Source organism: Lytechinus variegatus, chromosome 4, assembly GCF_018143015.1.
Source record: "Lytechinus variegatus isolate NC3 chromosome 4, Lvar_3.0, whole genome shotgun sequence".
NCBI lineage: Eukaryota > Metazoa > Echinodermata > Echinoidea > Temnopleuroida > Toxopneustidae > Lytechinus > Lytechinus variegatus.
Genome location: NC_054743.1, coordinates 40366092 through 40510270, shown reverse-complemented (window position 1 = coordinate 40510270; position 144179 = coordinate 40366092). Strand labels below are relative to the sequence as shown.

The 144179-nt window shown below is 37.1% G+C and overlaps 2 protein-coding genes across 4 annotated transcripts; one reads left to right on the top strand and one right to left on the bottom strand.

Annotated features, from left to right (window-relative positions):
* Positions 1-14435: 14435 nt before the first annotated feature.
* LOC121412990 (mucin-5AC-like) lies at positions 14436-37287 on the bottom strand. The gene is made up of 10 exons (XM_041605753.1): positions 35049-37287; positions 22583-22729; positions 21257-21442; positions 20490-20885; positions 19936-20118; positions 19324-19448; positions 18233-18501; positions 17554-17626; positions 16634-16871; positions 14436-16291 (listed from the first exon to the last, which is right to left on the bottom strand). The coding sequence occupies exons 1-10, from the start codon at positions 37278-37280 to the stop codon at positions 15833-15835; spliced, it is 4308 nt and encodes a 1435-aa protein (XP_041461687.1). The 5' UTR covers positions 37281-37287; the 3' UTR covers positions 14436-15832.
* Positions 37288-41899: 4612 nt separating this feature from the next.
* LOC121414046 (afadin-like) lies at positions 41900-118187 on the top strand. Of its 3 annotated transcripts, XM_041607091.1 has the most exons (28): positions 41900-42196; positions 60493-60688; positions 71026-71135; positions 81932-82048; positions 82695-82830; positions 83545-83702; positions 84541-84658; positions 85448-85594; positions 86540-86646; positions 87387-87590; positions 88772-88858; positions 89971-90057; positions 92706-92760; positions 93113-93318; positions 93902-94047; positions 95361-95458; positions 97071-97151; positions 102249-102517; positions 103290-103448; positions 103975-104158; positions 105261-105409; positions 105987-106097; positions 106508-106573; positions 106972-107045; positions 110946-111064; positions 111767-111964; positions 113548-113656; positions 114418-118187. In XM_041607091.1, exons 1-28 carry the CDS (start codon positions 42092-42094, stop codon positions 117587-117589), a joined length of 6768 nt encoding a protein of 2255 aa, XP_041463025.1. In that variant the 5' UTR covers positions 41900-42091; the 3' UTR covers positions 117590-118187. The 3 variants fall into 3 exon arrangements, with proteins under 3 accessions (XP_041463025.1, XP_041463027.1, XP_041463026.1); XM_041607093.1 differs by lacking the exon at positions 89971-90057; XM_041607092.1 differs by lacking the exon at positions 97071-97151.
* The last annotated feature ends 25992 nt before the right edge of the window (positions 118188-144179 follow it).

Here is a 144179-nt window from a genome sequence, read left to right as displayed (position 1 = left end):
ATTATATAAAAGAAAATCATTCTAGCAAGAGGGGATAAAGTTTTAACAAGTTCTTCGGTATTTTAAATTTTCAGTGTACCAAGCACCATTTGTAATACATTCAGCATTTCTTTTTATTAGTTACAATTCCAATAATCTCAGTGGCCTAAGATATATTTTCTGGGGTTATATTGACCCGTTAAGTAAGTAAAGAGAGAGAGAGAGGATTTATGTGATCAAGAAGTGATAAGATAGGGAAAAAACTGATTTGAAATGACTGAAAAAGAGACAGGCAAACAAAGAAGGGCCCCCTCCCACACCCGTACCAGAGTTACGGAGTTAGGCTGTCCCGTCGGTGGATTCAGGTCCATCAACATCTTGAGGTTTAATCTTTCCAGGGGGCAAACGTGTGTGTGTGTGTTTGAGTTTTGTCAGACGTGTATCAATCAGATATGATTATTTACGTCTTGGACCGACCTTTAACGTCACCATCCGAAAGACGTGACCAGGGCTCGAACCTCGACCCTCTGCATCAATTTGTAACTTCCCCACATAGCTTGGATTACAGGCGCACGCCACAACGACCAGTGTGTGTGTGTGTGTGTGTTTGAGTTTTGTCAGACGTGTATCAATCAGATATGATTATTTACGTCTGGGACCGACCTTTAACGTCACCATCCGAAAGACGTGACCAGGGCTCGAACCTCGACCCCCTGCATCAATTTGTAACTTCCCCACAGCTTGGATTACAGGCGCACGCCACAACGCCCAGTCTTTAAATATGGTGTAGTCTTTGCTCTAGACCCATGCAGTTATTTCAAAATAGGAAATTATTAGAAACGATAAAAACAGACAAACAATATTAACCAAGACGCCACAATATCATTGATGTAGAATAACGTTGTTGTTGTTATTTTGGGTTTTTAAGGCGCGTACCATTCAGATCTGAATATTTACTCTTTTTATTAATTTGACGTTTTTGTGGTATTCAATTCAATTCAATTTTATTTATTTCACTTCCATCAAACAAAAACAAGTTGAATACCAGCTTACGGTATGCCTTATCACAGGGTTTTATAGTTTGGGAGATGCTGGTGTCTAAGTTTTTAGATTAATCTTTTGCTTAATTTGTATTTTAAGAGAACTGGATGTGGGGTAAAGACAGCTCTCTAAACCCAAGCATTTAACTGGGTTTAACTTTAAAGATTGGTCTTAGCTTTGATTTTTTTTTCAATATTTGTTTATCTTATAAATAGCTGGGTCTAGACGAAGGTCTAAGCATAATAATAATGTTATTCAACAGGAATAAGAATATCACAAAGTCTTATGTTTTTAAGATTGTTTGAATTAATTTCTAAATGACTGGGTCTGGAATAGAGACAACGCTCTAAACATGTGCTTTTGTACTTGGTCTTAATTTGGAGGATTGTTGGTTCTTAGATTCGTTGTGGGGGTTGGGTTTTATTGTTTTTTATTCTTGAAATAATTGTGTCTGGAGGAAAGTCTACAATCGATCTCCATGTTATTCCACAGTAGTTAGATTATTGGGTATTTGTTTTAGACAATTTTATTTTTAAATAATAACCAAGTCTGGAAAATGGACGTTTTCTTTGCAAATGCATAATTACAATGTTTGTAGGGGTCTTAGTATTATTATACAAAAGAATCTGGGTGTGGGGTACAGACATATTTTTTACTCGGTGTAACTTTTGAAAACTGGTTTTAGATTTGATTTTCTTTTTTAATTCATTTCTTAGATAACCTGGTCTGGAGGAAAGAGTACGTTTTACAACTCATGTTATTCCAAGAGAATATGATAGGGTCTTATGTTAGATTTTTTTCGTAATTTTTGTAATAATTAGGTCTGGAATAAAGACAACATTCTAAACCTCTTTTCAAAAAACATGTTCTTAGGTTCAAGGATTGCTTGGTATTAGATTTGGAGTTATTTATATTTTTACTCTTAACCTTATTTTGAAAAACAAATGACTGGGTCTGGCTGAAAGACTACGCTATATGTCCATGTTATCCAGCATTGATAAGATTATGGGGTCTTTATACGGTTTTTGTTGTTGTTGTATTGTTATTTACAATTTTTGAATAACAGGGTTTGGAGAAAAGGCTAAGCTCGATTTTCTTTTTTTTCCACTGGAATATCATTATTGTATCTTAGTTTGGACTTATATTATAATTTTTGAAATAACTGGGTCTGGAAAAAAGACTTTGGACTTATATTATCATTTTTGAAACAATCGGGTCTGGAATAAGGACTTTAGGCTCATATGATTATTTCTTAAACAACTGGGTCTGGAATAAAGACTTTGTACTTATATTATAATTTTTGAAACAACCGGGTCTGGAATAAAGACTTTGTACTTATATTATAATTTTTGAAACAACTGGGTCTGGAATAAAGACTGGATTTATGTTCTAATTTTTGAAACAACCGGGTCTGGAAAAAGACTTTGGATTTATATTATAATTTTTGAAACAACGGGGTCTGGAGAAAAGACTTTGGACTTATATTATCATTTTTGAAACAATCGGGTCTGGAATAAAGACTTTGGACTTATATTATTGTTTTTTAAACAACCGGGTCTGGAATAAAGACTTTGGATTTATAATATAATTTTTGAAACAACAGGGTCTGGAAAAAGACTTTGGATTTATATTATAATCTTTTAAACAACCGGGTCTGGAGAAACGACTTTGGACTTATATTATCATTTTTGAAACAATCGGGTCTGGAATAAAGACTTTAGGCTCATATGATTATTTCTTAAACAACCCGGTCTGGAATAAAGACTTTGTACTTATATTATAATTTTTGAAACAACCGGGTCTGGAATAAAGACTTTGGGTTCATATTATTATTTTTGAAACAACCGGGTCTGGAATAAAGACTTTGGATTTATAGTATAATTTGTTAATTAACCGGGTCAGGAAAAGAGACTTTGCACTTTTGTGCTATATGAACGCGTTACTATACGATTTTAGTTCAGAACGGATTTGCCAAAAATCCCTTCAAATTTATTACATTTGTGGGTAAAGTCATTATTACATTTGTGGGCGATCAAAAATTATTACATTTGTGGGTAAAGTGCATTATTACATTTGTGGGTGAAATTATTACATTTGTGGGTAAAGTGTTATTACATTTGTGGGCGTTATTACATTTGTGGGTAAAGTGTTATTACATTTGTGGGCGTTATTACATTTGTGGGTGCAACACCCCCCCCCCCCACTATTGACGGAAGCTGGATCCACCCCTGATTCGTGAAAATTATATTTCATACATGAAATGAAATACAAACGACAAAGTGACTGGGTGACGTCATCAGTCCCCTCATTTGCATACTGATGAGGAGCATTTTTCTATTTTGAAAAATCAAGCGACACTTAAAAATATTAAGACACTTTTACGAGGCCGCTATCATTTTCAAGCTTAACCGCTCACGATGGCGGTCTCCTGCATTCATTTAAATTGTTAGTTTCTTTTGATTGAATATTGCTTCTTGTTGATATTTATTTTTCATTGCTTTATTATGACTATTGCTTTATTACTTTGTAAAGCTTAAATGTATCCCCTTGATGTTATGTTGCATATATTATCTAGAATGCAGAAATAATTCAAATCAAATCAAATATCGTAACTTTCTTATTTTACATCCGATTTTTATGAAACTTTCAGTGTCATGCTTGTTGAACTGTTCTAGTTTTATTCAAATCCCATGTTTTGGGGGGAATGGATTTGTCAATAAAGGGTATTGCCCCCACCGACAATACTGTTACAAATTTGAACTTCAATGTGAAAATTGATAAGTATTTTACTACTATTGATAGTGAGTTTGCTGTCAGCCTTTCCTCTGTTAAATCTATATATAATCAGGGGCGACGGAACAGAGGGGACAGGGGGCACTTGCTCCCAAAAAATCTTATAGGAAATTATGCCCATTTTCGAACTGAAAAAGTACTATTTTTAATGAAATGTGCCCTTTTAAAAATGAAATACATTTTTTTTATTAAACACACTTTAAGTGTGTTTCTGTTGGTACAGGGCCCCTTGGTCGAGCAGTTCTTGTAAATGAAAGTGCTACTCTGTTAAAATAAAACGACAAATAAATAAGAAAATAAATCAGAAAATAAACCCTTTTTGGCTTGCGCTTCGCCACATCAATCGTTTAGTATAATACCAAACCTGTTCATGGTTACAAGAAGTGTTTAGAATATCCAAAAAACAAAGGCCAGAATATTTAACTTTTTCGTCTGGATCTTCGCGGTGGTGAGATATGTATCCTATGAGTCACAGAAAGCAGTCGTTTACGGCTCCCTTTTTGGGTCAGTATTTTAAAAATTTCAGTTCGCGCTTTGCACTCACGTTAATCCTTTTCATTATTACAAAAACTGCTCAGAATGGTTTTATTTTCTTGTGTAAATGCACGAAATGTCAAAATATCTATCAGGCGAACAACAACTTTGTTGATGACTATAATGACTTGGTCTTTACCTTACCAGGATGTGAATTTCTGATTCGTTGTCATAATTTGTTATGCAAAAGAAAAAAATAAATCAAAATCAAATCATATGATATCAGATTTAAAAAACACTGCTCAGAATGTAATGTTTATATCTAAATACATGATGTCAAAATTTTGGAGTCAGACAATATTAACTTGGCAAAAGCTAGATTCGCCCCTGTATTGCTTATGTTCCCTTAAAGCAATGAACAATGTCAACTGGCACTTCCTATTCAACAAGTTCAACAAACACCACCCCCGGGATCAACCCATGGGGTTTATTTCCCTGATTGAATTGGAAACGATGTGCCTGGCTTCTCTAGTACTAAGGAGATATGCAGCGGGCTGAATCCAATTGCTTGAAGCACTGATAGCATCAAATAGATCCCTGAGGAAAAGACTATTGAAGCCGAAGTATACAAACCCGGGGATCCAACAGACGTAGAAGGCAGCTTGGAGAAGCAATACTGTCACAACCCCTTTGAATCGTCTTGCGGATCTACGTAGATTGGAAGGTGGAATTCGGCCGACCGTGTCAGCTTCGAGTCTCTCAGCCAGGTTGGTTTCTAGGCTAGTTCTTCTGATGGGGTGGTTCATATCAGCTTCCAAAGATTGACTCGGGGCTGCGGACATCACAGGCATCACTGCAATGGTCCTCGATTGCTTCAGTACAATCCTTATCAGGCATATGTTTGTCCATGTTGTAATTATGAAAGCGACACCAATCGGGATGCTGATGAAGCAGGCGTTGAAGGTATCCAACCAATGGGTTGTCAAGAATCTCTTGTCACCGGTGCATTCCGCAATGTATTTCTCGGCGAAGGGGAGGCCCGGAAACGGAAGGTATATCGTACACATCAAGGAGATCGTTAGAGCTCCTATAAAGAGCAATTTCTTGGTCTTGTCCAGCGAAACCATCGTGGCATACCGTAAAGGATAACTGATGAATAGATACTTGTTTATACACAACCAAGATATGGATGCCATGTTGCTGAAAAGCAGGATGTAGTAGAAAAAGGGAAGGATTGAATTTGTGACGGTACAGATGGTAATGTCTCCTTTTGCAGTCTTCCATAACAGAGACCAAGCGCCCCCGACGACAGATTGTATCATATCCAGAACAGAGTGTACTCGGTAAAGCAATACCGTATCATCGGTGATTGAAACTTGCTTTGATATCACCACAATCATGAGGAAATTCAAAGATACAGAGAGTACCATATTTATCGAGAAGAAGATGATAGTAAACGGGCTTCCATCATATAGTTCAGCCAAGGTTGTGTTGTTCATGGCGCCAAAATCCTGTTCCATTTTTTCGTCACTAAAGATAATGGAGAGTACAATTCGGGTACATGACAGTTCACCTCTCGGGGAAAATTTTTGACTCACACTTGGCATGCATTTACAGCTTAACAATAGTATGAAAGCTTTGCATTCCTTGGCGGAAGGCTCTTGAAAACAGTGCAATAGGGGTCTTGAGATGGCATATGGAATATTGATGTGTTTGAACAATGCACTTAAGAATGGCATTGGCAATATTTGCTATCCTGACCATCAGCAGTCAGTCAATTGTCAGTCGATTATCAATACCTCTATATTTTATGGTCTTTTGGGCCTTTATTTTCTTTTCTGGTTGAGTGGCGGAGAGTGAGGAGGGATGAATGAAAGAACTGTAAATTTCAAACAATTATTTGGAAAATTACAGATTGTCCTTACACGTTTACTGTACATGTACTTTGCTACCTGTTCCGCTCTACGGAATATAAATTGATTTATCCAGCAAACAGAATCTCATAAACGGAGGGAACACAGAGCAGACCTAAAATTGACACTTACACTTTGTTGATTCAGAAATACAAGAGGATGGTGAGCGGATACAATGTAGTGAAATTGAACACTTTCCATGGAAGTGCAGCACCGTTTTTGTCACGTTAAAGGCTTTCCTGTGCGTGTAACACTAAATTGTTCGTATGCAAAGCACACCTACTGGGTACTGAAAGTGTTTACATATCAAACAATAACCAAGTAATGGAGCTTGTGTTTTTTCTACTTTTCCTCTTATTTCGCAAAGAGAATTTTTTTTTACTTGGAGCGGCTTCTCTTTTTCTAGTGCATGTGTGCGTGTGTGGGCGATTTTTTGGGGAATTATAATTGTTCGGCGTTGTAATTGAATTTGATTTAATCGAATAACTTGATTTTCCATAAAGGAAATTCTTTTTATCACTGGTTTGCACACATGTAGATGCAATGTACAATATATATACAGAACAAAGCAAAAATGGTGATAACATGTCAACATAAGGAAGATATATTAACCCAGGTATACATGATTCACGCAAAATTTACAATACACATGTATTTGAGTTACGAGTCAAAGTTAAAGTCTGGTTTTATTTTTATCATAAAATAATTTTATTTAGTTATAGTTATTGGCAAAAATGGAATGGATCGAAAGCTGGCATGCATGTGCAATGTAATTAAGTTAAGAGTAATGGATGTGCATAGTGTGTATTATCAAAATTTATATATTGTGATTATTAAACAATCGATTAAAAAGAGAGTACGATACAATTACAGGCGAGGCACAGACCTTCGGACTTGAGCGTTAAAGTGATGAATAGCGCTGGGGGCAAAATTTGGGTCTGATGCATAAAAAGTAGTAATAGCTGGAAAGCAATTGCTTCAAGCACAAGCAATTGCTAGTCAAGCAAAATGTCACGCCTGAGAAATTGCTTTAAAGGACAAGTCCACCCCAAAAAAACTTGATTTGAATAAAAAGAGAAAAATTCAACAAGCAAAACACTGAAAATTTCATCAAAATCGGATGTAAAATAAGACAGTTATGATATTTTAAAGTTTCGCTTCATTTCACAAAACAGTTATATGCACATCTTGGTTGGTATGCAAATGAGGGAACTGATGACATCACTCACTCACTATTTCTTTTGTATTTTATTGTATGAAATATGAATTTTTTTATTTTCTCATCATTGCAATGTAAAATGAAGTTTCATCCCACCCTGAACATGTGGAATTCCATTATTTTAACATTTTGTGCTTCAGGCAAGGAGGTCCTAATCGTCAAATTCGTAAAAATTGAAATATTGTATAATTCAAACAATAAAAAACAAAAGAAATAGTGAGTAAGTGACATCTTCGACTGTCTCATTTGGATGTAACTAGCTCGTTCATAAAACTAGTTTGTTAAAAATAAGCGAAACTTTGAAATGTCATAACTTTCTTATTTTACATCTAATTTTGATGAAATTTTCAGCATTGTGCTTGTCTGATTTTTCGCTATTGATTCAAATCAACATTTTTCTGAGGTGGACTTGACCTTTAAACCATAATCTTGACTCCAGAAAGCAATTGCTAGTGTCACAACTTCCGGTGAACTAGGACTACGTTGCGGTCGCAGATACAGTCGAAAACGATTGTCTGCGACTACAACGTATTCCTAGTTCACCGGAAGTTGTGACACCGCTCGTTCAGTATCACGTTCGTACATTTTAAGTCGTCGTGCCTGTACCAGGACACAGCATATACCAGCATTATAGCGAGCGGGCCATGGGCCGATGCTCGGCCGGAGAATCACGCTACGAACCAGTGGGCGACTGTGGGTGCAACATTTGCACTCTTGCGCAAAAAGCCGAAAAACACACAGATGTCTGGAAATAGAACATTAATTACCTATCGGATATGTAGTGTCTGAAAACAGGACACAATAAAATGTAATGGAAAACTGGTAACAAGTAGTAATTTGCAGTTTACCAGCCCTGCGGCCGCCCTGCTCCGTCAACGAAACACGAATGTTGATGCGGCTTCATTAATTTTTTGCTAAGCTTGGATGACGCTGTTATGAACGAACTATCGCTCGTTCGAGCACTATGACACCGAACGTCAAAACCCTCAAATACGAGTCATAGATTTGGGCAGAGAACGAGAAGGCTCGTCACAGATTACTTCGCGCATGCACAGCGCTCTCAAAATTCCTTAATCTCGTACGTCCACATGGCTCGTCGCAGAAAACGAAAGGTCTCAAATGGCGACGTCACGCTGGTACGAACACGACTTGCAGAACAAAGTCTGGACTCGAATGCAGAGGTGTGGCAGTGCAAAATAGTGCTTCTATCATGCAACACATTTGGTATCAAACTATTCTTTTAACTAGCTTGTTTCTAATTGATAAATTCATATAGTATGTATTCAGTTTGCACTTACTGTGAACAGAGTCCTGTAGGCTACTGTACACTTTGGGGTTCTCTATCAGGGACATAAATATGATTTTAAAAACGCAAACGCCCTGATCAAGCAAACGCTCAAGCTGCTTTAACGGATCTTGAAAATCCAAAGAAAATTGCTTTACCGCACTTGAAAGCATTTGGGTCAGATGCATAAAAAGTAGCGATTGCATTTGCTAGGTTTTCGTTTGACTTTTGATTGTTTCTGTATGCATAAAATTGAGCAAGCAAAATGTTTTTGCTAGTAAGTTCAAGCAATCGCTAACTGATTGCTAGCATATCCTTGACAATTAACCTATTGCTAAAAGCGTATGAATAAAGCGAACATTTCGCTTCTGCTCTTAAGCACTCTTTGGCTTTTTATCAAGCTCCTTCAGAACAGCTTGAGCGTTTGCTTGATTCAGGGCGTTCGCCTTTTTTTATATATTATATTTATATATATACAGTGCGTATCAAAAAAAAGTTTACACTTTGAAAAAGCCCTGGGAATTTAAAAATATACAACATGTGGGCATTTTTTCACATATATTTTTGGGCTTGGCTCTCATCTATCCAATGAAAGTAAAAGTTATGACAGAATGTTACACTTGAGTGAGCACTGTCCATTTTTGTAATGCTCGCAGAAATCTGTTTGCGCAGAAATGCTCGTTTTCACGCTATGTCAAGCCTTAAGGGGAAAGGACGAAATCAGACTTACCCTGCAAAACATTTCTCATACATTTCCCTTGCACTTTTAGTCAATTGACATAAAACAAATACATTCAAGCATTTTGTAAGAATTTTGCCACCCAAATTGAAATTTGAACCCTTAGTAAGCACAAACTTTACCCTTTTATGTGCCAGCTGGATCTGAGGACATAACTGAATCTGAACAAAAGTTTATATCAGATATATCCAGCATTTTTCATCATTTTTATCATTTAAAGTGGGTTTACATTTCCTTTGTAATGTAATACGTGTTTCTCCACACTTTTCCCAAACTTGACAATGATTAACAAAATAAAAATCAAGCCTAAGCCAATCACAGCTCAGTGTGAGGCGAATATCGTCACGATGGCCTCGGTGTGTGGGGGAGTGGATAGGGCGCAATGCTCTCTTCGAAGTGTTTTGGACAAGGAAACAAGTTTAAAAGGTAGAAGATATCTTCAAATCAATTTTACTAGCTAAATTCCACGTGTTCTTTGGGACCAGGGTCTACTTTTATCCTCATGACTATTTCAAAGTTCTGCGCAAATGATTTTTCACTAACTTTTCAAAAGTAAAGTGGTGCTCACTCAAGCGGAAATAATTTTCGACATTTATATCGTCATTTGCTTAAATGGATCTGTACCAATGTTAAAATGTGGAAAAATCTTCAGGATATTACGAATGTATAATTTTACCGGATTTTTTCAAAGTGTAAACTTTTTTTTTGATACGCACTGTATATGCATCTGAGAGAGAATCACAAGGTGTACCGTAGCCAATATATTTTCTTCTTAATGAGTGCAAACCGAATGCCAAAAATATGGATTTTTATATTTAAAAAAAAAGTTAGTTTGACATCACGTGTGAGGAAAGATGGTAAAGAAAGAAGCAATAATTTGCATTGCCACACCTTTGCGATCGAGTCCTGCCCTCTGTAATTTTAGTTTGCACCAGCGTGACGCTGCTATTGTTCAAACCGCTAGCAATTGCTTTCTGAAGGCAAGAAAAGGGTTCAAGAGCTAGCAAAGGATTATGCATGTGAAATAAAGCAATTGCTGAAGCATGATCTTTTGCTTGGCTATTGCTTGCCAGCAGTTGCTACTTCTTATGCATCTGACCCAGTTCGCTTTATGCATACACTCTTTAGCAATATTGCTTAATCGTCAAGCAAATGCTACCAGGCAGTTAGCAATTGCTTGAGCTTACTAGCAGAAGCATTTGCTTGCTCAATTTTAAGCATACGGAATGAAGCAAAAGTCAAGCAAAAGCCTAGCAAAAGCAATCGTTACTGTTTAGGCATCTGGCCCATTGTCTTAACCGAGTTTTCAGTGTGCATGGTGTACATGGTGTACATAGACGAAATCCTGAACAGTTAAAAGTTAAAGAAAAAGTGGGTGTTGGGTCTTGCATAATCTGTTTTAGTTTAGAAGCAACTCTGTCTGGGTAAAGACCATAAAGGGATGGTAAGTCCAACCCTAATAAACGTTGTTTTATTTTTCTGGGTTGATTTAGCTTATTCTGGTCACTATTTGCTGCATTCAACACACAATATTTTCCATCAGAACATTCTGGATGATGGACCTGTAGAAAAGAACAATGATTCTGTCTGTCTTCCACGTTAAGCTTTTTCAAGGTCTTACATAGTAAAGCCTTCGATATGCCTTTTTCTGCAGTGTTACAATATCATTTTACCAGTTTAGTGACTTACATAATTATGGTTGTACCCAAATACTTGTATTCTTTGTCATGTTTTACTTCTTCACCATAAACTGTAACTGCTATATGGACAGTAGACTTTGGTCTGAAATCTACAATCAACTCTTTAGTTTTCGATGCATTTATTATAAGGAAATTATCATCGCGTCATTGAACGAGATTTTCAATTGTTCTAGTATAAACTTCAATATCATCGTCTGCAATGTAACCTGTGATTAAGGTATCATCGGTATATTTGATGATGCTAAACTGGTTTAAGAGGGATCGGCAGTCACTTGTGTATAAAGAGAAGAGTACTGGGGACAGCACACACTCCTGTGGTGCTCCTGTATTCATGATTTTCACGCTAGATTGCACATTGCCCATTATCACTTTCTGAGGTCGGTTACTGAGGAAGTTCTGGATCCACAGAGTGATCTGAGGCGGCGCATTGAGAGAAATTAGTTGAGTTAAGAGGCGAGTTACTATAAAGTGTTAAATGCACTAGAGAAATCAGCGAAGATGGATCTTACATACTGTACGTCTTAACTCTGTTCAGATGGGAGTAGATCTTACATCGGTATGCAAACTGCATGGGGTCAATATGAGAAGATGTGCATTTAAGAAGGTGCTTAAGCATCACCTTTTCAAATTCATCACGCTACAGGTAAGTTAGATGGGTTTAAAATCATTTAGTTCCAGGGCCTTCTTTTTCTTTGGGATGATTTTGATTTAAAAAAATCTTCCATATCTGGGGAATAGGTCCTGGTCCAAAGAACACTGAAATATCTTGGTTAAGATACGTGATAGTTGACTCTGAACACCGTCAGCCTTAATCGCACGTGCTGAGTCAAGTACTACCCTAAAGTGTTACATTGTTGTTACAACCATTTGAAGGTAATGAATCTCTCAAATTACTGGCAATGGCATCATTATTAATCAAATCCTTATCCAACCTACAGTAAAAGTCATTAAGATTATCTAGAAAAGTTTGAGCGACCTCAATGTCCACGGTTGTCGACTTTTGTTTATATACCTGTACCATGTCCCTTGTTCGCCATGCAGAAGCAAGATTCCTTTTTAGCTTTTCCTTGTATGACTATTTTCACCTATCATTTTGTTTGTTTTTGCTCAATTGAATATATGCAGATAAGTAAGGATGCTAGAGTATTAGTTATTGACTGCAATACCCCCCCCCCCTTATCCACCAAAAAAATAAACATATTCTGATAGTTGTCTAATGAATTATCACCTAAAGATTATGATTATATGGGTCATCGTATTATTATACTGTACAATAACTAACTGGATAATGCATACAAAATTAGTGCGAAATCATCGTTTTATCATGATTTTTTAGAGGCCTATATAGTATAGCCACACACTTTACCATATCCCCCCCCCCCCCCTCTCTCTCTCTTTAACACCGAAATCGAAATATTTTTATGTTCATAAAGCACACAGGCTAGTTGGTGAAACATGAATTCGCGGACACAGATTTTAATAATACAGGTGATAAAACAAACCGATAAGATGTTTCTTTATTTTTTCATAAGTCAGAGAACATAATCATGATTATCATGGTTTTGTTTTCTGAGTTTTATTTTTCATTGTGAATAAATGATAGCTTTTTCATTAGCCAGATCAAAACAAATCCTGGTTCTTTGGAGATTCATTGAAGACATCAGTTCAAATTTTACAAGTTTAAGAGCTAAGCTATACTTTTAAATATTCAAAGGAGGTTCCCAATATCAATTCAAACGGAACCAATTTAAACACGAGAAAGAAATATGATAAAATATTTATTTGGTTTGCGATCTCAAAAATGTGCCATGTTAAACTGAGCAAATTTCAGCATGACCCTGATATTGACTACTATTTAACAAACTAGTGAGATGCAGGTTATCAAAAAAGTTTCAAGTTGCATATAAATCATCCCATTCCCCACTTTCGTCAACATGTTACAACACAAATTGGATATGTTGAAGAGAGCTATTATACAGATATTGCCTACCTAGAGTTTGAATATAACATTTCCTCTCCCCGCCGGAGTTATATTTTTCCCAAGGGATTATATTTTGCCCGAAGCTCGCAGCGCTAAGGGAAAATATAATCCCGAGGGAGAAATATACCTTCGGAGGGGAGTTGAAATGTTATTTATTAAAACAATACACCAGGCAATATCTGTTATATTATATAGTATATGTGGATTCGCCATCAGTATTTGCATTCATCATCTGGCTCAAACCCGAAATTCTTGCTACAGTTCTGATCCATCTACGTCATAATAGATTTTTTTTTGAAAATACATCAAGCGCGTTCTTCGACGCATTAACATGAGCGTGTACATCAAATAAACTACCTTGTTACGCAACTTGTATGCAGCGAGTGACCGTGAATATAACGCCGCAATTGAAAATACTATACAGATATTGCCTACCTAGAGTTTGAATATAACATTTCCTCTTCCTGACGGAGTTATTATTTTTCCCAAGGGAAAATATTATCCGAGGGAAAAATATAGCTTCGGAGGAGAGTTGAAATGCTATTATTAAAACGATAGACCAGGCAATATCTGTTAAATTATATAGTATATGTGGATTCGCCATCAGAGATTGCATTCATTATCTGGCTCCAACCCGAAATTCTTGCTACAGCTCTGATCCATCTACGTCATAATAGTTTTTTTCTTTTTAAATACATTAAGCGCATTCTTCATGCAATCAACGCGTTAACACTAGCGCGTAAATCAACTACCTTGTTGCGCAACTTGTATGCAGCGAGTGACGTCACCTCAGCGGATATAACGCCGCAATTGAAAATACTACGCGGTATATTCCCCGAAGTAACGTCAAAACCTAGAATTTACCAAAAGCGATCCTCGCAGCATGGTCACGTGATGGCGTATTGACCTATCACTGATTCGAATCTACATAACATATGTAATATAACGCATTATTACCTGAATGAGGCATTTTGGAGACATGATATAAACGCGTATTTTGACCGTCTGATTAACTCAACATAAACTACGTCACAATGGCTCGGTTAGGGATCAGCTGAATGACGAGTGACCATAATATTCGTACACCCCTCCTCCCCGAAAAGAGTAATTGTTCCTACGTACTATACTGCACCTACGTACAATAATTAGCGGTCCATAATATCCGTATTCCGAGCTCATCAATCCCCAGCGAATTTGCGGGTGCGTATAGTGTTTAGGTTTATATAGCTCTATGAGAGATACGGATCCGCGCACTAACAATATACGGTACGTCATAATAAAGACACCGCTGAATCCGAGCGCTTGTAAGTACGTCTAATGGTAAAGTGCAGAATTGACACTAGAGGCTTGACCAAGGTAAGTCCAACAATTTAGTTATATAATCTATCAACATGTTAATTTAATGTACCAGAAAGATGTAACAGGTAATAATAATAATATTGACTGGCGTTACTTTCGGGAGATACCAAAAATATTTCCCTCACTAGACCCATATTGCCCTCGTCTCCGACTCGGGGCAATATGAGACTAGTTTGGGAAATATATTTGGTATCTCCCTCAAGGCCAGTCAATATTATATAAGTAAATTCCCTGAGGTGAGGTCAAACCTAGAATATAACAAATGCGATCCTCGCAGCTATGATCACGTGATGGCGTATTGACCTATCACTGATTCGAATCTACATAAGCTATGTAATATATCAAAGTATGTATCAAGGGCGTAGGCTGGGGTACACGTGCATGCACCCTCCCGCTGAGGCAAAAGAGTTCCGACATAGGCAAGATAAACGGAATTTGTACCCCTTCTGCTTTCAACGGCTGATTTTCCAAACTTTAGTTCCACCTCCACAAGATGTGCACCCCATACCACACTATTTCCATCTATCCAGGATGTGCACCTTCCCATGCTCAAACTAGCCTACGCCCTTCAGACCAGTGATGTAGGCGAGAATTATTACACAAAGTATATCTTCCCCCTTTCTTAAATATTCTCAAGGAGTGGCATATGGCAAGGGGCAGCCAATACGCTGGAAACTGGAATATATCGCTGATTGTGATTCTCATTAATTGGATGAGATGGGCGTCTAACAGTGCACTTCTATTGGACTTAATGAGTACAATTATCAGTGTATTTCCTATTAAGTTTGAATGTTTATTTTTTTTTCCACTTCAAAATCACCGGCGCGCTGCAGGAAGTGTCTCGCACTGCCGCAGTTTCAGAATAGGGGCTTTATGGGCGTGATAGGCCTAATACGTTAATATTCCGTTCATGACCAATCTATTTCATTCCAACATTCCAAACAATTTCTATAACCAAATGCAATTTGCCATAGAAATCATCAGAAAGCCCAGCTTTCACATTTCGTATTTGAATAAATACTGACATCGGTAAATGCAGAATAAGCACACTATAGAAAACAAATTATGAAATTGTGGGAACTATAATACAAGCGATATCTAACAAGACATTAAAGACGCAAATGGTACTCAAAGTTAACAAGATAACAATTTGTCCAAAAAATAATGAAAAATACTGTTCATAAAACTGTCAATCGTGTAATACATGGCAAAAAAAGTGTTGATAAAATCACATAATGGAGGAAAACGGCAGTTCAGAGACAGTTTATGTGTTTTTTAAATAATCTCTGTGTGCGGGGTTCATCATGACGTTACATTCTTGCCGCGGGATATTCATAGTTTCACAGTTTTCAAAGATTGTCGACTTCGTCGTGTTCGTAAGCAGTCTCGACCCCATTCTCGATCCCCTCTTCAAAAACGTCATCCGTGACATCGGAGCGAGAAGCATGTTTTCGGTAGAACTGCTCGTTGGAGGTCACCATCGATTCCGATGCCAGCTCATATGTCGATGATGCCTCTGATGTCTTTCCCCGCTTCCCTCCCTTTGTGAGGTCATAAAACCCTCCTTTACCCTTTACATGATACCATTTCTTCCGTTCGTTATCATCCGGTGTGGAGGGTGTACGAGACCGGGATCCATTGCTGCTTCCTCGAGTTGTAGACTCCTCGACGGGAGGCAGACAGCGACAGAACAGCTTCCTCCATAGGGAACGCGCGGCAGGATTGCGGAGACAGTAGAAGATAAACAGGAAGCAGCCCTGGAGTGAGTTTAAGATGATGAAGATTATCTGGACGGCTAAAGATGCACCCTGTTTCAAGACGCCGGAGGAGATTGTGATGGAGGTGACGGAAAAGGGAGAAAAGGTTAAGAATAGAACGAGTCAAAATGACCAAAAGCAAAAAAAAAAATTGTAAATATTTGCGTGATCGGAATATAGATGAAAGAATAATACAATTGTCATGGATTTCTGAAAATATTTGGCTTTAAAAATGAAGTTAAACATATATCTAAATAAGGAGATACTACTGTGGGGGTCATAAACATATTGGACATTCTCATTTTCACTGTTGCCCCCCCCCCCCCCACCCCAAATATGGAGCAACAACCCTCAGAGATTGTATAGATTTGAGGATGGGATATAGGCACGTACCTCTATTGCTGTGAGGAATCCAACTGCCCATGTCAAACCCATCAGTACGATAAGAGCCGTTGCGTTCTGAAGACGACGGAGGCGCTCTTTATACATAGGTTTGGTGACCTGTCTTCCAGGGACCTTACGTGATAGACGCCGGATAACCATGATGAAGATGATGGTATCGTAGATGATGACTACTCCGATGGGAACAAGTACTCCGCTTATCATTGGAATCTCGGTCAAGAAACCACATCTGTGTTGGGGGAATAAGAATTAAGAAGATCAATTAAAAGAATAAACTAAAGGAAGAAGGTGAGTGCGTCATCATTGAGGTAAAAAGAAATTATATATTTATTTTCATACCATCAAAAGGAGATGGATTTCTTTCGAATCCTGGTAATTTGGTTTCTATATTGATATTAGGATCAGTCTAGAGTTGTCGGAGAATAGTTTCAAAAATACTTTTTGTAGAATCAGCAGCAGTGACAGCAGCAACTGTAGTAGCAGTAGTAGTAGTAGTAGTAGTGATAGTAGTGGTGGTAGAAGTAGTAGTAGTAGTAGTAATAGTAGTGGTAGTAGTAGTAGTAGTAGTAGTAGTAGTAGTAGTAGTAATAGTGGTGGTGGTAGTAGTAGTAGTAGTAGTAGTAGTAGTAGTAGTAGTAGTAGTAGTAGAAAATGAGAAGTAGAAGTAGCGGCGGTGGTGGCGGTTGCAGCAACAGTTAGCTTAGAAAAAGTAATAGAATCGCCTCAATAATTATTTTGCATAAAGAATTCCGGATGCTGATATAATGCTATGATTATTTTGTTTTACACATACATGACATATCATAGCATTAACCTAATAACACAGTTTTATGAGAATACTTATTTTTTTAACAACTTTGAATTACGGTCTAAAAGTCAGGATAACAAATATATTACAGGGGAGAACTTACAACCCATCTTCATATCTCATATAGCCTTGTTGAGCGATTCCTCCAGTTAGGCTAACGATCAGAGCCGGTGCGCCTGTGAATTAAAAGAAAACCGTTCGATAAATAGCCACATGGTACTTATCAGGTATGAATGGGTTTTTAAAGTATAAGATATTGGCCCGAATTCACAAAGGGTATAAAGTTAGTCCGCCTTTGTGAATTCGGGCCATAATGACCATATCGGCGAAGTGGTATATTGAGTAATTGTGTAATTAATCGATTTGATAATGAATTGATAAAGTGAGTGAATGAAAATTACTAATAGATAATAGAAATTCTACATGGATGGATAACTTAATAAATGAAGAATGTTGTTAGTTGATAATCGAATGATAAAATAATGAAAAAAATAAGATATTGCATCGAAACATAAAAAAAATTAAAGCCCTTAACAGACCTCTTAATTTGAAATCCTGATTTTAGCAATCTTCAGTACTTGTTTGATAGAATGAAATTCATTTTTGTTCAATACTTTTTTAAGAAATTAGATATTGCCATTTTAGGGGTGTGTTATTACTAGTAACTGAATTTTACTTTGGTTTTAAAGGTTCTGATTTTGATGGAAGACCATTGCCTTCCATCGATTTGTGTATAGCAGCAGTAGTCTAATAATTACAAATAATTATCATTTGCGATTCACCTATCGTAAAAACAGCGGCCTTCTTCATGAAATTTTGAATAGCCCCTCGGTCAAAGATTTTGATGACCATGATGTACATGTTAAAGCTTTCCACGGCCATCCACGCAATGGAAGAGAGGAGGGAGAAGTGAAGAAATCCCACGATGGTACCACATGTTGCCATGGTAACGTTCTTAAGTGATGCAAGGATGATGAAGAAGATGTAGAGGAAGAGAAGTGATGTACAGAGGCACATAAGGATTCGACTCGGCTGAGGAGTACGCAGTTTCCTAAACAGAAATAGTATAAATCGTTAACTCATCAGATAGATCGTCTTGTGCGTTCATCGACACGGATAAATATAACTAGACCTCCTATTTTGGTAGATCATAGAGCCGGGAAGGGGCCTTCCAGTAACCCCCCCCCCCGGTAGTTAGGGTTAACATCGAACGAAGTAAACCCTCGTATTGTCGATACATAGATAAACTAACCTTGCACATCAACTTTAAATTTACTTGCGAAATGTTAGAATGTTAACCATTCTAAAGACTCAACATCGAATGCCAGCGATCCCACAAAGACTTAAGATATAGTTAATAATTTCATTTAACATCGTTTTAAATATTTCATACTCAATTATTTTGTTTCTGCTATGGCATTAGTGAAATTAATGTTATCCGAATATCATTTTATTTCAGACATTTATATATTTTTTTAAATATTCCGATTTGGACGATCATGGCCGTACGCATATTTTTTCCTTGGCTGTGGGACACGACACGAAAACTTTTTCGAAAAAAAACATCGAAAGCGAGAGAATGAGCGAAGCAACCGAGCTTGTCATTGGTGCACTTTGGCATTTCGCGAAGTGAAATTGAAAGATTTTTTTGCATACTTTTGGTGAATGTTGTGAAAATTTATGGGGTGCAACTTCCCCCCCCCCCCTTCCCCTCGCTGCGTACGGCCATGTGGACGATTATTTGACAAAACTCTAAAATTGTGGCCATAGCAAAAAGATTTACGCTATTGAAATTTTGACAAGTCATTTTCAAATGAAGAACCCACTTGTATATGAACCTGAACCCTTTTTTGATGAAATCAAATGAACCTACTTTACGTAAAGATAAGTTGACAGGGTAACCAAGAGAAGGAAGATGGAGAGACTGCACCCAACATAGCTCATGACGTCAAGGATGAATGTCCAATACTCATCCAGCGTCGATCCTCCGTAGATGTCCTATGATGAAAGGAGATTAAAGACAAAGGCCGGTATTTTGATGTCCGGTTAAAACTGGGCTAAAATTATGGTAAGCCGAAAATGCTATTTACACTGCATGTTTCCTATGTTCACTCTCCTCTGTCTTCATGATTTAAGGTGAAAAAAACTATTGCAGTTAATGACCCCAATAATAAGATAATGCAAGAAAGGAAAACATCATGTACTGCGACTAGAGATTTGTATGATTTTCAGGTTTTCCTAAATATTCACAGTTTTGGTTACCTTAATTTGTACAAATGTGAATGTCCTATGACAACAAGGCTCGTGGGAAAAAACTTTCAGTAATTGTCTGACATTGTTTAACTGTACTTATGTTTGAACAAAGGTCTAAGTATATCTAACTCAAATTACGTTGGTTGTAAATGTGAAAAGTGAAATATCGAAGTCCATTCATTTTTCGTGAACTCAGCGGAGGTAAAAGTTAGAAAAAATCAAGCAGGCATACCATGAGGACGGCAAAGTTCGTAAGATGATTGCACTGACATCGAAACTCGTCATCGGTACCGTTGTCCGTTCCTACCAGTTGACATCCTTCTGATGACCAGTTTCCGTAGCCGTCATCAGCTTCGAAGTCCCAGAAGACACACGCGGGGTTGGTGATATTGACAACGATTTCATCGTCGCTGAGCTGAGCGAAAGGAACGTGACGTAATAATTAAGATGGACACAGAATAACGAAAGCAACCATACATATTATCATACAACCCGATTTTTACAACATATAACATCATGCTAGCAAAAATTTATGATCACTTGGACACCACTGAAAGTTCCAAAAGTCTTCAAAATGTAGCTTCTTCCATAAAAAAGAATGGTGTCTTCCCAACAATGAGGTGCCTCATATTCATTTTTTTCTATCTGACTGCATCAGAGAGGCACTGCAATTAGGCCACATGTTACTCTATATCTGTACAACTATCGAACAAAGTGAGGAGAACCTATTCCCACCCCCTCCCGATCCTAACCTCGGTACAGGTATTAGCTTTGATCCCGTCTTACCGTGTCGTTGATGCCAATGATCGGCTGGTATGACGTCACGACTGGTTCTGACAGGTTAGAGATGGTCATCCCATCAATGGACGCAGAGATGATACGAGTATTCGATGTCCGGTCATATGCCTTGCCCTTATTAGAAGCAAGCAACGACCGAGAGGGAAACAGCGAAGTTGTCCGATAGAGTACGAATGACACCCGAGTGTTGTTCTTGTTCCGGATCGCATCTCCGATAGATGGAGGGAGGAAGAGTTGAGCCTGTACCTGTTCTGACCCAGTCTTCGCAGTGGAGTTACCTTTAGAGACAGTCATATGTTCGGGCAGAAGTACCCCTTCCGGGTCATTAGTAGCGTAGGTAAAGGTCAGGCCTTCCGTAAGTTCTTCCGGTGGATATTCACTAACCTGTTAAAATATTACAGTAATTGTTCTTTGTTCGAAGTCATTAAAAGAGACTAGTGTATCAAAATTTGAAAGGATGGTTAATAAACGATTTTCACATTATTCTTTTGTTTACATAGTAGTATATAGGAAAATAACCAAAGAATTAAGGACAATATAACTATTGAATTTATCCTCACAGAGGTGATAAAGTTTTATTCTGAAGGTACCATGATTACCTTCTGGAATTTAGTTATTCTAGCTGCATCAAGTTTTCAGTCTTCTTAATATAAATTAACTTTATACCACATATCGCTTTCACACTTGGCGAGTAAAAAAAAACAGATGAAATTATTTCGTTTGGAAACTATAACTAAGTTAATTTAGAGACATACCTGTACTCCAAGATTTGGCTGGACGTCTTTATATGTTCCATTTGATGCTGACACATTAACAAATTGAAGCTGTGCTTCAAGGGACTGCACGGCCATGTTTGTAGCTCCTTCATTGGCTGCTTCTTCTAGCTGAGCCTCATCGACATCCATAAGATTGTTGACTGTTTCTACAACAGCAGTAGTTACCTTGATTGCAAAAAATTGTCATTTTGAGTTAGTCAAATTAGAAGGGTAGTTTGGTCAATGATAATTATTTTGTACCAACTAAACGTATTAACATACAACGTATTGATATATGACGTATGTATATACGGTAAAGCCTATGTAAGACGTGTGGATATACGATGCAAGTGACAGAGGGATATACGATAAGTTCTTCAGCATGTTTAGCCTATACGACGTATGGAAATAGGATAAGTGCGTAGCCTATACGACGTATGGATATACGGGATATACGATAAGCGAGTATAGACATATACGATGTATGAATATGCAAGGGTGTACGCCTATATGACTTATGAATGCACTATAAGTAAGTAAACCTATATGACGTATGGGTATACGATAAGTGAGTAAGCCTATACGACGTATAAATATATAATGCAAGTGAGTAGGCCTGGAAGACGTATGGCTATACGAAGTGAATATATGACTATTCAGATCCAATGCAGCCCGTTGAAATAAATATGTTCTACATCGAAACTGATATGATAATAAGCATTTAGATACTCGACAAGTCCTCTCCATGCATTTTATATGTCGTATATCGATACGGAACAGTCTCGGACGAATGCGGGACATGTTTGATCGAATAATCTCTATTCATCGTTCATTTTAAGGTAGGAGCTTATTCATAAATCATAGCAGATCGGACTTTTCAGAAGAAAAGTTCGATGTTTAACAAATCAACGTTTTTCTTTACAAACTGTCTGAAAATACTGTCAGTAATACAAAGAAAAATAAATTGTTCTACCTCATGGATATATTCAGATTGCTTTTCCTTTTGATTGATGGAATATTATTTTTTTCCAAATTATATGATAAAAATAGTATGTCAAAATGAATGAAATTGAATAAATAATGAATGAATATATGTAGACAAATAATGGAAGGAAGGATCAATTTTTCTTACATATTTTCCAAATTTTATTGATTTTCAAGATTTTTTGTAACATTACAAAAACAACAATCATACAGGAATTACATAATTGGAATAGGAATCACTGAAATAATTACCCCAAAAAACAATCAATAACTAATTCAATTCATGAATAAATGAAATTGATTCTGAGCAACAAAACCGACTTGATCTATTCAAGAATATACCTCGGGTTCTGATGAGTTCAGTGCTGTGATGTTTCCTAGGATTTCAGCTGTGGTCTCCACTCCATCTGACGTCATTTCCTCTGCATCTTCAGTGAGTTCAGCCAGCTCCTGCGAGACTTCCTCGACATTCTCCTCCGTTACAGGAGTCTGTAATGATAAGGATTTGATATATTTATGAAATACAATTGGAATGCGCTTGTAATATATTGGTATTGGCATTTATTCTCCATATCACAGTGTTAAAATAATACAAGGTAAATGTATGCATGTACGTAATAGAAGCAAAAGTACATATCTCCGATTAACCGTGTCAGCTTTGTTAATAAAACAACACTGTTCTGGGGTCCAGAATATTATAACAGTTGTTGTACGTGACAAAAATATTATTATACATCCAAGTATGATCACTGACCTAATCAATAATGAAAAACAACATCAACGCAGGAGATTCCCCCAAAACTCACCCCGCCCATTATCACTGTTTTGGAACTTTGATCTAATATCATGAATATAATAACGTAAGAGATATGACTGATATATTTTAATTCCATTCAATTTAATGCACCTATATATATATATATTTTTTTAATTATACCGAAGTCACAATTATAGTACATAATGATATATAGAAGGACATGGGATATCTAAATAGGATATTTATTTATCATTTTGGTTTTCCAACTCAATAACATACACGACTGATGAGTCGCTGATGAGCCTTAGGGTGATTCAGTCTGTACGACTAGCTTAGTTAAGCAATCCAACCAATAAGTTATTTATACTCAGCTCCTATACAGTCGAGCACTATATTAGATATTGCAGTATATCACTACTTATTTACTTACCTAACCTATATTAATATATATATTGACGGTAATTTCTTATTTCTATTGAAAAACCCCCAAAATTTGTTTAACTAACCTCGTTAAAGGGGAATGAAACCTTTGGAACAAGTAGGTATGTGTGGAAAATGAAAAATCAAAGATTAAGAACAAAGAAAGTTTCAGAAAAATCAGACAAATAATAAGAAAGTTATGAGCATTTGAATATTGCAATCACTAATGCCATGGAGATCCTCCGATTGGCAATGCGACAAGGATGTGTGATGTCACATGTGAACAACTTTCTCTTTGATAGACTATAAAATACCCCCAAAATGTTTTGCTTTTTCCTATGGTTATACAAATTCTTTACCAATGATGTATTCTTTAAAATTCTGTATTACATGCCCTCCTATAGAAAGAACACATTATCTACTGATAGATGTGATTCAAGAGGCAATTTAAGATAAATATATACTAAAGTAATGGAGAGAGTTGTTCACAAGTGACATCACACATCTCTATCGCATTGCCAATGTGAGGATCTCCGTAGCATTAATGATCGCAATATTCAAATACTCATAACTTTCTCATTATTTATCCGATTTTTCTCAAACTTACGTTGACCTGTTTCTTTGACTTTTCTGTTTTCACACAAGCTATATTGTTCCAAAGGTTTCATTCTCCTTTAAGTTCATAACCCCAAACCATTCCCATTTGATATTCGCTTGCTTTAAGCAACCTAGTTTAAACATATTATAGCAAATGTACTGGGGAATTCCCGAACAGGGTTAACTATGTACAGTGTTGTTAATCATTGACTTTTTAAGGATATTTGCTATCGGTTTCCAGATTTTACATACAATAAAACTATGCACATTCTAAACAATTCAGTCTGTTCTTATGACCAAATGACCATGATAACAAATCAAATCAACTTCAAGAAGAACTGCGGCTATAAAAGTACTAATAGGAAACGATGATTTATGGTGAAATAAATCGAAAAAGAAAGTAAAGAAGATTTTTTTTCAAAACTAATATCACTATCACAATATGAATCTCAAATTGGTTATTGGGCGATTTGGATTTGGATTGTTGCACTCGCGTAGAGCTGTGGGCCTTGGGGTTTGCTGCTCACCACCCCCCCCCCCCCCTCCAGGCGCGCAAAAAAGCGAGAGAGAGAGAAAGAGAAAGAAAATGAAGAAAGCATATTTAAAAAAAAGGGTTTTCTCGGTATTGTATGAAACTTCGACTGTCACACAAGTAGATTTCCAATTTCAAATCTCCTCGCCCGCTTAGCTCTCCCACTTATATTCAGTCAAAATTCTACTATCATTTTTCACTTCATCGTTTTTATTTCAAACCTCGGAGTGGTATGTTTGGGAAACATCAACAGCCCAAATTGGTAAAATTTTGATTGATCTTGTCTCTGACCTGTTTGTATTAGCTATGTTTTTTGAAATGCCAAATAAAATAGTAATAATACATCCTCCCAAACATTGCACTCACCTTCATTACCAGATTATAATATACATGAATGTGAATGGGCCCTAAAATAATGTGGAGTATAATTATTATGAATAACTATACAGAAAGATGTGTATTACATGAACGTAATATTTTTACATCAGAACATATTCCGTTAGGGTATCCTTTCAAAATAAGATACATTTGCGTTGTTCTTACATTATTCACAATTAAACAACTTCTTAAGCATGGAATGGGCTGAAAATCTGTAAATGTTAATGTCAGAAATCTAGTCTCCCTGCTCATTGGATTCGAGAGATGAGTGTTGAAACTAATCACTTTGAAGCAAATAAAATACAGAGAGGGAGAGAGAGAGAGAGAGACCGCGCGCTAGCAGTCCAAAAAATAAATTTGCATAAACAATCGGAGAATGTAAAAAGGATTCAACGGCCCAGAGATTTTGAAAACTTACATTTTTTTTTACTTCAAATTTACTTGACGAAATGCACAAACGCCTCAATGACAAGCTCGGTCGCTCTGCTCTCTCACTTTCAAAAAGTTTCCGCGTGCTGTCCCCCCCCCTGCGAAAAATTTCTGCTTACGGCCATGTACTGGAATTATTAAATTCGAATATAATTCGTATTATTGAACATTTACAAATAAATTTTTACGAGCTTTAGGCGAAACTTTGAAATGGTACATGTTTCCTCTCATACATCCATGAAAAAATTCAGTGTCTTATATACAGGGCTTGTTTGCTTTTCCTCTATTTATTCAAACAAGTTGTAGTTTGGGCGGACTTGACCTTTGGTCATAAGATATTTGTGGTATGTTCCAACATAAGTCAGTATAGCTTGAATACAGAGCTTAGCAGCAATAGATGAATAATAAATATGACATGAATAGCAATGTGCTTGTGTATGCTGTAAATTGTGTCCCTTTGCGCTCTAATGAAAGTTATGACAACATAATTGTAACACCAACTCATAAAAAATAACTAAAAATACTTCTTGAATAAATATGTTTAAAGAGGAAATAAAACTTGGATGGAGAAGAGTTATTTCCTTATGATGCCTTGGGTGATATCCTAGAGTGAAAGAGCAAGCATGCGCAAAAGATGAAATTGAATAAAATTAAGAGTACATGAACAATAAATTAAAGGAATGAATGGAATGAAAAAAATGATACATGGATAGACAATTTGATTAAACGAATTATCATTTAACTGTTTCAATTTTTTAATGTAATTCTATCATGGATCTTTGACGTTTTGTATCAAGATGATCGGTCTCAAACAAGTTGGCACTTGTGTTCGAATTAAAGGCAACGCGATACATACATTATTTTGATGTAAACTGTGCCTGCCTTGTCACACGTATTCATCAGGATTTTTTAAAACGAATACAAACCTTTCCAAGCTCATTTAGATTGTCGTCGACGTTCCCCATTCTGGTTGTCATTGGAATGATCGATGTCGTTGCATCGAGTGTGGTGATCGTCGACATGGGCATACCCGTCATTCTGGTCTGAGTATATCGGTAGGTTGTGGGACTTTTGGGGGTTTCTCTTGTGGTCAATGACGTCGACAATGGTTCAGTCTTAATCGAATTAACTGATGTGGTTTTAGACGTAGTGGTTGTGGAATCCGTTGTTAGATCGCCTGTGGTAGTCGTCGACATCGGGGCAACAGTATTTTCTGTCCCAGTGTCACTATCGGGGTAGGTTGAATATTTGTATTGGCTGTCTGTCGTAGTCGATGGCGTTGTTAGAAGTGTACTCGTGATCGAGTTCAACAATGTGGTTTGAGACGTAGTTGTTGTGGAATCCGTCGTCGGATCGCCTGTGGTAATCGTTGAAATCGGCGTAGCAGTATTGTCTGTACCAGTAGGATTGTTGAGGTAGGTTGTATAATTGCTTTGGCTGTCGGTCGTGGTCAATGACGTCGTTAAGAGATTACTCGTGATTGAATTTAACGATGTGATGTCAGTGGCAGAGGTTCTCAGATCTGTCGTTAAAATACTTGTGGTTGTACTTGACATTGGAATAGCCGTTGTTTCGATCGTAGTAGAATTACTGAATTGGTCTTGCATGTCTGTCGTGGTCCACGATGTCGATAATGGTGGTAAAGAGGTTGTTGATGTTGGTGGTGTCAACGACGGTGTTGATGGTGGAGGCGATGGTGATGATGGGGGTGGCGGCGGTGGTGGTGGAGGTGGTGGTGGCGGCGGCGGTGTTGGTGTTGTTGGTGGTGGTACTGGTTGTGTTGGTGGTGGCGGCGGCGGCGATGGTGGTGGCGGGGGTGGTGGAGGATGGACAGTAGTCGATGGCGTCGTTAGAAGTGTACTCGTGATTGAATTCAACAATGTGGTTTGAAACGTAGTGGTTGTGGAAACCGTCGTTAGATCGCCGGTAATCGTCAACAACGGCGTAGCAGTATTTTCTGTCCCAGTAGAATTATCAGGGTAGGTTGTATAATTGCCTTGGCTGTCAGTCGTGGTCAATAGCGTCGTTAGAAGTGTACCCGTGATCGAATTTAACAATGTGGTTTGAGACGTAATGGTTGTGGAATCCGTCGTCAGATCGCCTGTGGTAATCGTTGACATCGGCGTAGCAGTATTTTCTGTCCCAGTAGAATTATCAGGGTAGGTTGTATAATTGCCTTGGCTGTCAGTCGTGGTCAATAGCGTCGTTAATGGATTACTCGTGATCGAATGTAACGATGTGATGTCAGTCGCAGAAGTCCTTATATCTGTCGTTAGATTACTTGTGGTAGTAGTCGACATTGGAATAGCCGTTGTTTCGATCGTAGTAGAATTACCGGATTGGTCTTGCATGTCTGTCGTGGTCCACGATGTCGATAATGGTGGTAAAGAGGTTGTCAACGTTGGTGGCAAAGACGATGTTGATGGTGGAGGTGATGGTGATGATGGCGGCGGTGGTGGTGGTGGTGGTGGTGGCGGCGGCGGCGGTGGTGTAATTGGTGGTAGTACTGGTTGTGTTGGTGGTGGTGGTGTCGGCGGCGACGGTGGTGGTGGGGGTGGTGGAGGATGTACAGGAGAAGACACTGTTGGAGAAATCGTGCTCAAATATGACGAATGTGCCGTTTGATAGGTTGGTGATACATTGGTCTCGACGGTTGTCATTACATCTTGGGGAGCAGAATAAAGTGCAGTCGCTGAAGTGCCCGTATCTGCAGAGATTTGTTCAGTAGTCGACGTTGTTAATTTTTCGAAGGTAAATGAGCTACCAAGTACCGTGGCATCTACGTCTAGTGTTACGAAAGAATCTGTTGAATCAACAGTTGATACTCCCGCAGTAACAGTACTTTGGGAATCCACCATTATCATGTAGTAAGAAAGTATCATGATCACCAATGTGGGAGCCATTATGGAAAATGCACTCAGAACTATCCTCGACTGCCTGAAATTCCTAATGGTGGCTTATACGTCTGACTTGTTGAAAACAGAGCACATTGCAAATAATGGTTGTACAATAATAATAAATGGGAGGGTTCCGTAGTTTTGAATGCAAATATAACTAACACTTAATGAGATTTTTATGAGATCCTATAAATATATAAAAAAAAAGATTTTTATGAGATCGAAGTCAAATTAATTTTTCTTGTGCTTCGTTCTATTCTTATTGTTGTTTGCCAGACAGTAAAAGAGCGGAAATGGTACTATGATCTTTGAAGAATAATAGAATCAAGCCGTTTACAGTCAAGTTATCATGCCATGATCGCATTATACACCTTCTCCTGTATTCAAACTTTCTATATGCATTAATACTTACAATTATATATAAATATATATAAATGGATATTTTTTATGCCTAGAAAAGGATACATAGAAGAAAATAAACGTTTTTAATGTTAATTTCTTTCTATCGCATCTTTATCAATAAAAGTGTAAAAAATAAGAAATGACCATCTGAATGTGCTTTTTAATATGATCAGCCCCCCGCCCCCTCCCTATTTCAATTAAAAAACCGTTTCACGGCCCCTGGTTTTTATTTCCACGGGTTATGTTTGCAGGATAATCATGATAACCCGGCCAATCAAGTTTCATCTAACATTTTTTTCTATCATATCCCCATGATGTCCCAAAGGCATACTTAAACACATTGTTTTAAACCTATTCAGGCATATTTCCTTGAAATATAATATACATGTATATCATGTATATGCCATCGAATTTCAAATAAGAGAATACATCATATTTTAAAAGTAAAATCTGCTTGTGTAGACAGTTTATCTCAATATTTTAGATAATTCGCAGTCATACCAAAATCGCAAGATTATAAATATTTAAAGCTTATTTACTTCTCTAATCATTGTTAATAATTGCCTTGTTCGATTGTGTTGATTTTGATTTGTTTACTTCCTTCTACACATACTTATTGCAGGTATAATCTCAGGGTCTATTTTGTCATCATCCCTCCGCAAAGTTTTCATGGTCTCATTCTGAAGTTTCTTACCGATTTGGAAAAAAAAACGATTGTAGCTCTGATGGTGTTTCATAAAGCTATTCGTACTTTAAGAACGACTGGTGAATCTTTCGTACGTGCTAAACCATCATTTACATCAACAATGAACATTTTGGTGTATACCGTTTACCACAAGAAAGGATCACCCGTTGTCCTTAAAGTCCAACTTCACTCACAACGCCCCCAGGAGAAAGAAATGCTTACTATCAATAATAAATTTAATGTAAACACAGTGGCAAGACCATTCTATCTTTTGTTGTAAATCAAACAGACAACATGAAAGTTAAAAGAAAAAATATGAATTTGAATTCAATAATGAGATGAGTGTTATGTTATAATAACGACTTGGCACATACGCCGCGATTTCTTGAGATTCATGGGGGCCGTCTCATAAAGCTGTTCGTAATAAGTTAAGAGCTACTTAATGAACGACTGGTGGACCTTTCTTACGAGCTGAATAATCATCAATGAACAATTTAATGGTGAATATCATTTACCACAAGAAAGGATCACCAGTCGTTCTTAAAGTCACACTTAACTTACGAACAGCTTTATGAAACGGTCCCTGGTTATTCTTAAAGGGGAGCGACTACCCCTCTCGTTGGCGTTGCGGCGTGCACCTACATGTATAATCCAAGCTATGTGTGAAAGTTACAAATTTTCATGGTCACGTCTTTCGGATGGTGTGTTAAAGGTCAGTCGGTCCTGAGTGATTAACTTCTTTAAAAAATCAATTGCATACTTGCACACAACACACAAACAAACATGCACTCTCCTCTCTGTTAGATTTCGACATGGGGGGGGGGCACTTGTTCTCCTTTCTCCATCCCCGACTGCCATCCATGGTTGGGGTTTCCGTATGTACGCTCGATCATAATATGGAATGAAATAAAATTAATGTCAGGGTGGTGTGTCACATAATTGTTTGAAAGTAAGGATCGATTGAAGACTCTTAGATTCGAAATCATCTTGATTTCCATTTAAGTTGAGGTCTGAATCCGGCCTTTTCATATTAAAAGTCGTGTCGTTAATACCATGGTCACATTTGCTCTACGGCGGCCGTACGGCGAGTCGAAAACAGCCGTTTCAACATTTTTTTGTACCAACTACATATAGTTGGTTTGAATTGAAATTAATAAAACGGCTGTTATCGACTCGCCGTACGGCCGCCGTAGATCAAATGTGACCAAGGTATCACAAGCACCTGAATGCAAGGTTTATTGTTTGTCAAAATTCGATTGGAACAAAGAAATGGATTCCCCGGCTTACTTGCAACACTGCAAAAACTCCAGTGTTGAATTAACACCAGCTCGGAATTATGTCCACACCAGAGAACAGTTAAACAGCACCTGTTTCGTGTTGGACTAACACCAGATAGGTGTTTATACAACACCAATAAATATATATTTAAACAGCATCGGTTTGATTCCAAACTGGTGTTGTTTCAACACTTCTCTGGTGTGGACATATATAGATTCCGGGCTGGTGTTAAATCAACACCAGAGTTTTTGCAGTGTAGGGTCTCAGTTATCACAGGAGCAGGCTTCTAGTATTGCGTAACATTGGCATACAGAATTTTGTCATAAGTACTAGTCGCTTTTTAGAAAACTCAACTAAAACTACCAAGCAAATATAAGCTAGAGAGTACAGTGTTTTAATAAGCAGGTGAACTGGTAATTGGAACTATGCATTTCTACTGTGTTTAAAACTAGTCTAATGCGAGTCTCTCAACATTTACTTAACAAACTCATTAGACAACGTATTTCCATAAACATAAGGCGCGATTTGATCATATCGGCCAAGAGTTAAGATAAGACTGGGGCAACGCCTAAAGATGTTTATATATAAGCAAATAATAAGCAGAGGCACAAAGATCTGTTTGCATTCGAAGAAGTATATAATGGGATGATAATGACTGCAATAACATTTTATGATATGATGTGATATTATAACATGATTTTCTACTTGCAGCCATTAGGCGAAATTTCCTTCGGCAAGAAATTTATCCGCATCGCGTTGCAGTCGACCCAGGTGAGGTGAATGGGTACGCGGTAGGGTTTATTCTTTGAACGCTTTAGCGCCTATTATTATGGCGGCTCAGCTACAGCAGGGATAATAATATAATACTAATATAATATAATATAATATAATATAATACCAAGGATCAAAGCGGAGTTCAGTGAATGAACATAGTATCTGTGCTATATAAATGGACATATTATCATTATATTATTATCATTAGGTAGCTGATTTTACATTTTATCATTTTCCTACAGGTGTTTTTTTCTGGATGGTGTGACAACGTCTAAGGCATATGATTATATTGTCGTACCGCTGCATGTCTGCCTCTTACATACATCACTAATGATATCGCGTTTACATTTACTTTTATCATGGGCAGTGGGCATATTTTCATGACCTACAGAAATGAATAAATAAATAAATAAATAAACAAATGAATGAATAAATCAATAAACAATGATAATATCTATCATGACCAACGACGTCACACGATCTTGTAACAAGAGTAAGTCATAAATGTTGTCGACAGTATTATTGATATTAATTGGGGGTAGATATTTAGGTGTCACGATAGATGGAGTATCTCAAAAGCGTCGGTGTAATATACAAAATGAAAAAAAACATAATTCCACACACTACTCTTGTCACACTACATAATGAGCTACAATATAGTTTGAGCATCTTGTGCAAAAATGAAAATTGATAAGATATACTAACTACAAAAAAAAACATTCGATTATGTCCAGATTCGCGATATTCATGACACAAAATCGATTATATTCCTTATACTAAACACTCTTTTCAGTATTTGACATAACTTCACTTCAAAGTTTACTCCTTACATAATTATGTTCAAATACGTAATTAACATGTTCCCAACTTCGTTCCACAATATTTAAACTAAGAACACACCTTTTCATTTAAACCCTACACGTAACTCTTTAAATTTTCATTTAATCAACCCAAATTACTTATTGCGCAGATAAAGCCCAATGCATACTATGCGACCCGATGCGATGCGACGCAATTTTTTTTTAAGAATCGCATTTTGCAAATGAAAATGAAAGTTCCAAGAAGTAAGATTATTTCATTTTAAGTTTGGTATAATGTAAGGAATAATGAAATCATAATTTTGCTTTGCGGCAAGCCCTGTTGTCGGGGTAAAGTTTAAATCCGCTTCAAGTCGCAACCGATGATGACGTCATCACAATCTCAATTTCGAATTCAAGTAGTCTTACCACTCTTCTGAACTCTGATCGCTAAGATTTTATTGGTGCCCATGTTAAATGTTATTGCAATTTCTTTGAAATTCGGATCATAACGAACCGCATAGTGTGCGCTGGGCTTTTACCATGGTCGTGATTTATGGAGACAATAAAGAGATGCTCGTCTCGTTAAATCGATGTTATCATCAGAATATTAAAATCAAATTTTCTGTGTCAGTCATTTAGTTTATCATGAAGTCATCCTTTCGTTGATTTAATCACCACCATTAGCCCCACCACCATCACCACCAGTGGCGTAACTACGGGGGGGCACGTGCCCCCCCCCCCCCCAATCGGCTGGCCAAAAAAAAAAAAACGGGGAAAAGGAGAAAAAGAGGGAAAAAGGAAGAGAAACGTAGTGAGGGAAAGAAGAAATTGTTGTTTATCATAGTGTTATATTATGTTATATAACATAAGAAGCATTTTTCACAACTTTATGAAACATTATTTGCTTAATTGTGTCTTCATTGTTCCTGGTGCTCGCATAGACTTTTTAACGAGACATAAAACTGCTGTACTAAAGCCTTCCGTTTTCAAATCAATATACAACAAAATAATATATTTCCTCGCAGTTAGAGTTATTATTGTTTTAAGTAGTGATATATTCTTCTTTTTCATGACTACTGAAAGTTATTGCCCTATTTTAAGGTCTTAATATGAAACATTTCCTTCCGTGCTAACAATCGCATTAGTGGATTGGTGAGATTTCTGCTCTTCATGAACTCCTAAAATCAGTCCTTAAATGTCAATTTTTTTGATCTGAATATCAAAAAAATTTTAGCTTGCGCTTCGCGCTCGCATCATTTGGTTAGTGAAATACGTGGGGTCTTAGTGAATTCCTACAAACTAGCCTTGGAATGCCCCTCATCATGTCTGAATTTCCTAGATTTTCAGCTCGCGCTTCGCGCTCGCAGTATTTCATTAGTGAGATGCGTATGATAATCATGATTACAATGACTTCAAAAAGTGCTCCATGTGTTTAGATATAATTCTAACAAAATCAGTAAGCGCGCACTCGCATTAGATGACTATGGTGAGATATGTATACTCTGACTTAATGGATTCGTAACTATAGTCCTTAAAATATCCATGTTTTGGGGTAAATTATATATACAAAAATTTCAGCTCGCGCTTTGCGCTCGCATTATTTGGTTAGTTAAATACGTAGGGTCTTACAGAATTCCTACAAACAACCCTTAGAATGCCCCTCTTCAGGTCTATATTTCCTAAATGTTCAGCTCGCGCTTTTGCGCTTGCAGTATTTGATTAGTAAGATACGTATGATAATCATGATTACACGACTACAAAAGGTGCTTCATGACTGTGTTTAGATGTAATTCTAACAAAAGCAGCAAAGGATGGCACTAGCATTAGATGACTATGGTGAGATAATACCCTTAATGGATTCTAAAATATAATCCTTAAAATTTCCTTGTTTAGGGTCAGTATATACAAAAATTTTAGCTCGCGCTTCGCGCTCGCATTGTTTGTTTAAGGAGACAGTTAAGTATCATGATTACAAAACAATTTGCTTATAATGTCAATTTTTAGCCCTCAATATCAAAAATGTGCAGCTCGCACTTCGCGCTCGCATTATTTAATCAATGAGATACATATTCGTTTGATGGCACTGCATGTCCTTAAAATATCTCTATTAGGTCAGTATACCTGACAACTGAGTGCGCTTCGCGCGCTCCCTAAGTGACCCGAAATTTTTGCTGGTGCCCCCCCCCAATGCCGTGTTCCACGGTACGCCACTGATCACCACTACCATCACCACCACCATCGTCATCACCTCCAAGACCTTCATCTTCACCATTGTCAGAATCATCCTAATCATCCCCATTCATGTCGATCATTGAGGTTCATCAATCATGTCAATTGCTACGCTTTGTCCGACTACGGAATTGCAAGGACATGCCCTGACGTTTCATGTTATTCATTTAATAAACAAGAAATCGTTTCAGTGAGAATATAATACACAGTGAGATGAATTTCAATGAAAACATGGAAAAGTTCTTCATGGAATTTTGACGATCATCTTTTCCCACAGATATCATTTATGGATCCATATTTACAATACATGTGCACATACTTAGAGCAGAGTTAGAATGATTATTATGAAAAAAAATATCCATATTTGTATGCCTGCGTTGTAACAACACTGAGTTTCGTGACTAAAATTATATGTGACATTATATATTTCTTTCTGTTGAAAACTAATGAACACGAATCGAAATATGTAAGCCATTATTTCAAGCAATCTGAAGGAGAGAGGTGGCAGAGAGAAGAGGGTGAATGGAATAGTAGGTCTACTCGAAAACGCCAAAGTCCTCGTAAAAGTCATTGGAAAGGAGATAATTCGATTCAGTAATAAAAGATTCAAAATATATTAAAACTACTTACCTCCTCGAGTTCTTTTAGTTCATCATCAACCGTCCTCTTAGTCGTCATTCGAATCTCCGTGGTGGTTTCGACCATGGGTGTTGTTGAACGCATCGTTGACCTCGACGTTGCTTCCTTTCTTGGCGTGGATGCAGAGGCAGTTGTAACCCTTGTCGAAAACCTTGCAGTCGTTGCTGAATCAGTGGTAGTCGTGGTAGTGGTGGTCGGCTGGAAGGTCGTTCTTTTTGGCGGGATTGATGTCGGATAAGCAGTTATCGTTGTTGGGGCGATTGGGGCAGTTGTCTGAGACGTAGTTGTAACTTTTATTGACGTGGATGCAGGTGTGGTAGACAATACTTCTGTGGTAAATGATTCTGTTGTCGTTAAATCGGTAGTTGCCGTAGTCGGAACCGTGGTTGTAGCTGTTGTTGTTCTTTCTACAGACGTAGATGCAGAGACAGTGGTCACACCTGCTGAGAATGATTCGGTCGTTCTTCCTTCAGAAGTAGTCATCCTGGTCATTAGGGCCGAGGTTGATTCTACCGGCGTGGTGACCCCGGTAGATATTGGATTGGTCGGTGCTAGTGAAGCAGTAGTGCCGGTGGAGTGGACGGTGGAAAGCGAGGTTGTTTTATCTGGTGTCGTTTCAGATACGGTAGTGAGATCTGTCGTGATGATTGCTTCAGAAGTAGTCATCAGGGCCGAGGTTGATCCTTCTACCGGCGTGGTGACCCCTGTAGATATTGGATTGGTCGATGCTGGTGAATCAGTAGTGCCGGTGGAGTGGACGGTGGAAAGCGAGGTTGTTTTATCTGGTATCGTTTCAGATACGGTAGTGAGATCTGTCGTGATGATTGCTTCAGAAGTAGTCGTCAGGGCCGAGGTTGATCCTTCTACCGGCGTGGTGACTCCTGTAGATATTGGATTGGTCGATGCTGGTGAATCAGTAGTGCCGGTGGAGTGGACGGTGGAAAGCGAGGTTGTTTTATCTGGTGTCGTTTCAGATACGGTAGTGAGATCTGTCGTGATGATTGCTTCAGAAGTAGTCATCAGGGCCGAGGTTGATCCTTCTACCGGCGTGGTGACCCCTGTAGATATTGGATTGGTCGATGCTGGTGAATCAGTAGTGCCGGTGGAGTGGACGGTGGAAAGCGAGGTTGTTTTATCTCGTGTCGTTTCAGATACAGTAGTGAGATCTGTCGTGATGGTTGCTTCAGAAGTAGTCATCAGGGCCGAGGTTGATCCTTCTAGTGGCGTAGTGACTCCTGTAGATATTGAATTGGTAGATGCTGGAGAAGCAGTGGCGCCGGTGGAGTTGGCGGTCGAAAGCGAGGTTGTGTTATCTGGTGTCGCTTCAGATACGGAAGTGAGTTCTGTCGCGGTTGCTTCGGTTGTCTCAAAAGTTTGGTTAACAGTCACGTTGGAGATTCTCGTAGTGGTCAGGTTAGAAGATTCATCAACTGTCGTCATAAATGTGTCCGAAGGCATAAAATCTGTCTCTGAAGTTACCTCAGTAACATAATCCGTTCCAGTGGGCAAGCTTGTTGTGGGGACCTCTGTTGTATCATCCGTTATAATATCAGTGGAATACATTGTCACAATTTCACTGACAATCTCTGTTGTGTCGATGGTACTTAATTCAGTTGCGACTTCGGTAACCGTTTGAAGTTCAGTGATAAATTCTGTGTATGTCTCGGTGATGTTCATAGTGCTCTCCTCTGTTGTGTCGTTGGTACTCAATTCAGTGGCGACTTCGGTAACCGTTTGAATTTCAGTGATAAATTCTGTGTATGTCTCGGTGATGTTCATAGTGCTCTCCTCTGTTGTGTCGTTGGTACTCAATTCAGTGGCGACTTCGGTAACCGTTTGAATTTCAGTGATGAATTCTGTATATGTCTCGGTGGTGTTTATGCTGCTCTCCTCAGTTGCGACCTCAGTGATATTAATGGTATAATATTCCGTCACAAACTCCGTTATCATTTCAGTCACATTAGTTGCATCCGTTTGATCGGCTATTGTTTTTAATGATCCCGAAGTCGCTGCGGTTGCCTCGGTTGAGTTGCCATATAGTGTTGTGACCGCAGGCTCGGAGTTGGGTTTTAAATTTGTTATATCACTTGTTGCAGCTCCTTGTGTTGATACTGTTCCTGGGCTAGTAACTGCGTTTGTTAAATCATTTGAAAGAATTGATAATGTTATTAATATCAACGCCATTTCAGGAGACGACGCCATTTTCGACACACACATGGACATGTTTTCTTAGAATGAACAGTTGCATGGAATTTACCCGGAATATAATCTGTCTCTTGTACATTATTAGGAGGGCACCGTATTTGAACGATGGCCGCGAATGCAAATACTGTCTTAAGACTTCCTTCATGCGAACTTCCCCATTTGAAAAAAAAAATCGGTTCTACCTCATTCATCCGACCCGATTACCACACCCTGGTATGAATGTAAATAATATTGTCTGATAATTCTGTTTAAAGTTGAATTTCCCATCTTAACGATCATAGTTATCATTCTGTCCCTCTTTCTGCCTCTCTCATTCTCTAGTTGTCTACCCCCCCCCCCCCCCCCCGCTCTCTCCCTCCTTCCCTCGCCCCCCCCCCCCTCTCTCTCTCTCTCTTTCTGTTTATCACTCTGAATATTTTTTTCTCATCCGTATTTATTTCACTGTAAAAATCTATTGGGTAATTGTTTTTACCACCACGAGTGTAATTATGTGTCCGACCAATTTGGGGCAGAATTATACGCAATGCGGGAAGCGTATATGTCCAGTATGAAAGGTTAAAAAATAAACAGCAATTACTTTAGAATGGGCAAAATTTTCATCACGCTGTATGAATAAAGATGCCCAAATGAAATGCCAAATGTTGGTTGGACACATAATTACCCTCATGGAGCACTATTACCCAATATTTTGTGTTCCCTCTTTCTCCAAAAAACGAACCTGCCATGCTGAAAGTACAAAGAAAGGAAGAAAGAAATGAGAAAGGGGTGGTGATGAGAATTCGGGATGAACATTTGCGCTTTCTTCCATCATGTCCATTGGAGAAGAGGATGAGAGTGACATACGAGGAAAATAAACGGAGTCAATTTGGCATTTTCAGACATTCGTAGCATTTTTTAGCCAGACATTTCGAGGGCTATGGGGCACATGATTGCGTATGTGGAAACATTTCTAAAAAGTTTCGAGCGAGCGGCAATTTTGCCCTATTTAAATTAAAACTTTAATTTTGTACAAGATTTTGATATAACATTCGACAAATAATATCATATTTCATCGTTTCGCTTTCCTTTCTTGATCATTCTTTCCTTTTTAAGGGGGATATTCGTTGTAGATGTTGTTGAGCTTTTTTGGAGGGGGGATTGTAGAAGGGGATAGAGCCCCCAAGTCACGCCCATCTGCTATAAGAGTGGCTCCGCCCCCCCCCCCCCCTCCACCGGAGAGGCGTCGAAATTACCGGTGCATGGGTTCAATGACATTTGGTCCGACGACAAAATAAAGCCTGAAGCAATTGTCGCGGGAGCAAATGTCGTGTCACCAGTGCATGGCTGTCATGCTCAAATCACGTATTTCCCCCTTCGCTCATTAGTCACGTGGTGAACTAATCCTCAATGATTAATTCAAATTGCAAACAGTCCTGGGTGCCATTTCATAAAGCTGTTCGTTAGTTAAGAGCGACTTTAAGAACAACTGGTGAACCTTTCTTACGCACTAAACCATCGCCAATGGTGAATACCATTTACCAAAAGAAAGGATCACCTGTCGTTCTTAAAGTTGCTCTTATCTTACGAACAGCTTTATGAAACACCCACCTGATATGATTTTTTTATGACTGTTGGAATGTTGTTTTTTTATTTGCTCTCTTTTATCATCTGCATAATTCTACGTTGGTTATCTGTTTGTAAACATAGGCCTATCATTTTGTTGAGCCTACAATAATACCGGTAATTGACGAGAAACCGAACGAAGAAAATTATAATCAACCATAACCTTTGAGAGAAGAGACAATGACAGATATTAGGGACGTTGGATTTCAGTATACTCTTGACCAATGCTTCTACATAGTAAAATTGCTGTTTAAAGTTTGTTTTACAACCATGTTTACTATATCAACAAGTGTTAAAAATCTTAAACAACTGATTGTATTTTTTAAATATTTAATTCTCAATAAAATAAATATGGTTAATCAAAGTGCTTTAAAAAAAACTGCTGTAAGGCAAACTGCTTTGTAAATTTTCAAACATCCTTTTTACTATTATACCGTAGGTCAAAAAGCCATACCTACCCTATCTTTAAACATGCAGGTTTACCTGAGCGCACACGCAGCACCTATGGAGGGAGGGGAAGGGTGCATGCCCCCCCCCCCTCCTCTGGTAGAAGCAGTTGTTCCTCTCAGATTTTGTTTAAACTGGAGACATTTAAAAAAGAGCAATATGCTATCATACACTATTCCAGCAGTAAAATGTCCTACAATTCAAATTTTCACTCTCTCAACTTCGAATTGTTCTCACTCGTTCACTCTACATGTAAACCTATATAAGCTATGCAAACTTAATTCAAACAGGGCTTTTCAGTCCTTGACATATCACACGTACAGTATAAATAGTAAGGCAGGCGGTAATAGTAAACTAATTAGTGTAGGAAGATGCAAAATGCAAAGTGAAGTGGGAATTGGGCGACTCCCTCTAATATTTTGGAAATGGCTCCCCCCTAACACACACACACAAACACACACCCGCGCGCGCAGACACCCAAACAAAAAAAAATAGCAAATAATTATCGTGATTATTAGGTGAAGCAAAATGTTTTTTATTAGTTTAAATGTCATAAAAAAGCTGTATTTTCTCGCTTGCTATATCTCTATTCCCTCGCAGACTACGAAATTACACTTTTTTACCCGTAAGCACGGTAGCTATAGGGGTGTCACAAATCCCCTTTCTTCCCTAACCGATGTTCATGTTAAAAAAAATTCTCTAGCTTGATAATATAAAATATTATCGATAAGCTCGTTCGCAAGTAAGCTACCATCTGAAATTCATTTTTAGGATGGGGTGGAAAACTAATTTCACTGCAATCCGCATTGCAATAAATCGGGCAATAAATACTCTGCAGTGCTGGAGGTGCTGTGGCCTAGTGATCTGAGTATAGACACATGAAATCCGGGTTCAACGGCCTATATCCGGGCATCATTTGCCCCTGACAAAGGTATTGAATAAAGTGTGCTATTTATTCTTGCAATTAAATGGCTAGAAATGATATGGAGACATTAATGTTGTATGCATAGATACCCGATTATCAATTTTATACAGAGTTTTTATCTTCATTTTTAAAATTTCATTTCCAGGAATACAATAATAATAGTAAGTATGAATACAGGTATTATATGATGAGAACGCCAAGTTTCCCCCAAAAAAATTTGGCCCAAAAAACTTCATCATATAGGACCTATATAAATTCAATGGTCGAAACTTTTTTGGGGTGACACCCTTTCCCATTGCCTGTTTTATGCCTACAAATGCGGGATGCTCCCCGGGAACACATCCAGATCATCGCCCGTGTGGGATTATCGAGCGAATTTATCATTTACTTGACATTAGTTTTTGAAGAAAAAAATAGGCACTTTAAAACTGGTCGTGAGAGGGCGCGATAACAAAATGATCAATCGAATGTATTAATGAGAAATTGTTTGGGACAATACCACTGATCTCAGTGGACAATACTGAGATAAGTAAATACATCTGGGCCCCATTGCAGAAAGGTTACTATTTATGATAACTTTGCCCCCGGGGGTAGTAAAATATATTACTGAACACATGCGTGACCCCCCCTAAAAAAACGCGTTTAAAAATGGTGCTACCAAAGTTTTATAACAAATAACTTTTTTTGAGAGTTTTTCTGGCTTTTACTGCTATCTATTCAGAAAACACAGTTCATGATTTAAATATCCATCTTTTCCTTTTTTCGTATCATACCTTATATAAGCGTTAACAATGAATTACGCATGGTCGAGAAGTAGTTGCATGAAAACTTGTTATATTTATTTATTCATTAACCTTATTCCCTTTGGATTATATGAATTTTAAGTTGACTTGTGTTGTTAAGAAATACATGCACTTTTTAAAATCAGATTATCAATTAATGAATCTATCTACTTAATACTGATTAACGAAGTATCTATCTATTTACTCACAAGGTTGTCATTCACCTGTATTGGTCTTCCATTTTCCACGGCTGTGCATTTCAGTAAGGAATCCTTATACGATAACATTGAAATTAAAGGTAATACTATACAAAAGAGTGCAATTTCTGAACACCAAAATACAATGAATGAAGTATATTGAAAAAAAAAGATGAGTGACGACTAACTTATATTTTATTCCGTTTGTTGAAAAAGGGGCGTGGTCCTTTTCAAACAAGTATTTTTCTAAAATATTACTCTATATTCGGTCATCACCGGAAACGCGTGTAGGCATATATCTATAATAGTTACATGTCGCACTGAGTCAGCAGGAATGTAGCACGAATCTTCCGAAAATGTCTTGACGATGCGTCATCAATGATGAGGGAATTCCTAAACAATAATTAACAAAAACAATAATATCTTTTTGGCAGTTTGCGCCAAGATTTATTTTTGAAGAGCGCCATCAGCCTACGAAGGCACCACATTCCATTCAAATAATTGATCTGCACATGCGCATTACAATTTTGACGCTGACGCTAGCGATAGCTGCCCAGTCCTGAAAAAAAAAACAACTAACGACGAATCTACGGACTCAATTTTGTACGTGTCGTATAGTACTTTACGCTATATACCCAGCTAGCTAGCTAGCTAAGCTAGTTGTGGCCATTGCAGTATGTACATCGACTTGTACGCGAGATCGAGATAGGATAACTTTAAAAACCGTTGCGTACAAAATCAACGAGGCCAAAGTACGATGAATTAAAAGGCCAAGAATGAATTCCGTTTTATATTGGATTTATTAACCAGGACAACCGACTACAAGGATATAAACGAGGATTTTACACCACTGGGAGCTCCAACAACACAGGCAAAATGGACCCCCGAAGCAGGGAAGAGGATAGAATGAGGTTAAAGCAGGCGATTCAGGATTGGAATGCTACTCGAATGGACCTGTTCGAAATTTCAGATCCTGATATGGTACGTTGGAAGCGCAGCGCTGCGGCGCGGCGATGGGTTGGGCACCGGTGCGCCCCAGTTAGTGGATCGTACCGAACCCTGTCTTTTCAACATGAATTCAAATCATATCAAACACATTATTTTCATAAAATACACCAAACTTTCACCTTAAATACACAAACACAGGTAGGGCCTACGTATAAAATATAGATATGTAAACAATTTTATAAAATCATATTTATTTTTTACGATAATATCAGGATTATCAGCTGTCTTGACTTGAGCTTCAGAGTCAGACTTCAGTTAAAAAAAGGTCCTAGGCCTAGGCTACGCCTAGGGCCTAGGCTTATCGTACTGAACGTGTGTTTTCTGTGGGAAAAGTTGAGAAAATAACAATCACTGATGAGCTATAACCATATTTTATCATTTTCAGAATAAGACTTTGACAGTGTGTTTTTGACCATTTTCATTATTTTTCTATTCAAAATTGGTAAAAGGGATTACTCTTCAAGGTTCAAGTTCCCTTTGCCTTGGAGTTTGCGGGTGGGACATCTGAAGGATGTAATTTTGTCCTCTTCAAAAGTGAAAAAGAAAAAAATACACATTTTCGCGGGCCGCCGTGGTTTGGACGATCGCCCTCCCGCCGTGGGGGTGACGCTGTGTGGATATCATACAGAGCTAGCACTGAAGAATGTACTTTTTTTCCTGTAAGTGTTCAAAGTCGATGACAAAGGAAAAAAAATATCCACGTCTCACCCGCGGTTGGGCTGATCGGCCCAACCGCTGTTGGGACGATGCATAGTTAGATTTCTCCCAAATTTGTATCGTAAAATACAAGCTACATGTAGCATTTCCGTCTTCCAAGCAGTTATGTCATTTAAGGAGTTGAATCAGGCATGGCCATGGAAGGGGAAGGGGTCCAGCAAGTATTGGAGTGGTTATCAGATATCAGACCTAAAAAGGCTACAAAAGAAAAGAATGTGTCCCGCCGCGATCATCCCGGAAGACCATCCGTGTTGGACGATTTTCCGACAGCCGTCGAAAAGGCCAGGTGGTAATTCTTGTGGGTTTAAGACCCATCGTCGACGGAACTCTGAAATCGGTGCGGTATGCGGGACATCTCTACCTGATATTGCAAATGCCATGACATACATGTAAAGCTTGTCGCAATTTAAAAAAAGAGAGTATAAAAAAAAGAAGATATGTATATTTTGTTATTCTTTCAAAACACAAATACCGGTTAGTGCAAAACTCATTGTGGATAGAAAGTAAATTTTGGTTTAGGTACATGTACATGTACATGTAGTCACATTACAGTTGGTCCAACACCTTAACCCCTCCCCCGGTCCCCCCCCCCCCCCCACAGCATGTGATCTCTCTTTTTTTCTTTTTCATCCATGCCACTGATTTTTTTATGAACAAATAAAAACAATAGAAAAGCTAAAAAGTGAACACAAGTCCCATGCCATGGTTCAGACTTAAGAGATTAGACAAAAATACTTCACTACTGGTTTGTATGTACTTGCATGTTCAATTTTGCATTGCACATGATTGTATCAAATATATGTATGCTCCTTGAAAACTTATTTTTCATTTTAATACTAGGATATTTCCGAAAGTGACTTTTTAAAATTGCAAGATGAAAGCTGTTCCTTCAGGTTCAGAACCTAACCACAGCTATAAAACTACCACTACTTTGTTTCCTATTCTGATAAAATACAAATTATCCAGCCTTATCCTCACTTGACAAAATCAGAATTATAGTACAGCTACATGTACATAACTTCATCTGGCTGATTTCCAAAAGCACTGGGGGAGATAGTCAGAGAGAAAAGAGAGACGGGCTTTATTTTTATTTGGATATCTTGCTTTATACAAATGAAAAAATATTCTAGTCCTAAAGAACATGTTGTACTGTACAGTACATTTGATTGAAGCCATCCATCTGTCCGTGTGATGTACTTTCAGTATAAACATCAGTTTTAACCCTTAACAAATGAATAACTGTAACAGAGCTTCTGATCAGTAATGAAGAATCCCATCTATTACATCAGGAAGCAATTCAATTTGAACTACTTCCTGAGAGGAAATCTGGGAAAGTGGAAATTGACACTCAATCCATGAGGTGGATAGTGAGTTGCATGTACTTGACAACTTCATTGAAGTGTAATGCAGTTTGCGGAGATCAATGATTGATTAATTTGTTATTAATTACAAAAATAATTTTGTTGTCTCACATTCATGTACTAATCCAGGCCAGGGGAGCGTTTCATCAACATATTCATCCGGAAAATAGATTCTGATTGGCTTTAGTGCAGTTACTAATGGTGGTAACTGTCGGATATAACAGAACTTGTCAGATTGTCAGATTGTCCTGGACTGGCACACTGTACACAGCTTCTGTACTTGACACTTCGGCACTGGATCTGTTCATTGATAAATATTTACATGTATTTGGCACTACTGACTAAAATAATGCCAAAACAGAAATACTGTACATACTTACATGTAGAGCCGTTTAAGGTGTACATGTACATGTTATGTACATGTACATAGGCCTACAAGTGTAGGAGAGGGGCATTGAGGCCAATTAAAATGGCTAAGTTCATGGCCTTGCAGTAATTCAAGCCCTTACCCAGTATTTTGAAGATGTTCAATTCAGCAGTATTGACAGTTGAAGGCAAATTTGCAAGTCTGCACGCAGATTCAGTTCACTGCACATGGATAAGGTGCTTCACATGGGTTAAGAAATGGGTGTGTACATGCATGTATGTACAAGTACACCATACATGTACATGTACACTATTTTAGAGTAACAACATATTTCTGAGGATTAGTGTTCAGTCAGACAATTCTATCCTTTTCTAATGAGATTAGAAAACTAAAGCTGTAATCACAGGGGCAAAGTTTGATTGCAGTGAGTGAATGAAAACTTGTGCATACAGTACATGCAAGTCCATCGATGCACTTGCTACTACATGTAGTACTAGGGCAATTGGCTTGTACATGTAGACCTAAAATGTAGAAGTTTTATTTAATACATGTATATATGTATGAATTGTGCACGTGTACTGTAGGCACTTGCAACATCATGAGCCTGATCCTGGCTTCATACATGCATGCCTGTGTACAATGTACAGTGTACATGTATATAATGTATGTACACATACATGTTCATGTACATGTACATGTAATAGGAGTTTTGTGCAATATAAATCCCTCCAATACATGTACCTGTAGGCCTAATTTAGCAATTACATGTAAGTTCAGTTTATATTAGAGGACAAGTCCACCTCAGAAAAATGTTGATTTGAACCAATAGAGAAAAATCAGACAAGCACAATGCTGAAAATTTCATCAAAATCGGATGTACATGTATAAGATTGTCCAGATGTACACTGTATAAGTATATGAAAATTCACATTGGTCAGGGGAAATAATGTACATGTAGATGTAGTTGGAAGGTCACCATACAATGACAGTCGCATACATTTCAGGCCAATTTGTACATCTCATCCAGTGTGCTGCTTTATCAACAAAATTAATCTGCCATACTTAACATTCCCGTGTCTACAATGTAAATCCAACTTAGGAATGCGAGAGGGGGAGGAGGAAACAGTTTTTAAACCTGAAGAAAATTTGAGGAAACTCATGCTCGGGCCCATGAGGAAATAAGTTTGGGCATTGGATTTGATGCATTTGGTAATCATTCAAAACTGAGCTAATATGTACACATGTATGTATTTCCTGCTCACCCATTTTGCCTTCAAATGATTTTCTAAAAAAAATTCAGTTTAGTGGGGTACTGAGATGAGAAGGGTCACAGTGTTATTTTCTTGTACGTAAAGTATACATACATGACATGTATAGAGTACAGTAGCTGCACTGGCAATTTGCATAATATTTCAGCCATATTTTCTTCAAGTGAATACATGTACATGTACATTACATCATGGGAATGCTCTCTTTCCACCGTCGTCGGAAGAAGCTTCTTCGTTACCCTTTTCCAGTCGGTAGCATGGCTCTTTCATTGCCCGACTTGTCTGACTCGTCAAGCGAGGCAAGTAAACGATGTGGCATCTGTGCAGTGCCTCAATTTTTATGTTCATTTCATGCGCTTTTCGCTGTCAAGGATGATTACATTTAATGTTATTACTAGCCTATATGTACATGTAGGCTACATGTACATGTACATTTATTTGCTGTGGTGAGCAACCTTACATGTACATGTATAAATTGTATTTAATAATTACATGTACATGTAATTTGAATGACTTTCAGGAAGATTTTTATCTTTTAGGTTTTTTTATCTTTATTACAAGATAGGCCTTGATTACAAGTATATGTGGGGCCTACACTGTACATGAGGCCTAAATTGTAGGTGATCATGCCTGATAATTCACATTTTGAATAACATACGTTCATTTTACATGTACATGTACATTGAAAATCATTGTTTCTGTGTACATGTTATGTGTACATGTACAACTAACTGTAGGTCCATCAATAGTATCGGATGTGGATGTGTAGGTTCTACAGTACATCCAGCTCTTATTGATCTGCTTGATTCATTTATTCAATAGAGCTGTCAGTTTCTGACAGACATCTGGTTTTGAAGCCTAACCAGCTCTGGTCACATCATCATACATGAAAAGTAATTACTTGTACAGAGCACAGACAGTGGATAGGAATGCAAGCTGCATTATGCCAGATGACAGATTCATTTGATTAGTGGCTTTATCACTGTCAAAAGCATCAAGCCTTGTTAAATAATTGCCCGCTATATTGCTCTTATTTTGCTAATTGGCCCTTGCCTTTGTTTGCAGTTTATGTACAGAAATGTGTAAAATCCATCAGGTCATCGGTAAGAATATGTAGGCTGACGTACGTGTACATCTCTTGGAACATTACAATGAACATGTACTTTGGAGTGCTTATTGCTGCCTCCATTGATTTGTACATGAGTGTAGTGTCCTTTATGTGAACTACATGTAGGCCATATGTATCAAGTTCAAGAAAATATGGTGAGCTGTGCATTGAAAACCATTATAGGCCTACCAGTACATGTACATGTACATACTACTATCATTCTCTTCATGTATTTTCAAGTATAATGTACTGAGTACCTGCAAAAGTTTTCTTTTTATGGCATTATGAAACATGATGAGGCAACTGATTGATGTACATGTATTGTACATACATGTACATGTGCTCTGATAAAAGCACACTTCCAGCTCTACAGGTGTGATGTGGTTTACATGTATGTAATGTACATGTATGTAATACATGTATGTGATCACATCATCACACTCAATCATAGGGGATTTCTGCTGGTATTTGGTGCATGTACAGTATACTGTACACAATAGGCCTACAATGAAGTGCACACTCTTTTCTAGTGCTGTTATCGTTATGAAAATTGATATATCGCTAAATATAAGTACTGATATAGTGATATCAATAACTATTGACAAAAGATAACATAATCAATACACATTTTTATGCATTGATTTGTCACAATACAGTAAAGGCCTAAAAATTGTGTACATGTACATTGTAGCCTAAAATGTGATGAGCATACAGTGCAACTGTTGACATTAATTCGGCAACTGGTGTGACCTGAAAATAGTTTTGGTGGTATTTTAAACTGAAGCTGAGTGTACATAATTTCCTTAATTACTTTTAATACCCCAACTGTTTTCAGCAAATACTTCATCCTCCCTCTATTACCAGCAATACTGATCTACTCTTAGAGGTGTGTCTCCATGTACGACACATGACTCACACAAACCCAGTGCATTCATCAGGATGAATCAAAGATATCAAACGCCTACATGTACCTTTTCCTCTGCTTAGTATTTCTCTGACCAAATATGTTGTACATGTACATGTACTGTACTTGAACAACCAAATGAAAGGAAGAATAAGAAAAAAATCATGTGAATATTGAGTCACTTAATGCAGGCATCTAATACATGTACAGTTGTACATGTACTCTGGCAATGTCCATTTTAAGGTTGGTGAATATAGCCTACATGTACATGTAAAACATAATATTAAGCCTCATTATAATTTCTCTGCAAATTGCCATATTTTTCCCTTGCTGCCCATGGACCCAATACTAGTTTTAATACAAAAATGCTTCTCCTGTAAAAGTACATGCATACATGTAGCCTTTTAAAAGTGTAAAAAAACAAATTGTGTCAGCAGGGGTGAGCAGGCCTTGGAGTGTAGACATTGTTCCCTGTACATGCATGTGCACATGTGTACATGTACACTGTACCGGGTAGACCTACAAATACAATGTACATTGACAGCCCTGCACATGAAGTATTACCTGTGGACATGTACAATGTAGGCATCTTCATGTACATGTAGGCCGATATACATGTACATGTACATGTTTTGGATTTGCAGATTTGTTTTGATACAGTTCGCCTACATGTACATTCAAATGTCTGCAAAATATCTACAAAATATCTACAGATTCTCCTCTTCTCGCTCAATGACATGAGTCTGACATTTGTTGTGGTAGAGCGTGGGCCCTACTGTATGAAGGGTCCATGGGTAGAGTGTTGCATTGTGTTTTTAGTTTTTACCTTTCAATACATGAGGTCACGCATGGAGATAGAATGGACATGCATGAATGAAAAACTATGCAGAATAGACATGGTACACATGGTACATTATGTAGTTAGTAAAATAATGTACATGTACATGCAAGGCTTGGCCTGAAATGATGTGTCTTGGCTTGGTATGGACAAGGGGCTTCAACTCCTTGTTTTTTTCCTAGTATACTATAGTTCTTACATGTACATCATCAGCCATTTACATGTAACAGGCCTTGGTGTAGGCCTACATGTACAGTATTCTGTCATGTTGGAATGAAGGATTGACTCATACAGTACTGTATTGGCTACCTCTATCTGTTTCATCTTGAGCAAAATGAAATTAATGAGTGAAATGGTCACTTGAATAAAAACACAAACAAACACTATCTTCATGTACTGTACATGGACATGATCAATTATAATGATTGTACTATTGCCTACATGATAACAGGCCTACATGTACATGTGCATATTTGTATGTAGGCCTACAGTATGTGTGTAGTATGCAGACCACATACCCTCCCCCCCCTTTCATGTTTCTTTTGAGACTTGGTCAATAATGCACAGTGTACATTTGAGTGGGGATTATTTGATCAACAGGTCAATAGAGAGCTGTTTTAAAGTTGAATTAAGAAGATGATTCAAAATATTGAGATATTTACATTAATAGCAACCTTACAACCCACCAAACACTAAGAGGTGATTCGACCCCCCATTTTCTTTTTTCAAAATAGTGAATTTGAACGATTTATCCCTACTCATTTTCCCCGAGTTCGCTCCTGCAATGCCTACCGAGACGGGTGTTCTTTGACAGTGCTGTTTTGTGTACTATGCACATACGCCTTCATATTTACTTTTGTGTCAAAACTTCATTTTATCGCTATTGATTTTATGTGAACGATGTTGAAAGGAAGTAATAATTATCATAAGACATATTGTCAATAATATGTCCCTACATTGTTAAAACTGTTCTTCTTTGTAGCAATTTTAGACGATTTTAATGCCTTGTTTTCGTTCCGGACTGTGTCCGTGGCGAAACAATTGAATAAACTGCAGTTGAAGTTGTATCTGCGAGCCGGAGAACTTGCAAAAAGGAAATGATTGAAATTATATTTATGGCCATACTATTATTCCAAATATGTAAATTCCCTCATAATGATACCATAGACCCTAAATGAATAATTTCAAGGCGAATAGTATGAAATTTGACCAAGATCTATTCACCAGTCGATAACGTAGCAGACGTGTTATCATGATATATTTATCCGCGTGTGACGCGGCTCTTGCAAAAAACACAGTTGGTTGCGGAATTGCTTTGTGCCGACCGGCCACCCGCTCCGGCGCAGCTAGCTGTCGAGCTGCCGGACCGCATACCTTTCATGCTGTCTTCAACTCACTTGCGAATTGCATTTGTATGTGTGACGGTGACATCTAGCGTAATTAGATATACATGTAGAAAACAACTCGGAAGGCCGAGAAGAATAGTAAGTTGATTCAAGATTGTTCTGTGGAATGAGCCATGAGTGGAAATGATCCACAGGATATAAAAATGGAGTCAAAGACAAAAGGAAAGAAGAAAAAGACGTCAGGGGATTGCTGCATGGTCATGAACTGCGGTTCGACCATACAGATATATGTATGGGGATGGTCTGGGGGTCGACATACCAGACCACTACCCCACTACAGTGCAGTACACTCAATTAATGCCTGGGTGTTGTGTGTATTGTACAGTATCGCCCAAAATAAAGTTGACACCCTTAACGCATGTAACGCCGCACCGGCCCGTTATGCGTTTATTTTTTCATTAACGTTCACGCGCGTTATTGCCAGCGCGGAAGGATATCAAACAAAAACCAAAAAAAAAGTACCTCGTATACTTACGTCGCATTATTATTGCGATAACGAACGCGATAATAGCGCAATAATCATGAAGATTATCATAAGATATATCGGCGCGCCGATGTTTTACTAAAACCTCGTGTAAATATCTTGAAATTTACCACCCTCTTGGAGATCGAAATCCAGGAAATCCAAGGGTGTCGATTTGGGTTGATTAACGGTGCGCTAGTTGACAAGTCAACAAACTGAAGAAGTCTCGGAGGTGACTTGGTTTGACCAGACCTCGGAGATGCCAGAACACTCGTCGTCTCGTGCCATCATGAGAATGCTCGATCCGTTCTGATTTGGAGTTCAGTTGTTTTCCCCCATGATTCATTAATATGATCGTTTTAACTAGTGTCACTTTTTAAGAATTCTCATTTGTCTTATCGTGTTTCACTTTCTTTAAATGCGTGTAGTTTGTTTTCAACCTAAAAGACATTTTGTCCAAGAGCAAAACTAAGAAATAAAAATAAAATGATAAAAAAGGTTTTCAACCCAAAATTATGACATTTCGTCTAAGAAAAATTTTGACAAGCTGAAGCAGAAATAAATAAAATGAAATGTTCACTTTCAAAAGAGGCCACATTTTTGTTTTCACGGCATTTTTACATTACAAATTTCAATTGTGATTCTCGAAAGTGGGGGGGGGGGGCAAGGGTTGTCTGCCCCCTCCCCGGGATCCGCCAGTGCTAGTGGATACAAGATAATACGCGGGTGTTGTACCTGTGTTTTGTGATGTTATGTGATGTTGTAAGAGAGATTGGCAAAGCGAGGGGGAGACACGCATAAAAAGATAATACACAGAAATACGACTTGAGAAACCACAAGAGAATGACACAATTAAATAGCGAGAAGCATAGGGCCTAAAGATAGTCCTTTAATTTGTCCCCAGATCAGGATGAAAAAAAATCAGCTCCCGCTTTGCGCTCGTATAACTTATTGGAAAAGATTTCAATGTTGCAGATCAGATCTATCATTTTCAGCTCGAGCTGAACTGTGTCATGTTCATGAGTCACACTGTAAGCAGACCAGTATATATATTAACTTCAGCTAACGCTTTGCGCTATATTTATTTTTTTTGCTGAGATACAAACCGTGATACACAATCATCTTCGGCACAAACATTGCTCATTACAATGTTTAATTTCCAGGGCAAACGACATGTTATTTCCCCCAATATTTTAGCTCACTCTTATTTGGGTGATATAATTTGTTAGTTAATTTCTTTGAGCTCTCTGACAGTTACTAAGCTTTATTCTTACACACAAAAAAGGTAAGGTTAGGGGAAGATGGGGCAAAGGACCCCAGGCTTTCGGGCAAAGGAATTTTGAAATTTGCAAAAGTTAATAATTTTGAAGCAGACGTTCGACATGGCGGCATAGTATCAACCATGAACTTGTAACATGTAAGAATAAAGCAATTAAAGTAACTATCACGGCTACATCTTGAATTGTTCAAAGGAACCACAAAAAAAAATCAGCTTTTACCTGCAGTTCAGGGAAACGGATGAAAATACCCCCCCCCCCCTTATTGGCGGAAGCTGCATCCGCGGCCCCTGTTTCTGTCAAGTCTTCGAGATCCATTTGATGGTGTAGTACTACGTAGCCGGGATTTATTTGGGGGGGGGGGGCGATGATTGCACGCGAAGTGTTTAACACTTGCAGAGCGCGCAAATTCTAAATAATTTTTCTTCCCGCTCGAAGCGTGGATGTTAAATTGCATTATAAAAAAAATAACAAATGCCTACTTTAGTATAATCAGATTTGATAGAAAAAAGATTCAGCAGCATTAAAAACAGAGTAGAAGACAAGTATGCTATGCAGTAAGGGAGAAGTAATCCTACCCGCGGATGACATAGATGCTCTGAAATTTCGAAGAGCAAAATTTCCAGGTCATATCATGGTAACACCAACAGGATTTGTTTATAATTGTGCTCTGGCATTATTAGCTCATTGCGTGATATTTAAACACAAAAGGAGGGGGAACATCACAGTGACTTCTCTTTTCATATCCTTTTCGCCGTTGTCAGAATAATGTTTTCTATTTCTATAGAGAGTAACAAAAGGTAAATCAAGTATCTTAACTCCTTAGCATCTCAAAACAATTTTGAAACATGTCCTGATCATTCGTTAATTGAATCTGAGATGTTTGTGACTTCTATTTCATTTCCTTTTGCCGTTGTCGGAATGTTTCTTTTATATTTCTTAGAGAGTTCATAACAAAAAGTATATAAAATATATGTTAACTCCTTTGCATCTCAAAGCAATTTTGAAACATATCCTGGTCATTCGTTCATTAATCTGAGATGTTCGTGATTAAAATCGTGAATTCTCTTATATTTTGTTTCCTATTTGCCGTTCTCGGAATAGTGCTTCATTTTATCTTTCTTTGAGAGTTCATATCGAAAGGTATTATTTTAACTCTTTAGCATCTCAAAACAATTTTGAAACATGTCCTGATCGTTCGTTCATTAATCTGAGATGTTTATGACTTCTATTTTATATCCTTGCCGTTGTCGGAATGTTTCATATATATATTTCTTAGTGGATGTTGCAAGAAAATATTTGCGATTCAATTGCAAATATTCTGTTACAATTTCACAACTGATTTTTACAACGTTAGCTGAGAAACCAGATTAATACCTTGGTCACATTTACTCTACGACGGCGAGTTGAAAACAGCCGTTTTAACATTTTTTTTTGGTACTAGCTATACATACATGACACAGGTGGCTTGAATAAAAATGAATAAAACGGCTGTTTTCGACTCGCCGTACGGCCGCCGTAGATCAAATGTGACCGTGGTATTAACTTCGTGTTTCAAGGCACAGATTAACAATCAATTACTAATTTGCAATTAATTACAAAACATAATAGTGATTGATTTAGGGACCAAGAATAGACTTGCAATTGATCGCAAGTTTCTTGCAACACACCAATAAAGAGCTCATAAAGAAAGGTATAGAAAATATATTTCAACTCCTTGCACCTCAAACACCTTTGAAACATGTCCTGATCATTCGTTCCTTAATCTAAGATGTTTGTGACTTCTCTTTTATTTTACTTTCTTTTCGCCGAGAGGTGTTGAGGAGTTGAAATATATTTTATACACCTTTCGTTATAAACTCTCTAGAAAATATAGAAGCATTCATATTCCGTCAACTGCGAAAAGGAAATACAATAAAAAGTCACAAACATCTCAGATTAATGAACGAATGATCAGGACATGTTTCAAAATTGTTTTGAGGTGCTAATTAAGGAGTTGAAGTAAATTTTATATACCTTGATCCTTAAAAACTAAGAAATATAGTCACTGCATACTTGTAACTCATATTTGAGTGATTTCGGGTGATTTCATGCAAGGGTCTAGAGTGGGCCATAATATGCCTGCACGTCTATCATGTACTGTGTTATAGAAGTGTTGGTGTATGGTTGAAGTTTAATAATGACCCTATATAGCTACTTCGACCCGTTGAACCTGACTGGGATCAATATTCGTCAATTACGCCGTCTAGCACGTTTTGAGAACAATGGACGAAGGTGTGAAAATCACAAAGCATCCAACAATAGGAAGAATCCTTTTCAAGATCTCTTGTGTAGCGGTTTGAATGTGAATTAACACTGGACGCCTGAATGGTCTAAAGAAATTACGCCTATTTTATCTTCAAGACAAAAAAGATAAATCAATGAAATAAATAATGTGTGTGTTTTACTTTTTACAAACGTGTATCAATTAATCGAACATCTTATTTGCTGTATTGATGAAGAGTACCAGGTCGATAACATGATTTATTACACCATGTGAGTTCTCAAATAATGGTACAAGATTTTAGAAAAAAAGTTTTGGGTGTCGTCTCGTTTATATCAAATCTCAGCAAATATTGAAAAGTTTCTGAAATGTCATTACTTTGAAACTATGCACTTCATTAAACGTGCACATCAGGATGGTCTCCCATCCTGATGGGAATACATTTTGCCTTGTCATGGGGAAACTCCCCATGTAAGGAGACAAAGGAGCTGCACTCCTTCCCTATCATTTCAGCGGAAAGGAAGTGATTACTCAGAGAATTCGGAGATGGAGGGGAGAAAGAGTATTAAGGTAAGGATCTGTCTATTCAAAAAACAAATGGAAGAAACATAAATAGAACGGGGGGGGGGCGGCGGAAGGAGATGTTTGCCAAATAACAAATTATGAAAACATTCAGGTCACTGTATCAAAAGCAAGTTCAAGTTCAACTATTCAAAATTAAAAAAATATATATCACATTATAGTAAAAATATAGGCCTACATGCGATGCAAGTGACTACAGTAATAGTATGATTTTTTTTAATGAAAAATATGCATATCCTCTTCCTCCTCTCCTTTTTTCTCTCACGTCATTTTCCTGATCACTTCAATCTATCGTAATTATGATTTATCATTAATCTTTAATTTATTTTTAACACTATCATGTTAAGGATTGGTATGTGATAATTCATTAATAAAACATAACTTGAAAAAAATATATAGCATAGATAAATTGGTTAAAGCCCCCCCCCCCCCGTGGTGCAAATCTAGCTGGTCCAACAGTTGGGTAATAACAACGTATATTGGTATATTCCATATTTATTATTATTCTAAGGTTGCGTATATAGAACATGGTTTAATCCTGACAAAATGGCTTTTATCATATTTCATTTTACTTTATTTTCACCATTCGTTGTGCCCAATTTTGGCTCCATTTACTCTCTTCCTTTCTATTTGTTTCAACGTTTCCTCTGCCTCTACATCGGGGGGGGGGGGGTACTTAGATTTGGACAGGGGTGTGCGGCTGAAGGTTCAAAACCAATAACCATTATGGGTCATTTTGGCTAAAAGGTACCCATTATTAGGGATTTATTAAAATTTGACCCCCCCAAAAAAAAATGGAGAATATGGACCCACGTTTAATTCCAGTATCTAAAAATTAGGGCCATGTTTAGGGATTTTTCAGCATAAAATGTAAAATCAAACCCCATGTTTAGGGATTTCTTTTTTAAAAAAAGCGACCCATTCCAGCAGCACATATGCCTTATTTCGTGAGTACCCCCCCCCCCCCCGGTGGTCTGAATGTATTCAAAATTTTCTGAACGCTAAAATATGACTTTATTGCTCATAATTAATTACCTCGTAATTTTTTCTATTTATGCCTCGACTGCACTGATTTTTGCTTTTTGCAATTTGCAGATACCATATTAAGACTCGTGAAACGAAAATTAAACGGCACGCACAAAATTTACAATTTGAAGCCAACACCGAGCTCTATCTAATGAAATTAGATCTAACTGTTGTCTTGTCGACGGAGAAAGGTCATTTGTTCGCGATTTGGTATATTTCTCCTTATCCTGGGGCTGGCTTCAAATTGTAAATTTTGTGCGTGCCGTGGAATTGTTTTATCACAACTTCCAAGTCCGGACGGCTGCACACGCGTTGATCCTGTTGACTGTATCCACCGTCTTTTGACTTGTGAGCTCCATGGGCACGGTACAACTACAAAGTACAAGAACAAGTCCTGCATTTGCCTGGTCTTGGCAGAGCCTCTCTTTTTCGAGGCTCAGGTTGTGGAGTAGGGATTTTCGTTTATTTGGTTCTCTGGTTATTTTACTGGCATTTGATCTATTCATTACTTTCTAATACTGCCTGGCCAGGGTTAAACTTTGGGGGAAATTGCAGAATTTTCTGTGAAGGGGGGGGGGGGGGGGTCGAGTACAAAATTGAAAATCAAATTCTTCGCAAATGTGGATGCATACGTTATAATATATAGCCTTTAGGTCAATCGATATCAGCATGATTATAGGTAAATAAGAGTAGGTCTTATCATCGTGTCGGCATATCATGTTAAAGGTGTGCTAGCTCGGAAGGACAAGTGGAAAAAGTATATAGATCAACCAGTTGCCTAATTGTGAATGTGAAAACAGATCCTCTTTTTAACTTTCAATCCTAAAATTCAATTTTTCTTTAAAATTTTGACAAATGTAGCTGTACCAAAAAACCTAATACAAGTTTTAAAATCATATTTCTTGGGGGAAATCCATGCAGTGCGTTTCCTTCCCCTTAAAAATTCCAAACTTAGGCAATGAACTCTTAAGAAGTCACCATGTAATCAATTTTTGCCCACGTAATGGCAACCATACGACAAATAGACCAAAGGAGAAAAATTTGTCCATTGACATCGTTTGCTATTATTATGTTACCTGGTTATTGTTCATTCGTTCACTGTTTGAGGTTCATGGGTGGAATCTCGAACCAATTGAAGAGTTGCAGCTCTGTAATTACTGATAGCTTGAAGTAGAAGTTCGCCTTGGTGAGAAACACGCGGTGAAACTGTTCAGTATAGGACCTACCTTTAATTTTTAAATGGAATCTCAACAAAACACAACTGCATACATGCCCCCTCCCCACTGCAATGTCATCACCATCGCAATAATCATCATTGACATATAATCATCAAACTTTTAGGATTTAATCATTCTCGGCACCTTCATTATCATCACCGTCAACATCATAAAACATTAATTAATCATCACCGAGGGGCCGAAGCAGGGGATATATCCTATTTTCATAGGGTGCATCAATAATTGTCCACCGCAAAATATCCTCAGATCCGCCGCCCATGATCACTGTTTGCTATTCTCGGGATTATTTCACATTGGCGGCGGGAGCAAAAACATTTAGGGGAGGTCCTAAATTTTTTGACACACAAAAAAGGTCATCAACCTAAATTTTAGGGGGAACAAAAACCATCTCAAGGGAGGGGGGGGGGGGTCCACGTGAATTTAGAGTGGACGCAGGAAACAAAATTGACAAGCAAAAACAGGTTATCAACAATAAAATTTAGGGGGCACGCCCCCCGTCCTCTGCTTCCGCCGCCTATGTTATTTCATAATTCTAATGATCAATTAATAAGATCATTGTTACCATCCCATTATCTCAACATAATTATCATCATCACCATTCTTGTCATTGCCACATCATTAGGATCACAATCACCGTCATTACCTTTCTTATCGATAATGATCATCACGATCATAAAAACCAGCACTGTCATCACATGTTACTCAGAAAGCTGATTTAAAGACTTCCCAATTCGACGAATTATTCTCTTAATTGTTTCAAATGTAAAGCTTAAGTTATACCTCTTTAATAGAGAGGTACAATCAGTTGCATCGTACTGATAACTGCAAATAATAATAATTGTAATTATAGGGCTAGGGTCTCATTCGAAAAAAAAAAACCCGCTATAGTGGTAAAATTAATAACATCGATGAGTATGATAATAATCATAATAGTAGTAATAATGATGATGCAAAAAGCTATGTGACTCTAAATACGGCCCTTGAGATTTGGTTCAGCCAGCAAAGAGTCAGCATCAGGCAGATGGAGGGGATTTTCAAAGACGTATACTCGGACCCTAGCTAGAGCTGGAGAAGGAAGAAAGAATAAAAGGGATAATTATTGGTTGGGTCTGAGCATGTAATAGGTCCATGGTCTGAGGGACGATTGTGAGTAATCTTTTCATCATTACAATGTTAACAAGTGCTTTGCTTGGGACAGCTGCACTGGCAAACAAACTCGTAGTCAGCGTCTATCAACCCATTTCATTTCGCACGCGCGTACGGCGGAGAACTAAGGCTAGTAACCGAGATCGTTTGCTAGTAGTCTGGACGGGCATGTAATGCGCGGACGAGTAGATTCTAGGACTAGATTCGTATTCTAAAGCAGAGCGATTCCGCTGATCTCTACATGTGAGTTGTTTTCCAAGCCAATCAGTTATCGAAAATGTAATTGAAAGAAACAATCTATGCCCACAATCTTTGCAAATGGTATAGAAAAGGGCTCGCTGATTTGGAGTCCTAATCCTATCGCGATAAATTATCGCAGCTCGAGAAAGTAGTTCGCGGCCGTGGCCGTGCGCCGAATCACCGGCCAGAACACGGCGATATCTGCCACAGACTAGCCTAACGTTCACGCACGTTAATATTGCGATAGTCAGACCCACATCGATTTGCGCGTTTCACGTGCGTTATCTGTCAAGTTTATTTTGGGCGATACTGTATATAAAGCATATATATAGGCATGCAGCGTGCGCAGAGCTGAGCTGGCCGCCGGAATTACTTTCCAGCTTCTCACTTGATGGAACATCGTGATAAAATAAATGAGAAATAGTGAAAATATCATTCAATAACTCACTGTTTTCAATCTTTCATCATGATTTAAGAGTTCATGATAGTTATTCATACTATTCTTTATACAGGTAAAGTAAAGATTTGTACATATGATTCATATTTGTTTGATTTGAGTTGCTTTGAAAAAAAATTGTAAAATCATCTTTCTCTCTCTGCATAGCATTTCTGTATTACACCCAGGCACCTCTTACACTAAATTCCCTGCGGTGACGTCACACTTAGAGTGATTTTTCTGTACACTCGTCTCTCGGGCTCTGACAGGTGGCTAGTTTCATAGACTTTCAAAGCAAAATATCGAGAAGGCAGAAGATTTTTGTGACATGCTATTTGTTTGAACAACTGATATATACTTTATATTATGTGTGGAACCCATATTTATGGAAACTCACCCCCTTCTTAATTCAACTTTAAAGCTGAACTGTTTTGGTAATCTCCCTTTGTTCAGTGATAATCCCACTCTCAATCTCCATTCATTCCATAATCTGTACTCTGAATGGGGAGGGGCCATTGAAATCTTTTGATCCTCCCCAACACATTGAGTTGTTGGACCCTGGGCTGATGCCATTTGTTTTGCGTCAAAAAACTGTACATGTACATGTATTACACAGCTTTCCTGGCAAATGTGAGCAAAAGCATGCCAACTTTATTGAGGTCTATCAGATGTAGATGAATGAATATAACTTATTATATTCATTGTGCTGCAATTAAATATATGAATTCTGATGAAAAATGGGAACATTTTGTCAACAATGAATGAAACCTCCCCCCCCCCCTTAATATTGTTTTTATTACAGATGCAATGGCAGTGAAACTTGTAAACGTATATATGTTTGTGTTTTTAGTGACTGGTAATTTTGTGCAGACCAATATTTTACACTGTCTAGATCAGAGAGAACACCTGGGGGCCGTTTCATAAAGCTGTTCGTAAGTTAAGAGCGACTTTAAGAACGACTGGTAAACCTTTCTTACCTGCTAAACCATCGCCAATTCAATATACCATTTACCACAAGAAAGGATCACCAGTCGTTCTTAAAGTCGCTCTTAACTTATGAACAGCTTTATGAAACACGGTACTGGACACAATTTGAAAATTCAGAAGAATCATGTTCGTTCAAAGCTGTGACAAGGTCTATTCTCTCAGAGAGTTGTCGCACAATGGAATAATCTACCAGATGAAGTTGTGAACAGTCAAACTGTCAACATGTTCAAATCACTTTTGGAAGAGGTGTGGAAAAGGTCCCTGAACACGTACAATCCAGATGAAAATTGTCTTTGTCCATGCTCTACCCATGCCACTCAACGCCAAATAAGTTTTAGGTACCAACATTTGGATAGAGAGGGGCAAATATGAAGTTGTGTATAGTACTTTTTTGCCTACTTTTAAGGTACATGTAAATTCCAAGGTACATGTAAGTACATGTACCTGTTCACATTTCAAGTTGAAAACTTTTCAACAGACACCAAACTTTTGATCTGTGGGCAGGACTGCATTTTGATCTACATGTACTTGTAGTTGTACAGTAGTTGAGAGGCAAATTATAGTTGTTACTAATCTCATATTTTCATTACTCATGCAGTACGTATTTTCAATACATTTCAATGTTTTCTTTCTCGACTTCAGAATCTGGAATTTCATGGAGTGATGCGGTTCTTTTTCCAAGACGCAACTGATGGATCATCAAACTCCAAGTGCATCAGAGTGTCTAGCACGGCCAGCACTCGAGATGTTGTCAACACCCTCATTGAGAAGTTTCACCCTGACATGCGTATGCTGTCTATTCCAGATTATGCACTGTTTGAACTGCAGAGGGACCAGGGTTAGTATCGAGAAGTTTAGTTTTTTCTCTATGTTTTTAATTCTACAGATATGAAAATTAAAATGAAATTATTCTGTTTGTAAACTTACATGTACACAGTATTATAAAGAAAGTATTAATATGTCTGTTTTTTAGGGTCACCTAGTCAACTGTATGATGGACACGATAGATGAAAAAACTTAATTCTATTCACCAACAGTATAAAATGCAACTTCATGTACATGTTTATGTACATGTCGGAGTTCATGAACGTTATGATGTACTACATTTTCTGTGGTATTTTACATTTAAAAAATAATGGCATGATCAATCCAGGACTTCTGAATTACTGATGCCCTCATATACTCTTTCAGGAACTCCATTGAAGCAAACCACCAAAAATATGATTTTAATAGATTTTTAGAAGCCATCAAGCTATTGTTTGTTTTGGAACTGAAGTTCAAGATCAGGACAACAGAGTTCATGCCTCAGAAAGTCATATTTTGAAGGGCAGAAAGTCAGATTTGAAAGGGCAAAATATGCCAGCAATGTCTGTCAATTAAAAAAAAAAACAAAAGAAACATGTCTATTAGGTAGGCTACATGTACATGTAGCTCATGAGTACAACAGTATCCAAAGTGAAAACAGAGCAATACATGCAAAATCTACAAGGCATTTCCATTTTGAAAAAAAAAAAATAATTCTTCACTTCATATTAATTCAGTATTTTAAAGAAGAAATAATCAAAAATTGGTAAACAAAATCCTGGTATAGGGCTATATTTATACTATGAAAAGTGTACATATATCCTTATTTCTGAATATTTACATGGAATATTTGAAATGGACAAGGGATGAAAAATACACACAAACACTGTACATGTAGTCCTCTATGTAATTCAGCTACAGTTGTTCAACAAATTTTATTTGCATTGTACAATGTACATCATGATTTATTCTTACACTTCTACCATTAAAAACAAAATGAAGTTTATAGCCCATGGCTTGGAAAGAACACGATCCTCCCCACTGCAGCCTAATTGGCCGTTCAGAAGCGAACCAGTACTGTGATAGTTGGTTCAGAACCAGCCAATTACGCATGACTTTATGCTCCATGGCTAAGTATATCATGCTGTGAAACCAGAGGAGGGTGGTCTGATTTATGCCTCAGAGTTGAAGGTTAGAGTGGCATATCCAGCCATCTTTTCCTGGCATCTTTCTAGAAATAGGGTAAAAACTTTAGATCAAAAGGCCATTTTCGTGATTCTGGTATTGAATTCAGGCTGTCAAGCCATCCTGAGTGTTAGTCGGGGAGGCACCCAGAAAATAAAGTGATTCTGTTGTTGGAAATTTGAAAATAGTGAATTCGTTAGATTTCAAGTCCTTTTCATTATTTGGAAGAATTACAGAAAGGTCAACTGGTTTAAAGATGGCTCTCTTCACAAACTCTTAACTTTCAAAATGTTGATGATGCATTCAGTTGGCAACCCCCATTCCCCCGAACATAAAAGGGAAAAAACTTCCAATTTCTTCCTATTGGATTTAACATGAATTTTGGAACTAGGTGTAGTAGCAAGGCAGAGGTTGGGATGGGGCTACTCCATTATTTTGTTCTCTAAGTTCTGAGCACTGTAATCTCAGAGTTTAAAGAGAAATGCCAGTAGTTGCAGTAAACAATGATTTCATGAGAAAGTCTGTAAAACCAGGCTTAATTGTCAGTATATCATCGAGGATCTAGATCTGGTACCGTTACATAAACTGAACTTTGTGAAATCTTGAAATCTACGCTGAAAAAACGTTCACACTGAAGATCACCAACACAGATACATGTAGGCACACGTGGGACAGGGTATTATTATTGCTGGAATAAAGACCCGACGGAAGTGACAAAATCCGCGCTTATTTTGCCTATTTCTCAGCAATTACACAATATCTCCCAGAATCCTTTGGCACATATTTTTTATTTATACAAACAGACACTTGGGTGGTCATTATATTAGATTCTGTAAAAAGTCACTTTGAGATCGTTACCAAAACTGGAACTTATCTTTAAAAGGAGATTTCAAGGAGCTTTTATATTGTCAAATATAAAATGGGAATTACTCACCCACCTATAAAAGCCTTCCATTCTTCTGAGTAGTCCATTTCAATATGGTTTTGAGGTTTTTGAATATTTAGCGTTTGTGAAAGAACACCTCATTAACCTCTTTTATTCACTGTTGCAGCAGTGGGCAATGTGATATGCACATAGCCTACTGTATGAATTTTGCAAAGTTCTGGCTGTTGTTTTGCTTTTATTTTGTTCTTGTTTGTATTTTAATAATTTTGCTTAATTGTTTTGTTTTCGTTTTGTTCTGGTTTTTGTCTCACCTGCGAAGCTGAGTGAGACTATAGGCGCCGCTTTTCCGACGGCAGCGGCTGCGTCGACATCAAAGCTTAACCTGAGGTTAAGTTTTTGAAATGACATCATAACTTAGAAAGTATATGGACCTAGTTAATAAAACTTGGCCATAAAGTTAATCAAGTATTACTGAACATCCTATCAGAGTTTCATGTCACATGACCAAGGTCAAAGGTCATTTAGGGTCAATGAACTTTATAGACCATGTTGGGGGAATCAACATCGAAATCTTAACCCGAGGTTAAGTTTTTGAAATGTCATCATAACTTAGAAAATATATGGACCTAGTTCATTAAACTTGGACATAAGGTCAAATATGTATCACCAAACATCCTGCATGAGTTTCATGTCACATGACCAAGGTCAAAGGTCATTTAGGTTCAATGAACTTTGGCCGATTTGTGGGTATCTGTTGAATTAAAATCAAAACTTTAAAGTTTTTGGATCTGATTCATGAAACTTAGACATAATAGTAATCAAGTATCACTGAACATCCTGTGCCAGTTTCAGGTCACATGATCAAGTTCAAAGGTCATTTAGGCCTTTAGGGTCAATGAACTTTGGCCGAATTTGGGGGTATTTGTTGAATTACCATCATAACTTTGAAAGTATGTTGGTCTAGTTCATAAATCTTGGACATAAGAGTAATCAAGTATCACTGAACATCCTGTGCACATTTTAGGTCACATGACCAAAGTCAAAGGTCAATGAACTTTGGCTAAATGGGTTATCTGTTGAATTACCATCATAACTTTGCAAGTTTATTGATCTGACTTTTGAAACTTGGACATAAGTGTAATCAAGTGTCACTGAATATCCTGTGCAAGTTTCAAGTCACATGATCAAGGTCAAAGGTCATGTGAGTTCAATGAATTTTGGCCACATTTGGGGTATTTGTTGAATTACCTTCCTATCTCTGTAAGTGTATTGGTCTAGTTCATAAAACGTGGAAATGAGAGTAACCAAGTACATGTATCACTGAACATCTTGTGCGAGTTAGTTTTCAAAGTCAGCAATGCTGCTATGTTGAATCGCGTGATGCAGGTGAGACGGCCACAGGCATTCCACTTGTTTTTTTCTCTGTGTATACACACACTACACAGACACTAATTTTACAATCACTGGTTTCCCATTGAATGGAGGTCAAGGGTCACCTTGGAAATACATGTATACATGTAGGATGTACATGTACATGTATGTAAGCCCCCCCCCCCCCCCACACTCACCCCAGGCATATTTTGAATAAAATTACCTTGCAAACATTAGCCTGGTGTGGATGGCATTGCTTGCAAGTATTCTTATCACAACATAGAGGCAACCCTTACCTACTTTACATGGAGGCCTACATGTCATCAATTATAAAAGCCTACACGTAACTGCTATTTATGTAGTATGTGTAGGCCTTCATGTTCATCAGCCTACCTTTAAAATGAGGGTCTATGATGCAAACATACATGTACTGTGCATACTGTACATGTAATCTACATGGTTTACAATTTCTACCAAAACACATTCTTAATGTAGAACAGAATGCCTTGTCAGGCCAAGGCTCAGCCTCTGTACCCCATCATGTATTTTTGTTTGGTCACGTGATTTTGACATGTGATACGACAAAGGAATGAGGTCTCGATGAGAGATGGAGCAGTGCTAGCAGTTTTAATACACAGTGTACAGCCGCCATTCGTGATTGGAATCGAATGGAGGAAAGTGCTACATGTACATGTAGATCTCTCAGCCAGAATAGTAAAAAAAGAAAAAAAACTCCACTTCACCTCCTCTTTCTTGCAACTCCCCTCCCCAACTACATACATGTACATGTACATGTCCAATTGACCGACACACAACTGTGAATCATCTGTTTTAAAACAGGTAGGTTTTTTAACTGATTCACAGACTTGGCATTATGAATGTAAGATGATACATGTAGCTTATTCCAAAGGGAAGGGGCAATTGAAGAAAAAGCGCGGTCACCATATTTTGTAGAGGTTCGACTCGAGGTCCAGGAGTTAACTGCATTGTAGACGATGAACGAAGAGGTCTTGAGGAGGTACATGTACATACTAGAACGTAAGGAAATGAGATCTGTAAGATGGGGCTTGGCCATTGAGTACTTGTGAGTGAAATGACAAAATTGAACATTGCATACTGCAATGTTTGCTCATGGTCCACCTCCTCCACCCATTGACCCCTTCATGACCTAAAGGTCAAACCCAGGTCACACCAACTGTTCTGTCAGGGATGTGTCCCTGTTCTGACTGGCAGGCATAGTGGCATACATGTACATGTTTTCATCGGGAGTGTTGTTGAGAAAGAATGTGGTTCTATTCTTGAAGACTGGTCTCCAAGCAACCATAACCTTCAGTTTGGCCTTCCCTTTCCCAAAGAGCAACAAACAACCATTGTATTGCATCCCAAACATTTCATTGTTACAATGCCCTCTTTTTTTGGCTGTCAGTGTCAGCGAAGGAAACTGTTTCTACATGAACATGTACATGTATACTCCATGTAGAAGTCTACACAAGTACTATACATGTACATGTACTATAGGCCTACACTGTTGAAGGAAAGCATCTGACTCACTGTAGAAAGTTGATTGTTTATGATGGCATCTACTTTTTATTCTATCATCATCAGCAGCCTTGCCACCTTCCATATATTCATGTTTGCCTTCATGTACAGTCAATGTCCCTGATTTCTATTACGCCTATGGCTACGTGTAGGCCTATGTCCTTGGCTGTGTACATGATGAATGAACAATGAAAGAATGATGCTTTATTTTTTTATTCATTGTATGAATTGCAATTTTGTTCAGAAAAAATACCCTGAAAGAAGTACATGTACATCGTAGGCCGACACAGTCCTAAATATAAAACATACCCTACTTACATGTACATGTGCATGTAATAGACCTTTAATTCTTGCAGATGACATGACAAGTGAAATAATTTTTAAATATGTTCATTTTGGCCCTGAAAAAAAATAAAGATGTCTGTACATTGTACAAGTTGGCTACATGTATGTAAAATGAAGCAGAAACAGACAGTTTATCCATGGTCAACCATTGTGTATTACTGGGTCCTGGGAGATTATGACCCACATTTCAGGATTTTCATACCATCTCCGAGGTCAACAATGCTCAGGTTGCACAGAGCTTGGTCCATGCACAGGTATTTGTAAATAGATCAGAGAATCAGAACAAGAACTTTCCCACGGTGGGAATTGTACCTCAAGATAGGTTGTAAATCACTTGTCCGTGATCTGCATGTACATGTGTATGTACATCAATACAAAAGGGCAATTCCATATTGTACATGTACATGTACGTCCAGCCCCCTAAATGTGGGACCTTCATGACATTTTCTGTCTCTGATTTCTTATTCTTTTGACAGTATGTACTGGTGGGTGTTTCATAAAGCCGTTCGTAAGTTAAGAGCGACTTTAAGAGCGACTGGTGATCCCTTCTTGTTGGAAATGGTATGTTCATTGGTGATGGTTTAGCGTGTAAGAAAGGGTCACCAGTCCTTCTTAAAGTCGCTCTTAACTTACGAACAGCTTTATGAAACGGCCCCCTGGTCTCAAAGGACCACGACTTGATCAGTTTATAAACTGAAGTAAAACTTGAGAAAAATGGGGGTCAGAAGTACAAAAAAGGTTGATCATTTTATGGAATTGCCCAAAATCAGAAATATACCAGTATTCAGAAATACATGTAAGTACCTGGACATGCATGTATGAACATCAGGCTTTTATATGGCCATGCAACTTGAATTCAGCCTAACAAAAAAAATCCTATATCTGGCACATTTAAAACTTGTTATTAATTTGTATATACTACACATGTACATGTACAATATGAAACAGAAAAAAAAACAGCAATAAACATTGTGAAGTTGAGTCCTGAACTACAATGTAGCCTCTTGTACAATGTACATTGTAGGCTTTCATGTACAGTACTACCAGGGAGGTACATGTACATGTAGGCCCTATAACCTATAATCAAAATTCAAATCTGTGGTATCAGGAGAAATGATTGGTTGGGTGTAGTATTTCATTTTGATGATGGATGCATGATGATAAAAGATACACCTCTGTGACCATCCAAAGGTGAAGTATGTGACACGGGTGGTATGTTTCTGATCAGTTTCAGATTCAGTTGGGACAGAAAAAGTACTCTCTTTAATATGTGTTTGGCCATGTACTTGGTCAATTCCATTGTGACTTATGGGACATTTGATACTTTTTTCCACATAACTGAAGTACATATCTGAAATAGTAGCTGCACAAACATGGATTTACTTTGTTAATCTGTAAGAAGAATACTGAAACTTACTACATACAAAAATGTATGCTTGCAGCTTGGTTGCATAGGGTGCTATATCTTCAGAAATGTCATTGTGACTTATGGGACATCGATGGACCACACAAATTGAGCTCTTTTGTTCAAAGTGCCATATCTATCTCAGTTTTATGACAATGTTTTTAAATTTGGACTTGGAGATTCACCAGTGATAGTGCTCACAAACAGTACTTGAATTGGACTTGATTCATTTCATTTGTTTCAGTAGTTGTGTGCAATCGTGTGTGACTTATGGGACAAGTGAATGTGACTGATGGGACCCTATCTCATTTCATGGAATTTACATTTCCTCTCAATAATCTTTGAAGTCAAACTTAATTTCAGCATGAAGAAATATTCCCTAATAACATGACACCTTTAATAATTCATGCCATGGTGTCAGAAATAAATTCAACAAAGGGCAGAAACATCTTTTCATGCACTTCATGAATATAAAGGGAACATTACCCCCCCCCAAAAAAAAAAATACTTCCTAACTTGTCAGCAAGCTTTAAGAACTGTAATCAAATAAGTACAAAATAATCAATAAACAATTACAATCATAAATATTTAGCAAACAGATGAAAAATGAACAATTAGAATAAGAATGTACACACTTTCCATTGTGACTGATGGGACAAAATGATAGGACATATTTGTTACAGATGGACAAATAAATGTTGCTTTTCTCTATCTGTCTCATACAGAATGGTAAGAAAATGACCTTTTCAGTGTATTGTATGTAAGCAAATTAAGACATTAATGCTGCCATGAAGTATATCAATATTCTTGTTAATATACATGTATTCTCTGTCATGTCGAAAGCTGATATTTTTCATTAGTTGTTGATGTTTATAATAAAACAAATAGATATCAGTGCACATGCAAATTTTTGACAAAAAAACATGAAAATTTTGGCATAAATTCTTTTAAAAAAAATTATTCTACTATCTAAACTACATGTACATGTATACTTGTATAGTAAAAAGTGTATTCATTTACATGGAAGATTTTACCATTGTCTCTGCAAAAAAATATTAAAATAATTGATTTTCATGAAAAATCCAAGATAGCCGCCATGATGGCCGCCAAAAATGGCCAATTTTGAAACCTATGGGACACAATTTGGCAAAGGGTACATGTACATCAAGATTCATTAAATATACACTTGAGGCCATACAAAAAAGTTAGTTAAATAATATATCATGGGGTGCACCCTATCACAAATTCTTTTTTTGCCAGCTGCTTGGGTTATTATGTCATCTCTTTCATAGAAATTCAGAATGCCTGTATAAAGGACATCACCATTTATAGAGTACCGAAGCGATGATGTCAGCTGCCATGGTGTCATGGCGGCCTGGTTCTAAACAAAATAACCAGGGCCGTTTCATAAAGCTGTTTGTAAGTTAGGAACAACTTTAAGAACGACTGGTGATCCTTTCTTGTATGCTAAAACATTGCCAATTTATGATGACATTTACCACAAGGATCACCGGTCGTTCTTAAAGTCACTCTTAAGTTACGATTAGCTTTATGAACCAGTGCCCTTTTACAACTTTCAGAATTATGGTAACAACCAGGGACAAAACACATCACCATTTTTGCAAATACAAATAGGTATTGACGATCATGCAGCTGTGACTCAGTTTACATGTAGAACCAGCCGATTCGATGTCATGACATCGTGACGTCACACTTCGGTACTCTGCAAATTGCGCATGTTACTTTCTATTGGCAGGCGGCAGGAATGATTCTAAGAAAACTTGATTGCAAGCTTCTGAACAACTTTTTGGCATTTACAGGGGCTGGTAGGGAGCGCTGTATGTACCCTTTTAATATCTCTGCTCATGGTAGCCTTATGCATCTGAGGACTGTTGCTCTTATTTTGACAGGATCCATAGGATCGCTCAACTACAAAATTTGTGACTGATGGGACATTGCAATAAGTTTAGTTTCCATGGAACTATATACCAAGTTCACATCATATGTCAAACAGTAGATGCATACCCCAAGGAGACAAGAAAACCAAGAGAGTGATCTGGACCTTAAAAAATGAATAAAAGCTGGGGTGAAACAAACCCAATTCACCTGTACTCAAGCTTTGCATTTTAGCGATCATATTCAGTTTTCTCCTTTCTGGGGGATGGGCACACAATCCAAACTTTTTTTTTGTTCCATGCACTGCCTATGATATTCTGACTGTTTTTTCTGACAGTCAGCATACTGTTCTCCAGCTTTTAAGCATTCTCATCTCACTCTTTAATGTCATGGACAGCTTTAAGGTGGCATGGTTTACGAACTGTATGTGTGACTTATGGGACATGTGACTTATGGGACTTAAATGTATGTCCCCCCAGTATAGCTATTTCAAGTCCAATACAGATGCAGCTTGATTTGTTGAAGCAAGCATGTACTGTGGTAGATAAAAAAGTCCAATACTTGTCTGCAGGAGTCTACATGTATGGCAGCACATGAGGGAAACTTAATGCTTAAAACTGTGACTTATGGGACATCAAACATACATACATTGAAATGTATTTTGTGCCTCACCGTTTCACTGCAGCATGTAAAACAATACAGCTAATGGTAAATTACTGCTTGGAAGTCACATGGACAGTGGAATTTTTCGTCAGCACCCTTTGCATGCCAGGAGCCAGGGATGGGTCAAAGTTGTACAATTTCTATGAAATCTTAGTACCAAAGTGCAACAGAGTGCACATTGTGTATTTTATGAATAAATGAGGGTATAGTAAATATAATTGTGTTTTTGTAAACCTTAAACTGTATACTTTTAAACAGAATAAACAAAATTGCTCAGAAAAGAAATTTTTGAAAATGGAAAAATGCAACATTTGGCTGGAATTGTCCACATGTAAATACCTGCGTGTCATTGGGCATCCACAAGTACATGTACATCATGTTTTTAAAAGTTTTATTTTCTTGCCCACATGTATGCAGCGCATGTACTGTACAAGTACATGTAGGTTGTGAGTGGTAGGGCCAATAGGGACAGTGCTTTCTGTTTACAAAAAAATAAGATGGTTTTAATTACGTTCATGAAAACCTGTAGGGCTACATGTACATGTAATACCATTTCAAACTAATCATAAAATAAATTATGTTTTGTCACAGAAAATGACAATAACGTTTTGTCATATAAACATGCACTGTTCAGTAAAAACAAAGGCAAATTCAATGAATTTCTACATGAAAAATATAAAGAACCAAGTCATCATCCGTGGAGTCTGTATTCTGTCAGAAATTGTTTTGTGAGTGTTTATTTTATTTTGAGAATAGGTACCCGGTACACATGTAGGTGTTGCATGATAGCATACATGTACATGTCCACATTTGTTCTTTTCCCATTAATACATGTACAATGTAGGTGCATCCAATGGGGAAACCAGGAAAATCTACCCTGGAAGCATAGTATGGAAGTGATTTTGGTACATTTTATTGGAGATTTTTGTGGCTAATGTACATGTACATGTATGGCTCTTAACACTCCCTCTCAACAGCATGTGCTCTTTGCAGGATTGTGAAAAGCTCTTGCCATTGTAGCCTCATGATAATTCATTTGCTCTCTTTCTGTTTTTTTCTTCTCTTTTTAAAATCTTTTCAGATGATCGTCAGCTGCAGGATGAGGAAAGGCCATTATATGTGCAGCTCAACTGGACCAAAGATCTGAAGGAGGGACGATTTCTACTCAGACAGGTCAATGACCCGACAAAGGTATCACTCTTCGCACATTGTTGTCGAGAAAGACTAGACAAAAAAAAATTCTGCACTTTATGTTAAGGCGTTACATGTAACTTGATGTTTAAAGTAATGACCAGTATTGTACTTTTTTTATTGTCAAACAATGCTCTAAGAGATCGGCCTTTTAATATCTTGCTTCGAATAGTACTTTCTAAAGGGCAATTACATGCGGACAAAAGTTGATTTGAATAAAAAGAGAAAACCCAAATAATCGCAGCGCTGAAAATTGTCACTGCCTTCACATGCACTGGCCGACATTTGCAGTATAAATAAATTCCTCTCAATTGGATTTTCAGTTTATGCAAGGCTCCACACTAACTTTTTTTCTTGGTGGCCCAAACAATCTACCAAAATCATCAATTTCATATTTTTGGTGGCCCTAAAACAATAGAAACATTACAATTTATCAAAACTTTGGTAGCCGAACGGGGCCACCAAGTGTTGGCTTTTACAAAATTTTGGTGGCCCGACTCTCATCTTTGGTTGCCCCGGGCCACCGGGCCACTGCTAATGTCGAGCCCTGGTTTATGAAATGTAGTATCCGGGTGGCATACTTTATTGCAGTTCACACCCACTCCAGAGTTAACATAGCATACCAGTGCATGACACTCATACTACTTGTATGACTGTACTCTATTCCTACATGTACATGTACATCCCATAATACATCTGTGTGTAGTCTCACAATGAATCAGTTGTATTATGAACCAAAATAGATAGGACAGTCCCTTTTTTTACAACTTCCTCTGTTTGCATTCGCCAACCTCCAAACAGAGCAAACAAACACAACATATGAAGAAGAAACATAATAAAGCCCAATTTGTTAGTAATTATGCAAACACAAATGCTTGGTCCCACACAACTTGATTTTTACACTAAGGTATGTGGGGTTTAATACCAAGGCTTGTTTATTATTTGGTCATGGGGGGGGGGGGGGTTTGTCATAAAGATAGAGGCCTTTTATTGTCCATACATGGATATAGGCCTATCAAATTTGTTTTGTTATTGTATTTGAGCCCAAGCATTACAATAAAATAAACTAATATGCATGTAGATGAAAACGGAGCAGCAAGTTGCAAAGTTCTATGACTTAAACTTGAAATGTCACAAGTAAAACTTAATTTGGGCAAATGTACAGTACTACATGTACATCACTTTCAGTTGACGATGTACAGCTGGCCATGGACCTACATGTACTGTACCTACTACTGTATTGTAGTTGTAACGGCAAAGGCCTATTTATAGAGTGATGAATGGATGATTGTTAAAACAGTATAAAAAGGAAAGGCAAAAGTGGCTAAAATTTCACATTTTAAATCTTTGAATACATGAAATGGACGCCTATTTTCCATATTGCCTTGAGACTGTTTTGATCTAGTTCGAAACAACCGAAAATATGAAGAATATTCAGCTCTTTCTTGACTCTCGATTTTGATAATGTTACACTCGGTAAATGTTTTTTCTTATTGTTGTCCCACATGTAGACTTTCATGGTGTTGACCAAGTGTTAATGTTGCAACACCATGAAAGTCTACATGTGGGACCATGATATAAAAAATATATTGACCGAGTGTAACATCATAATACGATGATGGAAAGACAAGAGAGAGGTGAATATTCTTCATTTTCTTGATAGTTTCCAACTAAATCAAAACAATTTCAAGGAAATATGGAAAATAAATGGCATGGATTTAAAGATGCAAAAAACATACATTTTCATATATTGCAACCAAACTTTTCAACTCCCTACCACTTCATATTCAAACATCCCCTTCCCTCCAAATCTTCAAAAGACTCCTTAGGCAACACCAGACCCTTATAAGTAACCATAATGACCATTGACTTATGATGTTCTTTTTTTTCGTTACTTGTACTTGCCCATCTACTTTGTCTTTGTGTTTATATATTATTTTCGTTGTTTTATACTCATTTCATTTATGATTTTTTCTTTTTGTTTTATTTATTTTCATTCACTGTGTTTATTTCTGTATTTGTTATGTAAAGCAGGCCTTTTGGCTTGAATGAGACTACCCTGTCTTTTAAAGAAAACGTGAATAAATAAATAAATGAATAATGCAAAAATGTGAAATTTTAGCCATGCCAGTTGGTGATGGCTTTTTTTTTACATCATAAAACAATCTTTTCCAGAATCAAGAAAGAGCTGAATACTCTTCAATTTCTTAATAGTTTCCAACTAAATCAAACAATTCCCAGGAAATGTGGCAAACAGATGCAAAATATGAAATTTTAGCAACTTTTGGGGGAAAGTTTTTTTTTTTTTTTTAACCTTTAATGCCCATTTAGATCTACTGGTACTATAGCAAAAAAAATTTCTTCAAAATAAACGTAATGACTCAGGCCTACTTTGCTGAAAATATACTTATAATTACAGTATAAATGTGAGTTCTTTACTGTACATGATTCTCAATTGTTTTTACATGTATTTTATATGACCTTCATAAATAATAGTACCGTCGTAAAAAAGTAATGAAAGAAAATAATAAAACAAATTGGGCAAGCAGTTTTTTCTATCGGGCAAGCAAATATTTTCATCACTTATTATTTTTTAATAAGGAGCAAAGATAATGTAAATTGAGATAAATAATTTTATATCAGTGGTTGAATATTGGTAAAAGGCTGATAATAAAGTTACAATTTGTAATAAATAACATTAATTAGTATTAATTAGTTAAAGGACAAGTCCACCCCAACAAAAACTTGATTTGAATAAAAAGAAAAAAATTCAACAAGCATAACACTGAAAATTTCATCAAAATCGGATGTAAAATAAGAAAGTTATGACATTTCAAAGTTTCGCTTCATTTCACAAAAACAGTTGTATGAACGAGCCAGCTACATCCAAATGAGAGAGTCGATGCTGATGGCTGGATGTCATTCACTCACTATTTCTTTTGTTTTTTATTGTTTGAAATATGAAATATTTTGATTTTCTCGTCATTGTCATGTGAAATGAAGTTTCATTCCTCCCTGAACACGTGGAATTCCATTATTTTAACATTTTGTGCTTTAGGCAAGGAGGTCCTAATCGTCAAATTTGTAAAAATTGAAATATTGTATAATTCAAACAATACAAAAGAAAAGAAATAGTGAGTGAGTGACATCATCAACTCTCTCATCTGGATGTAACTGGCTCGTTCATATAAATATTTTGTTAAAAATAAGCGAAACTTTGAAATCTCATAAGACATAACTTTCTTATTTTACATCCGATTTTGATGAAATCTTCAGCATTGTGCTTGTCTGATTTTTCTCTGTTGATTCAAATCAACATTTTTCTGAGGTGGACTTGACCTTTAAGTTATTAATTAAATCTTTCATAATAATAAGGTCATAAAATTTTTTATGTTTTGTTTAATCATATACTATAATAGAAATATATATAAATCATAATAATCCATGTAAAACTTACTTCATGGTTTACATCCAGTCAATTATAAATTTTGATGAAATTTCAATTTCCCCATTCGTTTAACAAATGGAATTATTTGCAAGACATCTTTCATAATATTGATAAGGTCGTAAAGTGTTTGCTATGTTTTGTTTCAGTGTGTGCCATTAAAGAAATATATATCAATCATGATAATCCATGTAAAACTTAACTACTTTTGTTTGCATCAAGTTAATTATAAATTTTGATGAAATTTCACTTTCCCCATTCGTTTTAAACATAGACCAATGTCCCGTACGTCAGAGCGCTGTTGTTTATATTTTGAGCTATTACATAATAACACCAATGGGTTCTATCATTTCATTCATGGCTAATGAAACTTGGTAAGATACAAGATGAAAACATGATAATGAGAGATTTCCAGCTTATTCCAATGCACAGAGTTTTAATGACAAACTTTAAAAAAAAATCAACTTTCGTCTGGTCCCGTACGTCACAGTGCATATTAATTAAAATATTACATCGTTAATGGGATTGTAGATCACTAATTTTTTTCATGAATAAAGAGGGCATGCCTGGCCTTCCAAAATCCATAAAGGATTCTCTGTTGTGCATTTATTTCTTTTGTAACACAACTTTAAAGTCTCTAAATGTCCCGTACGTCACAAGTCAAATAGCTTGGACCTGCCCTCTTGCAGGAAATTGCACTTTTGCTTCTATACATGTACATCCTTTTGCTAATGCTGGGAATAATGTTTATTTGACTTTTACACAAATTTCTTTTACTGCTACCGCAGGGAAAAAGCAATTTGTTCTTCAGCTGGTCGAATATTCATTAACAGATGGCGCTCACATTTTAAAAACCTTTGGGCATGTTCAAATTGAAATCACGGCTGTCAAACAACATCAGATGAAAATTGATAGGCGGAGTTAGACGTTATCTTTAATAATAGGTCTTACATGTGGATGGCAGTTTGTGAGAGGGGATGGTGATGGGCGGGTACCGGTCTGCACCTGTCAAACAGACACTTGTCTCTAGTCTTTAAAATGAAGGGAAAGGGGGATCATTCCATTATTCCCTAAGGAGAAATAGTTGAGGATCAACTATACTCATAGGAACCATTAATTAGTTTCTGACATGTTTTAGGCCGTGTTTATGCTTCCACTTTTCAGGCCAGAATCAGCGTTTCCAAACGTGATTAGTCCAAAACACGGTTGCGTCCATGCTTACTTTCATTTAAACGCTGTTTCAAAACGCCGATCGTAAACTCACAAAAAGGTGCGTTTGTAAACGTCGTTTGACCAGAATCAGGCTTTCTGTGGAAGCATAAACAGAACCACGATCGTAAACGTGTTTAAATGACGTCATTTGGTACATGCTTCCGGTGAGATGAAAATCCGCGGGCAAATACAGTCGTATTGCTCCATGTTATCTCTACGTAATAACAACAATCGGAAAAAAAACTTTCGAAAAAAGGTGCGCCCAATTTGACCTCGCTTTACGATGCGAAGCCAGCTGGAGATCATGATTTGCTCTGAAAAGTGAAGCATAAACAGCACTCCCAGAACCACGTTTACGATCGGCGTTTGAAATCGCTGATTCTGTCCTCGCAATGGAAGCATAAACACGCCCTTATATACATGTAGATCAGCCCTATCATCTTTATCATACTACATGTAATTCAATCTCCCTTGAATACATGTAGTCTGGATTGAATTAGGATCAGAATAACGGGATGAAAGATACATTCATGAATTCAGAAAAAGTGAACATCATGAATCATTTTCTTTTGATTTTCTTTATGAATGCAACAGTGTGACATATTTTAGAGAGAAAAGATGGGCCGTTACTATGGGACGCAGAAAAAAGACAATTTTTAAAACATTTATTTCAAGTTGAGAATTCTCTGAAAGTATTTCATTTGGCAACTTGTAACTTAGTGTGATAGAAGTCACAATACTCTAGTGTATCTAAGGCAAGTTTCATGTCATAAGCCAAATCCCTCTAATTACAGTCTCTAATTAAACAAATTAATGACATGTTACGTATGGGTCAGTTACGTATGGGACATTTTGTCCCCATAGAGAATGTACATAATTTTCCCCATAATTCAAAAAATTGAAATAATTTAAAATATGGAAATAAAAGAGTTTCTGTCTTTTAAAATGTTCTATTGAGACATATTTGATATTACTGAAAAGGAAATTAGCCATTTCAACATTTTTTTTCTTGTTTTTCATGGTTTCATGAATTTCTTATGTATTTCTATTGTTTTTTATTTTTTTCATATTTTTTCCATTTTCACATTTTTTCACATCAGTTGTTTTCATTAATCAGTATTCATAACAAATCAGTCTTTAAAAACTAAAGAAAAGGTAAATAATAATAGAGCACTCTTGAAATTTGTTTTTCTCCATTCACTTTGTACACAAATCTCCCCATTGACATTGTGTGTAAATATCCCATACGTAACATGTTGTCCCATACGTTACAATTTTTTAATTAACTTTTAATAAAAAGTAAACTCTATTTTTGAAACTTTTTGGGGTATAATATTTTCGTACATTATAAATTAGAACTTCCCAGAGATGCAACAATACAAGTATTGTATTATGAGAAATAACTAAAAAAAAACACCCTCAAAATGTTACGTATGGGACATTCTCTCCTTGGACAAGACCTAATTTGCATAATTTATTAGATAACACCACTTTTTTCCCCCAAAAGTAATAAGATGTTAGGGGGTCCATGTCCCACCTATGACTAAATCTCACAAGTTTTGTTTTTATTTTTTATGAGTTTTTATAATTGTCCCATACATAATGCCCATTTTCCCAAATTAGCATGAATATGCATATTATCAAATTTTTCTTAATGAAATTGTAAAATTTAACATTTGGGCTTTCTTATCCCACTAGAGATAACTTCTTATAAAATTAAAGATGAAATTTTGCCTTCTAGGGTGACCTTTTCTTAGACTTGCCCAAAAGGGCTTTTCTCCTAGAAAGTATTAAGCTGCATATTTCATGTTTCATGAATGAAAAAAAAAGGAGATGGATTTTGGATCAAGTCCATCTAAAAGCAGCACTTTTATGTAGCTTATTCTGGTCCTCTGCATCTTTTTTTTTTTAGTGTACATATGTATCATATTTGACACTCTGATATCATGAATGATGCCCCATCCCCTCCCTCCATATATACATGTACATATGCATGTAGAGCCCATTGCATTCCTTTTGGCTGCATCCTCAACACTCACAATCATTGTTTTGTCTTTGTAGGGTATCTTTTCATTATCACGTAATGATAAACACCAGTTACATGTACCATAACAAGCAATGCTATATTACATTACCCGTACGTGTTTAGGCCTACAAATGTACACCCCTGTTGACCCTTTCACTTCTAACATGACCATTTCTATTCTATGGGAGGGGGGGAAGAAGAATTTAATCGGGCAATTGGAAAAGAAGGTATAAATTTGCAGCATGACTCATTGGGGCAATTCCACGATAACACTGTGACATTTTGGAACACCTATTTACTCATTAAATGTGGAATACCAACAAACTATTTATCTTTTGAAAAAAATTGGATTATGTAACTATGACTCTAATCACAAGTAACCTACAACAACAACAAAAATCTTTAACTTCATGCTAATTAATGAATTATGCATAATTAATTACAACTGTAACACCGTGACTCAAAATGGACATGCATTTTCTCGTACTTGATTCATTTAATAAACTCTGTGAAGTTACTGAACATTTTAAAAAGAGATTATGTTGTTGAGATACAGTAGAGACTTGACAGTAATAACCAAGTAGTTTATAGAAAAATAATCAATAAACATGACAATGATGATACATATTATAAACAAATGCACTGTAACACCGTGACTGTAACACCGTGACTTCTGAACTGCATGTACAAAACGTATGTAGAATTTTCACATCATTCTTCCTTAACCTATAGTAATCTAAAAGGTATCATTGAGCAATCTTTTATCAATAAAATTTATGTCATACATCAGAGTACATGTAATTAATGAGGATGAAAAATCTAGTTAAAAATTTCACTAACAAAAACAACAAAAAATAAAACTATATACACTGTAACACTGTGACGGTTCTTGTAGGCCCCCATGTTTCATTCATAAGATACGGGAAAAGTTTTACTCAAAAAAGTTATGAACTCTCTCTAATGCAGAAAAACTTTAATGTAAATATGCAGATTAATTGAAATACAATTTTACAAGAAGACAAAGAAAAAAAGCTTAATAGAAACACTCAGCAAACTGATATATACTTTTAATTGCAACTTTATGGTAATTATGCATGTACATGTACGTATACAAAGATAAGTTGAGCCCATAACAATTACAGGAAGAAAAATTAACACACAGCATCTACAGACTTGCATGTAGATATTCGCTCAATTTCCAAGATGTTATAGAAATTTGTAAGATTTCTTGAAGTCCTTTTTAGTTTGCTTCCTGGATTGGCATTGCAAAGTGGTACCGCTCTCTGTTATCCATAACAGGTGCTGGCAACTTTCTCACTATTTGTTTTTCTTCAACCCAACCATACTTGTCAGTGACATCCTTTGCAACAAAAAGAGTACCCCTTTCATCACTCTTATGATAGTGTATGACATGAAATTCACCGTCTTGGATATCAATCAATTGTGCCACATATTTGAGCGATTTCTGCCGAGCACCTTCATACTGCACCAAGATTTAGTCTCCGATCTTGATTGCATCCTCAGATGGTGGTGCATCAGTCATTCTTGTCGTTGATGTATCCAAACCCCGGGGGGGGGGGCCACTTCCATTTACGAGTGGATACCATGCGCGAACATGGGGTTCGAAAAGCACCCTAAACACGTAATTTCCATATTCTGAAAATGCACCCTTAACAATTATTGGCGTATGAAACCCTACCCCTAACAAGTATAGGAAACAAATCGATACTCTTGGCAAATATTCCTGAAATGAACCCCTAAACAAGTACAGGAATGTTTTATTGTTACGGGTCCTTCGGTCATCGGCTTTACCTTATTTGGTTTAGTACGACCCCACCTTTTACACCTCGCGCAAATAGGACTCTTAACACGAAGTGTTGGGGCAAAAAGGACATCCTTTATAAAATCATGTTAATTTTGTTTTATCATCCCCACAATTTCGACCCTTAACACGTAATTTTCCTAGCAAAATAGATACCCTTTTTTCATAATTTTCGTGTTTTTGACACCCTTATCACGTTACGTACGTAAATGCCCTATCGTGAAGGACATCCTTTTTACGTGTTTTTTTGGTCGCGCATGGTATCCACTCATCAATGTAAGTGCCCCCCCCCCCCCCCCCCCCCCCCCCGAATCCAAACCTGCAATAAAAGCATGGGTCTCATCTTCTTGTGGTTTTCTCCATGGTCTCTTTGTATACCTTTCCTGGAAACAGCCAAGCCTCCATCCCAACTGACAGAAATCAGCTGGTCACTTCAACAAACATCATTTGGCAGGAACCTACTATGCTTACTGTGCAATAGCAATGTAGGTCACGGTGTTATAATCACGGTGTTACAGTTATTGTAACACCGTGACATGATTTAAGTAACTTTTAATTAATTAACAAACTGACTAATTAACTTGTAAGTACTTGTATATGATAGTTATATGTGAGAATGATTTGGGCACTAAAAGATTTTTATATTGTTTGTGTAGTTTTCATAAAATTTAAAAAACATCAGTTTTTACTGTAACACCGTGACATTATTTATCATGAGAGTTTAAATGTTCGCTGAAGCATAACGCAAAGAAAATTTTGAACTTTGGTGAACCTGTTATGAAATTCAGCCCTAAAACTCAGAAAAACACATTTAGATTTTTATGAATCTTTCAATGGAACACTTGCTACACATATTTAATTTTAATGCATTTTTTACACATTTAAACAAAAATTAATTATGCTAATTTAATTTGCATATTTGGCATCTTAAGGACCAAATTTTTCATTATTATGGACAGAATTGAAAAATTCAGTCTTTTAGCTTTAATATGATACCAAACTTGTTCAGGTTTGACCATTTCTGAAATTTGATGGTCATGTCCACTTTATCATGGAATTGCCCATTGCCAGAAATAGTGGTCACTCCCGCACACCTGTAGTGAGCCTTAATTTACTGTAGGGCGTTGAAACGTAGCTCAATTCTCAGAAAAATTACAAACAGTATACCAAGGTTTGGGCCAATATACAGCTTTGATGATGTCCTACATGTACATACATGTATAGTGTTTATGATCGAAACATTTCAAAGAAACATTTCAATAGGCATAGACCGTTACATCTACCATAGACCTACATGTGTCCTAAAAATGCAGTCTTTCTTTCCGTCTATTCCTCTTTCGATCTGTACTATTGTACATTTCTGTGCAAACATGTCATTTGTATACAGTCAGCATTCAAATGCACAAATTGTTCACTCAGGCGGCAAATCAGTGTCGACTCTTTCAAAAAGCTGTTGGCGAACTTTGCTCAGATCATTTCTACATAGCCCGTAGCAGTGTGAAGAAAATTGATTTTCTCTGATCAAAGTACAAAGGGCTGTAGTACAATGTATTTAAAGTAGTGCATTTATTTCATACAGCTGATCCTCTGCTTCTAAACATCAGTACACAAGGGCAATTGTTGACAATGTTATGTAGGTCTGTAATTGGAAAGTGCATAAGGGTCACCATTGAATGACAAGTGGTACACACTACCTTTTGTATTTATACACAAAGTAGATTGGATTCGTCAGAGGGCTTTATAATAGTACTGAAGGTTGGGGGTGGGGAGTCTGGTATGTACTTTATTGTAAACTAGAGCCGATTTTGTGCCATTACAAATTTATACGTTGGCAGATTATCATCAGGAGTTCTCATGTTGAACTTTAAACCAGAGTGATATGCCATGGAAAAAAATGTGCACTAGATAAATCCCCACCCCTTCCATACTTGCATGCATGCATCATGCAAACATTTCAAAGACTGTATTATTCAGGTAAAAATGTTTAATTATACATGTAATTATGCCAAACTTCAAGTTGTACAGTGTATATTGTTTAGTTAAAAGCGCAATCACCTTAACATGTATATCACGCCTACATGGAGCTATGTTTTGAATTGATTTTTTTCTTCTACTATTGAATTTTGATTTTGTATAGTATGTGTAACTTGTGAATATGAACATACATGTACATTCATGACACAGGGACCTGTAATATATCAGTTTTTCTCATGCATGTATTATAAAAACAATAGTATTTCACTTGTTTTGTTTTTATTTCATAACTTCAAGTATCTCATCTCTCATTTCAGCTTGAATTCTACGCTAAAGATGGTAAAGTTCAGAACTTTGATAAGAACACACCCAAGCGTCTATCAAAGAGAGAGAAGAAGGAACTGAAGAAAGAGAGGAAAGCAGCCCAACTCAGGGTAAGTCTAGCTTTAAAAATTGGGGGCCATTTTTATAATAACCATTTATCAAAATTTTTCCTTGTTTTGTGCTTGTCTATTGGAACATGGTATAAATAAATTGTACATTGCATGTACATGAATATACATGTAGAATTTAAAAAGTTTAAAGAACTGTACGTGTATCCCTTATTAGGTTTTAAAGATATATTCCCAGATATTTAAAGTTCAATTCCACCCCCATCAAAAAGTTAAGATGAATAAATTGAGATTAATCAGAACCCCCCCCCCAAAAAAAAAAATGAATAATAAAATCAATATAAAAAACCTGAAAGTTTCAAGTTGGATATGAAAATAATACAAATTGCAGATATACATTTTCGCTTTATTACATTCTATTGCGTTCTGTGATACATGTTATTTCATCATTGATGGTATTAAAATGAATAAAGGGAACTGATGATGCCACACATCCAGATATACATATGCATTATTTTGAATTATCGAATCTGTTTTAACTTTTTCCCACCAAAGATGTGAAAGTGGGTTTGATTCAAATTCAACATGAAAAATAAAGTGTGAAAAACTATTGTGATGTCATCTTGGTACACTATGATCTGTGTTCCTCTGTGTACATTCAGAGATTTTGTTTCTTTTTTTTCTCTAGGGTGAGGTGAAAGCTTACGATAAAGTCAGTTCTTCAAACTTCACCAGGACTATCTCAAACCCAGAGAATGTGCTCAAGAGAAAACGTCAACAGAAGCAAGATCAGCTGGAGAAGTTCAAACACAGACCAGAATCAGGTGAGGAAATCTATGACAAACACTTGATCAATGATTGTAGTAATGTACTACGGGTAAATAGGAATGACACCATCTATGTAGATATTGTGTTAGTGCAAAAACGCCCTTATCATAACACTTATGCGCAGCTATTGGTGCGGAACCACCCTTACACAATGCCCTTATGCAAGCTACTAAAGGCGTTTCTGCACTGACATAAAAATGTATTGTTTTCGGAGGAGCACAAGAATAATACAAAGGGAGACAGAGGAGAGGGCCCATTGATGTGAGTTGATCATAAGACTAATTTTTGTGATTAATTGCTTTGACCATTGCATGTAAAGTGCTACAGTGAAAATCAATCATAGAATCAATTGTATAGTACATGTAGCTTTTTATAATAATAATATAGGCTTATTTACCCAGGGTAGCCACTTCAGTTTCGAAAACTGTTCTAAAAGCGGGCCCTGCTATTATTATTACCCCGACTTTAGCTGAGCTGCCTAGGCGCTCAAGCATTCAAGGAATTTCTTCCTGCCGGGTATTCATTCACCTCGCCTGGGTTGAGTGCAGCACCATGTGGATGAGTTTCTTGCTGAAGGAAATTACGCCATGGCTGGGACTCGAACCCTAGACCCACTTCATACGGAGAAACATAGAAATTCTAAGAAATGTGTTTTAGCTATTGACTTTATAATCACATTATTTTTCTTGTAATGCATATGTTTATCCCAGGTGGAGCCTTTAAGGTTTATGCCCATACCACATTTCCAGAAGTACCATACAAGACTCTGCTTATTTCCATAAACACCAATGCTTCAGAGATTGTCAGGGAGAGTCTGGATAAGTTTGGAGCAATGAAAGCCAACCCCGCAGACTACTGCCTAGCAAAGGTACACAAAGATATCAGAGGAGATGGGAAAGGGAATTGGAGGGGAGAGGAGGGGGCAGAAGAGGAGCACAGTGGTGATGGTGGTATTAATGGTGTGGAGGATGATGATGATGATGATGATGATGATGATCAGGAGGATGATGATGATGGTGGTGGTAATGATGATGGTGATGGAGGTGGTGGTGATGATGATGATGATGATGATGAGGATGATGATGATGATGATGAGGATGATGATGATGATGGTGTTGGTGATGATGGTGATGATGATGATGAGGAGGAGGATGATGATAATGACGATGATGGTGGTGATGGTGGTGGTGATGATGGTGATGATGATGGTGGTGATGGTGGTGGTGGTGGTGATGATGATGATGATGAGGATGAGGAGGATGATGAGAATATGAGGATAAACATATGTTTTCAACAATTGTAAGTGAATGAAGGGATTTTAGCTCTTTTGGAATGCTTGGTTGGTTTTGATGGATATTCGAAAGAAGTTTAATATATCTTGCCTTATAAAGAAGTCCACAAATAGATATACTTTCCTTGCAAAGCAACATCTAGAAATATGGAGAATAACGTAATTATTCTATAATGTATATTTTACTATACTAGAAATAATATTTTCATCACTTCCTTGATCTTAATGCATAAAATTCATGCAACTCTTCATTTTTTTTTGTATTATTTCATTTTAAAATTTCCGATCCCTTGCATTCTTACATCCAAAAGCTATTCACTTTATCATAGATAAATGAACAAGTTGCATGTACTGTAGTGATGATGGTATCCTGCTCTCGTCATCATACTCTCTCTAATCTATTTTATCCTTTCAGGTTGTAGTACCACCGGGTTGTAGCATTGATGATTATGGGAAAGAGAACTTCCAAGAAGCCATCTTGGATGAAGATGAATACCCTATGGATGCTGTCCTGAGATGGCCTGAGAGCAGAGGTAAGTTCAATCCTAAGTCCAGCGTTACGATTGATCAACCACAACTATGGAAAGCCAGCTACGTTAACATCTAAAATACACGTTTGTTCAAAATATTTTGTAGATATGATGTACGTTCATACATTCACTGTTTTCTCGCCAATTCAGTATGGTTCTCTTTGTTTTCAAAAGGACATTGTGCAAAAAAAAATTATGACATTGATGGATTTCCATATACTTGAGGTATATCAAATCAATCATACATGTTACTCTTTGTAAGACGGGCCCAGGGGTGCATTTCATGAAGATTCATTTCAGTGATTTTCGTTGACTTATTTTCTCTCAGCCAATCAGACACCAGGATTTGTAGTAGCTTATAACGGAAGTTTGTGAAAATCACTGTTTTGTTATTCATCAAATGCTCCACATGTCCTTCAAATCAAGCCTCACCTTGCAGTAACATGTTCAATATCTAAAACCCTGGGGTGAAACCATGCCTTATTGTAATGACAAAACTTGATCAATGTAGTGATATCCTGTCCAAATTTGAGCTACTTATTTGGGGGTGTGAGGCCAGTATACATGTCCCTTTGTCCCTTTCGATAGTGTTGTGTCCTGCTTGTTTATTCTTCTGGGCATGAAGTACAAAGAGTTATGATGAATTGGAATTAAACTCAAACTGAAACCGATACCATATTGTGTACAGAAGTTAAAAGAAATATTAAAGATTTTCCATTAGAGTTAAATTTGACTATTTAATAATAGTGATGAATTCCTACCATGTCATTCTCTGTTGTCCAATCCTTGTAGGTGAACTTCACTTTGAATTGAAGAGGAAGCCATCAGATCACGTTCCTCGTCTCAAGAGACCTGGCAAGAACAAGATGGAAGAGAGTTTTCAGGATCCCAACAGCATCCCTCTGGAGAGATTGCCATACTTCCTAGAACTCAATAATGGTAAGTCATGACATCAACAAACACTGATTGAGGTAAGCGATCAAATGCTTTGGATTCAGAGGCCCGTATTCTGTGACGTCAGGTTTAACTTAGTCCACGGTCTAATTCTGTGCTAAAATTATGGGGAGCCAAAAAATTTAAAAATCTGTTTATATTGTACATTTCTTATGTTTACTATTTTGTTTCCTTTTGCTTTCATAATGAGGAAAAATGCTTCAAAATACTTCGGTTATCATTTCCAGACAATTATGAACAATTTGGGTGTCACATGAGTTAATAAATTGAATGTGTACTGTTAGGGATTTGTGCCCCAATTGGCTCACCATAGTTAAACTACAACTTTAAACCAGGGTTTAATTTAAACGGGCCAGAGTGTATATGGATATGGTTGCAGTGGGAACTTTGGGGAAGGTAAAGACTGAGGCTTTAGTTCATTAATTAAAGAATGGAATATGGGTAAGTCAACAAAGAAAGGTACAATGGTATTTGCCCATTGGATTAATAAAAGCATACATCAGTTATAAAGGTATAGAGGTCTTTCTGGAAATGTAACATCGATCATCATGTAATTAGTGCCAGATCGTGCCGCAACAAAGCCCCCTAAATGGTGTAAAAATCAGGGAATTCATTATATCCAATCAAAATTCCATAGTTAGCTCAGCTTCTTAGCTTGTCATGTAGAAGAGGAAACTATGCTTGACTGTCATTATGTGAGAAACTTAATTTATAGGGGGGGATAGAAAAAAGGCTACAAAATGTTCCAATACTTATTCATTGCACACGGTCTTGTTGGGAAGTGGACTCATACACCCAACCAATATTGTTCATCAGTGATGGTCTTATTACATGCTCATCCGTTGCTAACATTTTAATTGCTCCAGCATTCTGCTCATATCCTGGGAATCATGCATTATTATTTTATATCACTCATTGTTAACCTTTCAGATGGTACAGATATCATTGACTATAAACCCAAACACTACAGACTCCAGAGTGATGTCACAGAGGTTGGCAGTCAGCGTGACCCTCCTGGCTCTGGACCTTATTTACAGGTGAGTCTATACAGTCCATCTTCGTACATATTCACCTGTTTGTCTGTCTGTCTCCCTCTATCTCTCTCTCTCTTTCTCTGTATCTGTCTGTGTGTCTCTTTCTTTTGATCTCTTTTGTCTCTCACCCCCCTTTCTTTCTTTGTGTTTGTGTCTTTCTGTTTCTCAAATTCTCTTTATCATTGACTGTTAAAAGCAGGTAACGTTTCATGTATACAGAGAAGCTGGTCGAGGAGTCCAAATATTATACATGCTGCTCTTGTCATTTTTATGTTTAATGTTAAAGTAACTAGTGTATCATTGATTTTTGAACTTTTACATGTATATAATTCAATTCAGTTTTTTGGACTGCAGGGTCAGGCAATGTCAATAACATCATTTAATCGGTCAATCACTGATATACTGCTGTAATAATGTAATATAATCAGATCAAATTGAATTTAATCAAAATGGAAGACTAACGATTGCTGACATGCATGTGAGATGCTTGCTTTGTAACATCCTTCCTTTTTTAATGTAGTGAAACAAGTGGGTATTTAAATTATCTTACCATATTGCATATTAATATCCTGAAGACAATAAAAATTTTCTAAATACATTTTCTTGTGCTTTGATAATGCTTTTCAAATAATGTCAACTCTGGTGTTATATTTGTAATAAATAAGCAAACAATATTCCCTAAACTCCCTGCAAACCCTAACCGGCTTCTCCCTCCCAATCTTCAATTCCATTCCTTGGACCAGTTTGTAGCACCGGACATCCTTCCACGGCACTGCGTGGTAGCCAAGATGGAAGGGGTGGTCACTTTGACGCCCTCGTGTGCCGAGGCAGAGATCTATGTGGTCGGTGAACGGATCTACGAGACCACCATCCTCCAGCATGGGGCCGTGGTGCAGTTTGGACGGCAGTACACTTTCAGATTCTGTGATCCACAAGTGGAAGACCCGGTAAGGATTTTAGATGTTCCCTCTGGGATTCTGGACTTTACAAAAGTTTAGTACAGGGTCATTAGGTGCTTGTTTTCATGTTGTCACACAATTTTGGGCATAGAAATACTTATGCCCTTTGTTCTGTATTTAACTGGAAAACAGGTTGAATTCTGTTCAAAGTTTTGTTACATCCAGGGAGCTGATTCACACATCATTGTCAGATTAAACTCTTGACATCCCATTGAAACCCATGTAAAGAATTGTCAACCACATGTTTATAAGGGAGGTCTGGAAACCTGGAATTGTAGCAGTTGAAGAAACAGACAAAAAAGGGTTGTCTTTCATCATTGTCTGTGGAAGTAATTAATTGTGACTTGAACTGGCAAACACAGGAGGCTCTAGAATTTAGCATGCATGCTGATTTTATAAAATTCAATATGAAATAAATATTAAATGAATGTAGAATGATTTAACTTTAAAAGGTTTGAAATGATACCTCTTATACTTTGATGTGTCTAGTACTCTAATGTTAGGATTTCTTTTTTCTGATCATTTCATATAACAGTGAAATAGCGTAAGACACTCATATTACTTGTTCTTTATATGACAGCTAGATACATGTAGATCCTTGTGATTTGATTGTTTGTTTGATATTGTTCATTAAGCCCATTTTTGCTATGACGTGCAAATTTTGATCCATTCATCATGCAATTTTGGATCCATACGATTTTGTCCATTGCACGCGCGCTCCGAGACAGCAGCTGCAGGCACCAGCAGTGCGCATGTTATAATGACGTAACAATCAACAGACCGAACTCACACTGCATGAGCATGTTTTGCATCGAAATTCATAAATTTCAGATTAAAAAAAAAATCAATTTTTAGGTGTCATATAATATAAACCAAATAATGTATGTCTTTTCATTCGTACAATGGACAGAATACTTCACTCGGTGAGAGATGAAATAGTGACCCCTCGTTGAATGGATCATTTCATCTTTCACCTCCTGAAGTATTATGTCCATTGCACTCATAAACAATCATTATTTGTGTAGTGTTCATCTCCCAATGTCTCTCTTCTCTCTTGGTCACTCTCTGTCTGTCACTCCATCTATCCTTATGTCTTTCCCGCTCTCCATCTTTCTGTCTCTCCTATCACTTTATCATCCTCTCAAAATTCATCACCTTCCTCCCATTAGGACTGGGAGGATAGGAACAAATCCCACGTTGAGACGACGTTTGATGCTGACGGTAGCATCGAGACTTACGGAGGCAAGCAGGAAAAGGTATTTATAATAACCATTCCGTTACTCGTACCGCAAACCAACTAATTAATCAGTGATGCTATTAACCTGTATAACCTGTGGAGCTAACCTTGCTTTTGATTCTTCCTTCTGGTAATGGTAATTCATATAAACTTACATTTGCATGAGTGTCAACTCTATTGGTATCAAGTTATGAGCAGTGTTAGTGTAGTAGAAGTAGTTGGTAGGTTGCATGACATTTGATCCGGCAACAATTGCTTTGCTATCAATTTCAATCACTATTCGAACGACTATTCACTTCAACCTTGGATTTAACACTACACCCTGCACTAAACCTTTCCATAAACCCATATTGCAACCCTAATCCTACATCTTTGACACCTTTGAGCAATTGTTGCAGGAGCAAATGTTGTGTCACCAGTTTTGCATGCCTTCAGGGGTGCATTATGTGAATCGTCTTATCAGGATTGTTTTACAAGCTACTGAAGTCCTTTTGTCTGATTGGCTGATTACAGATTTCTCTGGAAATCCAATGACAATATGCTCCATGAAAACTGTCCTGGTGGGTGTTTCATATAGCTGTTTATAAAGTTAGGCAAGACTTTACGCATGGCCCCAATCCATTTTGATTTTTCTGCAAATTGCTCCCGATCTCATTGAAAACGTTTTGTGCTGAAAATGTAAGGATCCCCCACCCCCTTCATGAGAATGATGCCTTATTCCGAAGTGAAATCCTGAATCCTTTTGCACGCAAAGGAAACAAAATATTTAAGAATAAAACTACTCAGGATTTGTAATTTGCAAAGTAAATGGTTGAAGTTGTATATAAAAAGCTTCCTGATTTTTTACATGACTATGATCATATGTAAATTATACTTTCATCGCTCATATTCTGAAAGGTTTTTCAAAATGAAATTATACAATAAAAGTTTTCAGAATTGCCTGAATGCTATTATTGTGGATAGTTTGGCTCAATGTCTCATTTTGTACACCCCACTTCCCCATCCCTGACCCAGCCCATCCACGCACCTTTTTAATGATAGAGGAGTCACTATGCACCCCCACAATCTTTTTAATAGCTCGACTAACATCTAACCCTCACTATGTACACATACTGTATGACTGATCTACAGATCATCAACCGTACCCCTGCACAGAGTTATGAGACCACATTCGATGCCTCCGGCCAAGTAGCCACCCATACAGGGCGGCATCCGCAGGTATGTGGTGGCATGCAACGAGTTAAAAGAGCACAGTGTGTATAACTCATGATCATCCTGTTGTGATTTCCATTCAATAAAATTCATGTTTCGTTATATATCGAGTTCTTAAATTTTTTTTATTTGACCCATTTTGACCAAATACCCACATTATGTGGTTTGGTCCAATTGCTTTTTAAGCAAAGCCCTAAAATATCATACAATGTACATCAATAGAAAATTGAAAAAATTCTCTTGGCCCTTATTAATTGGAGTATTTTAGGTCATTTTATAAAAAGATATTTTTTAATGAAGATAATTCACAAAATCCTTTGATTAGGATCACAAAACATGGCAATTTTTTTTGGGGGGGTTGTAAATTAAACAATTACCAAATTTAGTAAAATCAAGAGTTTTAACTTTCAAAGATACCACATATAGCTGCATGTATTTGAAGAGGAAAAATTAAGCAAACATAGGAAAATACTACTATATTGCCAATTACAAGAATTGTTTTTTTGAAATGAAGTCTTCAGATAATTGATAAATCCCAATTTGGTTAATAATGTTGTTCATGCCAGCTGGCTATAAGTATTTTGAGCACTGTGCGATGCAAATGATGAGCATGTATTCACGCTTGGTTACATTTCACTTTATGCTCGACTTTGAAGTTGAAACAATACCTAGAGATAATAATGATGATTATTATGATAATAGAAACTAGAGAAACAACAATTACAGTAAATAAGCAATCATAACATGATATTGCTATTGTGTCCTCACTTAACGTTGCAGTCATCTCATGTTGCCAACAACCACTTATCAAAACACACGGCTTCAAAAATATTTAAATATAACAGTTACATCTTTATGTTTCATTAATAATATAGAGATTACACATTAATCTTTTTGAATAACATACTGCCCTCAAACATATTTTAATAAATATTGTTTCGACAGACATTTTATGAAATTGATCATGCACTTTGTAACACATAGTAATGCAGAATATGAATGTGGCACTAACGCTATAAAAGCTGCGATATTATACTGACTTATAGTAGAATAATACTTTCAATTGGATACTAACATATTTTTGTTTCATGACAGTACGTAAATTTTAAAGATATATACCATCTCACTTATCATCATTAATATGTTGCATTTTATAATGTGATTCATTTGTAAGAATTTGTATAGATTCATGTTGTTATTTTCATGTTACTTCTGGGCCCTGTCTTACAAAGAAGTACGATTGATCCAATCAAATGTAACTATGGAAATCCATCACTGTCATTTGTCCTATGTCCTTTGTATACAAAGAGAAGCACAGTGAATTTTCAAGAAACAATGAATGCATGAATATACACCCTGTAGTTTGAAATTATTTTGAACAAACAATCATGATAGATGTTGACGTTGCTGGCCATCCATAGTTGTGGTTGATCGGATCAATCGCAACTCTTTGTAAGACGGGGCTCTGTTCACCGAGGCTCACTGCCAGACATACATACTTTTACATTTTGCAATCTGAAAATACTTCATGATATTTGTTATACTTAACATGTATATGATTAAGTTGTTATTTGTTGCCATGGTCATCAGAATTGTTTATAACTTGTTTCTTTTATATGGTTTTTTAATGTCGATTTCATGTTACATGTAAATAATTTGACGTACTCATTCTTGTTTCTCTTTTATCTTTCCTACTTGTAACTGTTTTTCTCGAATTCCCTTTTATTTGCAACATTTGCTTACCAATGGATTTCTTTGTTTCATTCCTCTTTCACTTTTTACCCATTGATGTTCTTTTTTAAATTTTTTGTTAGAGTGTCATTAAACCTACTTTATTTGGAAGATCATTTAAACTATAGGAGTGAATTTTGTGTTCTCTGTATGCAGCATACATGCATGTATAATTTATAAGAAGATACAATTATCTCATTTATTTAAGATGGGCCAATTACTTGGCTTCATGTAATCTACGACATGTATCCCAATACATTCCTCATATTCTTGTTTACATTCTTCACTAACAAAGCATAAACATTGGAGAGAATGAAATTGTATAAAGTGTTGACCAAATGGAATAGATCTGTTTGTAGAAACAAAGTTGCAGATTATCCTCGTTATTCTGAAATAATTATTTTCAAGATAAAGAAGGAAATTGTCATTTATACTTATAGAACATTTTCAAAGATACATGTACGTCTAAACCTTCATGGACATATCTTGGGACCCCTTTACAAAGAGTTGTGGTATAAAACTCAAATTAAGATTGATCTCAAATGGTGCAATTAGAGAGATACATTAGGAATTGCAATCTCAATTTGATGTAAAGGCAGGGTCATGAAATGTATATTTCATCATTGCATAGGATCATAATCTACAGTAGTTGCAAAATATCAAATTTAAAGCAACCCATCAGTTATTTTCTTTTCAGGGTTTCATGAGGTTCTATCTTGATTAGTTTGACATGAAAAGAGATTCAAGCCATCATGTTTCCTTTTTTTAGCCAGATGGCTTCTGAAAGTCATAACTGCCACATCATACTTCATTAACAGCTATATTCCTGTTCATGTGTCCAGGCAATGTGTTAAGATAAAGTTTCCCAATAAAGTTCTTTCCCAATGAAATTTAGCATGCATGTTTTGTTTTTGTTGTTGCAGGTTCCTGATCCAAACACTGAAGTTCTGCCACTTAGCTTAGAGTTTAGAGACACAGGTGAGTGGTACATCTATATAATATCACTGTTTTGAATTAAGCCTCAGCAAGCATTTTGACAATTTAATAGTTGAAAATATTTTTTTTTAGTATCCTTCATTTCAATCAATTTTATCATTTGAAAACTCTGCACTTGCTAACTGTATCAGGCGTCGATCCAGAGTCGGACTTAAACAGGGTGCGACTTTGCCTGAAAAGTTATTAACAAAGAAAATAAAATTCTTGACACCTTCATGTATTGATCATTTTGTGTTGATAATTCTTACCCAATATTATTGTCTTTTCTCCTGTGCATGCTGTCTTTGTCAAATACATGTTTCCAACCCTTCATTTCAAACTGTTTGACCTTTAGGTGAGGACACCTTCTTTGATGTGGTAGTCCGACAGGTGAACGGAGCCCAGATCTACTTCAAGCTTGCCCCGACATACGCCCTTTACCTGGCATGCCGCTATCGTCTCTCTAAGCTCTACCGCCCTGAGATGGGTCCGACAGAGAGGGCTCAGAGGCTTTCCGCCTTCCTCAACAAAATGGCCGACATCATCGACAGGACAGTTGAAGTAAGAATAAGGAATTGTCAGATTATTGATCTTTGCAAAATATGTAAATGGATAATTCATGTGGTCTTGTGTGATAACATCCTTCAAATATACTTCATCAACTGACATGCTGGAAAAGCGGATGATACAGTGTGATTGAGATATGGTAAGACCACTTGGCGGTGATGCGGAAGAGGAGGAGGGAGATGATAGCAATGATGATGAGCAAGAAAATGATAATGATGACATTGGTCATGAAGGTGCTAATGATGATGATGCTTGTGATGATCATTTTGATTTAAAGATGATGATGGTGATGGTGGCATAGGTGGTGGTGTTTGTGATGATTTTGGAAGGTGATAACGATGAGGAAAAAGAAGATGAAAATGGTGATTATGATTGAGGTGATGATAATGTGGTGGTGGGAAGAAATGATGGTGATGGTACAGTGAAAAAAAAAAAAACAGTAAGTTTGAAACAGACTTACTGGATTGATGATAAAGAATTATTGTTTTGTTTTGAAAAGAGATGCAGCTTTTGTGCAAATAAAATCAATGAATACAACAATAAATGCATTATTCCTCTCCCCTATCATAAATAACAGGAGGAATCCCAAGTAGCCGGTGCCTTGACCTTCTGGTTAGCCAATGTCTCTGAGCTCCTTCACTTCTTCATGGCTGATCGGGACATTGGTGGTATCTCACAGGATGCCCAGGATATCCTTCATACGTGTGTGCAGAATACCTTCAGGTAAAGAACATTGTCTCTTCTCCAAGACCAGGGGGGTGCTTCGCAAAGAATTAAGTTTGACTGAAAGTTATGCACAAGTCTCAGTGTGTGCACAATATTTGGTATCAGTCTTTTTTTTTTACAATTTCGGCATTACTCCTCTGTGTTTAAGATGACATGCTCGATCTGTAATAAAAATCATAAGTCAGAAAAAAATTGGAACCAGTGGTATCTGAACCTGTCATCTACTGCCTCTAGGCAGTGACTTAACCACCAGGCTATTCTGATTCACGGCCAAGTCACGAAGAACTGGAATACAAATACCCTCGATCCTCTTCTTTTTGACTCATCATGCAAAAGCAGTCCGCCATGGACAATAGATAGTAAACATAGAGGCTTTAATAGGAGAAATCCCACTGGTTCCAATTTTTCTGACTTTAACATGATTTTCATTACTAATCGAGCATGCAATCTTAAACACATAGCAGTAATGCCGAAAAATTTGTTTACAAATTATAAGCACCGTGGTGTAGCGGTTCTGACTCTCGCCTTGTAATCAGAGGGTCGTGTGTTCGAATCCCACCATGGCCTAGCGCCCTTTGGCAAGGCGTCAATCCACACTTTGCCACTCTCACCCAGGTGCTAATTGGGTACCGGTAGGAAACAACCGTCATTGTGGTTGGTTTAGCAAATTTGCGCCTAACAGGCTGCTTGGAATGCTATGAATCCAGTGACCGGGTAATAATAATTGTGAAGCGCTTTGAACAGTCGTAGATTGATAAAGCGCTATATAAATGCCAATTATTATAATTCATCCTATTAAAGCCTCTTTATTTAGTATCATTCTTGTTTATCAATATGTGGTAGTGCTCATCTAGTGAGCTTGATCTGACCAATTAATTAATGTGTTCGCGATTGGGAATTTAAGTGCAAAATTTTAGTCAGAATTAAATCTTTGTGAAACTTGCCCAGAGTCCCATTTCAAAGAGTGCCAAGTTTGATTACAACTACAAAAAATGAAATAAAACTTAAGTCTCAAATGTTTGCTTTTGATTTGTTGAAAATCAAGCTGTGTTTGATATTTTGAAATTATGAGGGATTGTAACTTTTCTGCAAATTGCCCCAAGTACACCGACACCTATTATTGTAAACAAACTCATATATTTATTATCGAATAGTAGAAATCTTTGTTGCCCAAGCTCTATACACATTTTAGCAGCCCTGTTTCTTATTCATATTCATTGAGAGAATAACTTTTGTATTAGTGTTACCTAAAGTAGAAATTTCCATCATGATTATTTCTGACTAATCACCATCTTTGTCCCATATCTCAGGCATCTTGTGAGAGCCATGCAACTAGAACTCAACAAGAACCTCTCCGCATTCCTTGACCCAAGCGATGAAGCTGATGTTGAAAAAGATCTCATCGCTGGTAAGAATTGATACGCACTTCCATTCATCCACCTTTCCAACCCTTCATTAGTTCTTTTTTTATTTTTTTTTATGATTTGGGGGGTGAGGGCAGGGATGAGAGCAAGGACCTGAGCTTGCTTATAGTAAATATGCCGGTGGGTGTTCCATAAAGCTGTTTATAAATTAAGCAGGACTTTACACACGGCTAATATGCAAATGTAGTTGACTTTTAATAGCGCCTAAGAACGTGTTCCAGTCATGCTTGAAGTCATTTGTAACTTAACAAACAGCTTCACCTACATTATCAAATATCACTTCCAGACCATTAGATGTTACATTAAAAAAACGATAATATAATATTTTGTGCATATTTTGAGATATTCTATGTATGTTTTATGGCACCTATGTAACAGTGCTTGATTGATGACAGAAAAACCCAAAACAATTTATAATATATTGTGCATATTTCGAGATAAGCTATGTATGTATGTTTAGCCTATTTGTTTTATTTTTTACAAGTGAAAAATATCAATAATCTGAATTTTTCAGATGTGCATACAGGAGTTCCCATATAGCTAGATATTTTGATTCCTTGGACATTCTAGGTGCTACCTGAATATTTTTTTTACTTTATTTTGTGTTATCCAGGAGTAAGCAAATTTCTTCATGCCTTGTCACATTGACAACCACATGTATTTGTATTTTAATACGATGTGTAGTTTTATATAGTAGCTCTAGGTACTTAGGAATGCATTTTGTATATGAGTTAGATCGACATTGAGGTTTCTGTAGATTCCAGTCAGGGGGCATCATGACAGCATTTACCAATGGGTGGATTTTCAAAGTTATTGAGACAAAATGATCAGTCTTACTCATACTAACACAAGTGGATTTTGTCGCTAACCATGAATCAGTGGTATTGATGTTGGTCCTCTAAAATCAGCTTTGAAAAATCCTTCATTATCAATTACCACCCCCCCCCACAAAAAAAATTTTCCACTCTTTCCATGCATTTCATATTCATGGCTTGGTCGTGATACATTTTAACATGTGTGTGCATGGGACTTGTTTTTTACTTCATATTTCAGAATGTTTCTTGCCCTTAATTTTTTTTATTTTGATGATTGATTCTCTGCATCATGGTACCATGGATTTGTTTTATAACATAATGTAGGTTTATATTAGTCACATTACATTATTAAAGGAATGTTGTAAAGCATAAATGAGTGTCTGTACTTGAGAAGACATTGTTTGGTCATGTAATGTACAAGTAGATTCACATTTATTGTAAATAACCCTTGAATATTTTGATATGGTAAGACTTTGTAAAATTATCTTGACATCTCTCTTGGTTATAGAGAGATGGCAGTAAATTCTAGGAGTACTATGTGCAAACCTCCAAATGTTAAACTGATGTACAAGCAAAAGGCCAGGGCACTATTACATGAGAGTTTGGACTCGATCACTATGAAGTGGCATGAGGCATTCTGTTAACTTGCCCGACCAATAACCAGTCAGAAATGGTCATCCAAATCGTGATTGATCACAAACTTTTATGTTATTGGTTCTTGGGAGAAAGTTTTCCCTGGAAGCTATTAAACCATTTTGTCCTGACTGTTCCTCTATCCCAGACGAGGATGCAAAGAGTGTTGAGAACGGTCGATGGATGAGACCCCCTTCACGAAGCCCTATGAGTGGCCGCCCAACAATAGGTAGGAACCCTCGAAAAAGCAAACTAGCTAGAAAAATAATGGTGTATTTCCAATTGGTCCAATGCCAAATACCAACTCGCCTACTATCATTTGGTCTACGATCAGTATGTCCAATGTCCTCATGGTCTAATTGCCATTGCATCCACTCATCATTTTGATCAGTAGTTAATTGGTCCAATAGCCATTTATTCCATATACAATTGGACTAAGTGAATAATTGGGCGAAATGAATGAAAAAAAAATGGGTATGAGACCATATGGTTATGAGACAGAATGGTCATAGATGAAGTGATTATTGGACCAAATGGTTAATAGAAGAAATGTTGATGGACTGATTGGCATTAGACCAAATGAAGATAGACAATGTGATGAGTGGACGAGTTGGCAATGGACCAAAATAATCATCACCTTTCTTTTTGAGCTTAACTGCAATTAAAACACTTGTTCAAGGTGGGGTCTACTGGGATTTTGTAATATGCATGCTAAATTCTTAAAATGTGCATGATTTGCATTTGCATGAAGTGTTCCAACTAGTCAGTTACATGTAGTTTATTAAATTACTCTCCTTTTCTATTTTACAAAATAATACAGAAGATAAAATGGCATTGTTGCTGTCAACAAACTTTGTTTTGGGTTCTATGTCATATCATACTAACTCTTGTTTTAGTTTTCATGCTTCTCTAATTCTTGGGGTGATATTATTTCTCATTTCTTAAGATTTTCTTTCTTCCATTAATTCTTGGTTTGTGAATGATCTTGTATTTGTTCTCTTTTTTTCTCTTCTCATTTGGAATGGGTTTTCTGAGCACTGGTAGCTGGGTACACTGTATTTTCTCCTTGTTAAAATATTTGAAAAAAATTCATGCAGTTCCTTTCAATTTTTTTTTTATTCTGTAATCTATAGACATTATGAATCTTTTTTCCATGTATCAATTTTTTTCTGGTTCCAAGATATTTTCATTTAGAAAAGTTTGTTTCCTTCATTGAGTATGCATATTCCATCCTATGTCCCCTTAGCTTACCATATAAAATCATGCAAAGCTTATTAGTTGTCTTGTTTAGCTTGCAGATCTGTAGATTTATTTAGCATAATATGGAAAATATGAAATGGATTCCGTTCTGTAGACCTATAGCTACAGGGGTGACAAACTTTTAATACCCCCAAAATTGTTATGAGATTAACAAAGAGAAAAAACATCCATGGTGTAATGCTATGTGGCATATTTTATTCCATTTTTATGCTGTAAAGAGGTGAAATGTGTTTAATCATCTTGTTGTCAAGGGGGGGGGGGGTGCTACAGTACTGTCAGCTTTTGTATGTAAGTTTTTACACATTGTTATTTGACAAATCATTTTCTGTAAATGGAATACATACATGTATATACCCGGTACCCAAATAGCAAAATGCAAACTGTAGGCCTAATTCCAGTCTCTTCTTTTCATGATGAGCATCATATTTGATTCCTTTTCATTCATTCAAATTACGGTATTAAAATAGGAGTGGGCTATAAATGGGTGATTTTTGGTTTTACTGTGGGAACAGTTTTTTTGTGTTCCTTTTACCTTATCTCAATATGAAATGACAATATTTTTTGTCTCGGGTCCGAGAAAAAAGTGTGCCGGGCCAAAATCCAAAATGGCCGCCAAAACCCCCCAAAATCACAGTTTTGGCCACAACTTCTTTATTTGGTGGTCTTTTTCTCTGGTTTTGGTGTCTATTAATATGTTTTAGGGGGCAGGCAATTTGTTTTTCCTATAATTAGCCCTTTTAAACCATTATTTGTAGAGTTAAAAGGTAATTATACCTAAATTTCCAATTTTTATAGCTTTTTTTTCAGCCAAATGTAGGTTTTATCATCCTGGAGTTCTTGGATATTAGATGGTACGAGGTCAACAATAGCAAGCAGCTTCATAGAGTTATATTGCTTTTATTCCTCTACTATGGGTTTTACGGATATTAGTGAAATATATCTTATTAAATAAAAAAATGTTAATTATCCATAGGGGCAATACAGTATACAATGTACTGTTACTGTACATACTACACTGCCATTGACCACCATGACATATGACAAGACCTGTACATAAAATATGGTGTCATAGAAATACATTGTAAGCTCTTCAGGTTTAAAATTAGATTGGGAATTGTGAATTTGATTGCTTGTCAGCTGATGTACATGATGAAACCAGCAACGTAAATTGCACATAAAATATCACATATCATATACGTACATCACATATCTACGTGTAGCCATATCTTCTTCATTTTGAGGCTTTTTTTACCTGGTTGTGGTGTCTAACTGGCCTATGTTTATGGGGTCAGGTAACTATATAATCATGGTAACGTTGATCAACAGCCAATCAGAACCAAGGATTCCATGTAAGTTACCATTAAGTTAACATAATGGTAAATTTTTATGCACGGGGCCCAGAATATCTACAGTGTAAATGCCATGATGTGAGGTTAATTACCTTTCTCCGCCCCCTGAATTAGCATATTTGACAAAACATGTCCTCAGTTTCTGAGACAAAATATATCTTCAATTTCTGAGGCATCTAATTCTAAACCTAAGAGCTCATTTCTACATGTATAACACTATATACATGCCTTGTCATGGTGGCCAATGCATTTATGCAGTGCAGTATGTACAGTACATTGTATACTGTATAGCCCCTATGGATAATTAACATTTTTTTTTATTTAAGATATATTTCACAAATATCCGTAAAACCCATAGTAGAGGAATAAAAGCGATATAGCTCTATGAAGCTGCTTGCTATTGTTGACCTCGTACCATCTAATATCCAAGAACCCCAGGACGATAAAATCTACTTATTGGCTGAAAAAAGGCTATAAAAATTGAAAAATTTAGGTATAATTACCTTTTAACTCTACAAATAATGGTTTTAAAAGTACTAATTATAGGAAAAACAAATTGCCTGCCCCCAAATACATATGAATAGACACCAAAACCAAAGAAAAAGACCACCAAATAAAGAAGTTGTGGCCAAAACTGTGATTTTGGGTGGTTTTGGCGGCCATTTTGGATTTTGGCCCGGCACACTTTTTTCTCGGACCCGAGACAAAAAATATTGTCATTTCATGTTGAGATACATTACAAGGAATAAAAAAAAACTGTTCCCATATCGAAATTACAAAAAAAGTATTTTTGACCCATGTATAGCCCACTCCTAATTAAAAAAAGCATTAGCTATTTAGAATCACTAGTGCATGTACATGTAGGAGCCTTGAGCTCATTATAGTTTCACACTGTATCAGCTATAACAATTGATTCCTTGGTGCTGTATTGCTTTGATATTGGGTGGTTTTTTTTTGCCCATTTTATGTATTTATTAAAAAAAAGGGAATGGTTCAAATCACCTTGTACAAACTTTCAAAATGATACTGAACAAAATTAAAGAATTGTAAGCATTTACAACAGCCTAACACAAAAAGAAAAGTTTAGTGACAGAAATAAAACATGTGTCTTGAGAAATAATCTGTACAAGTGCAGTGGTCATAAATCAGGCTCCATTGGGATCTCGTTTTACCATTTAATACTGGGCTTGACAAAAATAAACGTTGAAAATAATTGGATATCATCTGATCATGCAAGGTCTGTCAGATTATCAATTATAAATATTCCATTATGCGAAACGAATCAGTAATTTACTGTAGGTATTTTTTGTGCCACAAAATGTTCAATTTGTAAAGTTGATTGATGAAATGTATCATTTGCGTTTTGATTGATATACCACTTTTAACATTTTCAATCATATGCCTTTGGAGTTGAATATGATGGATTATAGTAATAATGCATATTATTACTATGGCATGAGCAAAGTCGTGCATGACCAAAGTCTGTTTGCAATTAGATATTGGGTAAATAAATGCTCATGTACACACAGACTATGTTACACAGGGGATAAATGTACTATTGCATGTTAGTATAGCAAATAATGTTGCATGATTCATGGCTGGTACTTTTCGGGGGTTATTGTTTCAAGTGTTTATTATTATTCAAATAATGATTGGAATGTGATCACGCTATCATTTACTTTCATGTTCAATTGTTTCAACGCATGCCTTATCTCCCAGTCTCAACTGTGTTTTCATAACACTCTGAATAAAGGAATCTGTTTTGGCAATAGTAGTAACATTTGCTCTTACCTATTATGCTTTTTTTTCTTTTTACTATTATGCATTAATAGACATATTTGATTGTGTTGTTGAAAATAAAGGAATGTTTCACTTTCATATTCTTATAAAAATATATTTTCAATAACAACATAGTCTGGTTGTTAAACATTGAGCTATAAACGGAAACAGTTGCATAACAAAATAATCCCTATGCTGCTTTAGTGCTAGGATAATATTGTTGAATACTTGCATAGATCAAATATGTTGAAACGAGAGCTATATGATGTCTCAACCAATAAGATATTGAATGCTGGCGTTCATACCACTACCCCTCCATATCATTTTAATCTGTATTTCTCCCCCTTTTCGAATTTCCTCCACCAGATGGTAAATGATTATTCACCATTGACAGTGCCATTAGTGATAGCAGTGTTTAACTGGAGAGGCCACCCTGTTTTAATAAAATGAAACTATAATGAAATAAATCCATTCATTCATTTGACTTGAAATGCCCTTGGTAGCTTAGAGTAGCTATTTTTGAAAGGAATCCCATCCGTCCCACTTTATATCATCAAGTGTCCATTTGCTCACTATATGTACATTCACATCTTATGATAATGACATTTCTAGTGCACATTGTGCTGGCATTTCAAAGTGTGCGAGTGGGCTGACTAACTAATGACTCATACATTCAACAAAACCTGTTGAGAGTAAGATTTGAAATAATAGGATAAAATCAAATGATAATGATTTTAAAAACTAACTATTATAGAAGTAAATTTTAAGCTACAAATTCAATTGGGGCCCACACATCATGTATCAATACTGTTTGAGCACATAGAACATGCATTATTTTTACTCATAAACATTGATTAAATGAAAGATTGATTTCAGCTGATTTAAATATTTGAATTATGCATGTTTATCCCTTACCTCCTTTTCTCTTTCTCTAAAAGGTGATGTCCTCCAGATCCTGTCCTCAGCCATGACCCTCCTGCGGGTTTGCCGGGTCAACGCCGCCCTCACCATCCAGCTCTTCTCGCAGCTCTTCCACTTCATCAGCGCCAGTCTCTTCAACCGTCTGGTCTCCTCCCCCCGTCACGCCGGTCTCTGCACCCAGGACTGGGGTGACAGGTTGATGAGACGTCTCTCTAGGGTGGTTGCCTGGGCCGAGAAGCAGGGGCTTGAGGTCGCAGCCGACACCCACCTTCAGAAACTCAAACAGGTGAGTGGTATGGGAAATTGTGACTTGGTCTACACCCACTTTGTCTTCTTTCCATTCAGTCCCAAATCAGGGTTCCCAGCCTATGAGGGAAATCAGGGAAATTTTTTAAAAACTTTTTTCCAGTCTGGGCAAAATCAGAGAATTTGATTTTAAAAATACCTCAAATCAGGGGAAAATGCCTCTAGTGAGGGAAAGATAAGGGACTTTTAATCAGCCCTAAATTCAAAAGCACGGTAGTCAGTCAGGCTCTGTTATATTTTGTTGCATATCAAAACAACATCATTTGAATGACTGGTAATGGTGGTACTAATTGGTTTTACATTATTGTTTTTATACTGAAAATATATGTAATTCACTGCAACAACTTAGAAAACATGCGAAATGGGGAATGGGTTTTATTAATTATCAGGGAATTTTTAAACTTTATCATGGAAAAATCAGTTTGTTTGTTTTTTTTGAAAAGCTGGGAACCCTGCAAATGGTAAATTGCTACTTGGTCCCTTCCCACTTTGACTACCTTCCCTTTAATTTCACCCCACATGGTGTAATCCTGGGCCCCATCTTACAAATAGTTGCGATTGATCCAATCAATTGCAACAATGGAAAGACAGCAAAGTTAGTTATGAATGTGTATCCATAAATTCATTGATTAAATAAAGCCTCACCAAGCCTAGTGAGTAGTCTGACCAAATTCTTACGTTTAGCCATGATGGTGTATGATGATTTGAGAATTAGTATTTACCATCCCTTTGTTTCTTATTAATCTCAACAGGCCCTGGACCTGTTGATCGCACCAAAGGAGAATTCTAACCAGCTCAACTCTGCCATTAACAATAGCTGGATGCTGAACTCTCGTCAGATGAAAGCCATCCTTGATAACTATGTCCCTCCTAAGGGTGCCATCCAGATCCCACCAGAAGCCATTGCTAAGGTAACCAACCAATCTAGCGGCAGTTTTATAATAATTTAATCATTACATGTATTATAGTAACTTTGCCATCCAATGGTAGTTGCCATGGTAACAATACTCAACAATCAGGATCAAGGATTCACTAGAAGTCACCATTGGATGGCAAAGTTATAAAAGTAACTTTTCTGCAACAAGGACCCAGATTATATTCTTGAACTAATCATATATGCTGTATGCAGATTGTATACAAGGCCTTTGGGTGTTTCATAAAGCTGTTCATAATTTACATGCAACTTTACCTATGACTGGCGACCATTTCTTCTACAGTATGATATACATGTGCCTCAGTTTCATATTTTGATATGAATGGAATGTATATACATGTAGAACAACTAAAAAAAATTTGAAAAAATATGGAATTTTCTATTTGCATATGTACAAGGAAGCTTCAAAAAATTTTAATAAGCTGAGTCAAACATTGATGTCTTGAGTGAATACCAAAAGTGCTTTGAAGATTGATTACCCATCTTGGTCCTTTGCTCACCAGGCCACCGCCATGGCAGCATCCCAGGATGAGCTCCAAGCCCAGCGTGAGGGTCATCCCATCCTGATTGAGGAGGAGAGAGAACTAAGGGTACCAGCCTTCCTACCTGATGATGGCTACTCCAGTGATATCATCAAGGGCATTCCTAACGGTCTTAGGGAGTTCTTCAATCCGCTCATACAAGCTGGTGAGTTACAGAGACATATGACTATGAGGTGGGAGAGGGGGTAACCTAGAGATGCTCTAGTGAAATCTTTTAGGGCATTCCTAACAGTCTGAGAGAGTTCTTCAATCCACTCATACAAGCTGGTGAGTTACATTGACATCAGTGGTTGTAACTTGTCACCTGTATCCTGAATGTTTGGAGAGTCCGGGGGGGGTAACTTAGTGATGCTTTAGGGATATCATCACGGGTATTCCTAACGGTCTTAGAGAGTTCTTCAATCCACTCATACAAGCTGGTGAGTTACATTGACATCAGGGGTTGTAACTTGTCACTTGTATCCTGAATGTTTGGAGAGTCCTCCTGTAATGGGGGGGGGGGACTTAATGATGCTTTAGGGATATCATCAAGGGCATTCCTAACAGTCTTAGAGAGTTCTTCAATCTGCTCATACAAGCTGGTGAGTTACAGTGACCACTGGATGGTGTAACTAATCACCTGTATCCCTAATTCCCTAATGGTGAGAGAGATCTTCTTGGGGGAGGGAGGGGGTAAATTAGAGATTATTAAATGATATTATCAAGGGTATTCCTAACAGTCTTCAAGAGTTCTCCAATCCTCTCATGCAAGCGAGGCAGAAATACTGACCATGGGGGAGGAGGTAGCACAAAGAAATGTAATTGATGTTAATATTCAATTGTAATTTTTCACCTTAGACCTAAATTTATTTCTACAATTGATGTTCTGGACCCCCAAAATGTAACAAATGATGCTTTCCTGTTTTTCCACTAAAGCCACTTTGCTCTTTTGGTACATGTACATACCATGGAGACACATCTTAGATTCTTTTGTCATATGAAACCTCCCCTCCAAACAGTTCAGACTGTAATATTCACAATGCAAAGAATACAAGCAATGTTAACTTGTAAGATTGCTTTTACCAACCCTTCAGGATTTTTAAAAATATACTTTCTTGATTTTTAAAAATGTACTTGCGGATATTTGCTGCTTAACAGGTCCCATGTAGCTATTACAGTGTAGGAATTATTTTGTCATTATTGTTTTTTATGCTTGATAATCTAGAATTCATATATTGTAATTGTATATACTTTGTTTCTCTCCATAGCTCTTGTGCGTTTGACCCCTCACCCAAAGGCCAACGGTACGTGGACTGTGTATATGTATGGCAATCAACCATCCATCCTAGATTCTCCAGGTCCACCATCGCCTCAGTCACCAACCTCCCCACAACCAGGCTCTGCCCCGCACCTTGAGGTAAAGCAAACATTGACTATGAACTAGGGTCTGTTTTACAAAGACATAATGGGGCATTGCAAGAAAATTGCGATCAATTTTAAGAATTCTGCAATCAGTTTCAAGAGACTTGCAATCAATTGCAAGAAACTCGCCATCAGTTGCAAGCCTACAAGTTTATTGTGGTCCAAAATTCAATTGAAAGTATTGATTTTGTTTACAAATTTGCATTGGATTGTTGTTCTGGTTCTTGCAACTTGGAGTAATAATTAATCCATGATAGTTAAACTAGATCTATCAATTTTAAAATTGCAAGAGAAATTGAAATTGACCGCCAGTATTTTCTTGCAACATCCCCTAATCTGATTGAAAACACATTCCAGTTGCAGGTGGGATATAATGTGTCACCTCATTGGTCAGATTATGCTATGGGGACGAGCGCTACCATGTATCCAAATTATGTCTTCTTAGTTGATTTTTTCTCTCTCTCTTCATTGTGAAGGTTTACTGAAGTCTCTTAATTTGTCATGAAACTGCTTTTGTTTAATGAATTAAATTCCATGTTCAACCATGAGCAATTCGTTGTCTGTATTCACAGCCTCAAGTTAAACCTGATGCTAAGCCAGCTGGTAAGGAGCCAGAGGTTGTTACCATAGAACTTAACAAACACGGAAAGCCAGGCATGGGACTGAGCATCATTGCAGCTACCGTAAGTCTCTCTCCCTCTCAATTTTTTGTTCTTCCATTTTATTTGCTTAAATCACCAACAGTCCTCATTTCAAACAGTGTAGTGTGTCAAGGAAGTAGAAAATATTTTGTGTTATGTTTTTATATGGTTTATATTTCTTGGTCATTCATTTACCACTTTATTTCATCCCCCCTCTCTCTTTTTCTCTCTCTCACTATTATCTCCTTTTCTTTGTTACTGTTTTCTTAAACCAAATTTTCAAATTAGTTTACGTTAATCAAGGGGGGGATATTGAACCCTCTCCAATTCTTGACCTTAATTTGGAATTGTTAAAACATGATAATTTGAGTGTTTTGAGATTCTATTCATTTTCAGAATATAATAATTATGAGATTGATTAATGTTATGTAATTTAATTTCTATCATGACAGGGAGCTGGTCAAGAAAAGATTGGTATCTACGTCAAAGCAGTTGTGCCAGGATCGGCTGCTGATAAGGTAAATCCAAATTTGTTGAAACTGAATTTTTAGAAAGCGTTATAAATCTTTAGAAAAAAAAATCTCTACCTGACTTGAAAACTTGGAGATGCTCATTCTGAAGTCTTGTGTATATAAAAGCCTGATAACAGATATACCAAACATGTGTTCTTGTCAGGAAATTCAACTGTAAGATAAATGTATATTTCAAGAGGTTTTTTTCTACCTTTGTTTGGAACATTTATTTAGAAAGAAGGAAATTAAATACCTGTTTATATTTTTTTTTAGATTATGCCCTTTGGAATAAAAAAAAATCATATATAGTTCTACCATTCTGTAGATCAGGCTTGGACATCTTTTGCCTACTTTTAATAAACCTTCATTTTCATGCCATGGAATAACATATTTTTTTTTCATAGGATGGCAGAGTGAAGGCTGGTGATCAAATTCTTGCTGTGGATGGGAACAGTTTACTTGGCCTGGATCAGGATGCGTAAGTTTTTTTTTATACTTGTGTTTTCTTTTATTTTGCAATATACAAACTTTATGTATATGAATTGTGTTTGATTTGAGCACAAAGAATTTTGATTTTTTTATTAAATCCCAGTCAGCTATCACGAAGGATACCTGGTGGGTGTTTCATAAAGCTGTTCGTAAGTTAAGAGTGACTTTAAGAACGACTGGTGATCATTTCTTGTGGTAAATTGTATATACATTGGCGATGATTTAAGCGTGTAAGAAAGGTTCACCAGTCGTTCTTAAAGTCGCTCTTAACTTACGAACACCTTTATGAAACGGCACCCAGGTGGGTGTTTCATAAAGCTGTTCGTAAGTTAAGAGTGACTTTAAGAACGACTGGTGATCATTTCTTGTGGTAAATGGAATATACCAAAATTATCATTGGCGATGGTTTAGAGCGTAAAAAAAGATAAACCAGTTGTTCTTAAACTCGCTCTTAACTTACGATCAGCTTTATAAAACGGCCCCTGAGGTTTATTGATTCTATAATTGCTTACAGCCAAGACATACATATTAGTGCTGCAGCCGAACCGCCGAACCGAACGGAAGTTCGCCGAACTTGGCACTTCCGAACCGGACCGAACCGAACCGAACTCAAAGGCCTGGTTCGGAAGTTCGGTAAAAAAAAAGTATGTTTGTATGCAATGCGTGATTGTGATGACTACATAGATTTAAGTATAAAATAAACAAAATATATATTGGTTAGTGATTGTGCACAAAGAGAATTCCACTCAATATATTTTTAAAATCCACTGATAGCTCCCATCTCGTCTTTGATTGAACTGTTATCAACTTAAGAATATTTTATTAACATAAATATATTTTTTCTTGATAAAATGAGGGGGCATTTTGAAGCTAAACTCGGTATAAAAGTGTGGTGTATTTACGTATTGCCGTAATCGATCGTGATCGTAATCGGACCTAATCATTTTGTATTTAATAAAGAAAAAGAACCAGACATAAATTCATTCCTCGTAAATGACAAAGTATGACAGTTTCAGTCTCGTGTTTGAATAAATTTTTATCATTTTCATTTTTTTTTTATAAACATGAATAGGCCTGGGAGTAAACATCGATTGATCGAATGGTTCGATTGGCATGCCGCCAATCACCAATCTATTAGCAAAATATACACTAATCGAATGTTCGGCAGATCCCGATTATGACGTTGGCATAACTCTAATACCCAAATAATAATAATAAAATGACAAGAAAACAAAGATGACAGCTGTTTTTTACAGGTTTAAAAATTATTTTACCGAGGTAATGTTTCAAAAATTATCAATGATTGTATCACATTCACAGTTACATACCAACATGATAGCGCTCCGAAAATGTTAATCCCACCCGACCTTGCCCTCATACACAAAATAAGTCATTGTGTGCGTGCACAATAATAAGTAAACACATAACCAGCTCACTTGAGCTGATTGGACCTTCGGATAGCCAATGAAACTTTGGGAAACAAAGAAGCGGAAGGCATGTGGTTCCCTTTATTATCAGGAAAGGTCATGACTTCAGAAATAAATTGACCCCTCCCCCATCTGTGTGTGTGTGTGCGTGTGAGGGAAAGAGAGAGGGAAGGATAGGGGGTGGGAGCCGGAGAATTTCTTTCATGTTTCAGAACAATGCAACCTTTTTTTATATCCCCCTCACACAATGAAAACTACATTCCAACACGCGCCCGCCTTCACCAGTACTTTCTCGACTAGTCTCCAAAAATAGACCCAGTTATACATGTGGGTTCAAATGATAAAAAATCGTAATTTTGAAAGGTATTTCAAATGAAATATTTTTTTAAATACATGTGTAGCATCGTGGGCAGTGCCACAAGTGGAGGCGGGGACATGGTGTGGGCAAGGGATGAAATTTTTCAAGTGAAATGCTCCACCTGGGCTCAGTCTCAAAGAATATACTTCATGAATGAGTTGTTTACGTCTTTGGACTCGGCGGGGCTGATTCATTTATATGCAGGGGTGTGGCACTTGGAGGGATGCATGCATAATACCAGGGTACCAGTATTGATTTAGGAAAGATTTTCATTGGAACAATAAACTGAAAGATTTAATCTCATTTCATGAAGTTTCTTTTGATATAAAAAATCATGGAGAAGGGGGAAAAGGGCCTCATTTATGCTAAACATGTGACTTTGATGGAGATTTCTTCATGGGGGGGTCACCATAAAGTAGGTCAACTATTGTGACTTAAAAGACGTGATTCCCGACGAACAATCGAATCATTCAATTATTTTTCCTGGAAATAATCGAATGGTAATAATAACAATCGTCCCAGGCCTAAACATGAATATATTTTTTTCCTTATAAAATGTGGGGACATTTTAAGCTTAACTCAGTTAAAAAGTGTAGTTGAATTACGTATTGCTGTAATCGGATGTACATTTAATTGAAAAGACATAAATTAATTCCTCGTAAATGACAAAGTAATGGTAAAGTATATATATTCCACCTGATGAAATTTCCATATTAACATAAAAGATAAATAAATAAGAGATGAAGGAATGAGGTTGAAAAAACAAAAAAGATAAAAATTTAAACAAAATCAACGCATGTTCCCTGATCGATGTTCCAGAAATGGTTGGTAAGGAAAGTTGAAACAGGAAGTCCAAACAACCTGCTCTCGGTTGCTATTATACAGGTAAAATTCGTATTCCAAACTTGAAACGTTTTTCCATTGTCAGTATTTTCTTAAAAGTGGTTAATCTGGCCAATTACTGAAAATGAAATGATAAATTATCAGTTCCGTCTTAGTTCTGACGATCAACACCGAGTGATTTCACAACACTAAAATACCCAGTACAGTCCCATGTACTCATTTTCGTGTTAGAAATATGTTTGAAGTCACGTAGCATCGATCTTTCTGGACCAAGAATGGACTGATATTTTATCTTTTTAAAGTAATTCATTGACCAGATTTTACCACTTTTCAGGAAATAGGGACTTTCTAAAACATATTCTTTGGAATGTGAATTTTACCGGTATAATAACAGTTGAGTGGAGGTTGTTTGTCTACTATTTCGACATTCCCGATCAACACTTTCCAATTTGAGAAGCTGCGTTGGCAATGACATCGTAATCGATCATGATTATAGCTACATGAAATAATCGTGAAAAAAATATTCTGATCTTTGTAATTCTATTTCTGTCCTGATTCTCTCGTTATCAATATTTTTTTCTTTTGATTTTTTTTTATTTTCATTTGAAAAATGAAAGTAGAAATGACTTATTTTTTGTTTATTAAAACAAAAGAAAGTTCAACAATTATCTTAACTATTCTTTTTAAAAAACAAAATTTATTATTAATACATGACAGTTCTTCCCAGAGTATACTTGTTTGTAGGTCGGCGATCTTTATTGTCTATGTTAAATTTAATTTGGCATTTATTGCCGAACCCCGAACCGAACCAAAGTTCGGAAGAAAATTGCCGAACCCTGCCGAACCGAACCGAACCCGAACATGCCGCCTGACTTGCAGCACTAATACATATTATTAAGTTTGTTAAAATCTCATTGATAAACTCATATTTGCAACCTTTTATAGCCTATAATTTAATTTGAGCTTCATCTATCTTTCTGATATTTATATAGAAGACTTGTTATTACAGGATTAGGTTTATTGCATCATGTTCTCCTACTTCATTATGTAGCAAACATTTTATTAAGGTAATACAAAGAGGGAAAAAAATCACCATATCAAATAGACAGACAGTGTTTGTTACCAGATTGTTTGTTTGAGTATGTTGCATTTGAATACCTTAATTTGGGAAATTAACTTGTGCACAAGTCTTTCAAAAATATTGGATACTTGATGAGAGTATCTGAACCTTCATTCTGTTGTTTTCTTTCTTGGTATGCAGAGCTGCCCAGTTTCTGGTCAAGTCTGGACAGATCGTTGAGATGACCATAGCCAAGCAAGGTGCCATTTTCCATGGTTTGGCTCAGATTCTTAGCCAGGCAACACCCCCACAGCAAAGAGGTAAGTAGAGATTGAAGAGATAAGAAAAAAGGGGGGAAAATATAATGATTGAGGGGGGTGACACATTTTAATATTATTTAGTTACTCAAAGTATACATAACATTTGTGGTTTGTTCAAGCGTATGTAAATATTTTTTAAATATTGAACATCTTGCACATTGGTATTTTTGCCTCATTAGTGAATAGGATTATGAATTCAGTCTCAGATTTATCCAGTCTTTTCGGGTTTACATTTCTCATTCCATTATTTATTTATTTATTTCGGTATGAAAAAACATTGTACTTAGCAGCCTTACGGCTGAATTGCGTACAATTTACAAAGATACAAAACATAAACAATAGTTGATGAAAATATAAGATAATGAAATAAGACATACATAATTAAACTCTTATCTATAATCAATGAATCTATGATTTAACTAATGAATTTACTAATGAATATTTTATGATATAATTCAAAATGGTTGACCTGAGGTAGAACTAATAAATTTGAAATCACTTTGCACAATGGCCATCCCGGTTTCGATATATATATTAAGTCTCCATCAGAATTTGTGCTTTGTTCAGTTTGATATGATCTTGACTTATTTTCGTTATTTTCTTACCTACCCCACCCTTATTGCTTCCCGATGGGACCTATCTCCCCCATCCCTACCCTTTCCAATACCCCACCCCCCTTTATCTACCCTTCCCCTCCCCCAGCTTACAAAGGAGAACCCCGTCAGCCCCGCCCTGTCAGTGAAGACTTATCAGGGCGCTCTGGTACCCTTCCCCCTGGTATGGGTGCCCCTAGGGAGTCTGTTGATCCTAGGGACATCGCCACCATGCCTAGGGGTATGATTGGCGTGCCCCTTGTGGGCCTCAGAGAGGCCGATAAGGCCAAGTCGTCCCCCAATCTCGGTGAGAAGAATATCAGTGTTGAGTTGTATTGCCATGTTTGTAGGTTGCTGTGTCATTTGTATCGGTGTTCTTCAGTTATTTCAAAGCATGTTATGCCGCAAATTTAACATTTGATTGTTCCCATTTCTAAATCTTTCCTCTTCTCTTTCTGTCTTTTTTTTGTTCATTCACACTCCCAATTTCTATTTAATATTATTTCCACTGTCATGCATGCCACACTCTGTTGTGTTAACTAGAAGTATTCTTGCATTTTCATCTCATTTTACAAATCTCCCGCTTCCTTTTGAAATCCTGTAATTTCTTATTTCCCTCTATTGCTCCAAATATTCCAAATGTTTTTATGAATATCCTCCTGTCCATTGTCATGTGTTCAAACCACATTGATTCTTCTTTGTTTTCTATATCTTGGTATCCTTGCATGCCTTTTTCCCCCTCATATTATTTTAGAGTCTGCCCCTTTTGTGATCCTACCATTTGCATGTTTCCCTTTGTGAGTGGTTCTTTTCACATCCCTCAAATACTTGCACCAATTTTTCGTTTAATTTGCTTAACATATCCTTCTTTCTCTGCAAAAAAAATCATTTTATTTTGTTTTCTCTCTCCAAAGGCAGTCATAATATTGCAAATCTTGTATGATCTTCGTTAATTTCAACTATCCCACTGTAACTTCTGTGCAAACCTTATTCTACACATTTTAAGCACCCTTTGTGTGTGATGCATTTTCCACTGAAATACTTGTTACATTTCTTTTTGTATGATAAAATCTCTTTGTTGTTTTGCTTGTGTCTTTCCAAATTCAACATGTATGTTGAATACCTTAGCCTTTTCTTCTTCTGACTTATTTGTATGAAAACCTGCAATATTGCATATCCTATCAAAATTGGTAAAAAAATGACTTATAAAGCAAACATTCAAGCAATTAATCATATGTTTGTAATCTCCCTACGTACTCTGTCCATTTTGTTTTAGTATTCCAAGTATAATTGCATGTTATATTGCATGTTTCTGCATTATCATTTGTTTTATGTTTGTCTGTTTAAGTGAAATATAGGAATATTTTTATTCTTTTACAACTGGGCGGAATCAAAAGTATATTTATTCAAGATTATTTGTTATTGGTAATTCCTCTCTGTTTCACACAAAATATCATAATTTCAAACTCCATTTCAGACTTTACTTATATTCAAATTTGATACTTGATATTTTGATTAAACTCATGACAAAATTAATCTGCATTATTGAAAAAAGAAACTAGGAATTTAATTATAGTTTATTTACATTAAGCCTTGAAATGTATCACATATTTCCACACTGATCTTGTTACATACAGGATTTTAGTTGATTGAATAAAAAGGTGGAGACTGCCCATCTTTAAATGATATCTTGTTTAAATTTGAATTTCAAAATTTTGAGCCAATATTTCTTTTTAATTTTCCTATCCCAATTGTCAGGAATAATTTTCTAATCAATACTATGTTCACTCTGATTACCGTACATAATTCCAAGCAATAGTGTGAGAGTCCACAAATTATGTCATTTAATGTCTCTTTAAACTGATTTTTCTATCTTTTGTTTTTTTCCAGCTGAGGATCGACCACCAGAAAGAGGTAACTACATGCCAATGACAAGCAATAACGGTAGAGATGACTACTCCCGCCATGGCTCTGTTGGCATGAGGCCTGAACCAAGGAGGTAGGTCAAATTAAGGTCAAGGGATCTGAATAAGGGGATGTAAAATTATGGATTTAATTTGTGTTACACTATTTCACTCATATAGATTTCATTCTTAGATCTCTATTGAATTGAAAATATGGTACCATGATGATTGCTCCTGTGACTAGTGCTCCTGATGAAAATGCCAAGATCTGAAGGGGGGGGGGTCAAATTGACCCCAAACATGAACCTTACCTTAACCTCAGTCCCAATCTTCATCTGATTCTGGACCATAACTCCCACCACAACTCTAACCTTCACCTTTTTGCTTTTGATGAAATAGCAGAGGAACAACTGTAAGAGTAAATGTTTAGTTACAAAAAATACACTGAAGTCATTTGATATATCTTGTGGGAAGAAAAATGTTATTTTTTTTTGGCCAAAGAAACTTTATCATCCTCCCCTTGAGATGTAAATTTGCTCTGAAATATAGATATGAAAGAATACATACTGTCTTTGTAACGTATAAAGAACCTGTTGGATTTGTATTTTCCATGAAAACCGATTTGATAGGCTGTTTGGCAATGTTACAATGTAAGTTGCTGTCAGTGACAGCATTGTGCCATTGGAAGAATGCAACAGGACCAACAATTGTATCAGTCCTTTCATCAATTACCATGATTTCATCATCATGCTGATTTCATGGAAGGTTATCTGTTGGAAAGGAGTGTTGGAGTTTCTTTCTGTCAATAACAACATTTACATTAATTCCTGTTTTATTGTTTATCTTTTACTTTCAGCCGTATGGAGGCAACCCCTACTCCACCAATTTCCCAAAGGTCCAAGTCTGTATCTCACCTTGACCCAGAACCGATGGAACACGAATCCCAGAGACCAGTGAAGTCCACTGTGGACCTTTCTCAAAAGAGAGATGAGCAGCCATACAGAGGTCATGCTCCCAGAGAGGAACCACCCTTCAGGAGGGAGGAGGATCCACACATGCGTCCTGGAATGCCTGACAAATCACTTGAAAGTTTTGAAGAGGAGCCCTACAGAAGGCAGCCAGGATCCAGACCAGGTGATCCGAGAAGGGAGTCTCCAGACCCTCGAGGTCCTATTCCCCAACAAAGGCCTGGTCAGATGAGACCTAACCCTCAACCACGCCAAGTTCAACAGCAGATGCAGCATCTGCAGCAGCGGCAGAGAGGACCATCCCCCCAGCATCCAGGACAGTATCCTCCAGGTCAAATGGGTCCCAGAGGCCCTCAACAAAGAATGCCAATGCCGCAGTCAAGGTTTCCACCTGGTCAGCAACCGGGCATGGGACCAAGAGGACCACCACCTCAACAGCGCATGCCGGATGGAGCTATGCAGCAGCAACAGCCACCCAACAGATATGGCCCTCCACCTGGGGTGTTCAGGATTGGGCCTCAAGGAGAAATACAGAGGCCAGCACCACCGCAAGACTCTAGAGATAATTATGGCATGCCACCACGCCAGAGGAATTATAGTCAAGGGGATATGATTGATGACCCTCCAGAGCCCAGGGCGAGGGTTTACAGTGAAGGGAACACATTAAGGGGGCCTGATCATCCAAATGGACCCCAACCAGCACCCAGAACGATTAGGGAGGATCAATCTAGGCAATATGCTCCTAGTGGTCCACAAAGTGATGATTTACCTCCACCTCCGCCACTAGATCATTCAGCTTCCCAAATGCAAGATAATAATGACCTCCCTCCACCACCACCTCAAAATATGGACGAGGAGGAGGAATACCGTCGATGGCAGGAAGAGAGAGCCAACAGAATGGGAGGAGACCCATCGAGACAGTCACCAAACTCTGGTTTCGCTTCTCTTCCTCGTCAGGGGCGTATTAACAGATCGTCATCCCTTACTCGTGATACACTTCCAGTGGGAAGTGAAAGTCAGCCAACTCCACCTCAGCAGAAGCCTCCCCTGGGTCCAAAACCTGTTCCTCCTCCCATGCCTCCCGAGAGGACCAATGCTTCAGCTGAGGCAGCTCGAGGATCCTTGGAAAGGAGACCTCCTAATTCCGCTCCAGGCATGAATCCTACAGGTTCTGCATCTCTCTCGTCAAAAAGCTCTCCCTGGGATAGAGAGGAGAAAGAACGTCAAGAGAAGCGACTTGAAGAACAGGTTAGACTGATGAGAGATGATGAAATTGAGTATTTGTCTTCTTTGCCTTCACTTACTCCTGTTCAACAAGAAAGATTGAATAAGATGAAACTTGACCAGCAGTTCCAGCAACGCCTTGAAGAATCCATGATGGACAATGAAGATGATGATGAGGAAGATGATTTAACAAAGAAACCAGAGTTCCAGAATCAAATGGCAATGGCAAATCGAAGTGCTGAGATCGCTGCACAAAAAGCAAGAGAACAGCAGCTTGAAAGAGAAAGACAAGAAGAAAGGGAAAATGATATGAGAAGAAAGCAGGAAATGAGAGTTCAGGAACTGCAAATGCAACGGCAGCAAGAACGTCAGAGAGAAATAGAAATGCAGAGACAACAGGAGCTTCAAAGGCAACAAGAATTCCAGAGAAAACAAGAGATGCAGCGCCAGCAAGAAGTCCAAAGGCAGCAAGAGCTAAGGGAACAAGAGTTGAGGCAGCAAGAAATGCAAAGACAGAAGGAAGCTCAAAGGCAACAAGAATTACAAAGACAGCAAGAAATGCAAAGACAGCAGGAACTGCAGAGGCAAGAGGAAATGCGGAGAAAAGAGGATATGCGAAGGCAAGAGGAAATGCGGAGACAAGAGGAAATAAGAAGGCAAGAAGAGATGCGGAGACAAGAGGAAATGCGAAGACAGGCGGAAATGCGTAGACAGGAAGAAATGCAGAGACAACAAGAAGAGCAAAGGCAGCAACAGTTGCAGCGGCAAGAGGAAGAGAGACAAAGACAGTTAGAGGCTGACAGAAGGGCACAACAACAGCACGAAGAAACAAATGCTCAGCTGGAGTTGAAAAAACTACAGGAAGAACGGGCAAAATGGATTAAAGAACAGGAAGAACTAAGACGCCAAGCAGAGGAGGAGCGCAGGAAATATGAGGAGATGAAAAGATTACGAGAGCAAGAGGAAGAAATGCAGCGAAGGCACCAGCAACAGCGCATGGAGTTTGAGAAACGGGCAGCTGAACTGGAAGAGGAGAGAAGGCGTTTGGAGGAGATGTCGTTTGATGACCCACCCCGCCAAATGAATGATATGAACGCTTCCGTGTCACGACCGGGTCAGACTGGCATGGTCCATGCTACTGTTAGTGCAGGCTACGTCCCAGGACCGAATAAACCTTATGTCCAAGCAGCACCACCTGAAAGGCCGCCAACAGATGGATACAGTACCACAGATGCGAATTTCCTCAACAAACCGAAACCATTCAAGAAGGTTCCCCCTCCCGTAGCTCCCAAACGAGTCACATTCCGACCTGGACAGCGACCAAGTACATCTGTGGATCCACTCAATAATCTTGGATCAGCAGGTGACCGAGGGTCCATCAGTTCCCAACAGAGTATAAGTTCTAATAACTCCGGTGGTACACCAGCGCCACCGCCCCAGCAGTCAAGCTTTGGCAACGGCTACACCAACAACTTCCACACAGCTCCCATGAATGACTACATGCACAATCACAATCCAGCACCTCCACCACCACCTCCAGCCTCTGTAAACAATACCCTGGGATACAGCACACCACCACAGAATGGTCCACCACCTGTCTATCGCACTGGGGACACCCCTGGGGTGATAGGTGCTCAAGAAGTCTACAATGACCCAAGAGATAAGAGACTAGCCAAGCAACAGTTGCAGCCCAAGAATGTCTCACCGGACATGAAAAACATGTCCTTTAGGGATAAGATGAAACTCTTCTCGGAATCGACGCCAAATGAAAAGCCGAAAACCTCAAAGTGGGAAAGGGAGTTCCTTGCAATGAATCCAAGCCTTCACACCCCATAGTAACACAGGACTGGAATGTAATTTAGTTATTGAATATGAACTCATTCTTGTGGTAAAGCTGAACTTCGTACTTGGTCTACATGAACATTACATCTATGCAAAGCAGACATTGTCAAAACTTCAGCATGTATGTTTTTTTGCTTGAAAGATCTGCTAAATATGAAATGAAGGGAGTGCTGATAATCAGCCCAATGATGAGGTTTTAAACAATTTTTTAATTCATATTTTTAGTGCTTAAACCTCTGATGATAGTTGTATTAAATTGACGACATTGAGCTTGTTTTCTAAAATGTTTAAATTAAGAAGACACTTAACACCATTTATAACGACACAAAACTTAATTGAATATCTTCCTCTCTGAAATCAGCACACTGCTTTTTTCTTCGGATGACTGTTCTATTATATACGAGAGAGGCAAACTCTCTCAGTGTGTAGAAGACATTTCTTTCTCGTGTTGTAGCATTTGTACTATCGTGATTATGTTGCGGAATTTATTGTGGCTTTGTTTTGTTTTGTATTGTTTTTGCCACTTTGCAGACTGCTTTACACTGTTGTAGATTTGATTTCTTAATTTACTGGTTAATGACTTCATTTCTGCTCTACCTTATTAAAAGAAGAAAGACATATACATGTATTGACCTAAATCAAATATTTGGTACTTTATTTTACGCAAAATTCATTGGTTCTGGCAGACAGAAATTCATATAGATTGTGCTATGAGACCAGGGGGGTGTTTCACAAAGATTTAAGTATGACTTAGGTCGCACTTAAATGTCGACGCGTACATTATATGCAAAGCGCAATCTTATTGATCAATACGCAATAGCGCGCGTCCCCTTGGCATGATCTGACCAATGCTGTCATGCCTTTTTTATACTGCGGGCAACAAGACATTTAAGTGCGACTCTAAGTCATACTTAAATCTTTGTGAAACACCCCCCTGGTCTGATTACCATCATGTAAATGCATTGATTGATTTATTTACCTACAAAAGATACAAAACATTGCATTTAGACAACGGATTGGTCTCTGTGTAAATGCCGGACACATTGCTCTTCTTATTTTACTCTTCTGTCAAGGAAGGGTAGGATTATTCTGTACTGATTTATTTTCGTCTGATGAAAGCCCTTTATATTAACTGTAATATATTCAAACCTTGACAGTATTCTGAACTCAGCTTGAGTAGAATTAAAATGAGGCAAATATTGATTTAGGTCAGTGGTCTTATTGCGAGCCATTTCTCTTATTCAATGCATCAGGAAAGAATTAAAATTTAAACCCATTATCAGAGGTGGATCACAATGAAATATATTTTTATTCAAATTTTAATACTACAAGATTACAAATAGCACAATGTTGTGAGGTTTTGTGCTTCACAATGAAATTGTCACACATTTTAAACAATTTGTGAAATGTTTGTTTAACCCTAAAAAGACTGGGGGGCTGATTCAGCCCCCCCTCAAAATTTTTCTTAATAAATCCGCCGCGCAATTTTTTTTTTACCGCGTCGCTCGCTGACTTTTTACTTTCAAGTCTCACGCAACTTTTGAGACCAAAATTGTGACCCCCGGGTACGCGATTCCGAAATTACGCAACATTTTGTAAGTGCATGCAGACCCAAAATTACTCAAAAACGTGATATGTGTACAAATCCAATGAAAATAGTGTTTTTTAGCCAAAATTCATAAATGTATCATTATTTTTCCTTTTACTGCTTAAAATCAATTAATTTTATCTTTTTTATGGTCAAAATAAAGTCCCCGATAATTTCCATTTAAAAAATAATAAAAAACAAAAAGTCGAAAAACAAAGAAATACATAAGAAATTTAGAAAACAATAAAATACATAAGAAAATAAATGTGATGTTGAATTTTTTTTAATGAATTTGATCAGATGCCTATCTAGAATATGTGAAACAAAAATTAGCACTTCAGGGGCATTATTTTATTAATTAGAGCAAACTGATGGTTTTACGCATAAATTAGCATAATTAATGAGACATGAGATTTTTTGCAGAATTTGATGTTATAGTTTTGAAGATAATGCCATGGGTAACGCGTGTGCCAATTTTCGTCGTGATCGACGGCCGAGATCATAAGGGGGGCTGAATCAACCCCCCCACCTCCGGGGCTGAATCAGCCCCCCCAGTCTTCTTAGGCGTCGAAATAGCCCAGTCTATTTAGGGTTAAAAGATCTTGCAATTATCATCTTGTCTAGACACCCAACATGTGCAGACATAGATGTGCATCAACCGGGTATGCCACTGTAAATCCAATTGAAGTAATAGCGATTGGCCAGCAAAATTTAATGCATACAGTTACAATCTGCATCTCACAAGATGATGTAATTTTTCCATACAAGTCTGTATTTGTCTATGTTAAACAAACAATGTCGTAAAACAAGCCCGGTTGTCCTGTAATTGATGTACAATGCAGGAAAATGGGATTGATTTTTTTTTTTTCTGTTCTCGTGCTTCTATTATTTATTTTCATCTTCCGATTTTTCTTTTCATTTTAGCCCTTCATTTTTCTTTCCTTCTCTTCACTTTTCTTTCTTGTATCTTGGGAGTTTTCTCTATCTTCTTTCTCCTTATATTGCTTTCTTATACATTTTTTTTTGTGTGTGTCTCAAGTGAAAAGTCATGTCTTCCTAAAGTCAACAATGGGCTATTGTTTAATAGAAAAAAAAAATGCATGCACACCATTCAGAGAAGTTATGACACTTGCTATATGAAACTTTTTAAGTTGGTCTTGAGAATGACTGCCACCACATTATTACGTGAGCATTTGGTGGTATTCAGCATTTAGATGTGATAGTTTTTTTTTTTCAAAATGAAAAAACACAAAACCTATAAAAACAACATTTTCACCAAAATTGTTTAGTCATCATCTATTATCAGTCCACTGGTGGTACGTATTTTGGGTGCTGTAATTTTTTTTTTCCTTTGTCGTTGCTGATAGTACTTATTCCTTAACTGCAATAGTAATACAGCTTTATGTACTTTATAGCAATCTAAACCTCCTACCACTATTAAGTTCTGTACAGACTTGTGTAAGCTATTCAAAAACAGGGGGTTATCAAAATTCTTGAGGTACATTTTTTTCCAGGTGGTAATAGTGTGATGATGTGCATGTACTTCTTCATTCAAATGGGCATTTTTTTTCTTCAAATATTTCATGTGTTCAGAGAGATTGTGGAAAAACTCGGCTGTTATGTTTCAAGTTTTATCAGGATAATGGTGCTGGTGATTTTCGCATTGAGTGCATACATGTAAATGTGTTTCGCAGATGATTTTACTATGTTAATTATTATAGATTAAGAAGTATACGGATCACCCCCCCCCCCCCTTCATTTATAGCAGTTATTTGTGGAATAGGATGATAGCTTCCGGTATGAATGTATTTTAAAGTAGACAAATGAGCGTAATTCTTAATTTGAGTTTTTTTCTGAAGCATATACTTTGTCATTGTTTTTATCATAAGATTACGTGGCATGAAATCACAGAAAAGAAACCGCTTGATAGATATCTCACATATTTGTATATTTTTAGTTAACTTGTAATGCCCCCCCCCCCACCTCCCTGTGACTCGAAGATAACCAATGGCTACATGCCTAATTGGACTTTATATCTTTTAAATATGCTATTTTGAATCAGAATTAATATACTCTAAAAACATAGATGCATAGCTTGAAGTATGTGTTTACAAACAGTAAATATGTGCATAATTTTAACCTGTTGTGTTCAATTTAATTTGTACATATATGAGGCAGATGTTTATTTAATTTTTTTTTTTTTTAGAAGGGGGGTGGTTGGTTGTGAATATGCTTTTTGTGTTTCTAACTTGTGAAATTTAGGCTTCCAAACAAGGAATTCTACCTTGAAATAAAATACATGTAATAATGAATTCCATTGTAAATTTCAATGATTTTAGGTTTAACTCTTATTTTTAATTCATCTGGGAAGTTAGTTGATATTAATTTGTAAAAATTCATGCAATTAATTCTAGAAGTTCATTGTGTTTGCATGTAAATACATGTTTCATTCTTGTAATATATGACAAAATATAGTTCTATTTTCATTCAACTTTTATTGGTCTGTTAAAGCAGTTTCGAGTTAAGATATGTACAGTTGTACCGTTCTTTAAATTCTGCATTTTCTTAGGCATGTTTTTAATGATTTATTTGCCAGTGTTCTACAGCGCATGTGCTAATGCATTTGTTTTGCTTGTACATATTCAAATGTTAGCAACTGCATATTATTGTGATTTCTTCTTTATTTTTTCTGGTAGAAAGTGATATTTGATCAGCTACTGCCTTCATATGTTGTCCTCTACTTTTGCCATCTCCACAAATTGATGAATATATATATTTAGAAATTTATTTATCTAATATTTGTTTCCTTTCTCCTCTCTACTTGCACCATTATCATACCTGCAAATTTATTGTACAAGAATGTATATAATATCCATTTCAATTTACTCATTTACATGTATTTCATTTTTATTTTATTGGAGTTCATGTAGATCTTGGCTGGCACATTGAAAACACTTCCATTGGGATGTTTTAGGAAGAATGAGACGGGATGAAATTGCACAAAAAATCTCTTTGATTTCATGTGTCATATTTGCATATTAGTATCACATGATTGAGCTGTTAAAGTGTTAAACTTCAGCAGGTAGCCACGCCACTTGTTGCATAACTGTTCTGCAAATTGTCCCTTTTTATTTCAAAAAATTAAATCCTGAAATTAACACTTCGCTGATAAAAGAAAAACCATTTGAAGTATTTGCTCAAAAGACTGGTTTCAATAAAAGACAGATCAACCAGTGGCATGAATGGCTTGCCATAGTCCGTTGCAACATCAGCCTCATTGGTGTTTATGGAACACCTTCTAGGGGCGTTTTCATAAAGCTGACTGAAGAGCTATGCATGTGAGCAACCAAACATATAATCAAACATAATAACAGGTATATCTTAACAACCTGAGCATCTTCATATGTCAATTTTACTTTAATGATATTGGAAAATCATTTTGGCGATCCATAGACCATTTATGACGTCATGATGGACTTTACAAAGTGTTTTCTTTCTTTACTAGTGTTAAGATGAGTAAAGACAGCATTGTTAATACCTCTATCATATCATATACAACCAATAACACCTTTTTAGTTTCAAGCAGACAAAATATGCTTTGCTCAATTACAGTTTATAATTATTGCACTTTTAAAATATATGTATCTAAAATTGTTATTCCACATCATTCATGAAATATTTTTCTGATTTGTATCATAATCATGTGTAACATCTCTTAACGTGAACAAAATTTTATTTTCACTGTATTCGATTTCATGTATTTCTCTAGCACTGAACATTCATGAAATAGATAAAACTGATTCTGTATTCAATTGATACAATATTCACCTACTTACAAATTCAAATTTGATTGTATTCTGCTATTTCCTTTTTTATATAAAATTATAATTTGTATTCATTAATTGCACCATTTTACTAAAAACCACTGGTCACTAATTTTAGAGTATATCAATTTTAACATTACAAATAAGAGGCTTTGAATGCCAAAGTGAGATGAAATTCATAGAAAAGGAGCAAATATCCCTCAAATCCCAAGATTGTAAGGTAATTAATATTTTGTAATTATGATTGTAATTATATTTCAGGTGTATATGTAGGTATCTGATGATACTATTACAAGCTTGCCAGCTTACAACATTCAGAAAAATTTTGAAGAGTTTGAATGCTTGCACCTCATTTTTAGAATTTTTTTTTTATAATACAATTCATGAATGCAGTGCAGCGGAGGTTTTGAAGAATATGTAAAGGTCTCTTTTTTTTAATGATTAATCTTGCATTGTAATTAGAGTTGCATATTACGTTGTACATAATCGAGTTAGGAGACTTGTTCACATCTGTTGATATTGTTTTGTTGTACTCCATTTCAGAACATTTCATAAATAAGCGAGTAAATGCCATTGTGGCGTGAAACTAAAAATATGCCTCTACATGTTGTATGTTGGGTGATTTATCCTTGTTCTCTGTAAACAATATTCCAGGTAGGTGTGTCATAAAGCTGTATGTAATTTAAGAGCACCCGGTGATCATTTGTTGTGGTAAATGGTATATTGAATTGGTGATGAATTAGTGCGTAAGAAAGGTTCACCTCTCGTAGAGGTTGTTTGCTAGCTGTTGGTCAATAGAGTAATGAGCCGAAAGACTTGAGGGGTCAGACATTGCATATTGGGCAATATTTAGAAAAAGCTGTGAAGGAAGTGAGTAAGCAAAAAAAATACCTTTTGAATGGAATAATCTTTGTCACTAATCTTGAATTGATATTACAGGACAAGTCCACCCCAACAAAAAGTTGATTTGAATGAAAAGAGAAAAATCCAACAAACAGAACAGTGAATATTTCATCAAAATCGGATGTAAACAAAACAGTTATATGCACATCATTGTCGGTATGCAAATGATGAGACTGATGATGTCATCCACTCACTATTTCTTTTTTATTTCATTATATGAAATACTCTAATTTTCTCATTGTCAAGTGAAGCAAGGATTAATTCCTCCCTGAACACGTGGAATTAGTATTGTGTAATATTATATGGTTGAGTCAAGTTAGTCCTTATTGTCAAATATGTAAAAAATTAAATATTGTATAATTCAAACAAAAAACAAGAAATAGTGAGTGATGGACATCACCGACTGACTAATTTGCATGTCAGTGAGTTGTGCATATCACTGTTTTTTGAAAAATAAGCGAAACTTTAAATGCCATAACTTTCTTATTTTACATCCAATTTTTATGAAATTTTCAGCGTTATGCTAGTTTGATTTTTCTCTATTTATTCAAATCACCATTTTTACTGAGGTGGACTTGACCTTTAAGAAAAAAAGTTGCACATTTCACCTCTTTATTGGCTTTTCTTTTTTTATTATCATTTTTGGGGAGGGGTCCATGGCCCAACCCCCCCCCCCCCCATCTGTATGCCATTGATGTTGGTCTACAATCAGATGGTTTTATTTTCACATGGTCTAGTAGATAACTGGCCACTTTATCAGTTAATTCTACCATTTGGTCCAACCATCAATATTGGTCTGTCTTTAGTCTATTGCCCAGATGGTCTAATGTTCACCTCGTCTACTCATTACTTAACACTCTGTTTTTGTTTTTATTTCAGTAAGATTAAAAACAAAATATTACAAAGATAATTAGTAGTGTATACAAATTAAGTAAAATTACGGCTGATAACCCTTACTCAGCTGAAACTAGAATTGTTGCTGCTGGTCTTCCATGGGGGGCCATTGCATTAAAAAAATGATACCACAAAATCATAACATGAAGTATAATCCATTTACAATAATACAACGAATTTCAAAATGAAACTAAAATAATACAAAGTAAATTATGCGAAAAGAAATTTTAAAAAAACATATAATACAAGATGTACAACTCTTTATTTTAGTTGATAAACATTCCAATCAAACCATATACATGTAGATGAAGTACATTGTAGTGTTGAAGTAGATTGATACTAACGTAATATGTGTATAGCCTAACTGGAAATTACTATTTAGAATATTTTTAAAATTGTTAATTTGCTAAACGATAACAAGACCAAACTAGTAGATGGGATGAGACCAAACGGAATTTAGACAAAGTAGGAAAAGACCAACTGGCATTTTTAAAATCGGAGGATGAACTTGACTGTGCAGATTTAGGTTTGAAGATAGATCGCAACTGTTTTTTTTTGTCGTTTGGAGGGTGAGTGTGGGTGTGTGTAGGTTTAAAGCAGTGCTTCTCAACCTTTTCTTACTCGAGGACCACTTTGACTTTGACTCTCAGATTTTTTCGGGCCGGCAACCTATCAAACTTTAAGAAAAGAAATATATGACTACTTGTCTCGACTCAATGATTGTCTCGACAATTATAAAGAGCATAATTAGTGCGTAACTTGATGATCTTCTGCTGCAGTGGCGTAATTAATGAGCAAAAATAAATAAAGGGGGTTTGATATGGCGTATCGTGTACAATTAATAAAAAGTTTCGACATTTTTAGTACAAAATCCAAGTTTATGATAGATTTTGACACAATGTTTAAAAAATAATACCATATTTCACCCTTATCTCCTTTCTTTTTATTTGTTTCTTGCTCACGAAATATCTGGGGCCAAGAGCCCCCCCCCCCCCTCCATCTGTACGCAAATGTTCTGTGAATAATATCCAGACTTTCCTCTCGAAACACTCTTGGCTTTCCTGCACTCTTCGGATATTTTGTGTTTAGGTTTCTCTCAAGCTCTGACGGTTTGAGCACATTATTTGACAATAACTTCAGCACATTCGACACATATTGCTTTTGATTTTGCATCACTGCGCAATAATTTCTCACAATTACCTTCTGAGACTTTTCAACAGTAGATCAGTGTTTCCTCCCTCACCCTTTCGGTCCATTTTGATGAAATTATGTTTCTTGAAATTTGAACATAAAGCTCTTAAGCACTTTCGAAGCAATCAGTTTGAGAAATACATACATTTTATGTATTTATTATTAATTAAATACATACACAGTATATGCATGCACATAAGGCTCGAGGTTCACATCAAAGTTAGATCGAAACCATGATGCAATGAATGTGTATGTATATCACAACATGCTACCTCTAGGAGTGCATTTAGCTTTGTTTGACCCATCACGGAGACCGATCAGACCTACCATTTTCGGAACATGTTGAATATACTAGAATTTTCCTCCTATTTTTTTTCTTCTCTGGAGCTTCTCGCGGCCCACCTGAAAGAGCCTCGCGGCCCAACAGTGGGCCGCGGCCAACCGTTTGAGAAGCGCTGGTTTAAAGGACAAAATAATGCTAGGGCATGTAGGGAGAGAGAACAATTTGGGGATTGTGCGGGAGCGTTTCATCAACATTTGTGTCCAAGTTGTCAGATCTGACACCTTTCCTTTATCCTGATTGGCTGTCCGACAAGTCCTTTCACGAAACGCTCCCTAGATTTATAAATATTTCTGATCACTTGTAAATATTGTAATTTGCTCTTGATTATATAATAAATATAAAGAAAAAAAAGAAAGCACGTTTGTTGTAACCAAGTAGTCTTGGGAAGGATAAAAAAGGAAGGATGACTCAAAGAGGTCTTCTTTTCAGATATTTCACTTTGTTAATTTGTCACATCACAACTACCCAGGCGCGGATCCATGGGGGGCCGAGGGGGCCTTGCCCCCCCCCCCTTCGGCTAAAAAAAAGAGAGAGGGAAAGAACGAGAGAAAGAGGGGAAAGAAAAGAAGAAAAAGAAGAAAGGAAGAAGGGAAGAAAAAAGAGAGGAAAAGGGGAAAAGAAAAGAGGAAAGAGAGAGAGGAGAGGGGGAAAAGAAGAGATGAAAGAAGAGAGAAAAAGAGAGAGGAAGAGGGGGAAGGAAGAAGAGGGAAAAAGAGAGAGGAAAGGGGGAAAGAAAAGAAGAAGAGGGAAGAAGGGAAGGAAAAGAGAGAGGAAAAGGGGAAAGAAATAGAAGGAAAAAGATAGGGAAAGGAAAAGGAGAAAAAAAAGAGAGAGGAGAAGAGGGGAAAGGAAGAGAAGAAAAAGAGAGAGAGGAAAAAGAGGAAAGAAAAGGAGGAAAGAAGAGAAGAAGAGGGGAAAGAAAGAGAAAAAAGAGGAAGAGGGGGAAGGAAGAGAAGAAAAAGGGAGGGGAAGGGAGAAGGAAAAGAGGAAGAGGGGGAAGAGAGAGGAAGAGGGGAAAAGGAAAAGGAGAAAAAAGGAAAGAGAGGAAGAGGGAAGAAAGAAGAGGAAAAAAGAGAGAAGGGGGGAAGAAAAGGGGAAAGGAAGACAAGAAAAGGGAGGGGGAGAGGGGGGGAGAAAAAAGAGGGAGAGGGGGAAAAAAGGAGAGGGAGGAAAGAAAAAAAGAGAGGGGAAAGAAAAGAAGAAAGAGGGGAAAGAAAGAAAAGAAGAAAAAAGGGGAAAGAAGAGGGGAAAGAAAGAGAAAGAAGAGGAAGATGGGGGAGGAAGAGAAGAAAAGGGAGGGGAGGTGGAGAAAAAAAAGAGGAAGAGGGGAAAAGGAGAAAAAAGGAGAAAGAGGAAGAGGGAAGAAAGAAGAGAATAAAAAGAAAGAGAGAAAGGGGAAAGAAGAGAAGAAATGGGGAGAGGAAGGACGAGAAGAAAAATAAAGAGGAAGAGGAGGAAAGAAAATGATGTTCGAACCAAACATGCCAAAAGGGCGCTGAAATGATTTTCGAAGGAATGTCAAAATGCTGTTCGAACTGGGGGGGGGGGGCAGAATCGATGTTTGAACGGGGGGGTTGATGTTCGACGTAGGGGCGCCAAAATGATGTTGGAACTAGGGCGCGCTAAATTGATACTCGAGCTAGGGGGGGGGGGGCGAAATGGTATTCGAACTAGGGGCGCCAAATTGATATTGGACCTACATGTAGGGGCGCCGAATCGATATTCGAACTAGGAGGGCGCCGAAATGATGTTCGAAGGGATGCCAAAATGATGTTCGAACTGGGGGCCGAATTGATGTTCGAACAGGGGGGGGGGGTGCCGAAGTGATGATCGACCTATATGTTGGGCGCCGAATTGATATTCGAACTAGGGGCGCCAAATTGATGTTGGACCTACATGTAGTGGCGCCGAATTGATATTCGAACTAGGAGGGCGCCGAAATGATGTTCGAAGGGATGTTAAAATGATGTTCGAACTGGGGGCGCCAAATTAATACTCGAACTGGGGAGGGGGGCTAAATCGATGTTCGAACTAGGGGCCCCAATTGATACTCAAACTAGGGGGCGCCGAATTGATGTTCTAACTAGAGGAGCGCAAAATTGATACTCGGGCTAGAGGGGGAAATGATATTCGAACTAGGGAGGGGGGGGGCGAATCGATGTTCGAGGTAGGGGGGCGCCAAATTGATACTCAAACTAGGGGGCGCCGAATTGATGTTCAAACTAGAAGGGCGCAAAATTGATACTCGAGCTAGGGGGCGAAATGATATTCGAATTAGGGATGCCAAAATGATGTTCGAACTGGGGGCCGTATTGATGTTCGAACGGGGGGGGGGGGCAAATTGATGATCGACCTACATGTAGGGGGCGCCGAACTGATATTCTAAATATGAGGGCGCCGAAATGATGTTCGAAGTGGGGGGCCAAATTGATACTCGAACTAGGGAGGGGGCCGAATCGATGTTCGAGGTAATAATAATAATACCAACATGCTTATATAGCGCATATCACTGCCAAATGCGTCCCTATGCGCTCCATTGGATATTATTACCCTGGCTTTAGCCCCGCAGCCTTTTACAGCGCGGTGGCATTTCAAGGAATAAATTCCTGCCAGGTACCCACTTACCTCACCTGGGTCGAGTGCAGCACAACGTGGACGAATTTCTTGCTGAAGGAAATTACGCCATGGCTGGGATTCGAACCCACGACCCTCTGTTTCAAAGTCCGAAGACTAATCCACTAGGCCACAACGCTCCACATAGGTAGGGGGCGTCAAATTGATACTCAAACTAGCCACTGTTAGAAAAAATAAAAGAAGTTCCTGCAGCAGAGTCTCGAGAACACCTGTAATCTTACCGAATTGCGTAATCTTACAGGAAATTGGTATTTGATGTATGGAATCTTACAAATTTCCTTGAATAAAACACCCTTTTCCCCTTTTTAAACAGACCTGTTCTGTTAAATTGCAGAAAAATTCTTGTTTTATGAATTTACAGAATGATTCTGTTATTGCTTTCTACAAAATCTTCTGTTTATTTTCTGTAAAATCACGGGTTTTTTAACAGTGGGGGCGCGCCGAATTGATGTTCTAACTAGAGGAGCGCAAAATTGATACTCGAGCTAGAGGGGGAAATGATATTCGAACTAGGGAAGGCAAATTGAGTTCGAAGGGATGCCAAAATGATGTTCGAACTGGGGGCCGAATTGTTGTTCGAGCGGGGGGGGGGGGCAAATTGATGATCGACCTATATACATGTAGGGGCGCCAAATTGATATTCGAACTGCCGCCTTGTTGTTGGCTCATTGTTCCATATATTGAAAGTTTGAAATGCCCTGGTCTTGAGGTTTTTAGGCCTTGGGTTTCCATGCCTTGGCCTTGGCCTTGGGGATTTAAGCCTTGGTCTTGGGTATTAAAGCCTTGGCCTTGGAGGTTTGAGCCTTGACAACAACACTGATGGATATATTGATAGATATTATTTACAGAAATTTTGAAGTTTACTTGCACACACTAAGAAATAAATGTTCAGAATTGAACCCCGAAAGGTTGATGCAAAATCAGCACCCTGTGGGTTCAAAAATTTAACCTTGCGGTTGGGGTTCATTTTTCCCCCTGCGGATTCAAAATTGCTTCCCTAGGGGTTCAATCTGAAATTTAGGGGTGCAGTTTTGAACCCGCAGGGTGCAAAAATGAATCCCAACCGCAGGGTTCAATTTTTGAACCCCAAATTAGGGGTTCAAATTTTGAACCCATAGGGTGCTGATTTTGCATCAACCTTTCGAGGTTCAATTTTGAACCTTTATTTCTTAGTGTGCAATATGTAAAAGAATTTAAAAAATGAAACTTTCATTGTAATGGTGAAAGTTTCGGATGCGTTTTTTATTTTTTGACGAAAAAAAAGGGGGGAAAGAAAGAAAAAGGAAGGAAAAGAAAAGAGAAAAAAGAAAAGGAGGAAGACAACTGAATAAAATAAGATGAGAGGAAGACTTGTAAAAAATATTTTATGTCACTATATAAAGTTTTCGCTCTCGCTTCGCGCTCGCATTGCCTGTTAAGTGATCCACATATCTTGTTCAACACGGAGCTTAAATATCAAGTTTGGAGGTCAGTATACAAAACATATTTCTCCTTGGAAAACGAACTTTCATTAATTTTTGTGGTTTACATATTGATTTTTAAAAAGTGCTCTGTAAAAATGTCAGTTTTATGGTCTGAATATTAACATTTTCCAATTGCGATGCGCGTTCGCGAATTTTGATTTATCAGGTACCTATTATTTTCATGTATTCCATAAAGTTTTCAAAATATCCCTTTTCAGGTCTGATTGTCAAAACGCATCAGCTAGCGCTGCTATGCTTGCATTTTTGATTGGCGGGTTATGTATGTCTCAATATTGATTGTATAACAAACTACTTAAAATCCTCTTTTCATGACAGTTTATCAAAAATTTCGGCTCGCAATTTGCGCTCGCATTAATGGTTAAAATATATCAACTAATTAATGATGCATCCTATTCATAATAAAAAGGTGCTTGAAATGTTCAGTGTTCAGGCCATAATATCATCAGATTCCGCGCCCTCATTATGCATTAATACTAAGATATCAATTTAATAATTAAATTGTCACTTTTGTTTTATCTCGCTCTTAGCAAGATGAATAGGAAGATATATAGTCATTATATTCATATGATAACATGTCCTAAGGATGTCAAGGTCCTATGTCTCAAAATTAAAGTAATAATGAAACATATCAGCTCTTTATCAAGTGCGATTAATATCCACCTTACAAGTTTCCTACAAAGTGTTTGAAATATCAGATCGGAATATCAAATATTTTAAGCTCGCGCTTCGCGCTCGCTTTTATTTTCATGATAAAAGATTGTTTAGAATGCCTAGATTCTAGGTCTAAATCTGAAACACGCGCGCACATTTTCATTCAGTTATCCAGTTTCAGATCACAATATCAAAAAATTCTGCTCGCCCTTTGTGCTCGTATTATTAATGTAGGAAGATCCCCTTTCTCATCCCTTTCATGATTTACAAAACATGAATAGAGTATTCCGTTCAAAGGTCGAAATGTCGATTTTTGTTTACGCTCGCGCTTCGTGCTCGCATAATTTGATTGTGAAATATGTAATGTCTTCATGGCTAAATGCAAGCAGTCCTTAAAAAGCACTTTTCGATCAGTTCAAAACGTATATAAACATTTTCTGCTCGCGCTTTGCGCTCGCATTATTAATGTAGGAAGATCCCCTCTTACTCATCTTTTTCATGATTTAGGAAACATGAATAGAGTGTCCCGTTCTAGGTCTAAAACTAGAATTTTTCCGCTCGCACTTCGCGCTCGCATCAATTGTTTAGTTATACTGTATAGCTATCCTGTTCATGATTACAAAAACTGTTTAAAGTTTTCCATTCTTTATGTAGAAATGTCAAAATTTTTCAGCTCGCGCTTCGCGCTCGCATTATTTGATTGTTGAAATATATAACGTCTTCATGGCTAACTGTATGCAGTCTTTAACAGGACTGGTAGGCCTACCTTTCCGATCAGTTCAAAACGTTTATCAAAAATTTCTACTCGCGCTTCGCGTTCGCAGTAATTATTGCAGGCACATCTTTATACAGAATGTTCAAATTTTAGGAAAAAATACATACGATTAAAAAAAAATTTGCTCGCGCTTCGCGCAGGCATTATAAGATAAGGATTATTATACATTTATGCTGATTTAAAGAATAAAGCTAAGAAGTGACTTATAGGACTACCCCTTCAAAGAAACAAACGAAAAAAAAACATCTTCGAGCGGCCGATCGGGGAAAATATGACTGAAAAAAAAACTGATTAAAGTTTTCCATTCTTTATGTAGAAATGTCAAAAATTTTCAGCTCGCGCTTCGCGCTCGTATTATTTGATTGTGAAATATGTAATGTCTTCATGGCTAAATGCAAGCAGTCCTTAAAAGGCACTTTTCGATCAGTTCAAAACGTGTACAAACATTTTCTGCTCGCGCTTTGCGCTCGCATTATTAATGTAGGAAGATCCCCTCTTACTCATCTTTTTCATGATTTAGGAAACATGAATAGAGTGTCCCGTTCTAGGTCTAAATCTAGAATTTTTCCGCTCGCACTTCGCGCTCGCATCAATTGATTTGATTTGATTTGATTTGATTTATTGTTTTCTTCTGCATCCATAACATTCGTATAATACATTTTTCACAACATAATAAACATAATATGTTAGCATTTTTGGCATGAATCATAAATAAAGAGTACTAAAAAAATAATTCCAGACAAAAATTATTAACTATATGATATTCACAATTTGCAGGAGGATTGTCATCATAAGCAGATTGCTTGAAAAAATGACAATCCCAAACTTATACTAATTGAATTAATACATTTATAAATCAGAATTTGCATATATTTTCAAATACGAAACATGAATTCATGCAATATTATAGTATGAAGATGAAGATGATAAAGCTGAGGGTGACGGTGATATGATGATGATGTTGATGATGATGATGATGATGATGATGATGATGAAGGCCATGGAGATGATGGTGGTCATGATGAAGATATTGGTAATGACTAAATCGAAGGAGGAACAAATTCACGATAAAAAGGATACGACACAGAAATTTTACTTCAAATATTCTGATAATAACATAGATTTAACGTTTGCCTTAAATGAGTGAAGAGACGAAGATTGTTTTACAGACTCTGCTGGTAGAGAGTTCCACAAATCTGGACCATGGTGTCTTATGGATCTCTGCGCAATAAGCAGTTTGGGGTTGATTAAATTGAAATTTGAAGAGTTACGGGTAGGGTATGAATGAATAGATGTATTCAGAGAATAAAAATTGTGGAATGAAGGTAGGTGGGAGCATGTTATTTACGTACTTAAACATAAGTAGTAAACTTTGAAGTGTATTTATGTCAAATACTGTTAGAGTCTTTAGTTTATGGAATAATGGATTTGTGTGTGATAGATATTGGGAATCAGTACAGATTCGAATCGTTTTTTTCCGGGGTAATAAAGTAAATTGTATTAAAGTTTTCCATTCTTTATGTAGAAATGTCAAAAATTTTCAGCTCGCGCTTCACGTTCGTATTATTTGAATGTGAAATATCTAATGTCTTCATGGCTAAATGCAAGCAGTCCTTAAAAGGCACTTTTCGATCAGTTCAAAACGTGTATAAACATTTTCTACTCGCGCTTTGCGCTCGCATTATTAATGTAGGAAGATCCCCTCTTCCTCATCTTTTTCATGATTTAGGAAACATGAATAGAGTGTCCCGTTCTAGGTCTAAATCTAGAATCAATTGATTTGATTTGATTTATTGTTTTCTTCTGCATTCATAACATTCGTATAATACATTTTTCACAACATAATAAACATAATATGTATGCATTTTTGGCATGAATCATAAATAAAGAGTACTAAAAAAATAATTCCATTCTATATGTAGGAATATCAAAAATTTTCAGCTCGCGCTTCGCACTCGCATTATTAGATTGATGAAATATGTAATGTCTTCATGGCTAAATGCAAGCAATCCTTAAAAGGCCCTTTTCGATCACTTCACACATTTTCTGTTCGCATTATTAATGTAGGAAGATCCCCTCTTACTCATCTTTTTCATGATTTAGGAAATATGAATAGAGTGTCCCGTTCTAGGTCTAAAGGCGCTGTCACACCTTGGCGTTTTAGACAGCGTATGCCCGACGTATCAAAATTTCTCTAAAACGTCGGCATACGCTGAACTTTGTTGGGTTTTTTTTCAACTCTGGGCGTATACTTAGCGTATTCATAACGAGTTGGACGTACACATAACGTATTAGTAACTTATATCGAACGCTTCGTTAACTTATAAGTAACGTATTCCAAAGAATGCTTAGCGTATTGCTGGCGTACACAACTTATGCCCTACGATAGCCTAACTTAAGGCGCTGTCACACCTTGGCGTTTTTAGACAGCGTATGCCCGACGTATGAGGAATTTGGCGAATACGCTGGCGTACGTCGAATACGTTACGGGTAAGTTTTGCATACGTTAAGAGTACGCTAAAACACGCTGGTATACGTCGTCATACGGCGAGGTCGTCGAAAAATTTTGTGCAAGCACAAAATTTTTCGACGTATGCCAGCGTATGGCTCATACGTCCCGCATACGCGGGCCATAAGTTGTAGGCAAGTTACGCGATCGTTGATACACGTTGACACACGTTACTCGTAAGTTACTCATAAGTCGATGTAAGTCGAGATAATATCCAGCGTACCCCAAAACTTACTTCTAACCTATGAGTAACGTGCTTTGAACGTTTGCGTAACTTAACTCCAACGTATATTGACGTATGAAGACGTGCTCCGGATGACCACAAAACTTACTGAACGTGTTTATAACTTACAGGTACCGTTTAATGGCGTATTGACAACGTTTATAGGAATTGGTATACAAAGGTGGGGTTCACAGGAGTTTTCTTCGGCATGGCGGTGGTGTTGATACGGTGATGTATCGTGCGGTTATGATTTGAATAGTCGAGGGCAGCCTTTTTATAGGCTATGACACGTGTTCGTCAGCGATACGCTGCCTCGCGCTATGCGTAAGTTAGGCTATCGTGGGGCATAAGTTGTGTACGCCAGCAATACGCTAAGCATTCGTTGGAATACGTTACTTATAAGTTAACGAAGCGTTCGATATAAGTTACTAATACGTTATGTATACGTCCAACTCGTTATGAATACGCTAAGTATACGCCCAGAGTTAAAAAAAATCAAAGTTCAGCGTATGCTGACGTTTTAGAGAAATTTTGATACGTCGGGCATACGCTGTCTAAAACGCCAAGGTGTGACACCACCTTTACGCATAGCGCGCGGCTATCGTTGGCCGTTCCCGCCAAAACGCATGCCAAAACCATACGCGTGCAAGTCAGAACGTACGCATGGTTCTTTCATAACGTACGCGTGGATCTGTCATAACGTACGTATGGTCTTGACAGAACGTACGTATGGACATTTTCTATTATACTTCTATGACATTCTTAACGTACGTATGGTTTTGGCATAACGTACGCGTGGTTCTGTCATTACATACGCGTGGTTATGTCATTGCGTACGCGTGGTTCTGTCATTACACATGTTAATTATAGTCATAACGTACGCGTGGTTCTGTCATAACATACGCGTGGTTCTGTCATAACATACGCGTGGTTCTGTCATAACGTACGCGTGGTTGTGTCATAACGTACGCGTGGTTGTGTCATAACGTACGCGTGGCTGTGTCATAACGTACGCAACGGTTCGTACTTTTAACACAGATGTTGGAATGGCCAATCAAATTTCTCGTTATATATATATGCGGGGTATAGCCATACGGCCCGATCGAGTGTGCGCTTGCATATGTGCATGCATATATAATTATATGCATGCACATTATAACCACATGGAGCCTGCCCTGCCACGCTGCCCTACTCCGCTTGAATACGAATAAATTAGGGGTGGCTTTCTGAAAACTCAATTGTTGTTGTTGTTGCGAGCGAGCGAGCAAAAATTTGGACATTTTAATCACAAAAATCAAGTTTATGATAGATTTTGACATAACATTTGAAAAATTATAGACGTATATTTCTCTTATCACTTTCCTTTTCTCCCCATTTTCTTGGTCGTTAAAAATGGGGGGGGGGGGAGTGGGGCAAAACGCCAATGTCCTAACAGTAATTTCTTAGGCTTATCCTTGTAAACCAACTTTTAAAAAATGTAATAATTTTGGAATTTCATGTATTTTATCCTCCAAATTTTATTCTGGGCAATGTTTGTGAACCTGAACATTATGTGTAGATAACTAGATAATTACTGCGAGCGCAAAGCGCGAGCAGATATTTTTAATATGAGTTCTGGCTTGATCGAAAAGGGACCTGTTAAGGACAATTTGCAGTTAGCCATTAAGACGACAAATATTTTAACTTTTAGATAATGCGAGCGCGAAGCGCGAGCTGAATTTTTTTTTGACATTCCGGCCTAAATAATTCACATTCTAAGCACGTTTTGAAATAAACGGTATAGGTATAACACTCAACAATTGATGCGAGCACAAAGCGCAAGCGGAAAGAAAATGAGATTTCAGACCTAAAAATGGGACACTCTATTTTATGTTTTAAATCATGAAAAAGGAAGTTCCTACATTAATAATGTGAGCGCAAACTTGATAAGTTTAGCACGTTTTGAATAAAGATCAAGCTGCGTATCTCAATAAACATGTATGTGCGTGTTTTAGAGTTAGACAGAATCTGGGCAATATACATTTCATTTTTTATCATGAAAATCAATAATGCAAGCGCGAAGCGCAATTCCGGTATATGAAAAAGGTGAATTTATGCACAATCTAAAGCACTGTGAAGGGAAACTGTGAAGTGTATGTGGATAGCACTTAATAAATGATGCGAGTACGAAGAGCGAGCTGATATTTTTATTATTAGAGGTGTGGCTCAGTGGATAAGTCTCCGGACTGTAAACCACAAGGTCCGGGGTTCAAATCCCACCACAGCACTAGCGTCCTTTGGAAAGGCGTTTATCTACATTTGCCAAATCCGACCCAGGCGTAATAAATGGGTACCAGGTAGGAATTAAGGAATTCCTTGAATGCTCGATGCGCCCGATCAGGGTAACCGTGCTAGTGCCGGGGTAATAGTATGCAGCGCTTTGAAACATTTGTATTAAGCCCTATATAAAAGTTGCATAGTTGTTATTATTTTGACCTAGGGCCTGGACATTTTAGGCCTATAAGGAAATTTGTCATCACATGATAATGATGACTATATTCCTATTCCTCTTCCTAAGCGCGATATGAAACTTATCGAACTTCCTTTCTGAAAAAGGGACAATTTAGTTATTAGGAATTCATGAAAATTTTATTATCATATTTATTAATGTAATAAGCCTAATGGGTGAGTGAAATTTGTTGACATTTGAGGCCCGAAAACTGGATATTCTAAGCACTTTTATAATCATGAATAGGATTTATGAGTTGATATATGTTTAACTATAAAGAATCTCATGGAATGAACAAAGGCAATATTTGGCCTACTTGGCAAAGCAAATAATGTGAGCCAAAGCAAAAAAAGCTGCAAATGATATTCACACCATAAAACGGGAGTTACAGAGCACTTTTAAAAAATCAATTTGTAAATCAAACAACATAATAAAAGCTCGATGTCCGAGCTGAAATATGTATTGACTTCAAAACTTGATATTTTAAGCTACATATCAGCCTATTGATCAAGATGTGTATCTCATCGAACAGGCTATGCGAGCGCGAAGCGCGAGCGAAAATTTATTGAAGTGACATGAAATATATATTTTCAAATAATTTTCCAAGTCTTCCTCTGACCTTATTTTATTCACTCGTCACCCTCCTCTTATTTTTCCTCTTCGTTTTCCTCCTTTCTTTCCGGTTCTTTTCCTTTTCCCCCTTTCTTTCCCCTCTTTATTTTTCTCCGCCAATAGGGGAGCCGGGCCCCTCGCCCCCTGGATCCGCCTATGCAATAATAAAGTGTCGTTTATACGAAGTCTACGTTTAATCTCTCAACAGATCCAAGCAGTGTAATACATGTTTGCATCGCATGATTATTATTATGAACATGCATCACTGGCCAGCTATGCTTATCATTGCATGGGGATGGGAATAAATAATCAGTGATTCAATATAGTTCGTTTATTCATAAAACTTGGCATTTTGAGATATCACACATTCGCAAAATTCACTAGAAATTTTCATTGCAAGTTAAAAGCTTTCCATTCAGAATATTAATGTTTGTTTACTAATGATATCAAATCAAGAGTGCTCTGTAATGATAAGGAAAATGCGTTCGTGTTTAATATTTTATCTTTGGGAAATTATATCAATATTAGGATTCGAGGAAATTTAACAGAGTTTTAAGAATACCATTTTTTGGCCCAATACCTAATCACAGCATCAGGTTTTCAGGATGAAGAAACTTTCTTAGATAAGAGGAAAGTTGATTTTGCAACATAACAACTTGGTCTCAAGCCCAAGATAAGATGACCCGAGAGAGTTTTCAAAATACCTTCCCAGCTTTGTCATGCAATAAACGCTGTAATTTACTGTAACCTTTTTGCATTACATGTATGTTGATATCTGAAGAATGATTCTATAACAAGTGAAATGATTGGATTTTTCGTGCCCCAACTGGATACAGAATCTTTGAATAATTTAGTTCAAATATGGTGCACTTTTCGGACATTGGAGTCTCTGGCACCAGATTAATAGACCAGTTCGTAGTTACTTTATGGACAATTTTGGTCAAATGACCTTTCATTTCTTTCATTATGATAGGCAGATTTCAAAGCAAGATATTACGTAAGCTTGCCTTACATAGCAGGATGAAGAAATTGAATAGTCCAGGTGACTAGAATAGCACACCAATGAACACTTTATGAAGGTATTTGGTGCATTCCTATTTTGAATGCATATCATAGCATGTTGCACAATGTACTTGGCAAAAAGTGGAATACCAGTCGTTCGTGGACGCATTGTTGTTTTTTGTGGGTGTAAATGAAAACCACTATTCAAAAGAATATATGAATAATTAAGACATCAAACTTGGTGCTTATCTCATTAGATTTTAAACCACCATGTCACTTTAGTACAAATGACCTTCCTCTGATCATGCGTAGAATATTTTGATCATGCTCAGAAAGGAATTACGAACTGGCTTATTGCAATGGTGCTGCCACCATTCATTAGACTTTATAGGATCAAAGGCAAAATAGGACTACAATACTTTCCATTACTTTAGCATAGGCGGATCCAGCCCCCCCCCCCCCCCCCTATTGGCTGCGCAAAAAAAAGAAACAAAAAGAAAGAAAAAAAAGGAAAAGAGAAGAGAAAAGTAAGAGGAGTAAGACGTTTGAATAAAAAAATCAAAATGAGGGGAAGACTTGGAAAATAAAAAGAATTTTTCATGTCACTCTATAAAATTTTTGCTCGCGCTTCGCGCTCGCATTACCTGTTAGGTGTTTAACATAACTTGCTCAACATGGAGCTTATCAATATCAAGTTTGGAAGTCAATATACAAAACATATTTCACCTCGGAAATGATTTGATTTACCAGGTTCTTATTATTTTCGTGTATTCCATAAAGTTTTCGAAATATCCCTTTTCAGGCCTGATTGTCAAAACGAATCAGCTTGCGCTGCACGCTCGATTGATGAGTTATGTATGTGCCATTATTGAGTACACGACTACTTAAAATCCCCTAGTCGCGTCTTTCATGACAGCAAAAATCTCGGCTCGCGATTTGCACTCGCATTAAATAAGATATCAATTTAATAATTTAATTGTCCTTTTTGTTTCATCTCGCGCCTAATTAGCAAGAGGAATAGAAAGATGATCAAAGATCGCATACATTCGTAATTCCGAAGTTTCGTTATTCCGAAGGTTCGTTAGTTCGAAAACGAAATGAGGTTCGTAATTCCGAAGGTTCGTTAATCCGAAAACGAAATGATGTTCGTAATTCCGAAGGTTCGTCAGTCTGAAAACGGAATGATTAACGAACCTTATTTCGTTTTCGGACTAACGAACCTTCGGAACAACCGTCTTATTTCGTTTTCGGATTAACGAACCTTCGGAACATCGAACCTCATTTCGTTTTCGGATTATCGAACCTTCGGAATAACGCCACAAATGTTCGGATTAACGAACCATTTTACGTTTTCGGATTAACGAACATCGAGGTAAAGGCAATTTACGTGTTTCGGAATTACGCACCTTCGGAATTACGAAGTGTAACCTAGAAAGATAGCCACCATTTTCATTTGATGACATGTCCTAAGGATGTTCCGGTCCACTCAAACTAATAATGATAAAAAAATATTAGCTCTTTATTAAGTGTGATCCATATCCACCTAACAATTTCCTACAAAGTGATTGAAATAAATAGCTGAAATTGACCCCTTTTTAGATCGAAATATTAAATACTTTAAGCTCGCTCGTCGCGCTCGCTTTGATTTTCATGATAAAAGATGTATTTAGAATGTCTAGATTCTAGGATGAAATCTGAAATAGGCGCGCGCATCTGCTCGCGCTTTGTGCTCACATTATTGATGCAAGATATCCCCTATTACTCCTTCTTTTCATGATTTATAAATCATGAATAGAGTGTCCCGTTTTTAGGTCAAAATTTCGAATTTTTCCGCTCGCGCTTCGCGCTCGGATCAAATATTTAGTTATATAGCTATCCTGTTCACGATTACAAATTGATTAAATGTAGAAATGTCAAAAATTTTCAGCTCACGATTATTTGATTGTTGAAGTATTCTATTCACGCCTCCATGGCTGAGTGCAAGCAGTCCGTGACAGGTAGGGCCTACCTTTTCGATCAGTTCAAAACACATATAAAAATTTTCTGCTCGCGCTTTGCGCTCGCATTATTAATGTAAGGAAGCTCCCCAATTACTCACCCTTTTCATGATTTACAAAACACGAATAGAGTGTTTCGTTTCTTGGTCTAAATCTCTAAATTTTCCGTTCGCACTTCGCGCTCGCATCAGTTGTTAAGTTATATACCTAGTCTGTTAAAGTTACAAAAAGTGCTTAAAATTTCCATTCTTTAGGTAAAAATGTCAACAAAATTCAGCTCGCGCCTGGCGCTCGCATTACATGTATTTGATTGTTGAAATATGTCACGTCTTCATGGCTAACTGCAAGCAGTAGGTAGGCCTACCTGTTTGATCAGTTCAAAACGTGTACCAAAGATTTCTGCTCACGCGCTTCGCGTTCGTAGTGATTATTTAGTTGCATACATATCTTTTTTCAGGATATCAAACATATTGCCTAGAATGTTCAAATTTTAGGAAAAAATTCCATAAATTAAAAAAAAAAAATTGCTAGCGCTTCGCGCTCGCATTATATAAATAAAGATAATGATATTATATATTTATGTTGATTTATAAGAATAAAGCTAAGAAATAATTAGGACTACCCCTTCAAAGAAACAAACAAAAATCATGTTCGAACGGCCGATCAGGGAAAATATGGCTGAAAAATCCCGCCCCCCCCCCCCTATTGGTGAAGGCTGGATCCGCCCCTGCTTTAGTGTAGACTGTGATTTTCAATTGATTTAGCTCAAATTTGGTAGATATAATTTGGGAAAATAATTTTGGTGGTGCTGCCGCCATTGGTTTGAGTTTTATAGGTTTGACATTGAAATATGTGCTCATTAAAGTACAATGTACACATTGAAAAAGAAAATAATTCACTCCCATCCCTCAGAGCTAATCTTTCTGCAGGGACATGTATTACGCATTGTGTAATTGCTGCTCCACTTGTCAAAAGAGAATATTATAAAATATTTGAAGGTATTTTAAGTTCAAATTTGTTAGTGGTACATTGTGAACTTAATAAGTTTTAATATCATTAAACATTATTTCATTAGCATTTGATGTTAAATTGACATTTAATTTACAATCTGCTTTCAAATACTGTAGAATAAAAAAAAGCAACTGGCCGTATAAGATTGATAAAATTTTGTGATTGTGCATGTATTGTGCACGCTTGACCAAAACAATCTGTACGTCATAACTTTACTCTGAATTGGGGGAGTTGACCTTTTAGCATGTTTAGGGAGAACATGAAATGTAGTGAATAAGAAACCCATAAAATGTGTGTGCGTCGGAATTTTAGCTGGAAGAAGAATGAGTAATATTTTCTTAAGAAAGTTGGAGTTGGTAAACACATGATTTCCTGTTATTGAAGTATTGATTAAGTATTGATTATGTATTGATATATTATTGAATATGTGAGATATGTCTTATCATCACATAACACTACAACGGGTAACCTGGAAGCGAAAAATATACCATCTTTAAAATTGGTGTGTGCATGTACGCAACTTTTTGATTATATTAATATAGGGCCAATTTCAATATTTGTTTCTCTTTTTATACAAGGGCAATTCCACCATAACACTGGACAATTCAGTAGGGTGACACTTCAGTAGAGTCTACTGCAAGTGCCACGGTGTTATCGTAGAATTGCCCATAATCACTAGCGTACCTATGGGGGGCAGACTGCTGCCCCCCCCCCCTCCCCCGAAGAAAAGAAAAGAAGAAAAGAGAAAAAGGAAAAGAAAGGAAAGAAGAGAAAGAAAAGATAAAGAAAAAAAAAACCCAAAAAGGAAAGAAGAAGAGAAAGGAAAGGAGAAAAGGAGGAATAGAGTGACGAATTTGCCGACAGAAATTTTGAAGAGCTTCAAAAGCCCAGTTCCTGTCATTGTAGAGGGAAAAATCAACTCATGCTCAATGCTCTCATGACTATAGGTCTATATATTTTGTATCACTGATATGAGGATGCAGATACAAAAAGGTGGCTAATAATTTGTTTCAGGTCACGATGTAGAAACAAATTAGTTGCATATTTTAATGTAGGGGATATTGATTACTTCGAAATGTTTTTAAAGGGGAATCCAGCCTTGGCCATAGAATGTTGTGGTGGGAAGGAGAAAAATGAATTAAACAGAATGGTGAAAGTTTGAAAGAAATTGGACAAGCAATAAGAAAGTTATAGCTGCTTTAAAATTGAGATCACTAATACCATGTAGATTTCAAATTGGCAACTGGGTAAGTAAATTATGACAAGGGGCAAGGACAACTTTCCCATAGGCCATGTACTTTATTATCAGGGATTTGTGGTTTTCTCCTAAGTACCCATTCCCCTGGGGCAGTAATCTGAATATAACCCAGGTAGTATATTGTTTAATGTCCTCATGAAAGAAAAATATAATTTGAAATAAAACTTTTGGGAAAAATGACATTTTAGCCATAATATGTATTGGAGTACATGGATGAGTAGTCCTTGCCTTACATCACTATGACATCACATAAGCGGCCAATTTGAAGTCTCCATGGGTATAGTGATTACTAATATTTACAACTTTAAAAAATTCATAACTTTCTTGTTATTTGTTCAATATTGTTCAAACTTTCACTTATCAACTTGTCTGATTTTTCTTTTTCTTATAAAAACAAGGTTTCATTTGGGTTGGATTCCCCTTTAAAGGTATTTAAAGATGCGCCGTGGAAGCGCCGTGGTGTAGCGGTTCTGACTCTCGCCTTGTAATCAGAGGGTCGTGTGTTCGAATCCCACCATGGCCTAGCGCCCTTTGGCAAGGCGTCAATCCACACTTTGCCACTCTCACCCAGGTGCTAATTGGGTACCGGTAGGACACAACCGTCATTGTGGTTGGTTTAGCATGCCGCCTAACAGGCTGCTTGGAATGCTATATGAATCCAGTGACCGGGTAATAATAATTGTAAAGCGCTTTGAACAGTCGTAGATTGATAAAGCGCTATATAAATGCCAATTATTATTATTATTATTATTATTAAAGATATAAAGAGCTTGAAATGGTTTGTTTTTCGCTCGCGCTTCGCACTCGCACTGATGAATTTTGTTTGAAGGTAGGCCTTTAATGCCTTGCTTTCAGGTCAGTACATTGAAAAACTTTTGCTAGCGCTCCTCTCTTGTATTTATAAATTTTGTTTGAGGGGAGGTTAATTGTAATAGGTCACTTCCCCCACTTTTCGAGGAGCCGGGGGGAGGGTGGCCTGTACAAACATCCCCCACTTTTTATGAAAGAAATGAAGAAAAAAAAAATCACAAGAGATAATTGTTTTGTTTGTGAAAATTCTTTCTGAAATACCGCTTAACAAATAAAACAATATTATTGAATCATACAGTGCAAATAAAGAGCCAGTTCAGCATTTCCAAACGAAATACTTATGTCCTTATTATAACATTGAAGAGAAACCCCCGTTTCTTGCAATTC

Excerpts from the sequence above, each read along its gene's own strand:
- LOC121412990 (XM_041605753.1), bottom strand. The coding sequence starts at position 37,280 with ATGTCCATGTGTGTGTCGAAAATGGCGTCGTCTCCTGAAATGGCGTTG. Across the intron at positions 20,886-21,256 it reads AGCCAAATCTTGGAGTACAG|GTTAGTGAATATCCACCGGA; the intron begins GTATGTCTCTAA and ends ATATTTTAACAG. Across the intron at positions 20,119-20,489 it reads TCATTGGCATCAACGACACG|CTCAGCGACGATGAAATCGT; the intron begins GTAAGACGGGAT and ends CCTTTCGCTCAG.
- LOC121414046 (XM_041607091.1), top strand. The coding sequence starts at position 42,092 with ATGGACCCCCGAAGCAGGGAAGAGGATAGAATGAGGTTAAAGCAGGCG. Across the intron at positions 42,197-60,492 it reads AAATTTCAGATCCTGATATG|AATCTGGAATTTCATGGAGT; the intron begins GTACGTTGGAAG and ends TCTCGACTTCAG. Across the intron at positions 111,965-113,547 it reads CAAGTCGTCCCCCAATCTCG|CTGAGGATCGACCACCAGAA; the intron begins GTGAGAAGAATA and ends GTTTTTTTCCAG.